Source organism: Lampetra fluviatilis, chromosome 1 (genome assembly GCF_964198595.1).
Source record: "Lampetra fluviatilis chromosome 1, kcLamFluv1.1, whole genome shotgun sequence".
NCBI classification, from domain to species: domain Eukaryota; kingdom Metazoa; phylum Chordata; class Hyperoartia; order Petromyzontiformes; family Petromyzontidae; genus Lampetra; species Lampetra fluviatilis.
In genome coordinates, this window is record NC_136275.1 from 34399156 (window position 1) to 34532258 (window position 133103).

The 133103-nt window shown below is 48.9% G+C and overlaps 3 protein-coding genes and 1 non-coding gene across 4 annotated transcripts; 1 reads left to right on the forward strand and 3 right to left on the reverse strand.

Moving 5' to 3' along the window:
* Positions 1-3228: 3228 nt before the first annotated feature.
* LOC144941615 (actin-related protein 2/3 complex subunit 1A-like) lies at positions 3229-45555 on the reverse strand. Its single transcript, XM_078867977.1, has 11 exons — positions 45538-45555; positions 27670-27773; positions 27378-27465; positions 25387-25494; positions 23704-23968; positions 21591-21698; positions 18102-18323; positions 17650-17725; positions 16781-16974; positions 8843-8933; positions 3229-3383 (listed from the first exon to the last, which is right to left on the reverse strand). Exons 3-11 carry the CDS (start codon positions 27439-27441, stop codon positions 3345-3347), a joined length of 1167 nt encoding a protein of 388 aa, XP_078724103.1. The 5' UTR covers positions 27442-27465; positions 27670-27773; positions 45538-45555; the 3' UTR covers positions 3229-3344.
* On the forward strand, positions 13048-13211 carry LOC144936786 (U1 spliceosomal RNA). Its single transcript, XR_013637478.1, has one exon. It is a non-coding gene; the product is annotated as a U1 spliceosomal RNA (small nuclear RNA).
* Positions 45556-57447: 11892 nt separating the features above from the next.
* GPER1 (G protein-coupled estrogen receptor 1) lies at positions 57448-73781 on the reverse strand. Its single transcript, XM_078861338.1, has 2 exons — positions 73583-73781; positions 57448-59937 (listed from the first exon to the last, which is right to left on the reverse strand). The coding sequence occupies exon 2, from the start codon at positions 59923-59925 to the stop codon at positions 58387-58389; it is 1539 nt and encodes a 512-aa protein (XP_078717464.1). The 5' UTR covers positions 59926-59937; positions 73583-73781; the 3' UTR covers positions 57448-58386.
* Positions 73782-108344: 34563 nt separating this feature from the next.
* LOC144941687 (G-protein coupled receptor 146-like) lies at positions 108345-117754 on the reverse strand. The gene is made up of 2 exons (XM_078868102.1): positions 117677-117754; positions 108345-109592 (listed from the first exon to the last, which is right to left on the reverse strand). Exon 2 carries the CDS (start codon positions 109582-109584, stop codon positions 108412-108414), a length of 1173 nt encoding a protein of 390 aa, XP_078724228.1. The 5' UTR covers positions 109585-109592; positions 117677-117754; the 3' UTR covers positions 108345-108411.
* Between the last annotated feature and the right edge of the window lie 15349 nt (positions 117755-133103).

Genomic DNA, 133103 nt, shown 5'->3' on the forward strand with positions numbered 1-133103 from the left:
CTAATCTGTGTCATCATTGGCTCAGAATTGCTGAAGTGCGTTTGTTGATGCAAACACTGGGGAGACAAAGGGAGATTGGCAGCACGCTGGCTAGAAACAACATGTAGTGTGCTATTCCATCCTTATTTGGTGCTTACTAACAGCGCTTGCCCATGGACAAATGCCCATTGGGGGAGGGGATGTATGTACATGCGTGTGTTTTGGGTCTTAAATATGCGTTAAGCTGTTTATACCAAATTGGATATTTGATAGGCGCGGTGGTTTGAGCAGCCGAATAAATTCGCAGTTACGTCCTACGAAATGAAATCGTGTGGCGAGTGAGACGTTCTCCCATCTCCGGGTGTTATGTTAATGACCTTACCGAGAATTATGACGGCTGCCCTTCATGAAACACTTTGCCTGTATCCGGCAGCATAGCGATTGATGCATCGGTACACCCGCAATAATAAACACTGCAATAATGTGCGATCAGGTTTTGTGTCCAAATCCCCGATAAGATGCATGAATGTTTGAACTTCTTTCGTACCGTCCGTAGCCACCCGTGCTCATCGGAGGTGCGGTGGAAGGACAACAAACTCAAAGCAATAAGCAGTTCTAAAGAAATTAGTTTTCAATCTAGATAAAAAAAAGTGTATAGCTCCAGTGGCTTCCTAATATCGGAAGGAAGAGCGTTCCAGACGGCCGCAGAAGCGCGCATCTGAAAGTGCAACGAATACTAGTTTTTCTTGGTTGTGAGCAAATAGTTTTTTAATCTTAAACACTTTGTGTGCAACGTTTTCCGTATTCTCCAGATTATACGTTTAATCTCGTCCCCCCCCCTTTTCCTCTTTCAACTGGGGCGCAATATGTGTGGGGCGCATGTTACTTTCCGGATGATTTTTTAACCTGGAGAACACGGTCGACGACATGGATTGCACATGTGGCGAATTTAGTGTTGCGAATTACAAGTACGGTGGACGATTTAGATCCCAGCAACGTTGAATGTTGAGATCTTGATTCGTTCGCTGTGAACTCGTCTTGGTGTAAGGCCACCGTGGGTGGTGTTTGAGCAGTTGGAGTGTTTTGCGGAGGTCCAAAAAATGGCGATATTATTCGGTGTTTCTTTGCTTATTAAATGAATAAACCTGATCTTGTCCTCTTACATAAGTATTTAAAATTATTGATGACATATAAATTAAGTAGTTATTCCCGTGTGGTTCCCTTACCAAAGCAATAAACATTACTACAGGATCAATATCTGCGTTTGTTTTGTTCCCCCCCCCCCCCCCCCGCTGTGGAGTGCATCTGTGTAGTATACTATTTGAATTAATACATTATCATTTAACAACTGCCTTTTGTTAATCGACTGCTGTATGAAGGCATCTTACACCACGTAAGCCATTGAGGTAACGTGACCACACTTCACCATTAATTCTGGTAGTAACCTGGTTACACCAGCCCACAGGGGATTATTGTGCGTCCGTCTGTCGTGCATCCAAAAATGGGAGGGGTGGGGCTAGGTGGAGAGCGGAGGGAGGGGAGGGGCTGGGTGGGGAGGGAGGGGCTGGGTGGGGGGTGGGAGGGGTGGGGCTGGGTGGGGAGGGGCTGCTCACCCCGTGGTGCCCTTATAAAACTCAACGTTTAACCTACTCACGCCGGCTTGTGCCCGCCCTCAGTCGGGCATATTTGCGGAATATACACCACGCCGCCGTTGACCCTGGCCATTGACCGAGCAACCCAACGTTCCTACCAGCTCCCTCCGCAGGAATGTGTTTGTCAGTGCGGGTTGTGAGGGCCAATGGATTGTTCTGCTATCGCCCGCCACTGATGTTGGGAGTCGAACTCGGGTCGCAGGTTTCCGAGTGCAGTGTGCGAACAGCTGCTACGACTACTTCCCTGAACTGTCAGGTTGCTATCAATCCACCCGTGACTTAAGGCCTCCACGATACTTTAAGTAATTGCAGGAGGTTATTTGACCATACTTCGCCACACTGGTCGGTGCAGGTGCCTGAAGGAAAACGGCGTGTGTCCAGGGCCGATTCGGATAACACCGGCCACTGATGTTAGCCATGGCCGGGAATCGAACTTAAGCGACCAGGTTCATAGTACTGTACTATTGTAAACCTAGCAAGCAGCCTGCGTTGCTAATTGTATGGCATTCAAGTCGCACCTCCCATTTGCAGCACAACTGCAAGGGGCCTCTTTACACTCGGGTCCGCATGCAAGCTTTATAATGTGCTGAGGTATCGAGTAACGCAAAGGTGTGTGTTCGCGCCTTCGGGTGTGACCCAAATAGAGGCGTGCCCAGCGAGAATTCAGCCATCAGTTCTAGATTTGAAGCTTTCGTGACTGCAAGGATTCATACTCTTCGGTTTTTTTCGGTAAAGTCACGTAGGTAAAAATAAAAAATAAAACTTATATAAATAATAATGGAAATAAAATAATAAATCACGACATTTTGGTGGCAACACCAGTCTCCGTCATCAGGTGGGACCGCCACAGCTAAATTTACTGTATCAAGTGAGTTACTTTAAGTAATTACAGGAGGTAATTACTGTACCTCACTTGATACAGCGAATCTAGCTGTGACGGTCCCACCTGATGACGGAGACTTGTGTTGCCTCCGAAACGTCGTGCTTTATTATTTTATTTCTATTATTTTTATTATTTATTTTTACCTACGTGACTTTACCGAAAAAAACCTAAGAGTATCAGCCATCAGTGTTATGGGGAGCGGTGGCGCAGTGGTTAGCACACTGCGCAATGAAACCAGTCACCCAAGTTCAATTTCCCGCTCACGGCCAACACCAGTGATGATTATGTGAAGCGGTCCTGGGCCTCCCCTAAGTCGACTGAGCCTCAGACGAGGACCTGGCGCGATGTATAACATCGCCACTTGGGAGACAAAGGCGGCTGGAAGTGGTGCTGATTACTCACCCCCTCGTGCGCCTTGCCGGCCTTCATAGGTGCTCGCAAACCGCACTTCCCCCCAACAGTCGTTGAGGATATGCAGGTGATCTTTGTGTGGGCCACCAAAGGTATTTACAGGTCCTCTGACCCTCGGTAAAGGTTATCGTCTCTCCACCCGTGCCTCAAAGAGCCTCACGCAACAGATCAGAATTTGGTTTTCGAGAGAAGAGGATGGACTTTGGCTCACGGTGATCCAGTGTCGCCCGCAACGCGTTCATGAACACGCACACACCGCGCCCTTGCTGAATGCCCATCGCAGTGTCATTTTATTAAGCGGACAATATATCTGATATGAGCAGCTTCATTGCAAAAGAGGAAAGCACCCAGGAAAAGGGAATTCAAACAATTTTTTTAAAGGTGTTGCGTGGAATAAAAAATCGGAGAGCATATCATGTTCAGGCTATGACGAGGCCTTCCATCATGTTCTCCATCGTCTGAAAAACAATAAGAGGTGAACATTATCAGTAGAAAATCTGGCACGAAGATTGCTACATTTATTTTAAAAGAACACATGGGGTCGCACAGCGTGGTTCCCACCAGTAAATTGGGTCATCACGATAAGAAGAATGGTATCCCACATTACACGTAGTCATGAGTGGCCTGCTATTATTTTTGTTTTATTCTTATACAACTGACAAAACAGAAACTTTTCATGTCCTGGGAACTCCTTAAGGTTTCTCAGAATAGCAGTTATCTTCACGAGAAACGTATTACAAGTGGCCACCCTACATTTACTGAATGTAAAGACCACAGCATTTCTATCTCATTTGAACTCCTTTACTATAAACTAAACTAAATTTCGATTTAAAGCTTTCGTGACTGCATTTATTCATCTTCTTGTTTCTTTCGGTAAAGTCACGTAGAATGGAAATAATAAAATAATAAAAATTCAACATAATAAAATAATTCTCACGACGTTTCGGCCACAATGCAAGCAGCCGTCCTCAGGTGAAGAACAGGTCGGTCGGAAAGACGCAAGCAGCCGTCCTCAGGTTAAGAACAGGTCTGTCGGAAAGACGCTGTCTTTCTGGCCAAAACGTCGTGAGAATTATTTAATTATGTTTAATTTTTATTATTTTATTATTTCCCTTCTACGTGACTTTACCGAAAGAACCAATAAGATATAAACTAAACTATTTGGTATTTTACCAGGTAAGGCCCGCTGACCTATATAGCTCTTTCAGAAGGGACCTGACCACTAATAATAGCTCAACAAAGTGGCATTATGATGTGGAAATGCATAGCAGTACTCTAAACGCATGATTCTAAATGTGGAGATAAAAACCAGAGGACCCGGAGAAAAATCCACACGATCACGGGAAGAACACGCAAACTCCAAATATACGGGCGTCAGGGTCGAGACCGAACCCACGACCTCCTGCATACCAGTCGAGGTAGTTAACATGTCGCCACCGCCCTATGCACAGTGGTACAATGCGCAAGGCGACGCGGGCCCAGACCAGGAAATTGGCTTCAAAGCTGAGCCGTAGCCTCGTGGGTTGGGGATAATATTTTAATCACCAACTTGGGGATAATTTGTCATTTTTAAAACATTATTATTCCTTTAACTTGATCCCAAAGCAAGAGGTGGTGTGACCATAATCTAATTTAAACATAAAATGGGAAAATGTAGTTATGGGGAATGTGCTGAATAAAGTAAACTGTAGCTGATATTTTATGCTAGACTTTAAACGCAATCACTTTCAACACTGAAATAAGGACAAACTGGTTCAACCAGAATGAGATGGAGAAGGGGCATTGATTGCTCTCTTCGTGCTGCTTAAAGTTGCGGAGAACTTTGGGAGTTTTTTGTAAAAGAAGGGAAATTAAAGGTGAATAAGCATGCTTCTCCACAGAGAAGGAACGATGTGCGCATGTATTTTTGTTATTATTACACGCTTTTATTTAACTTGCTCTCTCTGTTGTCGTATCCTCAAAAACCTTGTAACTAAATGTTTACCCACTTCCCAATGTGCTATCGACTGCAAACGTGGTGTTCTAATGTCATACTGATGACAAGACTATATTCTATCATAAAAAATCTAAAACATATTTTAAAACATTCTCTTACACGCTTTTGATAAACTCTGTCTGTTGTCGTATCCTCAAATCTTGTAACGCAATTTTAACACACTTCCCAATGTCGTATCGACTGCAAACTTGGTATACTTATGTCATACTGGTGACAATACTATATTCTATCATAAAAAATAAAAAAGTAACATTTTTAAACTATCTTTTTTATATGTTATGTTTCGGCTTGGGTCTAATTGTTCACGCTCAACTGACGTTGGCTGTAAATCACCACGGCCCCCTTACGTTATGGCAAGCTTCGGGGCCATTTCCTGGAGTCGTGGATTTCTGCCATTACTAGTACGGTACATTTCATGAAAGCGTGTTTACATTTTTTTAAATTAAATATTACGTATTATTTGTATTGGCTTGAGTAAGCGTGCCTCGTCAATTGAGAGACAAATGACGCAAGTAACACCTTGATTACATCTGATTAAGGCCACTCCCAAGGTCTAGGTCTGTACGCGTGTGTTGATGTTATTTGGGGAGCGGTGGCGTCGCCGTTCGATTTGCGCTCACGGTCGACACCAGTGACGATTATCTGAACCGGACCTGCGACCTCCCCTAGGTCTACTCAGCTTCAAATGAGTACCTGGTGCGATATGTAAACATCGCCACTGGGGAGACAAAGGCGGTCGGGCGTGGGTGTTGGTCACCCACGCTGTCGCGTGCCGTGCCGGCCTTCATCGGTGCTCGGTAACAGCACTTGCCCCAACACAATGTGAAGGCTATACGTGCAATATCTGTTTTTGTCTTTGGCGATGTTATATAAGCAGCATGAGAGGCAGCTGTAATCAGCAGCAGAGAGAGGAGAGAACAAGTTCAAGTCCAACACCTTCTGTCAATAATGTGAAAGCCAAACACCTGGCACAACAGGCCAAATGCAGACAAGCTGGAAAATAAAGAGAAGCGACAGAGAGAGACAGGGAGTGGTGTTATCACAAGCAGCGAGAAATGCAGCTTTGTGAGTCCAGGTGTTGAGGCACGGAAGTTTCAAGACACACAGGTGAGGCGAAGGGTTTTTGTTTTTGGTCTGTGCACCGTTGCCAATGCGGTCACTTGAAAAATGTTGAGTGACTACTTGGGCCAAGAATCCGAGCTATTCTCGCTCTGCGCAGCTTTGCATCGCCTTGTTTTGAAAGAGTAAAGAGGGCTTGGCTCCAAACCTGTCTGCTCGCATTTCATACGGACACGTATTGGGTTCCGTCTCACACGAGTGTGCTAATAAAGGCCCGATTGTGTGTGCGCGCACGAAATACCCTCTGGTATGAGGTGTGTGTGTAATACACAACAACATATTGTGGCATACTGTTAGTAGTGTACAGCCCCATGCACAGAGTGGTCCAGTTGTTTTGTGAGCCCGATTTAATTCTCTAAAACTTCACATGTGTTCCAGTAAGGTTCATTTAAAAGAGAAGTGAATACGCAAAGGACAACAATGTTAGGGGTCAATTAATTGAAGGGGGGGGGGGTCACAAGATTATCTGGGCCACGCTGTGGAAGCCCTTGTGGGAGTTGACTGAGGTGTCGCCTGCCATCCCAAGGTGGTTTTTCTTTTTTGCTGTTGCCGCCACGAATGGAGTTCAAATTTGCCGAGTACGTGGCGTCGTGCGTTAACCGCGCTTTTATTTCTGGCAAAAGCCGCACATTTTCTTTTTGTTACTTTGTGTTGGGTTGAGGGCCCACTGAGGGGGTATACTTTCCAAGGGAAATCGGGATCATACTTAAACATTTTTAATTTTTTTACCAGATAAGGCCCACTGAGTGCCGAGAAAACGTGTGTGAACCCCAATGATAATGATGGATATTCCATAGTTTTACCATGATAGCCTTCTGGAATCAAAGCCGGCATTTTCTTAAATATCCAATAGGATTTATACTTACCAATTCCATGTATTTTTGAACGAAATGATGCATGGATTAAATAAAGGATTAGGAATTAAGGTGCAGGGTATGTGAACAAGTGAATCTCTGGTTTCATTAGCTCATTATGGAATAATTAGAATCGGGTGTTTAAATAATTAGGTAGATCTTCATGGGTGAGTTTGAGAGGCGCAACCCTATATAAAGATAAGACACTTTGTGAGTTTGGTCTTCACCATAAAGCTGTGTGGAAACAAGCCATGCCCCGATCAAAATATATCTCTGAGGACCTCGGAAAAAGAGTTATTGATGCTCATCAGTATGGAAAGGATGACAAAACCACTTATAAGGATCTGGGGCTCCACCAATCCACTGTCACACAGATCGTCTACAAATGCAGAAAGTTCAAAACCACAGTCACTCTACCCAGGAGCAGTCGTCTTATCAAAATCTCTCCAAGAACAAACTGGAAAATCATCAATGAGGTTACAAAGAACCCCAGAGAAACATCGAAAGATCTGCAGGCCACTGACCTTGGCTAATGTGAGTATCCATGACTCAACTATCAGAGAAGGACTGAACAAGAGTGGTGTTCATGGAAGGATATCAAGGTGAAAACAACTTCTCTCCAAAAAGAACATTGCTGCCTGTCTGAAATTCGTCAAAGAGCACATCGATGATCCACACGAATTCTGGAACAATGATCTCTGGACAGACAAGTCAAAGGTAGAACTTTTTTGGCCACGATGATGAATGTTATGTTTGGCGAAACCAAACACTGCTTTCGAACAGAAGAACCTCATCCCTACAGTCGAGCCTGATGGTGTGAATGTGATAGTTTAGGGCTGTCTCAGGACCTGTGCGTATTTGCCATCATTGACACAACCATGAATTCTGCATTGTATCAGAAGATGCTAGAGGAGAATGTCAGGCCATCCGTCCGTGAGCTGAAGCTGAACCGAAGGTGGGTCTTGCAGCAAGGCAATCATCCTAAACATACAAGCAGATCGACAAAAGAATGGCTGCAGAAGAAGAAATTCCACGTTTTACAATGGCCGAGTGAGCTGTCCCATGCAAGGCAACCCTCAAATGTCACCCAATTGAAGGAATTTTGTCATGAGGAATGGGCCAAGAATGCTCAAATCCGATATGAGAGACTGACCAATGGTTACTAGTTACTGAATCTAAAGGTTCACATATTTCGTCACACGTGGTTATTGAATGTAGAATCATTTGAGGATGAATAAATATTGAAAGAGTATCATGTTTTCGTGTAATTTTTTTTAATCCGGTTATCTTTATCTATTATTATGACTCCGCTTAAGATCTAATAACATTTGAGGTTTGAAATATGGATATCATGTGAAAATCCTAAGGGGGTTCACAAACTTTTTTTCTCGGCACTGCAGTTCTTTTTCAAAAGCGACCTGGCCGAAAATAATAGCTCAACGAAGCGGCTTGTTACGTGAACGTTTATAGCTTCTTTCTTGTCAACTGTACGCGAAAACAACAAATGATGTGGTGATGCTGCCACTTTGGCGGTGAATGCACAAATAGCAAAACAAACTTTAACACACTTGCCAACAACACTGTAGCCTTCAAATAAAAAAATAATGGCTCCTATTCACAGCACAAAGCAAACAAATGAAAATGTGAGGTTTTTCTACCAATGTGTGTAGGCTGCTATTTTCTTTTCAAAATTTTTTGTAATGCTTAAAAAAAAAAAACCCTCTTTCCGCATACCTGACGCTGAAATGTGGCTTCAAAAGAAGTTATGTAACATTCTCTAACTGCAAGAGGTTTGCAATGCAAATTTCTTTCCGTCGTGACACGAGCAGCATATTCATAACGTTTAGGAGGAAAGAGAAAAAAACCCTCCCTGCAATGCGAGCAGCGTGGGAGGAGAGGGCACTTTGGCAGTTGATGCTGCCCGTGATTTTTGGCACAAGGTCATCACCTCCAGGTTCCAGATGACAAAGGAGCCGTCCATGCCTGAGCTGCACAGGACCCTGCATTTTGCCTTGTCTCCCTCCAACACGGACAGCTGCCTGTAGGGAGAAGACACACCGAGACACACACAGATCTCCCATTGTGTAGCTGTTGGGGGCAAGTGCTGTTAGCGAGCACATATGAAGGCCGGCACGGCACATGAAGGCGTGGGTGGAACAGCACCACGCCCGGCCGCCTTTGTCTCCCCAATGGCGACGTTTACGCATCACACCAGGTCCAGTACCCATTTTAAGGCAGGTGAAACTCGGGGAGGCCGAGAAGGGGTTCATATATTTGTCACCGATGTTGGCTGCGAGAGTGAATCGCGGGGTTAGTAGCGCAGTGCCCTAACCACAACGCTGCCACTCCCCACAGAAGACGCAGGGATGACACACACACACACAAGCATGCATTATTCACTGAATTGTTTTTTTATTGGGGGAGCGGTCGCTCGCAGATCTGTAAATGACATTCCCGTCTTCCAGGCTGACTGTCGTGTCATCCGTACGGTGTTTGACCACCACGCTGCAGGTCAAAAACACGACTCTTTGCTGAGTCTTCCCGCACACTGCTCAAGTTTGGAATTCCATCTCATCGTCTCATCCCCCTTTCCCCCCGACGTTCTTTGTAACCTTGCTTAATTCAAGAACTGTAGTAACTCTTAGTAACTCATATCTAGTGCTACTTGTTGCTCTTTGCTTAGCCTTTTGGGCTTGTGCTTGGCAACCCATCGTAAATAAAAGAGACGGGGCTAGTCGGCTGGGATGTGCTACGTGACTAGCAACGCACGGTCATAGCCGGAATAATTCTGGATCCACTCTCGATCAACGACCATATTCCCTTGCACTTGCTCAACCATTGAATTTCCCTCCCCATCATCAATTTTCCCCAACTTACATTGCGCCCTCGTTACTCAATTCCAGAAACCCATTACATCTGCTCCACTGCACCTTCAACCGTTCCGAGTGTCGTTGGACACTTGGCAATTTGGGGGCTTTTGGGGCCTGTGCTGTGCAAACGTGACAAATATTATTACAACACTAAATGAGGCCAGGAGGTGACACCTCGCTGGTAGCCACAGCAATAGTAACAAGCATACTGGATGTGGTGGTGTGCCTGGCATGGGAATCATTTCTGTCTCGCGAGCCTGAAAAGAACCTGCTGGAACTAAGCCCTGGGTACACAGACAAATATCCCCCGTATAGGCTTTACCAGACTGTTGGGGCAAGTGCTGTTAGCGAGTAGCATCTATCAAGGTCCACACGAGGAACGAGGGGGTGGGTGGCTGGCACCACGCCCGGCCGCCTTCGTCTCCCTATAGTAGCGACGTTTACACACCGCACGAGGGAGTGGGTGGCCAGCCACACTCACTCACGGACGTGGGTAACCAACACGACACGCAGATTTACAATTGTGGCACACGCGAAGGGGTGTTCATGTTTTTTTCCGTGGCAACTGCTAGGTCTTGCACATCAAGGCGTATTCATTGTGACGAATGGCATTTCCAGCAGTGACATCAGAGAACATGTCATTCATTTAGAGCGTATTTGGTAAATATATTTGTTCGGCGAACAGCAGCTATACAGCAGCTATATATAGGTATGTGGTGTCAAGTATACAAGTGACTGTGTGTTAGACCTGTAAAGACTTGCCTCCCCCCACAGGACAACCAAAGGCATCATTGTTTAGGAAGGGCGATTCAAGATATCACATACAGTCATAACTTAACACATGTCTTGTGCAAGAAGTGCCTCTACGTGGCAGCAGTGATCTCACGCACTTTATTCGCTCGTACCGATGTAAATCAATTCATCTATGCATCGGTAGACACGCATATACCAGTGTACAAAAAAATACCTAGCTCAGTTCATCATACTGCTGATAATAGATTGCGCGCGAAAAGACCCGAACCAATATTGGAGAGCAAGTCGCGAAAGTGCTGGAAATCGAATTATGATGACGATGAAAATTACGTTACGTTGGGGCTTTTGTTGAGAAACGTGGAGAGGTTGGCTGCGGTTCAGCCATCGCCTGCCACGTGTAGCACACCCTCCACACCCTGGTATTTTTTTCCCGTTGTTTGTCTTTCCCACTTTCCCAGTTTAAGCTCTCTTCAACAAACAGGTGGACTTCTCCACAAATCTGGCGGTCGCCTGATGAAGCTAGTTGTAATTACTGGCGAAACGTCGTACTCAGATTGTAAATGTTGTGGCTTGGCTCTCCAACACACCGGTGTGCTGTACTAAACTGACGAATTGGCTGTGTCGGGTGGTGGTGGGGTTTAACGACACATATTTATGCGATCTAACCCTCTCATGGATGATATTGGTCGCTAAAGCCGACGTGTTAAACTTCTTCAAGAAAGTTTGCATTGAAAGAAGGGCAACCAAAGCCACCCATGACACCAACCCCTCCCCCGACGTGTCACTTCAATTCCAGAGACAGGGTGCATTCTTTACAGCATAGAAACAAAAGAATTCCCAACCAATGTTTTGTTGTAAAAAAAAAACCCTGCCGAGTGTAACACCGGCAATAAAACTCCTTTCAGTGAACAGAGGCATTTTGGGTCGTGGTTTGGCTTATTTCTTTATATCGTTGGGGTTGTTTCTTGTCGTTTTCATCTCAGAAATCTGGTTGAGAGAACCGACCCCAGGCCCCGGTCACTGCCTCTTCCATTCTTTTGTTCGCCCCGGGTCATGCGCTGCTGCTGCTGGGAAGCACGTGACGCGTCACTGACTCGTCACAGGGCCGTGCCCACGGGTGGATTGACAGCGCACCGTGCGTGGATGGATGCGACGCCGATTTTGATATAGGCCCGATGATTTTGACCGCAGGTGATGAGGATGATGAATTAGCGGAGCTAGCAAGGATATAGTCGTTTTGGGTCGATTAATTGATGAAAAAAAATGTTTTTTTATTGTTGACAATTACTTTGCCCCCCCCCGCCCCCCTTAAAAAAAAAACAATTTACGGCCGAACCCACATTGTGCCTCGTTGAAGGTGGGGAAAACCCCCGACCAAGCCAGAATACACAAGACAGCGTGAGGCTTGGGTGCCGCGGTGGCAAGATGTTAACTACCTCGCCTGGTATACAGGAGGTCATGGGTTCGATCCCGACTCGGACGCCTGCTGCTGTATATTTGGAGTTTGCGTGTCTCTCTCCCTGTGGTCGCGTGGCATTTTCTCCGGGTCCTCCGGTTTTTCTCGACACATTTAGAAACGTTCGTTTAGAGTACTTTGGCTGTTATCAATTCCCACATGATAAGCCACTTCGTTGGGCTATCATTTGTGGCCAGGTAGCGTCTAAAAAAGTGCCATATAGCCGAGTGGGCTTTACCTGGTGAAATAGCTTTTAGTTTACCTCCCACAAAATGGCACTTTTTTGCAAGTATCAAAGTATGAAAAAATAAAAATAGGTTTTAATCCTTCTGGCAATAAAACAGGTGTTAAGATGTTTGAACGTGCATTGTTTTTTTAAACTGATTGGTCTACACCATCTTTCGGGGCAAAATGCGTTTTGGCAGCCTCTGGTGTAGCCCAATCAGTTTCAAGCAATGCATCTGTAATTATCAGATAATCTTTGTATGCACGTTCAACACAAGTACGTGTGGTTAATGCAGGCTTGAATCCTTGCAAAATGATTATATTTGCTGTTTCAACATCTTAACACAACAGTTTTATTGCCAGAAAGGGTAAAACCTATTCTTATTTTTTCATAGTTTAACCTCCCGTCCAGCAGTACGCATGGGAAGAGGTGGGATTTACCTCCCCACTATCCTCGTGTTATCGGGTTCGTTAATTAATTTATCTCATAACAATTAGAGTGACTGATTACTGTTGTAGTACTGCATATTAGCTTGATAATTATTGCAATTACTTCCAGAACTGAAGGTAAAACCTCTAATATGGTAACTGATCTTTGGATTCAGCCAACATTACCCATAACGCCATTGGGGATTTCTCTAATAAATAATGATTTCAGCTAACAGCATGCATGTTAACTTTGCTTTGCACCATAGTACATGTTTCATTAACATAGCATTCTTGTTGTAAAGCGATGGTTTTTATTCATGAAACGTCTCCAACTATCGACATGTAAAAGCTTTTGAAGTGCCCATAGTGTAAACGTACAGGCTTCTGGGTCATATAGGGATAGTGGAAGCATCCCAACTCATACTTACCTGACAGGGGAGGCACCATGATCACTTAGGTGGTCCTCCCAGGGCGAGGCTCATCCATTGCACTGCGGGTGGGTTGACCCCTGCGATTTCCCCAAATGCGGGAAACTCGACTGTATAATTTGTGGTACTGGGGGACTGCGTTCGCGCTATCCCCCGAAATGTAACCAAAAAAAGGTGTTATTCTCAAGAGTCGTGGAGCGTTTCTTATGAGTTTTAGTGTGCATAAATAAGCAACTAATTAGACAGGTTCTTTTCGGTTAGACCACGTAAATATCGATTTAAAGCTTTCGTGACTGCAGGGATTCATCATCTTATTCATCTTCTTGGTTCTTTCGGTAAAGTCACGTAAATATCGTTATTGTGAATGATATGGGTCGCGACAGCCTACGACGTGTTAAACGGAGTTGGGAAAAGTGGAACAGAAGTGTGCGAATTGTGGCGCAGGTTAAAATTGATCTGGGACCGAGGCATTTTGTATCTGTCGTTGCAGAGGAGGAGGCGTGGGCATTGAAGGTCTAGGTCTCTAGGAGAAGAGAATTGCAATCGTCGAGCTGAGCGAACACGAGGGAGGTGAACCGGGAGTTTAGCGGCAGAAAGAGAGAGATGAGAGGGACGGATTTTGAGAATGTTGAATCGGTGAAAGCGGCGTGTGGGTAGTGTCAGAGATGTGGTTGAAGGAGGAGTTGAAGATGACCCCGAAGTTGCGAGCAGAGGACACAGCAGAAGCGAGGGAGAAAGCAGGGAACGAGATGGTTGGTAGAACAGGGTGGAGGGGGGCACAGAGATTCATAACAATCTCTATTCTTCAAGTATCTTTCATGTTGAAGTATTGCAAAGCGCTGTACATAAACATAAAACTACGATATTCCCTCCTTATTCGCGAGGGAGACGTTCCGGAGATGCTCGTGAATTGTCTAGATTGAAAACTCATTTCTTTAGAACTGCTTTTTGTGTTCAGTTTGTTATCATTCCCTCGCACCTCCGATTAGCACGGTTGGCTGTGTACGGTGCGAAAGAAGTCCAACATACATATACGAATAGCAAATTTCGCGGAGAGTGATATTGACCTATGAATAGGTCTTATTCAGAAGCGATCTGGCAATAAATGATAGCTCAACAAAGTGGAAATATCACGTGGAAATTTATATCAGCCAAATACTCTTAATGCATGTTCTTAAATTATGATTATTTTAAATAAAAAATTACGATTATTACCCAAGATGATGATGGTTACCGCTGATTAAGATTATGACAAATTATTACTTCAATTTGTCGGTGGCCTGGCCGACCCAATGGTATTGTGCTTGCTGCTTGCTACAAAGTTCGTGGTTTGAGCCCAGTGGCTGCACTGATTCATACTGCGGGTGTTTTAACCGTAACTAAAAGTGCAGTCTGCTTCACGGTGGACATGAATGATCCCGCGATGTTATTCGGAGCAGAGTAGCCCATTGTGTGCTGGCATTATGGTCCAAATTTCAAGAATAAAAAAAGGACCGCATTGCAAGATAAGAATGGCATGAATACCAAAACGTATTAATGCTGTGATTTGATGACACGATCTCGGATGATCATATGAGTCATGGATGATGGTTATGATGGCAATCATGATGTGTTTGCGGCCTTATCATCTCACGCGACAGACTATCCATCACGGTTGTGACACTCAGCGGCATGAGCATGTAAATGTAACCCGCGCTAAACAACGGTGCTCTTCACTGCAACTTCAGAAAAAAAACACGTTCAGTGTCTTTACATACGATCCGATGTAGAGTTCAAGACAGGAGGAACCTCATAATTGATTGATCAAACGAGGCACGTAACCCATCTGCCCGCGGCAAGTCATTGTGAAATATAAATGTCAAGGAGAAGTAATGCAAATTCTCTGAACGATATAATCCCAAAAGCTCAAAGAACCAAACCCTGACCCATGACGCGAGAGGGCAAACCATGGGCGCGTGCACGATGAGTCAAATGTGAAACAAAATTATCGCCAATGATGTGCGTCATGTTGCCGAGGCTATCGAAATGTCACGGAGTAAATTAACTGTGACTTTACGTGAATCGCTTGGGCGGTGGTGGCGCACATTGTAAAATGCAAGCAAGGAGGTCATACGTACCCTCCCCTGACACTTATTATACGTGAAATAAACACGTGTTTTCGCCGTGAGTTTAAAAAGATACAGCAAGCATCGAACAAGGAAAGAGGACTGTTTGGACGCGGTATATATTCTCAACAGAATAGATGATGTTCGGGCCAGGTTTATGCAATGTAACTCAAGTCTACCGAGACGGGGTTTGTAGTTGTCAGCATCGCATGTGTTGTTACTCCCATCACTTCTGGTTACATTCATAACTACATTTATCTACAACATTCCTCCGAATCGGAATCTGCATTCATCCTGGAGTAATCGCACGAGCTGTGGATACATTTTTGTCCACAGATGCCCGGCAGGGGCAGGTCAGAAATTTTGAGCAACAGGATGGTTCCTGCATAGGGACATTCTGCCCAATGCCATTTGAATAATAATAATGCCATTTATTCATCGAGGAAAGCTTTCCCGAGGCTCAAGGTTGTACGTGATTATTTGAAAACAAACGAACGCAAAGTCGGACACATTGACGAAAAACGCGTATCTCCCGTATAGTCATAGACACTCTGTCGGGGCCAAGTGGTGTTAGAGCACACACCTCTTATTAACAGGCACGGCGCACGAATACCCGGCCGCCTTTGTCTCCTCAGTACTGATGCTACACACTGAACCCAGATACAGTATCCATTTAAGGCTGAGTCGCTACTGACGTTGACCAGGACTGGGAATCAAACTGGAGATGCCGGGCTTGTAGCACACTACGCTAACCACTGCGCCACCACTCCCCCCCTACCGCAACTGACACATGCATACAGACACAAACACGCCCTAGGCATTGACACACAACAGGCAACAAATATAATAACTTTATACTGGCGGCACACGAATGGGTGAGTGGCCAATACCACCCCCGGCCGCCTTTGTCTCCCTAGTGCCGAAGTTAACACACCGCAACTCGGTATTCATTTGAGGCTAAGTCAACCTAGGGGAGACCCCGGACCGGTTCAGATAATCGTCACCGGTGTTGGCCGCGAGCGGGAATCGAACTCGGGTCGCCGGGTTCGTAGCGCAGCGTAGTGCTAACCGCTGCACCACCGCCCCCGAGTGTGCACCAGATTAGGTGCACACTAACGTGCGCACACACACACACGCAGCACACACACGCCGCACACACACGCCGCACACACACACGCCGCACACACACACGCCGCACACACACACGCCGCACACACACACGCCGCACACACACACGCCGCACACACACACACACACGTCGCACACACACACACACACACGCCGCACACACACACACACACACGTCGCACACACACACACACACACGCCGCACACGCACACACACACGCCGCACACACACGCCGCACACACACACGCCGCACACACACACACGCCGCACACACACACACACGTCGCACACACACACGCCGCACACACACACACCGCACACACACGCCGCACACACACGCCGCACACACACACACACACGCCGCAAACACACACACACGTCACACACACGCCGCACACACACACGCCGCACACACACACGCCGCACACACACACACGCCGCACACACACACGCCGCACACACACACACGCCGTACACACACACACACGTACGTGATGCTGTTCTGGTGCAGGGAGTCCAAAGCGCTGTCGCCCTCCTCTGCGCTCGCCTTCTTGTCCATGTTACGGAACTTGTCTCTGGCAGATAGATTCTTCATCGCCCCCTGGCGGCCGCGGTCCAGCTTGCCAGCCACGCGCAGAGCGCCGCTCGCCTCGCTCGTGAGCAGCACCGGGTAGCAGTCGTGACCCTTCGGGAGGCAGGGGTCAAGTCGTGCCCAAAAGGGAGAAAAGTCACGCACCACGCGTGGATCGCGTAACGCTTCGAGTGGTGCACCACTGCGAACGGCCTGTGCCTGAGTCTACTCGATCCTTGAGCGTGGCGAAATTATGGTCAGGGGCTCAACGCCGAGGTCTGTCAGCCGCGGCGAGAGGGCTTCAAGAGAGCTCGCGTATTTCAGCTGTTCCTCCTGCGTCGATGGAGCGCAGATGACAACGAATATTCCAGCTAAGATATTGACTTTTACAGTACTACGCGCTGTAGAAAAAAAAAACTTTGCAATAAAATCGAGATGTAATTCAACGCGGTCCGTTTTCTTCGTGGTAAGTCGCAGATAGCACCACGACGTTCTACTGAAGTTTCGTTCATATTGGATCACCTTTACTCGGGTGATCGTGACCCCGTGTTTACAGACCGATGGACGGAGGTGATGCATAGACGCTGTCAATCTTAGTTGGGGGGCAAAGATCAAAAATATTTGACTCGAGCAGTCTGGGAATTGACATCTGTGTTCGGATGGCAGGAATTCATTTGTGCCGACATCTGCTGATATTGTGTTGAACTCTATGGCAGCAATAACTGCACAGTTTTGATATTAGACCGAGTAATGTCTGAGAAATGTGTCTGGCGTTGGCCTGTGACTCACCGCAGCCACCAGACTGTTGTCCGAGATGAAAGTGATGGCGAGGAGTGGAAGGAAGTCCGTCTTCAGCACGCCCACCCTGCCAAGACATGAAAGCTCTTATGTTAGCGAGCACCTATTCCAGTCACCATGGCACGTGACAGAGTGGCATGGACAACGCCATGTCCGGTTTCATCTGTGCGCTTTGTGCTGAAGACGCATTTCACTGGATACAAAGTTAAGGATAAATTGACCTAGGTGAGATCCAGGACAGGTTCATATATCAATTGCAGTTGATCGTGTCGCACCAGGAATGCGTCAGATTCTCGGAAGCAAAGCTGGGTTGAGCCTGGATGGTGCTTGAATATAAAGCAGGTGTTGTAGGCTGCGCGCTAAAGTGGTGGGCAGCAGAGGGCAGTCAAATAGCACCAATGGTTCTATGAGTCAGCCCCCCCCCCCCCCCCCCGTGTCCTCACGGCGCTTCCTTGTCGAGGCGCGGGTCCGCCAGGCACACAGTGCTGTCGTGGGAAACCCAGGCGAGACGGTTGCCGTCCTGGGAGAAGCACAGGCCGTGGACCCAGCCCCCCGCCGAGTGCGAGCCCGTGAGCTCTGCCATGAGCTCCCCGAACGGCATTCGGGACCCCCACGGAGTGGGCGCGGGCTTTTCGTCCACCTCTTTCATGTACGCCGAGAACACCCTGTGAGCGCGCGCGCACGGCACAGCGTCGAGTGGGAGCTCAGTTGAAGGAGGACCACACACGCACAGAGAGAGAGAGAGAGCCACCGTTGTTTTTAGACCAGCGGTGCCCGATACGTGAATTGCAACCCACGGGTGGGTAGCAAAAGATGTTGGTCGTGCATCTCAGGACAAAGCAGAACAAACGCCGGCGACATTAGCACGTAACGACAGTTTGGTTACGGCCTATGGTAAATCTTCTTCTCTCGTATGGCCGATGCAGACGCAGGGCAACGAGTCGAATTTCTCTTTGGTTCTTTCGGTAAAGTCACGTAGAAAGAAAAATAAATTAAATAATAGCATACGACGTTTCATCATCAGGTACAAATGAAAGAGAAAATAATCTAGTAAACTTAGAAATATAATGCAATGCAACAAAGAGAGTCGGCTGACATAACAGTGAACACCCTACCTGGTTAATTACGTTCTTCCAAAGATTGCTAAATTTGAGAGAGAGACAAAACACAGACACGGAGACACGTAGACAGACACACAAGCAGAGAGAGACAACACAGAGACACACAGAGAGAGACACACACATAGGCACACAGAGAAACAACGCTTCTGTGTCGAGGCCTTAAATAGAGAGAGAGGGGGGCCGAGAGAGAGAGGGGGGGGGTAGATAAATTAACAAGTAAATTTCACAATGAGGTGGTCGGAACCACAATCGCACACTGGAGAGTTTTTAACTTTCCATTTGTGTATCCGTGCATGTTGTGGTTTGTGCCGATGCGTTTTAGGGTGGACCATGAGCTTACAATCCTCGTCTAAGAATGTTATTAATGAAAGTAATAACTTCTAGCAATAGATGGCGCTAGCACTTCATGGTCGCAGAATATTAGCGGGTTAAATCCGGATAATCGTGGCGGTGGATCGCGGAGCCCCTTTGAGGCTATCGGAATGCGTCGCGGTGTCCGGCGGATTGGCCAGACGCTGCTTCGGGGTGACAACAACACAACACGGCACAACCGCCAATAGCACTGCCCGCAAAGGAAACGTGTAGTTTAGACTTAAAACTTTCGCGACTGCAGGAATTCATATTCTTTGGGTTCTTTCGGTAAAGTCACGTTGAAAGAAAATAAATTTAAAATAGTATAAATAAAAAATTAAATTAAATAGAATAATTTAAAATTAAAATATTTTTTTTTATAAAAATAAAGTCAAAAAATAAAAAATGTAAACTAAAAACTCACGACGTTTCGATCGCAACACAAGCGGCCGCCTGATGACGACTGCTTGTGTTGCGATCGAAACGTCGTGAGTTAAAAAAAAAACTTTATTATTATTTTCATTTTTTATCTACATGACTTTACCGAAAGAACCAAAGAATATAAAAAAACGTGTAGTTATAGCTGAGCGTCCGCGTCGAGAAAGTGGGGTTCTTCTACATTCAGCATCGTTAAGATCAGGTGGGGGAGGGGGGGCGTCAATAACCTGCAGCTCTGGAGCCGCGTGCGCCGCTCTCTAAGGATCCACTTAGTGACGTCTTTACAAAGCACGACCGTCTCGTGTCCAGCACGTGCATTGCGGGCTCTGGAAATACTCAGTTGATTACGTGATTCGGAAGAAAAAAAATCTGCTCGTTTCATTTAGTTTTAGATGGAGTTCTTTTGCCAATATCATATGGCAATCCGGCAGCATTTGCTCTTCATTTAATTACGCCTGACTTCTGTTGAGAACCGGAGAGTAGAATCTCGTCCAGAATTAGTTTTCTTAGGCAAATGCTGCTGCTAATGCTGGTCTGGAATGCCAATTGGCCCATGGACTACGGTACAAGTGATATAATTTTTATATGTAGAGACACTGACCTTTGGGTTGTATTTGCTTTTACCCATATTGCTTCACGGCAACGCATAATCAACTTCTTTATTGATTGCGTAATGTGTTCCAATATTCCCTTGTCTTCGGAGAGTACGAAATTAGCAGTGTGCATTGTGGGTCGTGGGTGGACTATTTGACCATGCTTCACCGCGCTGGTCACTGCGGGTTGGTCAAACGAGGAGCATAGAATCATTGCCCTCTGCTGCCCACCACGTGGTCCAGCAGTAGCCCACACTAACCTGTTACACACACGGTGGAGGCCCATCCCAGCACGATGCAGGATTAAACCTGCTTAGCTTCCAACATCTCATGAGATCGGGTGATATCCAGGTCATCTGGTGTCTCGGCTTTTGGCTAATGTGGCAGAGCGCATGGTCTCATGTCAGAGTGCAAAGCGCATAGCTCAGTGGCTTCATGTCGTTAGCATGGGCCCCGTACAAGAAGAGGCATATCCAATATCGCTGCTCAGCATAGGCCTGGAACTGGGCCTGTCTGGTCCGTTGACCACGGTGCAGTTAAAACAAAAACAAAGATCCCCCGTATAGCCTTAACAAACTGTAGGGGCAAGTGCTGTTAGCGATCACCTATAACGGACGGCACGGCACACGAGGGGGTGGGTGGCCAACACCACGCTCGGCCACCTTTGTCTCCCTAGTGGCGATGTTTACACATCGCACCAGGTACTCATTTGAGGCCGAATCGACCTAGAGGAGGCCCAGGACCGGTTCAGATAATCGTCACTGGTGATGGCCGTGAGCGGGAATCGAACCCGGGTCGCCAGGTTCGTAGCGCAGCGCGCTAACCAACCACACACACACACCACTTGGTAGCTACTCCAGTGCCTGTGCCCAACAGTGATGACACTTTGAGTAATGTGTCCTGGAAAGGCAATGATCTACCAGACTGACTGTTTTATCTAATCTACATTTGCACACTGTGTTCAACTAACCACACTCAAGGTCACAACAACAACAACAACACACTCACCATCTGTTCTTCCCTCGCACTGCTCAACGTTCGAATTCCCTCCCATCGTTTTAATTTCCCAAGCTGTCATAACCCATATTAACTCTGTCTGTTTACATTTAAATAGTGTTGTAAGTTGACGGGCGCTTAGCATGTTTTTTGGGTCTGCATTCCAGCAACTGTGATTAATAATATTCTAGCAGGCTGGGACGTGGCACGTGACGAATAGCGGGAAGTATCTTCTTGGTTCTTTCGGTAAAGTCACGTAGAAGGGAAGTAATAAAATAATACAAATAAAACATAATAAAATAATTCTCACGACGTTTCGGCCACAACGCAAGCAGCCGTCCTCAGGTGAAGACCAGGTCTGTCAGGTCGAGAGAGAGTCGAGAGAGAGAGAGAGAGAATCGCCGCTGCTGGGCTGCTGTCACACTCGGCCCACCTGCACTTGAAGTCACAGGATCCGGCGGCAAGGAGGACGTTGTTGGGATGCCAGTCCAGGCTCAGCACGGTGGAGCTGATGGGCTTCTTGATGTGCTTGCTTACCCACCTAGGACAACAACAACAACCGCCATTCGCTACTAAGTGGCACTAGTGCCAGGCTAGGTGCACGTTGAGGCCACGTGAAGTGTCGAATGCCCGTTGGCAGGGTCGAATGACTGAGATGACTGGCCGATGCACCACCTGTGCCCTCTACTGTGCCAACTTGTTGTTTCAGCCACCAGGTGCTCCGCTCGTTGTGTGAGTGGGACACACACACACACGCGTGCACAGACATATATCGCCCACATAGCCTCCATAGACTGTTAGGGAAAGTGGTGTTAACGAGCACTTATGAATGCGTGCAAAGTGATGAACTAGAAATGAGACGAACGTGGAAAAACCAGGAGTGAAAATCGAGAGGTAGGGCCGAGAGAGCGGTGGTTCACGTGGTGAACCGGGATGTGAAGGACTCTGAAGTGGACGTGGAGACGGTGGCTGCGGATAAGAGCGAGCGGAGGAACATGAGAACAGGAGGCCTGACTCCACGCGAGTGGGGTAAATGCCAGGAAGACGAATCATAATAATAAGATCACGTTGCATGCGCGTCGCTGTCCGGTGTTGGTCGTGTCTCGAGCGAGATGCGGATCGGTGCCGCTGGAACTCGCGTGGAGCAGAGGCGTCGTGAGCCGAACACGGAGAGGCGGAGACGGAGAGGCGGACACGCGGTGCGTGCCGACCTCGTGCCCGTCTCTCGCACTCGGCAGACGCTTTACCAGCGGACACGAAAACGAATACTTGGCGGTTACGATTGTTTGTGTGAATGCACGTGCCACGTACCAGCGTGTACACGCACGTGTACTATCTACTGCTGGATGGGGGGGGCCTCGCCGCGCGGCGCGTGGGGGCTATTTGACCATACTTCACTACGCTGGTAAATGCGAAGGCACGGGACATTGGACGTGAGAGCATAGTATAGCACAACAATGGAATTTGCTGTATCGCCCTCTGCACCTCAGATTCAACATACTAAATGCGGACAATGTGACCTCACTGTGGTCTGCAACGCCTGTGGATTGTTCATTGTGGTCGTCTTTCCAAACACTATCCAGGCTCTGCCTGCTTAGCTTCCGAGATCTGATGAAATTGGGTACATCCCAGGTGGTTTAGTCCAAGGCTTACTTCGTGATAGCTACATGCTCTTCATGCACAACATTACCAAGTTCAGGGTTCTTCAATTAAACCAGGGAAGCGCCTCACTGCATTGCATGGAATTTCAATCTTGATTCGAAGCTTTCGTGACTGGAGGAATCCATACTCTTTGGTTCTTTCGGTAAAGTCACGTAGGTAAAATAAAATAAATCACGATTTATTTTATTTTATACCTACGTGACTTTACCGAAAGAACAAAAGAGTATGGAATTTCAGTGAGAGAGACAGAGAGGAAAACACGGATTAGAGGACACACGTAGGTTACTGAGATCATCAGTGAGTGTGTTTGCGTAGGACACACCTGTAGATGTAAGGGATGATGGAGCGTAGGCCAAGGAATTGAACGCGTCCGAGAGGGACGTATACCGAGGAGATGGAGCGATGAAATCAGTTCGTGTGTGGGTGCTTGGGTGGATTGTAGCATCGCAGGATCATAACAGGTGGCGGTGACTTAGGGAGGCCTTCATCCAACAGTGGATTGACCATGGCTGCTGTTGATTAATAATGTTGCTTGTTTACCCAGGGAAGCCTCAGTGAGTCTCAACTCTGTTACAATAATGCACTGCCAAGTTTTACCCAAAAGGGGGCGATGCTGCGATGTGTAATCCTAAATGAGTAATTTGCAGATAATTTTTCAGCAATGCGATGTTTGTCCAATGCCAGTCAAATCATCTTTTTTCCGTTATCGATAGGAAGGAACCGATAAAGCCAATGAAGAACAGGGTGAGAACAAACAATGCAGACTCCACACAGGAAGGCATCCGATACTGGGCTTGAATCCAGAAGTTCATGTCCGATGATATTGGCAGGGGTGGGGGGGTAAAGCACAAGAGAAGACGGGGGGAAGGAGATTGAATCCGCACCAATTGTTTTCCTTCTCGAAGTAGCACACGGACACGAGCCGAGCTCCGCTTCCCACGGCAAACTTGTCCTCTCGGGGTGACCAACGCACGCACGTCGCGGCGCGGTTAAAACGCAGCAGCACGAGTGTGGGTCCCCAGCCGCTGGTGACCCCTGCTGCGGACGCAGAGCCCTGCTGCTGCTGCGCCCCGCGCCTCGTCCACACGTACGCGTTGCGGTCGGAGCCGCAGGTCACAATGCGGTCCGTGCCCGGTGCCCAGTCGATCCCTGCGGACGAATCCGTCGTGGGAACTCTTGTTAGTGACGCGGGCTCCACAAAAGGGGAGTTCCTCCACTAAAGAGAGCCCCTCATCATTAAATAAAAATAAAATTGCCAACTAATTCACGCTGGCCAGACGTCTTGGGAAGAATTAGGGGTAACCCCACACTTTATCTCACCGCATGCAACCTGCCCCGTCGACTGTGGTTGTGCCCATTTATACTGCTGCGTGGACAGGTGCAGAGACACTTAAGAAACTTGCGCCTCTTGTTTCAACTGCTGCGACCCGAGATTGAACCGGTGACTTCTGGGATTGCGAGTCACGTGTGCTGACCATTATCATCACAACAGCAGCAGCATCTTGAAAAGTGCGCAATCGGTAATAACCGCAGGACGCGTCACGACCGTGGGGCCATCGGAGAGCGGCACCGCCAGGGGGGGCGCGCCTCGTCCGGCAGGGTCAGGACGCCTCGTTGACCCCCTTTTGGCGCAGGTGGGCGTGTCGTTCTTTTAGCACTGGTGGGTGTGTCGTTCTTTTAGCACTGGTGGGTGTGTCGTTCTTTTAGCACTGGTGGGCGTGTCGTTCTTTTAGCACTGGTGGGCGTGTCGTTCTTTTAGCACTGGTGGGCGTGTCGTTCTTTTAGCACAGGTTGGTGCGTCCAAGCTTTTGCGTGACTCTCTGAGGAATCCTGCTGGTGTTGTATGTGGCAAGACTTTAAATTAATGGCAATCTTTCGTTCACGTTCGATCATCTTTATGGGCAATCGCCATTGCGCCCCCCCCCCCCCGTTTTGAGACCGACGAAGGAACGGACGAGGCAGAGTTGATTGCAATTCGCGTTGTTAAGCAGGGTCCCGAAGCGTTAACAACTGAATTGGCCTCATCTGAACGATGTGGAATGCAGAAGGGTTCACTTGCTCGACGCGGTCGCTCAGCTACTACTGCACGTTTCCTTTGCGGGCAGTGCTATTGGCGTTTTTGCCGTGTTGTGTTGTCATTCCGAAGCAGCGTCAGGCCAATACGACGCATTCTGATAGCCTCAAAGGGGCTAAGCGATCCACCGCAGCGATTAGCCGGAGTTAACCCGCTAATATTCTGTGACCATGAAATGCTAGCGCCATCTATTGCAAGAAGTCATTACTTTATACTCTTTGGTTCTTTCGGTAAAGTCACGTAGCTAGAAATAAAATCAAAACAAATCACGACGTTTCGATCGCAACACAAGCGATCTTCATCAGGTGGGACAACCACAGCAAGAAAATGCCGAAGTCGTCGAGAAAGCTGCCGTGGCAAGAGATTTTTAGAGAGAGGGAGAGTTATTACTTTAACTAATTAATTATTAGACGAAGATTGGTCAGAGCCGACTTTGTTGAGCCTCAGCGAAGCTGCCCCCCCCCTCCCGCGGAGTGCATCATGCGAGCGGTACCCGTGACGCGGCCGCTGTGCTCTGTGAGCTCGTCCACCTTGATCCAGCCCGTGCCGCCGCTGCGCTGGTAGATGTGCACACTCTCGCTGTTGGGACTCAACGCCACCTCTGTGTGAGGGGGGCCGGGTGGGGGGCAGTTGGGGGGACAGGTGGGTGGGTCGGGGGGTTAACCGGGGACGGCAGCAATGATGACAACAGCCGCAGTGCAATGATGATGGATTTGGAGGCCTTTCGCCAGTATCAAGATGTACGATGATGATGATGTGAGAAGACACGATGATGATGATGGAGGTGGTAGTGGTGGTTGTCCTTTCTTAGGTGCTCGCCAACAGCACTTGCCCCAACAGTCTGGTCATACTATAGGGGCCGTCCATAAATGACGTCACGCGATTTTGGACGAATTTTGACCCCCCCCCCCCTAGTCACACGGCGTCACAAAAAGTCAGATCCCCCCTCAAATATGACGTCACAAAGCTCTGCCCCCCCCCCCCCAAAAAAAAACATGCCTAAAATGTCAAATCGCTTTAAACTATTGTAGTGCGTATTTAATGTGGCGCTGCACTCTGATGTTGTAGGAGAAAACATTTATTAAAAAGTCGATTGAATTAAGTAGAACGTGTTGTCTATATTTATCTAAAGTTGCGCATTTCGATGTGACGTCACATTTCTCACCCCCCCCCCCCCCCCCGTCGTAACACATCGTCACAAATGTCTGACACCCCCCCCCCCTAGGTGCGTGACGTCATTTAGGGACGGTCCCATAGGTGAATATTTGTCTTGCGAGAGTAGTTCGTGTCGTCGTTGGCGCGCTGCGTTATGAACGTGGTGACGGGAGTTTGAGTGGCGTTCACGGTCAATATCAGCAACGGACATTTGAACAGGTCGTGGGCCTCCCATAAGGCTGCTCGCAAACAATCGCCACCTGACGTCTCAACACTCTGCATGGCTCGATGTTTGTAGAGCAGTGGCGCAGTGGTTCGTGCACTGCGCTACGCATCCGGCGAACCGAGTTCGACCACTCCGCTCACAGTTAAAGTGGCGAAAATTTGAATCGCTCCTCGGCCTCCCCTAGATCGACTCAACCTGAACACGCGTGTCTGGTGCGATGGGTGAAACACAAGAACGAGAGAGACACAGGTGGTTGTGACCAACCCACCTCCTCGTGTGCCGTGTTGGCCTTCATCGGTGCTCGCTGACAGCACTTGCCCCAACATTGTGATGTTATCTTCCTTGCCTGGTATGCAGGAGGTCGGGAGTTCGATCCCAACCCTGACGCCTGCTGTATATTTGGGATTTGTGTGTCTCTCTGGTCCTCGTCCTCAGGGTTTTCCCTCCACATTTAGAAACGTGCGTTTAGATTATTTTACTGCTTTACATTTGTACGTGATAAGCCACTTCGCTGGGCTACAGTTTGTGGCCAGGTTGCTTCTGAAAAAGAAGCTAATAGCTCAGTGGGCTTTACCTGGTAAGATAAAACAACATTGTTTAGTTTGATTTCTATATATTTTGTAAAGTTATTTGTCTACCTTTCTTATACTTTCCACTCATATCGTGTGTTTGTATTGTTTGTTGTTGTATCGTTCTGACCCGGCGCGACTGGATGTCTGTGAAAAAGAGCTTTATAATCTAGATTCGAAGTTTTCGTGACCGCAGGGATCCATACTCTTTGGTTCTTTCGGTAATGTCACGTAGGTGAAAAATAAAATAAATTAAATCACGACGTTTCGATTGCAACACAAGCAACCACAGCAAGAACATTTTTTTTGCTGAAAAACCATGGCAACATTTTTTCTTGCTCTGGTTTTCCCACCTGATGATGATTGCTTGTGTTGTAATCGAAACGTCGTGATTTAATTTATTGTATTTTATACCTATGTGACTTTACCGAAAGAACCAAAGAGTAAAGAGCTTTATAGCTCATCGGATTCTTCCAGTATGAATAAATATTATGATTCTACACGGGGGACCTTTGTCTGTGTGTGTGTACGTACGTGAGCGGTCTCCGTTCCATGCATAGCACGTGATGGGCTCCAGTTGCAGGCTGTAGAGCGACATTCCTCTTCTGGAAACTGCTCACCCCTGGAGGCAAAATAAAACAACAAGCGACGCGACCCAACGAAATACGTTCACCCCCCCCCGCCGCTCTCCGCAACGTTTCCACTCTCGGCGCGCGAGTTGAACGGAAATCGTGAGGCCCGCTCGCAAGTGCGTCCAACGCAAACACCAGGGGAGGAGGCTAGAAAGAGAAAACAAACAGACTCGGTGGATATCACGCGCGCTCACGCAGATGTTCGGAGCGCAGTCTGTTCCTCCTTGCGACCGCGTTCTTTTTCCCAGACTTTCTTGGCCGTGTGGCGGTGGGAGCGATGACTTTCCTTGTGGCTCTCCTGGGTGTGTGGGGAGGAGGGTGTGTGGGGAGGAGGGTGGGTGGGGAGGAGAGTGTGGGATAGGCGAGAGGAGAGAGTATGTCTGTCTGTGTGTCAACTCCACCCCAACACAAAACGTGCACAGACCTGTCCGATGGAATCTGTGGATTGTGTCCCTGTACAGCCCCTACGTACCCCCAGGGATGGCCACTTGGGTCAGCTCCGATTAAATCTCCACCAATCTGCCCCACCGCGTTGGAGCTTGGCAAGTAAAGAAAGTTGAGCCTGGTTATCACTTTTATTTGATGCTGCTGTTGCGTTGACAGTGGTGTACAAGCAGAACTAACACAAAACTAAACTCGACACATACATGAATAACACCATGAATAACACTGTGGCCTTAAAATAAACAAATATAATAGGCGACATATTCTTAGGTTTTTTTCGGTAAAGTCACGTAGGTAAAACATAAAAATTAATCAAAGTAAAATAAAATAAAAATCACTACGTTTCGGAGGCAACACAAGCTTCCGTCTTCAGGTGGAACCGTCACAGCCACGACAGCTTACTTGATACAGCTGTCGTGGCTGTGACGGTTCCATCTGAAGACGGAAGCTTGTGTTGCCTCCGAAACGTCGTGATTTTTATTTTATTTTACTTTGATTAATTTTAATGTTTTACCTACGTGACTTTACCGAAAAAACCTAAGAATATGAATGCTTGCAGTCACGAAAGCTTCAAATCTAGAAATAATAGGCGACGTTTCTGGCAATGACCCTCCTTCATAGGACATGCACATTATATATATGACATTTGATATTAAAGCAGTGTTCTTGACGAATGTTTTGAGTTTGCTCTCGATATCATTTGGGTGGGTGACCACGAGGGCTTGCAAGGTGTTGCAGCTCACAGTATGGGGGCTGTTCTTTGGAATAATACCGATGCATTATGAAATGCCTATGCATTATTCTAAAGGGCAGCCTGTGTTCTATGGGAGGCGGAGCTTTTCGCAGCCTGGCTCCGCGTTTATGGACATTCTCGTTCTCGGTCCATTGTGGAGTTTGAGTCTGTAACGCTTTTTTAAATCTCGTCTTATAACTCAGCTGCTTTTACAACAGACGTTCTCCGTAACTTAGGATTTTGGTAAAAAAAAAACCTGAGATATTCTTGGGCGAATTTCGTGATTTAAAAACGGATTCATTATTGTTATTATCTAACTCGGCGACCTGCACTGGACGCCTAACCACAGCTTACAGCAGCGGCGAGCCGTGTCACAAACCCGCCCTGATCGCCACGATGCACTCTGGTCAAACAACCGCAATGACTTACAGAGGTGGGGAATGGATCTTCACCCGGCAATAGATCTAAACAAAACACTCATGATCAATAACAGACTAAACCAATTTTATTTCACTAGTTAAGGCCAACTGAGCCACATATCTCTTTTTTCCAGAAGCGACCTGGCCACAAATGATAGCTTAACGAAGTTGCTTATCATGTGGACATTTATCGGAGCTAAATACTCTTAAAACATGTTTATAATTGCGGAGGGAAAACCCAGAGAAAAATCCACGCGACCACGGGTAGACAAACACGCAAACTCCAAATATACCGGTGTCAGGGTCAGAATCGAACCCACGACCTCCTGAATACCAGGCGAGGTAGTTAACATCTCGCCACCGTGCTCCCATCTTGACACTCCTGACGAAATCATCTGGCTCAATCCCCTCAATGTAATACGATAGTTGTTGCTATACAAGCAACATCGGACACACGAAGAAGAATAGAGTATTATAATTTGTTGCATTCATCACTTTCCCCGATGTCGCTTCCCTGCCGAATTAGACGCTACGTGGAATAAGAAACCAATCTGTAATTGACGCGCCAGGCGGCAATTTCAATCGCACATGAGCCTGATGAACTATTGTGCTTAATTTCTCACCGCATGGAATTATCTGCACAGCTGCAGGTTTCAAATGCGCGTGTGCGCGCGTAATTGCCTCGCAGATCCCGTACGGGTTGAGGGGCGCTCCATTGAGCAAATTGATGGATTGTCTTTCATTGCATGTATGCAGCTGCAGCTCACAATTAACATCTAGGCCGGATTAGGTTTAATGGGGGGCCCGAGGCTATTATAGAGTTTTGGGTGAGGGGGGGGGCTCCTTTGTACTCCTTCCCTGGACTGGATTACGAACATCCACGCCCGATGCCAAACACTCCATCGCTATTTGCCTTCGAGATTGCAGTTCTGTTTTTGAACGTGATACACGAACTTGGAAATCCGATTCAAAGGTGAAATAAACAAAACGAGTGTTGTCGGCACCCAACTGATAGTGTTGCACATAGTGGAGGCATGGATTTAATTACCAAATTACATATAGGATGTGTCATAGTGCTACTGTTGTATATTTTAAACTGATATGAAACAGTACATTTTTGGGGGTGGGCGGGGGGGGGGGCGCGGGGGGGGGGGCGCAGCCCCTCAAAATATGAAGCCTCCAAAGCCGAAAGCCCTGGCGTGGCGTCATGCGTGGCGTCATGCGTGGCGTCATGCGTGGCGTCATGCGTGGCGTCATGCGTGGCGTCATGCGTGGCGTCATGCGTGGCGTCATGCGTGGCGTCATGCGTGGCGTCATGCGTGGCGTCATGCGTGGCGTCATGCGTGGCGTCATGCGTGGCGTCATGCGTGGCGTCATGCGTGGCGTCATGCGTGGCGTCATGCGTGGCGTCATGCGTGGCGTCATGCGTGGCGTCATGCGTGGCGTCATGCGTGGCGTCATGCGTGGCGTCATGCGTGGCGTCATGCGTGGCGTCATGCGTGGCGTCATGCGTGGCGTCATGCGTGGCGTCATGCGTGGCGTCATGCGTGGCGTCATGCGTGGCGTCATGCGTGGCGTCATGCGTGGCGTCATGCGTGGCGTCATGCGTGGCGTCATGCGTGGCGTCATGCGTGGCGTCATGCGTGGCGTCATGCGTGGCGTCATGCGTGGCGTCATGCGTGGCGTCATGCGTGGCGTCATGCGTGGCGTCATGCGTGGCGTCATGCGTGGCGTCATGCGTGGCGTCATGCGTGGCGTCATGCGTGGCGTCATGCGTGGCGTCATGCGTGGCGTCATGCGTGGCGTCATGCGTGGCGTCATGCGTGGCGTCATGCGTGGCGTCATGCGTGGCGTCATGCGTGGCGTCATGCGTGGCGTCATGCGTGGCGTCATGCGTGGCGTCATGCGTGGCGTCATGCGTGGCGTCATGCGTGGCGTCATGCGTGGCGTCATGCGTGGCGTCATGCGTGGCGTCATGCGTGGCGTCATGCGTGGCGTCATGCGTGGCGTCATGCGTGGCGTCATGCGTGGCGTCATGCGTGGCGTCATGCGTGGCGTCATGCGTGGCGTCATGCGTGGCGTCATGCGTGGCGTCATGCGTGGCGTCATGCGTGGCGTCATGCGTGGCGTCATGCGTGGCGTGCCATCTTCACTATCCCCGTCTTCGCCTAGTCCAACCACGTGACGTGGCGTGCTTTATGGAAATTCTCCCAAACGTCCATTCGCGATTCGCAAATGGCAGTGAGGCGGTGGTCACCAAGCTTGTTGTTGTGCCCGCACTGCGGGGTCAGGTGCGGGCCTCTCGCCAATACAAATTCGCCTTCGAATGGAGTTGGAGGGGGGAAGTTGTTTTTGTAGCTTTGTGTTTGGAGGCATTGCTCACCCTTGTGCTGCTTTGAATTATCGGGCGATACGCGGTGGAGTGACGCACAACCCAACACAAGTTACTGAACGACTCGAGGAGGTCCGATGAGATTGCATGCCAAGAGCAGCATTCGCTGGGACATGCGTGTCATTTTTTGAACATTTGATACCCGGTCAAATATGAATTCCTGCAGTCCCGGAAGCTTTATGTCAATATATTTTTGTTTGCTCACAAGCCCCACGGGAAGCGATGGGAATTAAGCTTGGACAAGACAAGGATGCACCCAGGCCAACGATCCCGCAACCTTCTCTCAGTTCCCTTATCCCAGACCCCCACTTGCACGCAAAAATACATCTGCGTAATTCTACCCCAACGCAAATACACTTGAAATGAAAACAGCAACACTACGCCATGTTGCTTTAGCAACTGTAAGCACGCGTATTTTTTGGTAAGTTTAACATTACTCTTCTGTGGGAAATGTATCAGGATCTTCCTGTCGAATGGACTCACTGCCTCTTGCCACGTGAATGTGGAATTTCCACCACTGGAACAAAGCCGTCATCGGAGGTGGGACATCGTTTTAACGCTCGTTCGCGCAGGAAGAGAGTTTGACTTTAACATGCAAAATATAAAAGTACAGCCCTCCAATTGCTGCCTCGTGCCACTGCTGGCGAAAAGGGCCTCCTCTACAGGGAGTTCTAGAGCCACTCAAGAGGCGGGGTATTTATTTGGCCTACTCTTCCACACTCGCCACGCGTCTTGAAAGAGGTGGTTGCAACACAACTTGACCTCACCACGCGTGACCTACCGATCGGCTAACTGGCATGTACCCATTTATTCTTGCGATGGGTGGACATAGGCAGAGGAATTTAAACAAAAACAAAACCTGCCCACTGATTCAGCTGTCGCGCAGTGTGATGTCCTTAGTGCTGACCATGGCACCACGGCGACTTTTTGTGTGCATCTTCAACTTAGTTCGCACCGTGAGTAGCCAACGCCACCTGCGATTCGCACGGTTGGCTACGTACGGAGAGAAAAATAGTCCAACATAATCGGAGGTGCGGGGGAAGGACAACAAACTAAACACAAAAACACTGTTCTAAAGACATGCGTTTTCAATAGCCTCTTGTGTTGTTGATAAAAAACACACATTAACTTTGATGCAACTTGTCTTGCCGTTGCTAAAACTGTATTTTGTAATCAATGTCAACGCGAATACATGATTCGGTAAAGTCGTTTCAGGAGGGTCCTGCTTCATGAAGATGTTTGACCTGTAACTGTAAAATGAATGAGAGCTTGGCTTAGTTTGGGACGAAAAACCCAGAACCAGAGGAAAAAACCCCCACAGATCCAGCACAACACGAGCAGGAGGGGTTACCACTCAGCACCACCATCTCCTCGCCACACCTCTCACCAGGCACTCCTGCAACATCTGGCAAGCCTCGGCGTTGGTCACCCACACGAGTACCATTCGCATGCAATCTTGAGTTACAGGTCGTGCAAATGCGAAAGCTTCTCAAGACGCTGCAGACGAAAACAAATTGCGGCGCGACCCTGCCAAGCCGTGTTCTCGATTCGGAGAACAGCTGGCAGATGCCTCCGCATCTAAAACGTACCCATTCAGGGAGCCTGCAGAAATGTAACACTGACAACTAACATCCTCTTTGGTTTTTTCGGTAAAGTCACGTAGGTGAAAATAAAATAAAAATGAAAAACAACTAAATTAAATCACGACGTTTCGGAGGCAACTTCCGTCTTCAGGTGGAACTGTTACGACCAAAATCACTGTAGCAAGTGAAGAGAGCTAATAGAGATACGCGATTATATAGGGTAAGAGGGGGGGGAGGAGCCAAGGTAGGGGGGGTAGGGGCGCCGTGTGGAGTCGGGGTTAAGCTGAGTTAAGCCGGCGTGTGAAACTTCAAATCTAGAAGTAACATCCTGAAGAGAGAGAGAGAACATCCTTCAAAAAGTATACTGCATCACGAATAATTGTACCTTTTTATTAAAGCAATGCATGCTGAATAAATACATCCTTAGAAAAAAACACTGCCCCCAACAATCCGGCAAAATCGCTCCTTGATCGGGCACATTCACGGCCATTTGGTTGCAGTCGCGGCTTCTGATCGACCATCGCCTCCAGTGCGCTGATGTCGCTGCTTGCTGTCATCCTCGGAACTCTTCAATCGGAGTGTGTATTCAGCAGAGGTGGGACAAAGTCATTGTTATGCAAGTCCAAGTCGAGTCGCAAGTCATCAAATTCATGACTCGAGTCTGACTCGAGTCCAAGTCACATGACTCGAGTCCACACCTCTGGTATTCAGAACACGTGAAGAACCCTGAGCGAGGAGGTCTATTTTTGCTTCAAAGGGTGGCCTTGCTTTGCCGTTAAAGCCTATAGTTTCGGTTGCCATGGATGTTTTGCGGTGAAGCGGGTTTTTGTCTCTCTCTTTTCGTTTAATCGCAAATGTAACCATTTAGAAACGCGCGTTTAGATGATTTAGATGCTTCGGCTGCTATAAATTTCCACATGGCAAGCCACGTTTCTTTCTTTTGTCGATTTTTTTTGTTGCCGCTGGAATAATTTTAGTTTAAGATGTGTTTTTGTTTGAATGCAGAGGAAATTCGCGCTGACAGGAGTTAATTTTTCCAAATGAGGGTTGAGGCTTGGACGTATTTCTTCCCTTCCTTGAACTATTGACCTAAAAAATAATATCGGTAGCACCCCGGGTGAATACTATTAAGATTGTTTCTTGGAGCATTTAATTCTCGACTTCAAATATGTATGATAGCGATATCAGGGTGGTATATATTTACTGTATACTATGTTTAACAGAGAATATAACTGTATAATTACGAGACAACCACAGTCCATAAATATGAAGTGTGTCTATAAAGCAGACGTTATGTACGCGAAGGTTTCTGCTAATGGTGCATTCTGGTAAAAAAAATCCCACCCCATGTGGGGCTGATTGATTGGGTTTCCTGCTTTGCTCACATGATCGTGTTTTCATTGATACATTTTTTACGTGTGATATTGATAGGTTTGCGCCGATCCTGGGAGATCATGCTCATGAAACCTGTGGAAATAAATCAACAAAAAACCACAGGGTGTGCGGCCGGGACCTTTCTTTATTCATAATAAGGGTTTTTGGGTTAAATCGCGTTATTTATAAATGTTTCGCAACCCTCCACCACCCAATACGGCCAATCAATACTCGCAGTCAAAATGCAATTTGTTTGCATTTTGACTGCAAGTATTGTGGTTAATGCAGACATGGATCTTCGTAAAAAGGTTTCAGTTTTGTTGCCAGAAAAAAATGGGAAAACTCCTTTTATTAATACCCAATGTGTAGGCGGTGCAGGTACACTCGCAAACGTACACCTGTGCATGTACAGCCCTTTCGTCATCCCACATCCGGGTAAGATTAACACGATTCATCCGCAGGAAATGGCAGTGGTGGCCTTTTTTTGGACGTCGGTGAAAGGTCATAGAGCGGGAAATCGTCGCTCAATCGGGCCATCAGTCTGGCTTGAGGATTGTGTGCCATGAAGGTCCACTGCGTAACATATCTGCAAGCTCGCTGCTTGCAGATATGTGCGACGGGAGTAAATGGTTAATGCGGCAAATGACCCTGCAGCGTATGGAGTTCATGTGGAATAAAATTCACGTTCGCATCCTTGACCATGTACTGTTGTAGTAGTAGTAGTGGCTGTTGAGATGATGAATGCAATTGGGCAATTACCCTTCCACGGGGTAATGGCTCTCTTCACTGCTTTCTCTCTCACATCACGATCCGAACTCTCCACCCCACCTCCTTTCCCTTAGATCCCATCCCTGCTTCTATTTTGCCTCCACTCATCCCTCTTATCATTCCCTACCCCTAGTCTCTCTGCAGTGGTGATGGTCCTCATTAGTATCACCATAATTAATTGTGATCGTCATCACCGCCACCACCATCATCAAAATATCAATATTACGACCCCCACCACTCCATATCATCGTAAATTCCGCCAACACATGCCACCGTCATCTTTGCTACCACTATCTCACCACCACCATCAATCATCATGACTTTGCAAACTGAGATAATTTCTGCCATCATCATCATTATCATTACAGATCACCACAATCATCGTAATTATATCATCACCACCGCATCACCACCATCATAATTATCGTTGTTATGATTATCTCCATCACAATCACCATCGCTATCATTGTTATCATACCACTAAATGCTAACCACTTCTACCATCAGCATCATGATTACCACCGGGACCACCACCACTATCAACAGCAGCTTTCCACAATACAAATATAGTGACATAAATGGGGTCACTATGGCGTTTAGCGCCAGCGACCGTCACAAGAGTGGAGCTGTGCGTCTTGGGCCTCTCTCGGGCACCAGAGTGGGCATGCCATGGAAGCGGGCCCTAGGGGGCTTAGTCCGGTTGACAGTGAGAGAGAGAGTTGAGGACAGGACAGTCTGGGTGACCCCGAGAGGGCACGTGACCAGATGAGGTGGCAAGAGGGGCCAAAAATGGGGAGAGCGGGACACGTGACGTAGGGGCCAGAGTCTTCGGGAAGGATCTGGAAGGGGGCGTGGCCAAGGGCAGAGCCTGGCCACGCTGCGGCCGAATAAGGCCGAGTCCCGATCGGGGATGTTCTCTGGAATCAACCCTCGGCGCTACATCTATCCCATATTCGGTCTCCGCTCGGCATCGTGGGTCAGTCAGGAGGTTACTGACTGACCCGGTTATGTAGTTACCCTGTTGGGGTCTAGTTAGCGTGTGTGGGGTCGTCCATAAATGACGTCACGCGATTTTGGACCCCCCCCCTCGTCACACGGAGTCACAAAAAGTCAGACCCCCCCCTCAAATATGACGTCACATAGCTCTGTCCCCCCCCTCCCCAAACAAATTAAACATGCTTCAAATTTCAAATCGCTTTCAACTATTGTAGTGCGTATTTAATGCGGCGCTGCACTCTGATGTTGTAGGAGAAAACATTTATTAAAAAGTCTATTCAATTAAGTAGAACGTGTTGTCTATATTTATTTAAAGTTGCGCATTTTTTCGTGACGTCACATTTCTCAACCCCCCCCCCCCCTCGTCACACATCGTCACAAATGTCTGACCCCCCCCCCCCCCTAGGTGCGTGACGTCATTTATGGACGGCCCCTGTACGTTTATGTAGTTAGCCCTGTTGGGGCTGTGTAATAAAAGTGTGTTGCCTCCGTGAAGAACACCACCCAAATAATCCATCACGAGTCAATCAATCCATCAAAACTTGATTTATGTATGGGCACCTTTATAAAAACCAAGGCCCCTATGCGTAAATTCTGATTGAGTGCAGACTGAAGGGAAAACGTATCGGTCTCACCGAGTAGCAGACTGGCCGTCGGTGCTGCTATCCTAGCGAGCATGGCTATTCACGTTGCCTGCAGACTTCTCGCTTGCCTTGGCCACGTCGAGACCGTGATGCAGGGGAGAGTCTCGCTATACACGCAGTGCATCGTACGCACGTGCGCTGGACTTCTTTCACACCGCACGTAGCCGACCGTGCTCGTCGTGGCAAAGACAACCCCGAGATGCGATGTCCATTTGTAGCCGTGACGGTGCCAGTCTTTATTTAAGCATCGTGTTTATTTTCTTGGTTCTTTCGGTAAAGTCACGTAGAAGGGAAATAATAAAAATAAAATAATAAAATAATTCTCACGACGTTTCGGCCACAACGCAAGCAGCCGTCCTCAGGTGAAGAACAAGCAGCCGTCCTCAGGTGAAGAACAGGTCTGTCGGAAAGACCTGTTCTTCACCTGAGGACGGCTGCTTGCGTTGTGGCCGAAACGTCGTGAGAATTATTTTATTATGTTTTATTTTTATTATTTTATTACTTTCCTTCTACGTGACTTTACTGAAAGAACCAAGAAGATCGTCGTCATCGTCGTCAGTCGTTATCTGTCTACTGATGAAGGCCTCCCCACGCCATTACCACATGTCGCGGTCATGTAACGCCACTGGCACTCCATCTCGCTTCTGTTGCATGAATTGGTTTTATCGCTCCGTCACCAGGATGTGTTCCCTCGTCCGGCTTCCATTCACTCGTCTTGTCCATTGTCCGTCATCCACTCTCGCGACGAGGTGCTCTTCCCAAGTCCACTTACTTTGTTTTACCAATGGATGTGATCTTAGATTTGAAGCTTTCGTGACTGCAACGATTCATACTCTTTGGTTTTTTCGGTAAAGTCACGTAGGTAAAAAAGAAAAGAAAAAAAATGAAAACAACTAAATTAAAGCACGACGTTTCGGGCGCAATACAAGCGTCCTTCTTCAGGTGGGGACAACGTAGCGAAAGCACAACCGCTTGAGTGTGACACACTTACACACTTAAGCGGTTGTGCTTTCGCTACGTTGTCCCCACCTGAAGAAGGACGCTTGTGTTGCGCCCGAAATGTCGTGATTTAATTTAGTTTTCATTTATTTTATTTGATTGTTTACCTATGTGACTTTACCGACAAAACCAAAGAGAATAAATGTGATGTCTCATATTTCCACTCTGTCGCCGAATCACGTGCTCCTCTTCCTGTCTCTCGGTGCAATTTTTGAGCGGGCATCTCTACCCTCCTTTGATCACTTTTCGGCTTTTGTTAAAAATAAATAAAAAATACCAACACATGGAGAAGGCCACCCAAAAAGGCAAAGACACATCAATGCATTTAGGATACTCTGTATCGCAATAGCCAGTGGTCGATATTAACGATGGAATGGCAACCAGGAGAGGTGGCATGCCCGAGAGGATGTCCACTGTGGAGATGGAGCAATGAAATCTGCTCTGGTGTAGCTAGAGGGATGTTTTGCATCACGAGACGGTAACAGCTTGCGGAGGCCTCCATCCAGCAGTGGATAGATTCTGAAGGTGGTGGTGGTGATGACACGGCATCATGCTTGAACATCTGTAACTTAAAATGCATCCGTTGGATCCAATGGCAAAGAGACAAAGGCGTAGAAGGGCAGACCCACCCATGACAATGAGGCACTTGATTGCATAAGAAAGGCAGTGGATGAAGGTCACGGTTACTCTGAAAATGCACGGTGACAACACACCTGCTCAGAAATCCATTCTGGAGCTCAGCCACCGCACACTCAGCCCAAATGACATCTCAATTCCATTCGACTTCATTCAGCCGGGCGATGACTTCAGTTGCGCCCAGTGTGTGACGATGCAGCTCCAGCGCCATTGTACTGGGCAAATGAGCGCGCAAATGACCATGCAGATGGCTGGCCAGACGACCGGCTAATTGACCGAGCAAATGAGCAGTTACGTGAACGCCGAAGTCAGATCCTGGTGAGAGAGTTATGGGAATCCCTAACGAACCTTTCAAACCTTCCGTAAAAAATAAATAAATCGTAGTAATAATGTAGCAATGCTAAATAAATGAACACCTTCAAAACCCCCGGCATGAAAATAAATTAAAATTAATAAGTCTTGTCATGAAGCTTGGGAGGCACCCAAATTCAAGCCGCTGCTCACATCACCTCCCGTCCGGCGGCACACACGTGGGAACATCGGTGAGAGGTTTATTCCCAACCATTTCCGTTCGTATTATCCATTTAGCCGAGCAATCGAACACGTTTATGATCGATAGAGTGATCAATTACCGAAGTAATCGGACACGACCCCTGCAGTCACGTCAACGCATGTGCACATGTATGAGCGGTCCACCAAACCCGCATCGGAAACACCGAAAACGCGGGCGTGGAACACAATCGCTGCTGTGACGTCAGTTAGCCAAATCCGTCGATGCTTTCGTCTGTATCTTGACAACCTCTGGTCATCTCTATGGATCTTACCCTGAAGCCACTGGAGCGCGGCAAATCAAAGATTCGATATCCACGCAGAGACCACTTTCTTCCCATCGCCCTCCTGGGCCGGGCAGATAAGTGGTTAACAAAGCGACACGGGCTGACATAAATTGTAATGCCGCTCCGTCACCGGGCACCTTGGATTACAAGCGTCTGTGTCTGTGCGTGTGAGAAGCTATGGTATGCAGCGGCTATAATGCCATCTCGCAGACATGCACGCACATTGAACGTGATGCACGAAGACAAAATCCCCCGTAAAGCCTTTAACGGACTGTCGGGGCAAGTGCTCTGAGCGATGTAGCACCTATGAATGCCGGCACGGCACACGCGAGGGTGGGTTGCCAACATCTGTACTGTACGATTGCCAAATGTCTATGCCACCCACTTTCTCCAACTCGCACTGACCAGCGTGGTGAAGTATGGTTAAATAGCCCCCCGCCCCCCGCAGCGAGGTTTCCCATCCAGCAGTAGATAGTATACGTGTGTGTACACGCTGATACGTGGCACGTGCATTCACACAAACAATCGTAACCGCCAAGTATTGTTTTTCGCTTCTGCTGGTAAAGTGTCTGCCGAGTGCGAGAGACTGGCACGAGGTCGGCACGCACCGCGTGTCCGCCTCTCCGTCTCCGCCTCTGCGTGTCCGGCTCACGACGCCTCTGCTCCACGCGAGCTCCAGCGGCACCGATCCGCGTCTCGCTCGAGACACGACCAACACCGGACAGCGACGCGCATGCAACGTGATCTCATTATTATGATTCGTCTTCCTGGCATTTACCCCCCTCGCGTGGGGTCAGGCCTCCTGTTCTCATGTTTCTCCCCTCGTTCCCGTCCGGGGCCATCACCTCCACGTCCACTCCACATTCCTTCACTTGCTGGCTCACCACGTGGAACCAGCGCTCCATAGGCTCTGCCTCTTGGTCTTCACCAATGGCGCTTCCATGTGCATCACCTTCGTCTTCCGATGTGGGGGTCCCTCTCTTCTTCCGATTCGTCCTCCACGCCCACCTGAGCGGAATTTTTGTTCCGCTTGGCTGTGAAGGGCATAGCCCCGAAGCATGGCGTGGGGGGAGGGGCGGCTGTAGCACCTCCCTCACCCACTCCCAAGCCCCTTTCTAAATGATTAGCAAGTCACGGACTGTGCCAAGTCTTTGAAAGCCCTCCCCGTGAGATGAGGTCCCACGGCTGATACCGTTACCGTTTTGTGAGCCCAGAGGCCCGTCTCGCTTATGGCAACGTGATGCGTTCGCCTTAATCATTTTTCCAAAACCGCACGTCCGAAAAAGGGAGCTAACGATTAAAAGCCGACTGTCGTAATGGCTGTAAGTGGCTCGGCTATTGTTAGGACGATCGATGGAGCTATTCTTATTTGCGGGCTGTTAACAACACACACACACCCCTGTGTTGGCCAGCTGTACAAGAAGATCCTCACGCGACGTCCCGATTATATCTGCCCCGTATGCAACTGTTAGGTCACAGGATCGTGATTGATGGCAGCGGCTAGGGGAGGCATTCGTCCAGCAGTGGATTGACCATGGCTGATGATGATGATGTTGTTGTTGTTGTGAGTAATTGGAGTGAAGGAGTGGGTGTGAAGGAAAATAAACACGGTGTTTTAAACAAAACAACTGGCACAGTCACGGGGTAAAAATGGACGTGGAATCTTAGTTGGTTGTCCTTCCCAAGCACCAGCGATTAACACGGTTGGCTCGGTACGGTGTGAAAGAAGCCCAACATACGATGCACTGCGTGACTACGATGATAAAGGCACGCTTGCTTGATCGCGGCAGAAGTCCGTGGAATGAGAAATTGAGTAACTGGGCGACAACACACGCATATATGTATTTATTTATTTTCGTTGAGGTGGGAATCGACAAAGGCTGGATTCGCATTTCGATTAAATGGCTGAAACTCATCCCACGTTGGAGACGCGACCGAGCGGATGCGTGTTGGTCACTTGTGGCAGAGGTTCGCCGTTCGAATCCGGCAGGCCGCTCTGGTTAACACCGCGGATGTGTTAACCACCTCCGACGAGCATGGTTGGCTACGTACGGTGTGGAAGAAGTTCAAAATGCGTACGTACAACCATCAAATACGCAACCCGCTCTGCTTCACAGCGGATGCCAAAGATTTCGTGACGCCATTGAAAAAAGAATAGGCCATTACGTGTCGCCGTCAGTGTCCACATTTGTGTGAAATTAGACGAACGCCTCCGCAAATTACTCAATCGGCAAACCGCACAGCAATCGTCGTTTTGTCCCGTCCCCCCCCGCTGCGAAAGTTTAGCAGGACGATCGTGACAATGTCGAGAGACGTGTGGCGAGGTTTTCCTGGGCAAACAAGCGGCGTAAACCACACACACTACATATTGCCTTGGCTATCCGCAGTGCTGCACCTGATTGTTGACGATGACGGCATCGGCAGGTTTCAAGAAAATTGCGCGAGAACGTGAACATTGACCGAGACGCGCAAATTGGACCCCACGATTTAAATTCTAGTCACGTCGTGCGTTGATTAACACACATCAATGTCATATTTTACAGAGACGGTCATTACGTTCTCAGTGCCGTTTGTATAAAATGTCTCATTAAACGGTGTCTATAGTCAGCCTTGAATGTATTTATTCGGGGAAAACCTCACCGAGTCTCAATGCCCTATGTCAAGCAGAGTGTTCCAGTGGCATGTTTCAGCAATTCGTGTTTAAGCGACTTTTACTCATGCAGATGACAACGCGAGTACCGATAGAAAACTCGCCAGGCATACGTAGGGATGACACTATTAGGGCCATACAGACGGGTTCACCAAGCCTGTCCGGGCCAGGTCAGCGACTTTGGGATTTTCACAAATCTCCACATGAACCTCCAATGCTTGCCACCACACCCAAATCAAATGAAATGTGATGTGGGCGAGAAGCACATTGCATCAACTGGATATCCATCTAGATGTCCATCTACCGGACATCTGTGACAAAGAACTTTATAGCTAATCGGATTTATCTAGTAGAAATACATATTTTGGTTCTGATTAAGAGCATAACGAAATTGGTACATAGGTTTTCGCAGACAATTTTAGGATTACTTTTTTTTGGTAACGCGATCACGTACTAAACTGGCCGAATTATTGTAGTGAAACCTTCCACGACTCTGCATAGCCAAATATTACATTGCCCATGCTTCCGATCCGAAGAAACTTTGTTGCAGTTTCAAGTGCAACGTCGTATCTGTTTACTCAATATGGTCGTGGGAATTATGATTCGATTTACCGGCGAGCTGAAATAACAGCACGTTAAGTGCTTTGTGCGAAGTGACAATCAAGTTTGTTTTGCTCCGTCGGGTGGTGGAAATATTCACAGTGGACATTTGGCCACGTCGATACGGGACTCTTAACCCCCCCCAAAAAAAAAACTATCACGAATAATACATCATGTTAATTCTACTTGGGGTAGTTTCTGAGATGATACGAGATCGGACGCAGCTGCAAGGAATGTAATACTTCGCTTTGATGCAACATTGATCAAATGTTTTTGAAATATTTTAGATTCCTCGCGTGATACTCTTGTTTGGAATTGTTTTCGTTCCGATTACCTTACTTGATTGCTGCACTTCGTTGTATTTATTTAGCTTTTGTCATTTTGATGCAAAACATTATAATGTAGACGCTATGAGGTGCAATCAATTCGTGGATCTCAGAGCGCCATGCGTGTAAAGGGGGGAGCGATAAACGAGAGAAGTTACCGGGGAGAGAGAGGCAGATATGGAACGAGAGAGAGAGAGATCTTTCGCGATGCTTGTGGGCTACGGCCACAAACCACGTCCGCGTAAAACATGGCAGCAACAGATGCGGATACGTGATTATGGTGAATATGATGCACAAATGGAACATTTAAAATTCAACTGTGGTCACCACCCAGAACAAAACCATGGGAGGTCGATTCACAAATACGAAGGAGGAGGTGTCATCGTAGCGATTATGCACCATCCCCTACCGCTCCTAACGCAATCGTCTGGCTGGGCAAACCACCTCGATGTCTAGATTTGAAGCTTTCGTGACTGCAAGGATTCACACTCTTAGTTCTTTCGGTAAAGTCACGTAGGTAAAAAATGAAATTAAAATAAAAAAAATTTAAAACTATAAAATCACGACGTTTCGGAGGCAACACAAGCTTCCGTCTTCAGGTGAAACTGTCACAGCAAAAAAATCTGTATCAAGTGGAGAGAAGTCCCGAAAAAACCTCGATGTCACATTATAGCCGCTGCTCTCCATCAACATCAGCCCGCAGCACGGACGAGAAGACTCTCGCCAATGAGACTCATCCCGGTTTAACAACAAAAAATGAATTTGATGCCGCCAGCGCACGCGACGCGCGTTCTATTGATTTGGTGGCGCGAGGCTTTTTCTGAGCCGCACCAGAGAGACCACGCGACGGGCGCGCAGTCGATGCCGCGTGATGGATACGTGACGGCTCGCGCGCCTCCTCCGTGAACTCCCTGCTCCAAAATCGCTGGAGCGCGCCGCCCATTCATAACCTCGCTCGCGCATAATCGAAACTCTCACAGTATTTACGAGGACATTTATTCGCGGTTGAGTACACACGTACACGAGGGAGGGAGGGAGGGGAGGGGAGAAATTACAAGCAGGTAGGCAGGTAGGCAGGGAGGAAGGGAGGCGAGAAATTACAAGCAGCAGTGCTCAGAAGATTGAAGCGGGCTGCTGTTAAGCTCTCCGATGAGCTTTTTGCGGTTGAACCGCGCGAGCTGTTCGGCACGACGCCACGCGGCCTGGTGGGTCACGCGTTTGCCGCTTGTCGCAGAAGATCACGGTTTGAATCCAAGCGGCCGCCCTGATCAATACTTGCGGGTGTATTAACCGCAAACAGTACTACGCGCTGTCTGCTTCACGGTGGACGCGAAAGAGCACGTGGCGTCGTTTGCAAAGCGTACATCCATTTTTCGATTGAACGCTTTCGTGACTGCAGGGATTCATATTCTTGGTTCTTTCGGTAAAGTCACGTAGAAGGGAAATAATAAAATAATAAAAAGAAAACAATACATTCTCACGAAGTTTTGATTGCAACACAAGCAATCATCATCAGGTGTGAAAACCACGGCAATAAAATTAGAAAAACCGCCATATAATTTTCTTGCTGTGGATTTCACACCTGATGATTGCTTGTGTTGCAATCGAAACGTCGTGAGAATTGTATTGTTTTATATTTGTATTATTTTATTATTTCCCTTCTACGTGACTTTACCGAAAGAACCAAGAATAGTAAATCCATTGTGCGCCGACGTCGCAGTCAGAATATTCCGCACTTTGAAAAATTACCTGCAAGTTACTCCGTTGCAAACATAGATGGGCAATCGTCGCAGCCTCCTGCAATAGCTTCCTGTATAAAAAGAGTCGTGAGACTGAGGGAGGCTTTCCTGGGTAAACAAACAGCGTAGTGGTAGTAATAATGTTCGACGTTTTGCTCCACGTGCAGAATCAGAAGTTGATTTCCCAAGTAAGAGCCCATTGAGCTATAAAGCTCCTTGTCAAGGGCGACTCGGCTGGCAAACAACATCAACGCATTTCACAATTACAGATTTGACAAAAACAAACATCATAATAGCAATTATGCTGTTGATTGCATTCACACTGGGATCATAAGAGGGCGAAACTACACGACCGCAAAATGCCCAGTGTCGTTGTACGTGCAACGTTAAGCAACTCAATTTACCAGTAAATTGTTCTATTCACAGAACATCATGAACTTTAATTAACTTGTGGAATTCCTCTAGAATTATGGGCAAAGATCTCCGCGGTGAGGTCCTAAAGACAAACAGAGACATCATGGAGAGAGGCAGACACCAAAAAGAGAGACAAAGAGAAAGAGAGAGCCGTAGAAGCATACACACACATCCAGGGCCATTGATAAAGACAAAGAAACACATATAGAGAGACACAGAGAGAGACATGCATGGAGAGAGAGACATGCATGGAGAGAGTAATTGAGGAAATGCAGGGCTATCAATAAATATAGACAGACAGACCCAGAGAAAGAGACACGGAAACATGTTCACCGAAGTAGAGAGACATAATGAGAGAGACGGAGAAACACATGTGTAAATACACATAGACCTACACAGAGAGAGAGACACACACACAGAAAGACAAACGGAAAGCCGAAGTGAGAGACGCACACAGTGTGCAAGAGAAAGAGAGACACACACACGGCCCCACAAAATAAACAACTCACCCCGTCTTCCTCGCTGCCATCCCTCGAGTAATAATTCTGGCCGCTCACACGACCCCTGACTTCACACCCTGTGAACACGGTTGCTGACTCAGACCGAGCTGTTGTCTGAGAATTGAAGGCGCGCTTCACATGAGCCACAGTGCGTGGAGTTCTCAATGTCTGGGAGGGTGGGGAGGAGGAGCAGGGGGGTGGGGGGGTGCGCCGTGCTCTATCAACGGAGTCGTTTCGTGGAAGGAATTCGCAATTTGCAGCTCCCGTAGGTTGTGCGGACAATTTAATTGGGTAGTGCCGTTGCAGCCTACTGCCTACCCGTGATAAGACCGGGTCAGATAAGGGCTGCCCTTCCCAGTGCGGTTGTTCCACTAACGTATGCCCCACTGAGCGTGGAGGGTCTCCACATTTTTGCGCAGACTAAACCCGGGACATATTTTTCAGTCAGCCTAAATCTATCCGAATGCTGCAGTATCGTGTAATGAAATTCAACGCATCGCCGGTACCAGACCTCGGTACAAGTCAATTCCTGCCACCCCAAAAACAGATACCAAGTCCCGGACTGTCCTGGTAAAACACGATTAGGTGGCATCCCTATGTGTGTGCATGGGGGAGCGGTGGCCCAGCAGTTAGCGCATTGTGCTACGAACCCGACCACGTGAGTTCGAGTCCCGTCCACGACCAACACCAGTGACGGTTATCTAAACCGGTCCTGGCCTTCCCTTAGGTCGACTCAGCCTCAATTGAGTACCCTGGTGTGGTGTGAAAATATCGCTACGAGGGAGAGAGAGATAAAGGCGGCCCGGCGTGGTGCTGGCCACCCATTCTCTCGTGTGCTGTGCCGGCCTGGATAGGTGCTCGCTTTACAGCACTTATCACAAAAGTCTGTTAAGCTTACCCGGGGAATCTTTGTCTTTGTGTGCGTGCGTGTGTGTGGGGGTTTTTGAGGATGGGGGAGAAAAGTGGTGCAGCGGTTTCCGCATTGCGATGTGAACCCAGTGACACGAGATTGATTCTCAAACGTAGTTTTGGAGACCCGGGACACAAATACTAGACGAGGCTCTTCGAGGCCTCCTCTGATCCGAGACCTCGGAGCCAAAAGGCCTCCCACCCCACCCGCCCTTAACCCCCCCCCCCCCCTTCTCTCTGCCGTCCTGAATATTGTACCTGGTGCAGAGTGAGAATACCACCTATGGTGGAAACAAAGGTGGTCAGGCGTTATGGTGGTCACATGCGCCTCCTATTGTCATTTGCGGTTCTCCGTTGGTGCTCACCTGATAGCGATGTAAGCTTGCTAGGGGGGTCTTGTCTCTGTGTTGGGGCAAAGTTGGCAGGGAGTTGGGTGTGATGGTCCACTGCTGAATGAAGGCCTCGCCACGCTATGCAGGTTGTGTGGGGTCAATTCACCAGACAATCGCACTGTCAGTGCACGCTGGTGAAGGTTGGGAGCGTATAAGTGAGTTCATGGAAGTCCAATACAACTGATTGTTTGAAAAAAAGTCTCGTGTTGTAGCTTAGTTTGCTGCGCCACCATCTAGCAACGTGCCACAGCTGCCCACGGCAACTTGGCGTTCAAGATGGTCATCAATCCAAGCACACGAGCCAGGCTCAAAGCACGCTTAGCTTCTCAGATCTACCCGCACCTCCAATGAGCACGGTTGGCTGCGTACCTTAGTTCACCATACATACGTGCAGATCACCTTTTTTGAAACCGTGTCTTAGAACCTCCGCTGGAGGGTCCGGTGGTGGGGAGGGCGGGATGAGGAGGGCAGAGGTCAGATCTCATTGAGGCCGTGTGTGCACCGATCCACAGGCATTCGTACTTCCAGCGGAACCCTAAGCAATGGTCCCGGTGTATGCGAACCCTCGAGGACATCACGGCGATGGTTTTGCGCTGTTCCGACATGAGATGTGCACCGGGAGCGCACTGGTCGTCAATCATTGCGGCTCATTTCTCGCGCCAAGGACGGTAATACAGCCGGTCTGCACCGACAATGAAGTGGCACACGTTCAGATCGTTCCGCATTTATTTACTTTATTCATTTGATTGTTCGGGGCAAGCATTACTCTAAGGGTTCTTCATCATACCCTTGTCATTTGAAGGTATTTTTTGTTATACGTTTCATACATTTCATGGGGGTGGAGTTGCGGGAAAGTGGTTTAGCGCAATGCCACCGATCTACGCATTGATTGAGATTCAAACCGAGGTCACCAAGGTTCGTGGCGCAGTGCGTTAATCACTGTCCCACCTCTCCGCCGCAAAGAACGAACGAGCAGTTAAACTCCACGGGCAAATACTGACGGCCTGAGACGACAACGATCCATTGCATGACTACACACAATTAGGCCTGGTGCCAAGGGGGTTGGGGCAGTTCCACTCGGAATGGCAAATGCTACCATTATCCAACATGGGCAGAGAACACTTGGCATATGTACCGCATGTTGCATAAACACTCAATATGCATTATAACATTCCGTAGCTGTTTCATTTCACAGGTGTGTTTTTTTCTTTCTGAAATGGTGAAACGTACTACAGTGCTCTTCTTGAGTTACCTTTTTCTCACAGAAAGCAGCCATCACAGAGACGGTTGTTATGTAACTTGTTTTGATCGAAAGAAAAAATGCTCCAAATATATAATTAGCATTTTTCACCCTGGAGTAAGAGAGATAAGTTTCGAAAAGGTCGTTTGAGGGGGATTTCAGATATTTTAAAGGACAATTTGGAATATTTTTCAGGTTTCTGAATCGCTTTACACGACTCACTCATGCAAATAGGATTCCGTGCTAACAACCGTGACGTGAACCGATGCCACGTGACTCCACTTTTGGTGGGAAAAGGCACGGATGCGACATCATAGTGAGCTTTCGCGACAAATATTATGATTCATAATTGACTTTTAGATCAGATCGCATGAGTAAAATGTGTGTCAAAACACCCTCCTCCACCCGACACAGCCAACTAATGAAGTTGTCCCGTGAACAAGCGTGCCTCAGCACACAGGTGTGTCGGAGACTAATCCACGCACATTTAACGGGTACGGACGTTCACTGATAGTTGCAACCAGCATCAATTGGACAGTTGTCAAAGAATATGACAATGTCCTCCAGTCTTTGGCTTTAAATAGGTGGCTGTGTCGGGTGGAGCATGTATACGACACACTTTACTTGCGCAAGCTCACCTCGAAACATTGAGTCGTAATCAGTGACGTCACATCCGGTTTTAGAATCTATTCGAAACGTGGACAACAAAAACATTCGGATCGTCTAAAAAGTCATAACCAGGTCAGATGTTTTAGTTGTTTTTAGGGCATTTCCGAAGCGCATCCCAACTGAGCGCTCACCAATTAAGCCATATCTGGGCCAATGGCTTAGAGGGCTAATAAACACTTCACCAAACCACGATAGCTTCATCAATTCACACATTCGCATCATCCCCACACGCTGTGCGTTTCATAGTGCAACGATTCCCACCGATGGTGAATAGATATGTGCAATTTCACGAACGGTTTAATTATAAACGGGCCTTCCTGTCAGCAGTGGCGTGAACACGTTATTGCAGGGCTGCACCTTTACCGTGTGTAATTTATACTTATTAATTGTGCATGTAATTATACACAAATCGAGCGCGTATTAATCTATGGTTTTTATGGGGATGCCTAAATATCGATGTTTTTTTATTCCAACGCATCGTGAGCCCTGCAGCCACTAGAGGCCGCTACATTAATCATGATGGTAAAACATATATAATCGATTATCGAGTCCAATCGTTATCCCGCGAATCTCGTTAAATTATATTGCTGTGTTTCTTTGTGTGGGAGGAATCTTTACTTCCCTTATATTTATATGTTGACAGCCATGCCTTTCAACATAAAAAAAATTGTCATTTGTTGATAACGTGTGTAATGTAATAGATTATAGGAATTGAGTGTGGTGCATGTGTAACGCTGTACTGCAGCTGAAAGTGCGCCTTGCATATGTAAAGTATTATGATTACAATGTGATATTAATAACGAGATTTAATAAATAGCAAACATTTAAGTAAAGTTAACCCCCCCTCCAAGACAGTAAACCATTTTCTTAAGTATATATATAATATCGTTTGAGTATGATATTTATATCTGTACAATACTGATACGCATATTTTTGACATGCAAATCTGAATAAGGATTCCTTCCCGCATTTCATATTCCAATGCAGCTAGGATATCTGTAGAAAATAGAGCAAACAACAATTTAAATTGTTCAACTCACTGCATGTGAAGTGTACTAATTCAGAAACACTAGTAGGAGGCGTTATCCCTCTTGTTAATTCCGGCTCTCACAGCCATAGGGGATAACTCCATACCGGGTCGGGACAGCCAACATGCTGCCAGACCCACAGCTTGAAGTGGCGAAGACCACGACGACAGCAGCATGACAAGTTCTATTCCCATTGCCAGCAGCCCCGACTGTGAGTCGGACCTCGCCTTTTATTCTCCCCAGTGTGGCCAGGCACCGCCCTCGGCCACGCCCCCTTCTGGATCCCCCAGAATGCTCGGCGCTTGGCCCACGGGTCCAACTGGTAGAACGGGCTGCTACCCCCAATCCCATTGGCTACCAATCTCCCAGCGCCACGCGCTCCAGTGACTCATTCAATGTCACTACACTTGTACTGAAACAGTGGTGGATCCGGCGAGGTGGGTGAAGAGGTGGGAGGGGGGTACGTGGGTACGTGTAATGTTTTATTGTTATTATTATGGATTCACAATTGACTTTTAGGTCAGATCGCTAAGTGAGTGCAACGCCAATGTTGTGCCGTACACCCTCCTCCACCTGACGATGCAACTAAATCAATTAATTCTCGGAGCGGTTTCAGATATTCGTTACCGATGTTGGCGCTAACCACTACACCACCGCTTAACTCCTCACTCCCACTTCAAATCAACGCCCCTCAAATGTAACTGACCCTGCAACCCCATCACTCCCCAGGGGTAGAGCTAAAACAAAACTCCAAGTGAGGGGAAGGTGGCATCTTACGTTAACAAAAAACATATGCATCGTATTCATTTTCTCTGACGAACGTACATTTAAGCATTCATTTTAGGGGTCTCAAGGGGGGCAGTTTCCCACCCCTCTCCCCACACTTGTCACTGCACGCCACTCTCTTTGAGATCCCAGTCTCGTTAAACATCAACCGTCCATCACTCACGTGCAGACCGGGCATCAAGCGCAACACCCGTTTAATTGGACCTACGGGAAATCGGGCACAGGTTTCACACACTATAATATAATATAAATATGTATGTACACACACACACACGCGGGTATTTACTGCCCGCTTTCCAGTGTGCGCGCATAAAAGCGGCGCTGCGAATGGCAGGCAGTTTCATTAAAGTGAGGGCCATGCTTCGTTAATTAAATACGCCGGCGAGTTTAGTGCGAGAGGCGTTCTACGCCCACACTCGATCCCATCTCACGCAAACAGCACACACAGACACGCTGCCCCTAATTAGGCAGGGCACACAGAGGTAAAGGAAACATTCCATCATCATCATCATCGTCACAATCTAAAATCATCATCGTCACGCCATGTGCCCGACGGTCTGTGACCTCGCGCAGTAATGTTTTGAAGACGCTCTTATTAGGAGGGTCGGTCAGGGGAATCGTAGGTTAGGGCATCGCGGGTGCACCGCTGAGATGTTCTGGTTTGTGTCTAGGTTTCAGCTGCCAGCAATTAAACCGCGTTCTCAAGTTGCAGTGAGCTGACGGGCTCAGTTCGGTCTCTGGTGACTGAACAAAAAACAGCAGCATATTATTTGGCGTGCGACTGATATTGGCTAAATTCCTGCTGTGGGAATTACACAAGAGAGCATTGGGTTGACTGCCATGCGACGAACAATTCTCTCCACTTTTAAGGGATCTCAGAAGTATCTCTGTGATGTTCCCTTCCGCGAGCCATTCCCACACACATTGGGCCATGACCTGCGAGGATTCAAAATGGTTATTGACACGACACTAAGAGAGCAGAGTTTGAATACAAATTATGAAATGACAACAACACGTAAAAACAAGTTTACCGCGTGACATCACCCATGCAGCGGCGACCATTGTGCATTTTAGTTTGTAGGCTGTAGGACAAATTGCTATCGCCTGAAAAATAAGAATAGTTTTTATCCTTTATGGAAATAATGCAGGTGTGAAGGTGTTCAAACACCAAAAAGATACCTTTTGCAAGGAATACGTCTCCATTAATCAAACGTATTTGTCGCGAACATGCAAACAAACACTCTGATAAGTCCACTCACTGACATTAACTGTGTATCTTGTGTTCTCCACAGGGAAGGCATTATTTGCTCCGCTGCGGATCCCCTGCCACCGTTTTCCCATTCACATGTTTCATTGCTTCTACATACTATTAACATGCCCTCCCTTTGTTAATGCTACCCCCCCCCTCCCTTTGGTGCTGCTGATCCTGCATAATGCATGGGCATAATATGACTTTGAACCCCTCCCCGCCCACCTCCTACGCATTTCCCATGAATATGCTAAATTCCTCTTGATATGCACATTCTTTTGTTAAGGCTCTCTTCTTCTTCCACCTCCAACTCAGCTTATATATAAGCTCCTAGCTTGGCAGTGTCTCATTCTTCACCTGAAGACGGCTGCTTGCGTTGTAGCCGAAACGTCGTGAGAATTATTAGATTTTATTATGTTTCATTTTTATTATTTTATTACTTCCTTTATACGTGACTTTACCGAAAGAACCAAGAAGACTCTGATAATATATGCATTGTCTTTGAAAGTGTACAAATAAGTGTGGTTAATGCAGACTGAATTCCTTGCAAAATGTATCTATTTGGCGTTAGAACATCTAAACACCTGTTTTATTGCCAGAAAGGGTAAGAGCTATTTTATTTTTCATACTTTGACACTGGCATAAAGGTGCCATGATTTGCTACCAACTGATATGTCAACATTTCAGTGGTTTCTAATTATTGATATTTCCAATAAAAATATACGTTATTTAAATCACCTTTTTGTTTTTCTAAAGAAGACTAGCAATACATTGGAATTTGGATTTACACAGCCAGTGGTCGAGCATGGTTCGCACGTGGGGCCGGGTCCAAGGAATCAATTGGGGGTCCACCCCCCCCCCCCCGGTCAAATTCCCTCCTCTTAACAGCGCGGTGCATGGGTCCATGTGGCCCGTGCCCTGGTGTAGTTGCACCGCTTGCACACGCGTATAAACGCAACGCTATGTGTATATATCATCTGAAGCTAAATGCGAACGCATCTCACGTTGCGTTGTTTTTTGCGTTGAGATTTAAACAAACAAACAAACAAAAATAACGAGCCTTGATGTTGCAGTTGGTACTGGCGAGTGAGACATTCGGCGTGGGGGGGGGGGTGGGAGCCGCCCCATTTGTGTAGAACGTTGCGTGATGTTACTCATCTGTCGAACTTTCCTACCTCCCGCTTCTCCTGTGCCCTATTCGTGCCTTCTCGCACTCGATGACTAATTCACCCGCGTGTCAGTGGAGCTGCGATTTATGAAGTCGAATTGGAGATTTTCTTTTTGGTAAATAAAATAAATAAATCATCTTCCAGCGAATGTCAAGCACGTCCAGCCGTGCTTCAAATGTGTATGGATCACAAGGGCAATAGTTTGTATTTCGCGTTGGGTGCTTTTTTTCTTTAGTCATACATTGTCCACAACTATTTTATTTATTTTGCTTTTGAGTTGCGTTTCGCAAGCGTTGAACTCGCACCTCTGCGCGCGCCTGCGATTTCCGAACTGGAGTCGGCGCGACCCGCCCTGGTGCTGTCACTCCGAGGTCACAACAAAGATGCCTCCTTTCAAACTCACAGCGGTGCTTTTGGAAAGCTGAACTTGATCGTCGACAAAAGTAACAATTCCCATGCGCCTTGACAAAAGTGTCCAATAAAACTATAAGGCATGTCATGCTGCCTTCTGAGACGTGGTTCAGAAGGAGCATGCTCGCTAAACAAACAATACAAATGGAACAAAAAACCTAAAGAATTGCGCAGAGAAGTGTGGCTTTAAAGTCAACTCGGATGAGCAAAGGGGAACACGCAGATCAGAGAACGTACGCAGAAGAGTGACGATTCAGACTCGTGGGCAGGACACGGTCAAGGCGAAAAGGGACGATGGCTGATTGGTCAAGGATAATGACGGAACGGCAGCCAGGGAATGGAACGCGTCCGAGATGACATCCACCGATGAAGGTGGAGTGATGAAATCAGCTCGCGTATCGGGGATTGTTATATCACGGAATCGTGAGAGAATCGTGACAGCACGGGGGAGGCTTTCATCCAGCAGTGGATTCAATGTGGCTGATGATGAAATTCAAATGAGGTCCCTACACATGCTTGGTGTTTGCTGACCACCCGGCGTGACGTCGGGAGCAATGATTTAACCCGAGACCGCTGGCACGCGTAGACAGACAGAGATCCCCCTTATAACCTTGAACATGCTGTTGGGGCAAGTGCTGTTAGCGAGCACCTATTAAGGTCGGAACAGCGCACGAGGGGGTGTTGTAGCCAGAACTATGCGTTGACACCTTTGTATCCCAAATGCTGATGTTTTCACACCGCACCAGTTACTAATTTACGGTTGAGTCGACCTAGGGGAGGCCCAGAACCAGTTCAGATAATCACCAATGGTGTTGGTGGCCGTAAGCGGGAATCGAACTCGAGTAGCGCAGCACGCTACCTGCTACACTACCGTCCATACACACACACAAACGATCTCTATCCTTAATGTTAATCAGCACCCTGTGTATTACTTGGAGTTATTGTTCACCAATCATCGGGTGCATATAGCATGTAAATCATGTTTATTTAGTATTTGGAGACAGACGATTGGTACAGCGTTGAAAGGCGAACGTTGGAGGATCGTGAGAAATTGTGTTTGGAAAACCTTGGGTTAGAGTTTGAGCAATTGCCCTTCTGTCGAGCCGAGAGAGAGAGAGCAGACCGATTGATTGGCACGAGTGAGCCAATGTCTGCACACTCTCTCCGCTCTGAATAACGGTCACTGCCAACAATATCACCCCATCGTTATGCATCTCTCTGTTATAAGGCAGTGCTGATGACAAATGTGCAGTTTTTTTTTAAAATCATCTCCGCCTGTGCATCACTGCCAAGCCAGTCCATTATATTTATTTTACATAATACAACAACAATTACAACATCAAGGGCAGTGCTTCCATTCCTCCGGTCCTGGTGACGACTTACAGTGAATAATAATAACAACAATTATAATATAAATCGTGCAATAATTTTTTTATGCAAATGAGTCTCGTTGAATATCGATGCTCATTTGCTGCCGGAGGGTACTGCATATGGGGATGCCGGCGTAGTTGCGATGGTGAGCGAACTGGACTTGGATTCTCTCTCGCTGCGCGGCAGTTGAAGCGAGTTTCTTGAAACCCCCCCACCCCCCACCGACTCTGTCTGATTCGCAGTACAAATGGGCACAACGCGGTAAGTCGATTGGCAGGTCGCGTGCGGTGGGGTAAAGTGTGGGTACACCTACCTTCTTCCGAGATGTCCCTCCAGTGTGGAAGAGTAGGCCAAGCACCCTCGAAAGGGGCTCCATGGAATTACCTCCCGTCGAGGCGTATACTTCGCCAGCAGTGGCGTGACGAAGCAATTGCAGTGGCTGCACCTTTACCTCTTGCTGCATTGAGAAGTATGGGCAATTCATTATTTACTTGTTTGTTTTACATTTTGGAGCGTTTTATACACGCCTTTGGGGAAATCAGGGCACCTGGAGATTATTCCATAACACATACGAGGGTTTATCGCACAAACTAAGCTATATAAAACTAAATTTTATTTTTTATTTTACCAGGTCAGGCCCACCGAGCTATATATATATTTTTCAGAAGCGACCTGGTCACAAATGAAATCTCAACCAAGTGGCTTGTCACGTGGACATTTATAGCAGCAGCCAAATACTCCAAACGCGTGTTTACAAATGTGGAGGGAAACCCAGATGACCCCGGTGAAAAATCCACACGACCACGGGGAAAACATCCAAAATCAAGATATATAGGCGTCAGGGTCGAACCTACGACCTCCTGCATATCAGGAAAGGTAGTTAACATCCCGTCACCGTGGCTGACTCATGGCTGAGAGTCAAACGGGTTCACGAACGCACTTGCCGTACTGCCAATGCCTGGCCACTGAATAACAGGCGTGCGCCGCCACAAAGATCCCCCGTATAGCCTTAATAGACTGTAGGGGCAAGTGCTGTTCGCGAGGACCTATGAAGGCCGGAACGGTACAAGAGGGGGTGGGTGGCCAGCACCACGCCCGGCAGCCTTTCTCTCCCTAGTGGCGATGTTAACACACCGCACAAGGTACTCATTTGAGGCTGAGTCGACCTAGGGGAGGCCCAGGACCGGTTCAGATAATTGTCACTGGTGTTGGCCGTGAGTGGGAATCGAACCCGGGTCGCCTGGTTCATAGCGCAACGCGCTAACCGCTACACTCCCGCTCCCCACACACACACGCACAGGCACACACACCCACGCACACACACACACACACAGGCACACACACACAGGCACACACACACACGCACACACACAGGCACACACACACAGGCACACACACACACAGGCACACACACACACAGGCGCACACACACAGGCACACACACAGGCACACACACACAGACACACACACACAGACACACACAGACACACACACACAGACACACACACACAGACACACACACACAGGCACACACACACAAACCATCGTCATCACCATATTCGATGCGATGGCGTAACCCCTCCAAACCACCATTATTGACAGCGACGGAAAGTTTTAATTATTTGGGGAGTATAAACTCATATCAGCCTTGCACGTGTTCGTCGCATAGATAAGACGTCGGATTTAAGTGACAAGCAATGGTTATTGATATTGACTGTGATCAATTCAGCCACAATCAACACGAACTCGTCGGCTGTCGACCAGGTTAAGCAGAGGTTAGTGAGCCTGGTAATAGTTCTCGCATGAGTTGAACCACCAGGGCTTGCCAGCTGTTTCTAGATGTGAAGCTTTCGTGACTGCAAGGATTCATATTCTTAGGTTTTTTCGGTAAAGTCACGTAGGTAAAAATTTAAATTAATGAAAGTAAAATAAAATAAAAATCACGACGTTTCGGAGGCAACACAAGCCTCCGTCTTCAGGTGGAACCGTCACAGCAGGCTGACACGCACCTTTACATCAGCCTCACATTAATAACTTTTTTCAATCAGTCTACACAACAAAGGCTCATTCCTAGCAGCGTGCTTCAGCCGCACCGAACCTCAATAATAATATCCAGGGCCTACCTTGGCTCCTCCCACCCTCAACCAGTATATATACAACGACTGTTTTCTTGGAATTTTTCTTACTTGATACAGCTATCGTGCTGTGACGGTTCCACCTGAAGACGGAGGCTTGTGTTGCCTCCGAAACGTCGTGATTTTTATTTTATTTTTATTTTACTTTTATTAATTTCAAATTTTTACCCACGTGACTTTACCGAAAAAAACCTAAGAATATGTCCAGCTGTTGTAGGCGTTAGCCTGGGAGGTGGACAGGCGATAGTTGGTGCTTCGTGTCACCCCGTGGTCTTTATGCGCAGTGGGGTTTCTCCCCGTGCTCCAGTTTCCTCCCACACGATGCCACGCTCTCGTTACTAATGGAATGGGCCAAACAGCCCAATGCATCAGCGACACTCTTGCAAGAAGAAAAAAGGGTGTTTAGCCTGATTGATGCTCTCCTGCGTAGAATATTGCCGTTATTATTGTTTGCGGGAAAGAATAAGGATGTAGTCATGCATTGATGAAACCATATTCTTAAGCTGAATATAAATCCATCAAATTCCACACGTGCAAATTGATTACAGTAGAGTATTTTATATTCGTATATGTTTGTATGCAGTTAGTCCGTAACCACTAGAGGCGTTACTACAATCCACCACAATGTTGTGTTGTTAAACAACACACTTATTGATTCTCAAGTCGAATCACCGCCCGAATCATGACAATTCATTGAATTGTTACATCCCTGGTTACAGCAGTGCCTGATGAACACGACTGACTGCTGATGAAACCCAACATGTCGAAACCGTCCGTTTACTTATACAAATGCTGCCATATAAATAAGCACTGGTCGGAAAATCTACGAGACCAATGGACTAAACGTTGACGTTATTCATATGTGCGGACACAAACAGGAGTTGTGCTCATGCTGTATAAAGATCGTAATATAGGAACGATGCATTGACGAGGTGGTGGTGGTAGGTAATCGGTGATGACTGTGTATAGGGATTTCTGAATCGCCATATAGGCCGAGCACAACATCCCACATAGTAAGATAATGCATGACATTACGCGCGTGCGAATCAATGAATTAATGAATAAATTAACAAATTCAATCCGCGAGATAATTGTTTTTCATACGCTTCACGCGATTGTGTCGGCGTGTCTTTTGAGTACATTATCAAATTGCCACTCTAATGAACTCGTAAATTAGGTAACAGCCGAAACAAAAATAATAGCTGGCGTCTAATACTGTCACTCGGCATTAATGAAGATCTCGGCGTTTTGGCCGACTGGGCTCCTTCAGGAAAGAAATGCCAGCATTAGAAGCCCTCTTTATTTTGAATCGACCAGTTCACTTTCGTCTCTCGAGGACAGCCCAACAGCAGTAGCTTGTAGCAGCAGCAGCAGCAGCATCTGTCAAGCCCGGATAGACGCCGCTCATCGCTGTCATTGCCGCAGATGATAATGACGCTTCGATTGCAAGCGGCGCATCTGAGCGCAGCTGACATTGGCCATCTCCTCTCGAGGGACGCTCATCCTTTATCGACATCCATGGCACCGATTCGCAACGGGATCGCGATGACGGAGGGTGCTTCCAGGGTCTCCGATGGAGCTACGAGACATTGCTGGAGTTTCAGCTGCTGATGCTGCTGCTGCTGGTGACCCAGCTGGTCTTGCCCCGCCTGCACAGTGTACAGTTGCCGCTCCGAGCGGGAGATGTGCCTGACGAGGTGTCCCCCACCACCTCTTCCTTCTCCTCCTGCGCCCATCCTCCTCCTCTTGGACGAGCACGTGTCCACGAGCAGCTTCTTCCTCTCGCGCAGCTTGTGCCGGAAGGTCTCCCCGAGGAAGCCGTACACCACGGGGTTGAGACAGCTGTTGGAGAAGGCCATGAGGTTGACGGCGTGCCGCAGCAGCGGGTAGTAGCGCGCGTACCGCGGGTCGCGACCCGTGGCCGTCACTCCCGTCTCGTCCAGGAGCGACACGAACACCACGGCGTTCTCGGGCAGCCAGCACACGAAGAAGACCACCACGACGGCGACGATCATGCGCAGCGCCTTGCGGTGCCTCCTGCGCGGCAGCGAGGGGCGCCCGCCCTGCAGGATCGGGTCGCGTGCGCCGCGCAGGGCGCGAGCGATGAGCGCGTAGCACGCGGCCATGATCGCGAAGGGCACCGCGAAGCCGAGGGTCACCTCGAGCCAGCGCGACGCGGAACTCTCGGCGAAGCAGAACCTCGGCTCGCTGCTGCTGCTGCTGCCGCTGGCGGCGCTGTCGTTGCCGCCACCGCCGCCGCCGCCGTCGTTGGCGTCGCTGTCCTGACGCCATCGCAGCTGCGACGCGGCGAGCGGCAGGAAGGTGGCGAGCACCGACGCGACCCAGATGAGCGCGCACGCCACGCGCGCCGTCTGCGAGCGGCGCATCGGGGCGCGTCCCGCGCGGCCCCCGCACGCCGAGAGCGCCACGCACCTGTCGACGCTCATCCAGGTGAGGAAGAAGACGCTGCTGTAGAGGCTCACCTGCAGGCACAGCGCGACGCCGGCGCACAGCAGCGGCGCGTCGTAGTAGCCCGTGTGCACGTTGAACACCTCGATGGGCGAGCCGAGCACCAGGATGAGGTCGGCGGCGGCCAGGTTCACAAAGTAGAGGTCGGGCACGCTGAGCTTGCGGCGCAGGCGGCCGCGCTCGCGTGCGCGCACGTTCACGGCCATGATGAGCGAGTTGCCCAGGACGCCCACCGGGAATAGAAACACCGCGTAGAGGCACGAGAGGGCCAGGCTGGCGGCGTGGAGGGGGTCGTGGCGGTGACCGGCGGCGGCGGCCGAGTCGTCGTCGTCGTCACCGACACCCACGACGCCCGCGGCTGGGTTCCCGCACGAGGCCGGGCGGTCACCCCGCCCGGCGACGCAGCGCTCGCCCGAGCCGCCGTGGGCTCCGCCGGCGGACGTCGCGACGCCGAAGCCGACCGCGGCCGAGCCGAGGTCGCGGCCGCTCGAGTTGCACGGCGTGAGGTTGAAGGCGAAGGAGAGGAGCGCTGCGTCCACGGGGCCCCTCTCGACGAGCGCCGAGGCCATCGCGGCTGCTGCCTGCAGGGATTGGGAAGGGGTTAAAGGAGTCCGACGATAACGATGCTGATGATGATGATGATAATAATCATCATCATCATTACCATATTCTTGGTTCTTTCGGTAAAGTCACGTAGAAGGGAAATAATAAAATAATAAAAACATAAAACAATATAAATTCTCACGACGTTTCGACTGCAACACAAGCAATCATCATCAGGTGTGAAATCCACAGCAAGAAAATTTTATTTTATTTATTTTCTTGCTGTGGATTTCACACCTGGTGATGATTGCTTGTGTTGCAGTCGAAACGTCGTGAGAATTGATATTGTTTTATATAAATATTATTTTATTATTTACCTTCTACGTGACTTTACCCAAAGAACCAAGAATATTAATCCCTGCAGTCACGAAAGCCTTAAATCATCATCATTACCATTCATATCACCGTACTATTGCTTCGTGTCAGTTTCACACAGTTATGTACACGTACGCAAACGCGCACGCGTTCTTGTATCGACAAAGATCCGCGGCAAGCGCTGTCAGCGAGCACCTGCGAAGGTCAACACGGAACACGGCAGGGTTCGCGTTAGGCGCCCCGATTCTCTGCACGAACGAAACCATCACACGCACGGCACGCGCACAGTAACCGTGGACGCACCCAATCGGGTGAATTGGGCTAAACCCACAAGGGCGCGAGAGATAAGGTCGTGCAAACAGGCTTTCCCTCTCGGAATATTGACACACGCACGAACACGCACAAAGACGCAGGTCCCGCCTATAGCCCCAACAGACTTACGGGGTAAGTGATGTTGGCGAGTAGGGGCCGTCCATAAATGACGTCACGCGATTTTGGACGATTTTTGACCCCCCCCCCTCGTTACTCGGAGTCACAAAAAGTCAGACCCCCCCTCAAATTAGACGTCAAAATAAAACATGCTTCAAATCGCTTTAAGCAATTGTCATTGTAGTGCGTATTTAATGTGCCGCTGCACTATGATGATGTCGGAGAAAACATTTATTAAAAAGCATATTTAATTAAGTAGAACGTGTTGTCTATATTTATTTAAAGTTGCGCATTTTGACGTGACGTCACATTTCTCAACCCAGCCCCCCTCGTCACACATTGTCACAAATATCTGAACCCCCCCCCCCCCCCCCTAGGTGCGTGACGTCACTTATGGACGTCCCCGTAGCACTGACGTTGAGTGGACGCGGCACACGATCGGGTGGGTTGACCAGCACCGAAGCCGGCATGCCAAACAAGCAACGCACGGACACGCGCGCGCGCACGATACCGAAGTCGTGAGATCAACATTTGTCTCCCGCCTGTGATCTGTATTTACGGAGCGGAAACAATACTGTACAGCGCACCGCTGTGTATTTCTCGGCGCTGATTCCCTCCCCCACCCCCCTCCCCCTTTGTTTGTGTTCTCTCTCTCTCTCTCTCACTAATGCGTCGTGACGCTGTATGCGTGTTCCGTCATGGGATGAAGAATCCGGCCAGATCTTTCGCAAGCGGCGAAGCAACAACAACAACAACAACCAACTGCTTGTTAGAAAACGGCCCACGGGAAGCGGGTATCACAGGGCTGACCTCTGATTCAGTAAACATGCAAAAGTTGATGAACGACTTCTAACGTTGGCCCCACTCTGCGTGTTTACTCGCGAGACCCATTTAGCGGAGCACGGCAAGTGGCGTAGCAGCACGTTTGCATCTGATCTGCCACCAAAAGCAATGTTTATTCTCCTAAGCGGAATTAAGTCAAACTAATATCACCACCTAATTGTCTGCGTTGTTTTGTGCGTGTTGTGTGTGTGTGTGCAGTCATTGTTGATCGGGGCTGATACCATAAACTTACGAGAAAATAAAAAAAAATTACTTGACTCAGTAATGTTGCTGTGACGGTTCCACCTGAAGACGGAAGCTTGTGTTGCCTCCGAAACGTCGTGATTTAATTTATTTAAATTTTTACCTCCGGTTTAGTCACAGGCGGCTGCCTGGATTCGAACCTATGTTTCCACAAGGTACAGTCTATTTTCTGTGACCTCTGTGCCACCGGGCCACCTCCCTACCGATTTATTGAACGGGTGGACCTCCGTCGTTCCGCCTAGAACTCCAGAACCGAACGTGGGAACATGAATGAGTGATGCAACATCAGTCCGCAACAAAGAGACGCTCCCCACTCCAAATGCGTTCGAATGCAGCCCGTTTTGAGAGGTTGTCACTTGACCTGAAACACCGACGAAACTGCGTAATGCCTCTCAGCCATCTGCAAATCCCCGCGTGATGGAATATGAGCGAATACCACAGATTGGGAAACAGGTCGTGTTTGGACAAGGGGAAGAGAGAGAGAGAGAGTGGGGATTGCACATCACATCAGCCACCCATTGTGGGAAACGTTGAAAAAACTGTAACAACGCTCATTGGCTCGTAATATATATTCACATCTTCTGATGTATCAGGGTCAAGGTCAAGAGGTGAGCACAGTCAATGCCACACACACGGTCATCTCTTCCTGACCACTTCTACTCGATGCCGTTGTTGAGAAGGGGACACGTGACCCTCCGCGCTCCGCTCTTAGAATTGCGATGTTCCTCCTCGATTCTAAGTCGCCGTGATGCTCGCGATGCAGAAACGATTCACGTGTCGAGATGCTCACCAGATATTTCCTCGGTCACAGTTTGGCAGTGCATCTACCTGAAACGCAATCGTCATTGATTCTATTTGGCAGCTGTGAGCCTGTAGGTCGAACAGAATGCCTCCCCAATTGTTCTCAACCACTGCCTGTCATGGCTCTCGGTCGGTAAGTGACCTCGGAACTCTTTAGTCTCAACCTTTTCCACGGTCTTCCTTTGATGCAATATTGACCATCAGCTTAACGACCGTGACGGTGGTGGCTCTGCAGGTGGTCTGTAATCCAGCACTGTGGAGGCAGCGATGGTTGGCGGACCGCACACAGATGGGGTGCATCTCCATTCCCGCGTGCGTCGAGGAGGAGCCGGGCTCCCTGGCTCGTCCGGTGACGGCGGTACAGCAAAAATGCGGCCTCCACCTGCTCGGTCCGTATGGGATAGAATGTTTCCCCCTCGCACGCGTGGGTGTTCTCTGCGCGCTCCAATTTTTGGCCGATGACACCCGAATACATAGAGGACCGCAGAGATCGGGAAATTGTGGGTAGCGCCGGCTTATCGCGTGGCTGCTGCTGCCTCCCCGCTGCCACTCGTCTGCGGTTCCTCCCCCCCCCCCCGCGCCTCTGAGTCGTCCTCTCTCTGTCTCTCTCTACGAGAGCCAGAAGCGAACAGTGCGGAGGGGCGTTACGAATCGATGTCGTTTATATTATTATATTATTGGGTCTTTAATACAATTATTTTGTTATAATTTTAATCTAGATTTGAAGCTTTCGTGACTGCAGGAATCCATATTCTTTGGTTCTTTCGGTAAAATCACGTAGGTAGAAAATACAATTTAATTTGTATTATTTTCTTTGAACCTATCTTACTTGACTTTACCGAAAGACCCAATAATATGAATCCCTGCAGTCACGAAAGCTTTAAGTCAAGATATAATTATTATTCACGTCATCATCAAGCGCCAGGCTCCAGTTCGCTGCCTAAGGCACGTAATGGCGTACAGCCCGACATGGAGAGTTTGTTTGAGGCCATACTTCATCACGCCGGTCAGTGCGAGTTAGCGAAGCAGTGTGTATTTTTCCGTCCTAGATTTCTTCTAAAACCCTCTGCGTTTATAGACCAGATGCGAGGACGTCCACGGTCAACATTGGCTGCAGAGTCCTGCTGCTCCGAACCGTTGGGTCAACAAGACCAGGGAACGGAGTCTTCTGCCCGAGTAGGGAATTCCAACACGAGCCCCAGAGCTGCCCGGGTGTTTGTATCTTACATGACGGTTGCTGTGAAGCGCATGCCCAAAGGGCAGATATGGCAAGCGGAGAGCAAAAAACAGGGTGTTTACATTTCGATTTAAAGCTTTCGTGACTGCAGGGATTCATCTTCTTGGTTCTTTCGGTAAAGTCACGTAGAAGGGAAGTAATAAAATAATAAAAATAAAACATAATAAAATCAAATAATTCTCACGACGTTTCGGCTACAACGCAAGCAGCCGTCTTCAGGTGAAGAATGAGACACTGCCAAGCCAGGAGCTTATATAAAAGCTGAGTTGGAGGTGGAAGAAGAAGAGAGCCTTAACAAAAGAATGTGCATATCAAGAGGAATTTAGCATATTCATGGGAAATGCGTAGGAGGTGGGCGGGGGGGGTTTCAAAGTCATGTTATGCCCATGCATTATGCAGGATCAGCAGCACCAAAGGGAGGGGGTAGCATTAACAAAGGGAGGGCATGTTAATAGTATGTAGAAGCAATGAAACATGTGAATGGGAAAACGGTGGCAGGGGATCCGCAGCGGAGCAAAAATTGCCTTCCCTGTGGAGAACACAAGATACACAGTTAATGCTAGTGAGTGGACTGCGGTCTGAAAGTCACCATAAACGTGAACAACAATCAGTTAAGATCCGAAGTGGTTTATTACGTCCTTCCAATGATTGCTGAGCCAGAATCCATCTTCTCGGTTGAAATTGTCTCTGTGTTTGTATATGTGGATCGCCTCATGAACGAATCTCTCATGGTAGCCAGATGGCTTGCAGAGAACCTCTGTCTTGGAGAAGTCAATGTCATGTGAGCCCACTGAATTGTAACAGTGATCTGCCACGGCTGAGGTGTTTGTCCTACCGTGTTTCAGGTCTGCTTTATGCTCACGGATGCGGTCCGAGACATGTCGTTTGGTTTCTCCAATGTAACTGCTACCACAGAGGCAACTTAGATTGTAGACGCCAGGGTACTGTATGTCTGGAACCACGTCTTTTACAGACGGAACCAGATCACGGATTTTATGTACTGTGTTGAATCGTACCTGAATCTTGTGTTTAATCAGGATTTTGGAGATCTTTTTTGTGACCCCAGCAATGTAGGGTAAGGTGATGGTTTTGAAAGGGGTCTCTTTTTATTTTTGTATAGCTGCCAAAACCATCCCCTTACCCTACATTGCTGGGGTCACAAAAAAGATCTCCAAAATCCTGATTAAACACAAGATTCAGGTACGATTCAACACAGTACATAAAATCCGTGATCTGGTTCCGTCTGTAAAAGACGTGGTTCCAGACATAAAGTACCCTGGCGTCTACAATCTAAGTTGCCTCTGTGGTAGCAGTTACATTGGAGAAACCAAACGACATGTCTCGGACCGCATCCGTGAGCATAAAGCAGACCTGAAACACGGTAGGACAAACACCTCAGCCGTGGCAGATCACTGTTACAATTCAGTGGGCTCACATGACATTGACTTCTCCAAGACAGAGGTTCTCTGCAAGCCATCTGGCTACCATGAGAGATTCGTTCATGAGGCGATCCACATATACAAACACAGAGACAATTTCAACCGAGAAGATGGATTCTGGCTCAGCAATCATTGGAAGGACGTAATAAACCACTTCGGATCTTAACTGATTGTTGTTCACGTTTATGGTGACTTTCAGACCGCAGTCCACTCACTGGCATTAACTGTGTATCTTGTGTTCTCCACAGGGAAGGCATTATTTGCTCCGCTGCGGATCCCCTGCCACCGTTTTCCCATTCACATGTTTCATTGCTTCTACATACTATAAACATGCCCTCCCTTTGTTAATGCTACCCCCCTCCCTTTGGTGCTGCTGATCCTGCATAATGCATGGGCATAATATGACTTTGAAACCCCCCCCCGCCCACCTCCTACGCATTTTCCATGAATATGCTAAATTCCTCTTGATATGCACATTCTTTTGTTAAGGCTCTCTTCTTCTTCCACCTCCAACTCAGCTTATATATAAGCTCCTAGCTTGGCAGTGTCTCATTCTTCACCTGAAGACGGCTGCTTGCGTTGTAGCCGAAACGTCGTGAGAATTAATAGATTTTATTATGTTTTATTTTTATTATTTTATTACTTCCCTTCTACGTGACTTTATCGAAAGAACCAAGAAGAGGGTGTTTACATGTTGGCATATATAAGGGTTAATTGGGTTGTTGAATTTCGCAAGGTTCGAGCTTGGGGAGGGGGAGGGGGAGACAACGTGACGGAGTTCCAACGTGGGAGCGATGCGAGAGGAGACGCAGAATGAGACGTGAGATGACTTGCAGTGTGGTGAGTGAGTGTGGTGAGTGAGTGGGTGAATTGTTGTGAGCTGCAGTGTGGTGAGTGAGTGTGGTGAGTGAGTGGGTGAATTGTTGTGAGCTGCAGTGTGGTGAGTGCGTGTGGTGAGTGAGTGGGTGAATTGTTGTGAGCTGCAGTGTGGTGAGTGAGTGTGGTGAGTGAGTGGGTGAATTGTTGTGAGCTGCAGTGTGGTGAGTGCGTGTGGTGAGTGAGTGGGTGAATTGTTGTGAGCTGCAGTGTGGTGAGTGAGTGTGGTGAGTGAGTGGGTGAATTGTTGTGAGCTGCAGTGTGGTGAGTGAGTGTGGTGAGTGAGTGGGTGAATTGTTGTGAGCTGCACTGTGGTGAGTGAGTGTGATGAGTGAGTGGGTGAATTGTTGTGAGCTGCAGTGTGGTGAGTGAGTGTGGTGAGTGAGTGGGTGAATTGTTGTGAGCTGCAGTGTGGTGAGTGAGTGTGGTGAGTTTGTGGGTGAATTGTTGTGAGCTGCAGTGTGGTGAGTGAGTGTGGTGAGTGAGTGGGTGAATTGTTGTGAGCTGCAGTGTGGTGAGTGCGTGTGGTGAGTGAGTGGGTGAATTGTTGTGAGCTGCAGTGTGGTGAGTGAGTGTGGTGAGTGAGTGGGTGAATTGTTGTGAGCTGCAGTGTGGTGAGTGAGTGTGGTGAGTGAGTGGGTGAATTGTTGTGAGCTGCAGTGTGGTGAGTGAGTGTGGTGAGTGAGTGGGTGAATTGTTGTGAGCTGCAGTGTGGTGAGTGAGTGTGGTGAGTGAGTGGGTGAATTGTTGTGAGCTGCACTGTGGTGAGTGAGTGTGGTGAGTGAGTGGGTGAATTGTTGTGAGCTGCAGTGTGGTGAGTGAGTGGGTGAATTGTTGTGAGCTGCATTGTGGTGAGTGAGTGTGGTGAGTTTGTGGGTGAATTGTTGTGAGCTGCAGTGTGGTGAGTGAGTGTGGTGAGTGAGTGGGTGAATTGTTGTGAGCTGCAGTGTGGTGAGTGAGTGTGGTGAGTGAGTGGGTGAATTGTTGTGAGCTGCAGTGTGGTGAGTGAGTGTGGTGAGTGAGTGGGTGAATTGTTGTGAGCTGCAGTGTGGTGAGTGAGTGTGGTGAGTGAGTGGGTAAATTGTTGTGAGCTGCAGTGTGGTGAGTGAGTGTGGTGAGTGAGTGGGTGAATTGTTGTGAGCTGCAGTGTGGTGAGTGAGTGTGGTGAGTGAGTGGGTGAATTGTTGTGAGCTGCAGTGTGGTGAGTGAGTGTGGTGAGTGAGTGGGTGAATTGTTGTGAGCTGCAGTGTGGTGAGTGAGTGTGGTGAGTGAGTGGGTGAATTGTTGTGAGCTGCAGTGTGGTGAGTGAGTGTGGTGAGTGAGTGGGTGAATTGTTGTGAGCTGCAGTGTGGTGAGTGAGTGTGGTGAGTGAGTGGGTGAATTGTTGTGAGCTGCAGTGTGGTGAGTGAGTGTGGTGAGTGAGTGGGTGAATTGTTGTGAGCTGCAGTGTGGTGAGTGAGTGTGGTGAGTGAGTGGGTGAATTGTTGTGAGCTGCAGTGTGGTGAGTGAGTGTGGTGAGTGAGTGGGTGAATTGTTGTGAGCTGCACTGTGGTGAGTGAGTGTGGTGAGTGAGTGGGTGAATTGTTGTGACCTGCAGTGTGGTGAGTGAGTGGGTGAATTGTTGTGAGCTGCAGTGTGGTGAGTGAGTGTGGTGAGTTTGTGGGTGAATTGTTGTGAGCTGCAGTGTGGTGAGTGAGTGTGGTGAGTGAGTGGGTGAATTGTTGTGAGCTGCAGTGTGGTGAGTGAGTGTGGTGAGTGAGTGGGTGAATTGTTGTGAGCTGCAGTGTGGTGAGTGAGTGTGGTGAGTGAGTGGGTGAATTGTTGTGAGCTGCAGTGTGGTGAGTGAGTGTGGTGAGTGAGTGGGTGAATTGTTGTGAGCTGCAGTGTGGTAAGTGAGTGTGGTGAGTGAGTGGGTGAATTGTTGTGAGCTGCAGTGTGGTGAGTGAGTGTGGTGAGTGAGTGGGTGAATTGTTGTGAGCTGCAGTGTGGTGAGTGCGTGTGGTGAGTGAGTGGGTGAATTGTTGTGAGCTGCAGTGTGGTGAGTGAGTGTGGTGAGTGAGTGGGTGAATTGTTGTGAGCTGCAGTGTGGTGAGTGAGTGTGGTGAGTGAGTGGGTGAATTGTTGTGAGCTGCAGTGTGGTGAGTGAGTGTGGTGAGTGAGTGAGTGAATTGTTGTGAGCTGCAGTGTGGTGAGTGCGTGTGGTGAGTGAGTGGGTGAATTGTTGTGAGCTGCAGTGTGGTGAGTGAGTGTGGTGAGTGAGTGGGTGAATTGTTGTGAGCTGCAGTGTGGTGAGTGAGTGTGGTGAGTGAGTGGGTGAATTGTTGTGAGCTGCAGTGTGGTGAGTGAGTGTGGTGAGTGAGTGGGTGAATTGTTGTGAGCTGCAGTGTGGTGAGTGAATGTGGTGAGTGAGTGGGTGAATTGTTGTGAGCTGCAGTGTGGTGAGTGAGTGTGGTGAGTGAGTGGGTGAATTGTTGTGAGCTGCAGTGTGGTGAGTGAGTGTGGTGAGTGAGTGGGTGAATTGTTGTGAGCTGCAGTGTGGTGAGTGAGTGTGGTGAGTGAGTGGGTGAATTGTTGTGAGCTGCAGTGTGGTGAGTGAGTTTGGTGAGTGAGTGGGTGAATTGTTGTGAGCTGCAGTGTGGTGAGTGAGTGGGTGGACTGAGGTGATCTGCGTTATGGTGAATGAGTGTGGTGAGTGAGTGGGTGAATTGTTGTGAGCTGCACTGTGGTGAGTGAGTATGGTGAGTGAGTGGGTGGACTGAGGTGATCTGCGTTATGGTGAATGAGTGTGGTGAGTGAGTGGATGAATTGTCGTGACCTACAGTGGGGTGAGTGATTGTGGGCAGTGAATGCGTGAGTGGGTGGGTGAATGTTGTGACCTGCAGTGTGGTGAGTGAGTGGGTGAGTGCGTGAGTGGGTGGGTGAATTGTCGTGACCTGCAGTGTGGTGAGTGAGTGGGTGAGTGCGTGAGTGGGTGGGTGAATGTCGTGACCTACAGTGGGATGAGTGAATGGGGTGAGTGCGTGAGTGGGTGGGTGAATGTTGTGAGCTGCAGTGGGATGAGTGAGTGGGTGAGTGAGTGGGTGAATTGTTGTGAGCTGCAGTGTGGTGATTTAGTGTGGTGAGTGCGTGGGTGAACTTAGGTGATCAGCGATATTGTGAGTGAGTGTGGTGAGTGAGTGGGTGAGTGGGTGGGTGAATTGTCGTGACCTGCAGTGGGGTGAGTGAGTGGGGTGAGTGCGTGGGTGGGTGGGTGAATGTTGTGAGCTGCAGTGGGATGAGTGAGTGGGTGAGTGAGTGGGTGAATTGTTGTGAGCTGCAGTGTGGTGATTTAGTGTGGTGAGTGCGTGGGTGAACTTAGGTGATCAGCGATATGGTGAGTGAGTGTGGTGAGTGAGTGGGTGAGTGGGTGGGTGAATTGTCGTGACCTGCAGTGGAGTGAGTGAGTGGGGTGAGTGCGTGGGTGGGTGGGTGATTTGTTGTGAGCCACAGTCTGGCAGACCGAATCCTCACCACGGGTGGAGGCATCCGCGAGTGAAAGTTCGCGAGAACAGTAACCATGCCCTATGTGCGTGCATCTTCGGTTAGCACGGTTGGCTACGTACGGCACCAAAGAAGTTCAACACACATGCACACATACTGTACAACCCTGTGGTTGATCCACTGCTGGATGGGAGACCTCCCCATTTTGTAAGAAATCGCAATGCTGGGCTGCCTGCGATTCATCTTTATTGTATTTATTTCGCCTGTACTCTCGTTTGTGTAAATCTACCAGGTCTGTGTGTCGCACCACGAAGTCCTGACGGGTCACACGTGAAGACGTCCCCGTGTGCGAGCGAGTGAGGGAGGGGAGCCACGTGCTCCGTCTCATTACTGGACTCCCTCGACCCCACGCGTTCAATGTAAAATGTCCCAACGAAGGTGGTGGGGAAGAGCGGTGCGTGAGGTGTGTTGTGGGGAGAGGAAGAGAGAGAGAGACGGTGTGGAGTGAGCAGGTTGGAAGAAGAGCTGAGGAGAGAGGAGAGAGAGAGCAGCGAACGGGGAGATAGATGGGCGAGGTGTCGGGGAGGAGCAGCTGAACTGTGAGCGTTGTTGTGAAAAATAATCTGGGATCGGTGAGTTGTGACGGAGGGAGATTGACGTGGAAGGGGAGCTGGGGAAGCAGAGTTCGTGGGGAGCGAGATGTGGACGAGTGCTTGCGAGGGGAGATGAGGGGGCGGAGAGTACACGGGAAGGGAGATGCGAGCGCGAATGTGCAACTGGGAGATGACAATGCAGTGCGGAGCTGAAGATGAGCGGAGTTCGAAACACGATCGAGCGTAAGGAGTGGTGACGCAATTATCCACGGACTTTCGCTCGGAATCAAACGAGTCGAGTTTTCATTCGCGGCCACGACTATCAGTAGCGGCGAGTGATATCCATGACCCGGTTGTTGGACTTCGCTGAGAATGCTCAGCCTTTACAATAGCTGATGCGGTGTGTGAGCATCGGCACTTGGGGAGACAAAGGTGGCCGGGCGTAATGCGGTGCTGACGAAATCTCCCTTTCAAGCGCTGTTTCGATCATCAGACATAGACGCTCGCAAACATCACTTGCTCCAAACAGCCGACAAGATTACGCGGACGAATCTTCGCATTTTGTGTGCATACGTGTGCGTGGGTGTTGACTCAGCCACAGCCTTCAAGGAGTATCCGGTTCAGCGTGTAATACGCAGCATTGGGGAAACAAAGGTGGCCGGGTGTGGTGCTATGTACCCCACCTCCCTCGTGTACAGTGCGGGCCTTCATAGGTGGTGCTCGCTAACATCACTTGCCCCAACAGTCTGTAAAGGCTATACGGCTGGATCTTTGTCTTTCGAGATTTAGCTGGAGAGTCGTATTAAAGGGTGAGCAGTGTGTGTACGGCTGTGAAGGAGGGTGGTGGTGAAGGCGAGTGTGTGCGTAATTGGCCATGGAAACGCTCACCACTCATCACGCACACACATCATACGTGTATCTATACGTAGGTCCATGGGTCTTTGTGTAAATACATGGGTCTCTGTGTAATTCCATGGGTCTCTGTGGAAGTCCTTGGGTCTCTGTCCAAATCCATGGGTTCCTGTCTAATTCCATGGGTCTCTGTGTAAGTCCATGGGTCTCTTTTCAAATCCATGGGTTCCTGTGTAAGTCCTTGGGTCTCTGTGCAACTCTATGGGTCTCTGTGTAATTCCATGGGTCTTTGTTTGAGTGCAATAGCGTGGTGTGCTTGACACGGGCCCTGATACAAGTATTTACATATGGGGTCACCTGTCCAATTACATCCCCCACTCGCCCCCTTCTCTTTGTGGACCGACGCCTATGGGCATTGGCGCAGTTGCACCACCTGCACACTCGATAGCCACTTCTACGCAAATGGTTTCATTTAAAAGACGGGTGTGGGTTGGTGTGGGCGGGGGGGGGTTGTACATAAAGTAAATGATATGTTTTTGGCCGAGGGCGACTGCGAGCGTGGGTACACTGGCATTGCATTCAAAATCCGCATAGCATTGTTAAGGAACTGCCCTCTGCCTTGAAATAATTGATCAATCATTGCCGCCCTCTGGCAGGCGAGAGAGACCCATTGAGATTCATTATCGCTTTCCGAAAATGAGATTTGCAATATGCCGCGTAGGTTATACGCAAGGCGAGGTGGGAGGGAAACTCTTTGTTCAATCCAACGATTTATTAATCCGGTAAGTAGTTCAACAACGCGAGTGAATTATGCAGCGGGGGATGATGGGTGGTTGTCGCGGTGTAGTGGTCACCTCACTGGACTCACAACCCGGCGCGACAGCTTAAACAATGCACGCGTTGATCCTTGTGCGTTAGCAATGGTGCTCAGCACACAAATAACAAAACAGAATAAACTCCAAATACTCGTGCTGGGCAGGGCCATAGCTCCAAAACGTCACCTATTATATGTATTCTTCTTTTGAAGGCATTGCCATTGGGGATTGTGCGTTTGAACAACGGGTAACGCTGCATTTCCCAGTTGTTCTTCTGTATTTTTCGTTCACGGCCCTGTGATGACGCTCAACCACGTGGCACGGCAGCAGGTCGGGCGCACGCGTTAATGAGCACAAATTGTTCTTCGGGATCATTGGCTCGTCACCCGCCACACGGCATCGCGATTATGAAATGGTAACCAGGGCGAAGAGTATTGGAATGCCCCTTCATTGTATTGCCTCGGCTGAACCGTCGCCTGCTCTGAGTGACGAATCAATTGCATTTGCTCGCTCGCCTGCGCAGCGGCGGTGACCTTCGCGCGTGAAGTTGCATTCGACCTCTATAGATGAACTGTTAATTGAAAGCCAGTCTGTATCAGCGTTACGGACCAGACCCATTCATCGCTGGTTAAGTCACACGGGGCCGTCCTTCACGTCACGGCGGATTCAATAACACGGCAGACACACAAAGACGAAGGCGCAACCCGCCCCCCCCCCCCCCGGCTTTGTCTACCCAGCGCTAATGTAGACACACACACTCACTTTCTCTCTAACATACACAAGACAAATAACCCGCCCCCCCACACACACACACACACTCCCGCATAGCCTACACAGGGCTGTTGGGGCAGATACTATTAGCAAAGCACCAATGAAAGTCGGCACGGGGCACGAGAGATTGGCGGTGGAGATAGCACCACGCCCGGCTACCTTTGTTTTCCCAACAATTGCTTTTCACACGCAGCACCGGGTCCTCTTTTCAAGGCTGAGATGAGTCAACGCTCACGCACACGCCAATGTTCCCGCCGTGTGATCAAACGTACTATTTGGTGATGTGAGCAAGCATCTTTTAATGACTCTGATGCTGATGTTCGCACATCGCATCGGAATCATGATTTAGGGCTAAGTGGCGCTAGAGGAGGGCCAGAACCGGTCCATCGTATCGCTCGCCTACGGATATTATCGCTGTAGCCGAGATGGAGCTGAGACGGCTGGATTTGGAGCGCAGCGCGCAAACCAATGCACCACCACTCCCTATACTCATCTGCTCTAAACACTGCTTGTATAATTAATGTGAATCATCATCACGTACACAACATCACTATTGATAGCACAATGTACAACATCAAACTACACGCCGCGATCTATACGACATAGATTTACACTCGAAACCAAAACGCTCGATGGTGTACTGAGTGGTTGGGCGAGAAATGCCTATACCCCTTTAACATTGCGAGCGGCGAACACTTCTAACATAGACCGGTATAGGGACTTCTCGCCCATCCTGTTTTGCTCGTATACGTAGCACGCATATCAGACCCATTCGATACCATTTAACAAAACAAATCATCACACGTGCTGGACAGGACTGGGCTGACACTTTTACGAATGCACATACATTGCGTGAAACGCAATTATAGAAATGTAACACGGGCAATACACGCGCGCGCGTGTGTGTGTGTACGCAGATAAAATCTTACCTCGAACCAAACACCCGCTGTCCTAACGGGGACTCGAAGCTGTTTAAAGGATCATGTTGATTCACAGTTGAATCGCGCAACTCCCCGTGTGTGTGTTTGTGTGCCGGTGTCTGTACAGGGGGCTATGCGCACGCAATATGGTCAGCGATTACTGCTGCTGCTGCTGCCACTGCCACTGCTGCTGCTGCCACTGCTGCTACTGCGCATGAAGAGACAGGGAATCCGTGAGAGAAGGGCTACACGGGAGCGCGGGGTTGGGTGGAGGAGTGCGAGGTGGGGGTTCGATGGGGAGGGGGGGGGTTAAAGGTTTTTTTTTATCTCCGATGCTTCCGTGGTGTAATGGGTAATGGTGAGCGCAATGAATTCAGAGGTCGCAGGGGCAATTCTGTCACCCGACGCGGCAGTGTTTGATATTCACGATATCGATGCTTACTTGGGCACATTCTCTGGCGATGAGGCTGCTGCTGCTGATCCGTTTCCAGTGGTTCGCAAGCCCAATTAACACAACGAAAGCAACACATTCGTCAATAACACTGAGGCCTTAAAAGAAAGACGCATATGAGAAGCGACGTTTTGAGAAGTGGCCCGTTGGCTATGAAGAAGGTACATCGCCCGAAACGTCGCCTACTATAAACGTTTCCTTTTAAGGCAGCGGTTATTGACGAATGCGATGAATTGTTTTTCCTTTCTTTTTCTTGTACGAGTTACAGATTTCAAATGTCTGTATGCGCGTGTCATTACGTGTTTGCTACGCACGGACATCTGTGAACAAGAGATATCTTAAGAGCTCATCGGATTCCTCCAGCATGAATACATATTCTGATTCTGAGACCATTGACACCAAAGAACCTATTGCAAACGAGATGCTGCATCTCAAGGGGATTTTGTTTTCCGGGTGAAATATTTTCACAAGCAAAGGGCAAGTTTCTTAACCCCCGCCCCTCCCTCTCCCCCTGTCACCTCCCCCGTATCTCTCTCTCTATGCAGTGGTATAAATAATGGGTACATACATTTGTGCTTAATTTGAGTCTGAACAGTCCAGCACGCTGTGTTCGGGTATGATTGCGGAACGTCACACCCAGCTCGCCCTGTACAGTATGTATCCATCCCTCCTGAGTACGGCGATTCCCAGATTCACGTCTCCCCCATTTCACGTCGTTTCGCAATTACGTTGTCACTATTATTAACACCGCTAGCCGATTTGCGTCGCCTCTACGCCCGTACTTACGTCGCTGACAGAATCAACCGTCCTTCTCTGTATCCAGCCGTGGCCTCCACCTACTGCCCAGTACATTGCTTTGATTAACGTCGTTTCGATATTCGTCGTCGCACATTTCAGGAACGTACCACCACTCCCCATCCCGACGTAAATCGGGGTACGGCTGCACACACGTACATGGATTCATACGGTTAAAGGAATGTCGTGCTGTATACGACATTATAGGGGCTGGCAATCTGAAGGCTGCAAGTTCAGAACCATCTTGGTGGGGTAGACTCAGCCCATCATCCATCCAGGGTCGATAAATTAGGTACCGAGTTGAAGTGGTTGTCTTCCGCACGATATGAACGTGGAATTTCCACCACAAGCTCCGGGCTGTAAACGGCACAACGCTCATTTGAGAAGGAAATCACTCTGATTAAAAAAAAAATTATTCTGGATAGGTGTGCCGTGTATTGTACAATATTAGTGGAAGTGCCTTCCGCTATAAATTCGATACTCCAAATGAGTCTAGCGGCATTCTTGAACTATATCGAGTAAGACATTGAGCCGTGGGTACCCCACGAGTAGTCGATCGGGAAGTCACTTGCCGGGTAGTAGGGTAGAGTGTGACACGCCTGTCCAGCGTGGAAGAGTAGGCCAAGTACCCGCGAGAGTGACGCGACTAAGACATTGCAGGGCTGCGCCTTGTCCTGCGTTGGCTGCGGCAGGCTTCCAGTGCCATCGTTGTACTCTTCTTCTGTGCGCCCAATATCTCTGCTCTTATGACTTCGCCAACCCGCACTCACCTGCGCGTCTCAATAATGGTCAAATCAACCTCGCACTCACCGCACGGCGCGCGGAGAAGAAGCCAACGACCGTCCAGCAGTGGATTGGCAATCTGCATTCGAGACGGCGCTTCCCAGCGTCGATCAATCACTGCGGGGTGGTGACGTGGGTAGGGCCGGGATTGTCCGTGACCGCTTCGGACGGACATCCTTGGCCACTTACGTTGGACGTGGCCCCGAATCAAAGCGCAGTGCGCAACGCACCGCGTCCTCATTCCTCGCAGTGCATGCACGTAGCAAAGACAAAGATCCCCCTGTGTAGCCTTTGACAGACTGTTGGGGCAAAGTGCTGTTAGCGAGCATGAAGGCCGGGACGGCACACGCAGGGGTGGGTGGCCAACACCACGCCCGGCCGCCTTTGTCTCCCCAGAGCCGATGTTTTACACATTTACACCGGGTACTCATTTAAGGCTGAGTCGACCTAGAAGAAGCTCAGGACCGGTGCAGATAATCGTCACTTGTGTTGGTCGAGAGCGAGAATCAAACTCTAGTCGCCGGGATTCGCAGTACAGTGCAGTGCGCTGACCACTGCACTACCGCTCCCCCTGTCAGTGCATACACGTCCACATCTGCGTCCGTCTGTCTCTCCCTCTCTCTTTGATGCGGTCCCCTTTGTTCCGCATAGCCGAGGCAGAACATTGACTACTACTGCGGGCAAATTTGTCCGAAGCGCCCAGCGAACGAACACAGCGGCACGGTGAATAAGGAATACAGATCATGCACACTGGTGGATTACGTAACGCTTTCTCCTTGAAACCGCTTTAGCCTCGGCATCAATTTGGTCGCAGTCTAAAACGAATGCTTCTGGGTAACCAGATGTTATTGGCAAGAACGCTCCGTATAAAACTATGGGGGCATTGTGCTTTGAACATTGGCCCTGAAATTGATGCGGAGTGGCCCTTCCAAACCCGTTTGGTAATCCCGGAACATTTGTTTAGACAATCTTGCTCTGCTGATGAGACCCATAAGATCGAAACCTCTTAGAATAAATGCTGTTGGGTTAAATTGGTCTGGAAAGCCGATAGACTAAACACGCATTTTAAAAATAAAAAAAATATTTCGTCGAGAAAACATCACTGATTGATTTTTTCTCTTTGCGTTATCACACGGTGAGGTTGTTTGACCACAATTGAGTGATGTGTTTTGTTCAGTGTGTACGTTCGCTTCACCGCTGCCGAACGCGATGCCCTAATAATGTTCGGATTCACCGCACCGTGTCTAAGTGGGCTAATGCCTTTCACGAGAGGCGGGTTGTCGTGACTTGATTGAATATAAATTGCGATCGTTATCCACGCATCAGCTATGACCCCAATGCGGGTGTTAACTGTGGTAAGGAATGAATTTAACTCGGGTAACCGGGTTTGTAATACAATCCGCTAATCGCTGCGTAACCCCTCCTTCCTGAGTTCCATTCGATAAACATGTACATGCAATGACAACGGTGGAATCAGTCTGGCCACCAATGACATCAATCAGAACCCTCCACGCATCACGTTACATTTGGTTTGTGCGCTTAATTTGGATACAATTTCAGCTCTCGGGATTAAAATGTCAGTTTGATTTTAATTAATTGATGATGGCTCTCACAAATAGGGCGATGAAGAGCATACGAGAGTGATATTACTCAGATAATACTCAAATCGGAAAGTTCTAACTCACGACAATGTGAACCAGAGGTCACATGAAGGGAACTTAAAGGTAGCTCTTTGATATCCACTTCCGTGGGACATTCTCATTAGTATTGTGCTTGTTTACCCAGGAAGACCTCGCCGAGTTTCACGTTCCTATTTTTGGAGGTTTCTGCCCATGTTTCCTAAGCAGGGCGTCGATTCTTACTTATAATGCCATTTGACCTATTTGCGGATACTTTTTTTCCATGGCAAATTCGGACAATGACGCCGTGCACACAATGGGCTACCCTTGCGAATGACAGCACGGGATTTTACTTTTACGGCCCCTTCTGAAGCAGATGGGGCGTAGCATTGTTTTTTTACAGTTGAATACACCCACCGTATTAACCAGGGCGGACCGCTGGGTTCAAACCGTGAGCCTCGGCAACAAGAGGCGAACGCACTACCCCTGCATGGGCCACGTCACCGCGACGGGGTGTGGGGGGTAGGGGGAGGCGGAGTGAGGGCGGGATGTTGCCATCATTACTCTACGAGAGATGGCACGGCGCTGATAGCACGATCGGGATTAAAAACGGGGAACACATTACGCGCACAAAAATAATCAGAGCGGTAGAAAAGTAAATGGGAAAGAGCAAAGCCCGCCGATGCAAACGAATGCTGTACAGTCTTGGTTAAGCTCAGGAAATAAAGATGACAAGATCGGGATAAATGTTGCTCCTTAAAGTCGGCATCAAGAGCGGACGCGCGCGCGTGTGTGTACATGTGTGTGTGCGTGTGTTTGTGTGCTTGCGTGTGTTTGCGTGCGTGTGTGTGCGTGCGTTTCCGTGCGTGTGTTTGTGTGCGTGTGTGTGAGTGTGTTTGCGTGCGCGTGTTTGCGTGCGAATATGTCGAGAGGAAATCCTCGTGGCACGATGTTATCTCTCCCGTCCTTGTCAATTCAGCCAAATTGAATGGATTCACCGCCCTCCGCGTGTGCGTTCGTGTGTGCGCGGGGTTTGGCACCACGGGGCCTTCTGTGTTCGTGGGAAGCGGTGGCGCAGTGGTTAGCGCCTTGCGCTACGAACCAGGCCACCCGAGTTCGATTGCCCTCTCGCGACCTACACCAGTGACGAATTCCTGAACCGGTGCTGAGCCTCCCATATCGACTCAGCCTTTCAATGAGCACATGGTGCTGTGCGTAAATATCGCCACGAGGAAGACAAACGTGGCGCCGACGCACTAACTCCCCTTCGAGTGCCGTGTCGGCCTTCGCAATTGCTCGCTAACGCCCCTTGCCCCAAAAACCCGTTACAGGCTATGCGGGGGCTCTTTGTCTTTTGTGTGCTCGCCAGAGCCGAACCCCGGCGTGCCTTCAGGCACGGCCGTGCTTTCGCTCGCCTTCTAATTTGTTCACACAAAATCACACAGCGATTGCCTTTTCACTTTCCCCATGCAGTGAGTGATCGGTATTTTACGCCCGGCATACAATGGTCACATATACTGTAGTCTTCGACACTTGAACCGCATTGCTTATTTCTGACTCTTTCCGAGGCTGGAGGATGTTTAATTATTTTCCGTGTGTGTTTGTTCATTTGCCTCCGGTGTGTCTGCGTGCAATGCATGCTCGGCGCGTCGTTTGCGATGGGCTTGTGCGTTGGCATAATTCGCGAGGACACAAAAAGCTCCGATTACAAAGCCCGTGTCCGATTTGATCATCGGCCCCAGCTGGAGGGAAGTCTCCTTTATTGCTTCACGTGGACGTACTTTGCATTCGCACATCCGTTTAGCACTGTTGGCTATGCATGGTGCAATAGAAGTTCGCCCGAATGCTTTGGGCAATTGCATTGCAGCGTTTGCACAACGCTGGATGTACAATCTTAAATACCTTTATAAAAAAAAAAATCAAAAATACATACATACAGTATGAGAATGTTGCACCGATGTACTGGTTACCCTACTGGTATTGCAATGCAGAGGTCGCCGGCAATGTCGAACTCCCGGTGCGGCAGTCGAACGCGTCTCTTGAACCTTGAACCCCCTCCCACGAGCCTCTCCCCCCCCCACCTCAAGTAAAGCAATAATCGAGCTGATCGGCGTATGGCGGGTCACAGTGTGGGTGCTCCCGTGTTTTCCGAGACGTGTCTGGCCACCGCGAGATCAAATGCCCTTTCGAGCAGTTCTCTGGGTCAGTGGTTCTTAAACCTTTACTGCAGCCTTGCACCCCTTGGGTATCTCAATCGTATAAACAAGCAACGTATAAAGTTTTATGAAACAAAGTAGTTGTACTTACGTGTCCGTGCTTAATTTGTGTTTCGATGATTTAGCTTCTAAAAAAAATATGGGCAAGTCTCGCACACCCACTAAGGGCATCTCGCTCCCCCAGGGGATGGGTGCGCCCCAGGTTAAGAACCACTGCTCTAGGGGTGGAGGTCAATTCGCCGGCAAGTGGCATGAGAAAGAAAATCTGCAAATCAGTTGCATTCATTACTAACATGCCATTGATTACATTTGGAATCGGTAATGGAATCGTTTACCGCTTTGCCGATTCTCGTCAAACGTCTCGATTTATGTTCTCCGCAACGAGGCTCATGATTATTTTGAGTGATGTATCGATGGTGTGCAACCAGCATTGATTTAAGCACGCCTGACTGCTGATGAGACGTTGTTTGTCGAAACCGGTCCATGGTTTGCTTGTCTTGAATCAATGCGGATGAAATTATGATTTTGTCCTAGATGGCCGCGCAGCTGAAGCGTTGCGTCGGAAATACTTAAATTTGTGTGACGTCGAGACACGGACACAAAAGCTCTCGTCTGTTCATCTGTTTTGTGATTTATATTCTCCACAACTACGCTACTTATTATTTAGAGTTTTTATTATTTGTATCCAGTACGCTCGTGTTTATTTATGCATTGGTCCGAATGCCCTAGGCAATTACATGCATCATTTACTGCACGCCGACTCGAATGTTTCAATTCATTTTTAGTTATGATGGAAATGAGTGGGGATGATGATGATGACGATGATGATAGTGTGGAGACATAAATGAGAGTGTTGTCGATGATGGTGGCCGTGGACGTTATCATGAAAATAGATGATACTCGTGGAATGACAGCGGCGGAAGTGACAATAGTGGTGGTGATGGTAATGGTGATGTTGATTGTGGTGGCGGTAATGATGGAGACGGTGGTTGCTGACCGTCATGATGATGATGGTTATTGTGGCAGTGGTGATGATGCTGATGTTGGTCGTGGCATTGGTCACGATGACGATTATATTGGCAGTTCCGACGATGATGATTATTGTGGTAATTGTGACGATGTGGGTCGTGTGCGGGAGCGGTGGCATAGTGGTTAGTTCGACTCATCCTTCTTGAATAAACATTTGCTGGGTCTGAGCTTGAGCGAGCAACCGCACACGAGGGAGTTTTTGGCGGACGCCCCGCGCTCCTCAACTCGGATTGGCTGTGCCCTCGTGTCACATCAGCGACTTCACGTGCACGCCTCTGGATAAAGGTGCAGCCCCCGCAATTACCTACAAAAGCCACTTGCTTGAGAAGTCGTTAGGGTCTTACGTAAAGCGCGAGGTGGCAGCGTGCATCGCCTGTTCCCAATTGGCACGGTTGGCTTAGTATGAAGGAAGTTCGATATGCACACATGCCTGATGCGGTGTGTATTCATCAGCATTTGGGGATTCGAAGGCGGCCGGGCGTGTGCCTAGCCACCCAACTTCTCGTCGCGTGCCGTGTTGGTCTTCATAGGTTCGCGATAACAGCACTTGCGCCAACCGGCTGTAGGGTTATATGGAGGATTTTTTTTATTGTGACGCTGATTGTGTTGGTGGCGGTGGTAACGATGAAGATAATCAGCAAGATACCTTGCTGATCTCGTCAAGGAACAAAAACCATCACGCGAACTCCGGCCATCCTTGCAAGGGCTTTTGGCAAGACATCGCAAAAAGACAGTCAGTGCATCGCGCACTTTTGGATGCGCCATTTGGAACGCTCTTGCCTCCGATATTAGGAAGCCACTGGAGAAATTCACTTTTAAATGAAGATTTAAAACTAATTTCTTTACAACTGCTTCATGTTTCATCTTCTTGGTTCTTTCGGTAAAGTCACGTAGAAGGGAAATAATAAAATAATACAAATAAAACATAATAAAATACAATTCTCACGACGTTTCGGCCACAACGCAAGCAGCCGTCCTCAGGTGAAGAACAGGTCTGTCGGAAAGACAGTTTTATGTTTATCATGGTTGGCTACGAACGGTGCGAAAGAAGTTCAACATACGTGCATAATTATTACGATGCTGATCGAGTCATTGACACCACCAAAGCACACACTCAACAAGCACTCAACACACACACACACACCACCTTTTTTTTTTAAAAAGCGCCACTCCATCGCAGCTGATTAAGGCAAAGTGACACCTGCGATTGTCTGCCTAAGTCATTCGTCTGGTGTTCATTACGCCGAGATGGACGAAAGATGGACGTGTTCATCTTGTTTGCGTAACCGACTCCTCTCCGATGCCCACCTCTCCGTGTCTCCTCTCCCTTTGGTACACACGCAAAGCAAACTGTCTCCGTTGCAACAGAGAGACATTGTTCCTCGTGTCAACACAGACAGCGTGCCAAAAAAATCGACTGCGTGTAAACAGAACATGACCTATTGTGCCTATTCCTATGCAAGGGCCCACGTGGGATCTGGTGTTCCAGTGCAAAGTGGCCTCTCGCAAGGCACTTTTCTGAAACGGTCCTTTGGAGATGCATCAAAGGACCATCATTGGAGCGTCCGATCCCTGTCTGTGCTGTCCGCGGTATTATTATTATTATCCGTGGAAGCTGCCGTGGTGTATAATGGCGGGCACAATGGAATTTCAATCGAAAGGTCACCTGTTCAATATCGTGGCTCGATAGTCGTAATAGTGGACGAGCGTCTTAATCCCTCCTGCCCCCCCCCCACTCCCTGTGCCTCTGTCAATCCAGGAGTATAAATTGACATTCCACAATCTTAATTTTAGAACTTTCGTGACTGCAGGAATTATTATTTGGTTCTTTCGGTTAAGTCACGTCTGTTACCTGTGTTACTCTCGCTATGTATCTTGGTAATATCTGTCTGCTAATATGTCTGTCTATAGTTTTCTGGTTAGATTTTATGTCGCTATTTCATTATACCTGATGATGATTGCTTGTGTTGCAATCGAAACGTCGTATTCTATTATTTAATTTAATTTATTATTTTATCTTTAGACGTGACTTAACCGAAAGAACCAAATAATGACATTCCACAGTTGACACCATCGGCAGGTCGTCGCCGGTGGTGGGGTAAAGTGTGGGCACTCCCCGCCGCTTTCCAAGACGTCTGAGCAGCGTGGAAGAGTAGGCCAAAAATAACTTGCAGGGGATTTCTCTCTCGGCGATCCCTGCAGCGGATGCCATTCCTGTAGCGGTGGCGTGAGTAAGGAATTGAAGAGCTGCACCTTTATCTCGTTCACGTTGGTGACGGACGAACCCCACCTGTAGCCTCGTGAGGGGGTCGAGGAGCGGTGGCGCAGCGGTTAGCGCACCGCACTATGAACCTGGTCATACGAGTCCAATTCCCAGCCAGGGCTAGGACAAATGACGAGGAATTATCTGAACCGGTCCTGAGCAGCTCCTACATTTATTAAACGGCATTGACCAGGTATGGTGATGTTTTGCTCGGACCTCCACGATCGACACGGTGTGGGGAGGCCTTCATCCAGTAGTGGATTGGCATAGAAGTGTACGTGGTTATGATAATCGGGAGGGAGCTCAGAAATATCACAAGCAGTCATGCATAGGTCCCATACGTTATTTAAAATGGGATTTCCAATGCCATGTCGAATGCTATTGAAATTGCATTCCATGCCATATCCAGGGGAAATCTTGCCTGTGACTCCGATTAATTATCTGAGAATTTGTCGCGATAAGAAGAGTTGGTGCGACAAAGTCATCCTATTGTCCGAGGGATTATCTGCACACGTTTACCCCGCAGACAATGTGAGTATAATCGCGGGTAACCCCGCGGACAATAGGATCAGAGATATCCTTCCCCCACGTATAATTTCATATTTATATTTATCACCGCGTGTCAGGGAAGTTCTCGAATTCAGCCAGATGAGAGCCCATTTCTACGTGTTTAAATAGTGCAGCCACTTTGGCAATCGTCTGCAGGGCTGAAGGCTTCCCCGCTCCGCGCGTCATCGCCCTAGTTGGCGCAGGGGGTGGGCGTGCATTGACGTGGACAACTACAGTACAACAGTGAATTGTGTTGCACCGCCCTCTGCAAAACCACAACGTAGTCCCGCAGTAGATAAGAACAACCCGTGTCATTGCACGGTGGTCACCCATCCAAGATCTATCCAGGGCTCAACCCTTTTTGCTAAGGATCCGAGATTCTGACGCGTTCCGATTGCTTTGGAGCTATATAATCACTTTGAAGTGGATGCCCAGGAAACCACAGTTGCCTAGTAACAGTTGTTGCAGCAGCTTTAGCAAGAACATTCGTATGAGGGTAATTTTCAAGTTGATGGCGTTGGCTTTGTGCCCGGAGGCTTGATGATTAAGAATTGTGCAGTGGCGAGACGCTATTATATATTCCATGAAATGAATTATTTCATGAACATTGGTCCCACATAATTGCTCTTCTCGACACAGTGGTTTCCACTTGCACATATTCACATTAGTAACTTACTCCGATCTATTCCACCTTCAAAGAGTGCTGTTGGTTGCTGGCCGCTCAGAATTTTTTTCTAAGCGAGCTTCAAAAAAACTCGCCACGTTCATCACGTTAAATATACATGACACTAAGGCAAACATCATCCGCATAGCTTTTAACAGACTGTGGGGGCAAGTGCTGCTGGCGAGCACCTATACAGATCGGCACAGAACGCGAGTGGGTGGGTGGCCAGCACCACGCGCGGTTGCCTTTGTCTCCCCACTGGCGATGTTTAGAGACCACACCAGATACTAATTTGAGGCTGAGTCGACCTAGGAGAGCCCCAGGACCCGTTCAGATAATCGCCACTGGTGTTGGCTGTCAGCCGGAATTGAACTCGTGTCGCCGGGTTTGCAGCGCAGCGCGCTAACTGCTCCACTGCCGCTCCCCACGTGACACTTACCACGCACGTACGGCAGTGTTCCTCACTCATTTTCAGGAGGGGGGGCCCACTTTCGCCGATGATACATCAGTCAGCGTGAGGGCCGCCACGCCACTTGAAACCATTTGGGTTTGACAGCAGCACGATTATGGGATGTGTTTTTACTCTCCGTGTATAGTCGGGGGGGGGGGGGGGTGCGCACTAAAGCCCACCAGGGACCTTCAGTGGCCCGCGGGCCTTGCGATGAAGAACACTGACACAGAGCACAACATTATGACGTCACGTACGCGCACGTGCAGAGTTGTGCACGCACCTCGAATTAGCAACGGTTGGTACCCTGCGAAAGAAGTTGGACACACACACACACGTGCATACGTGGGGCCATTTCGTCAAATCGACTGCTGGATGAGGGCTTGCGTCGTACCGGTCGTGGGGTGTTATTTGACCATACTTGACCGCGCTGGTTGCAGGGTGACGATGGGGAGAGCACGTGTGACATTGAAGTACGGTAAAGCAATGGATATTGGTGCACCAGAGGTCGCAACCGGGTACCCGATACCCGTACCCTACCCGATACCCGGCTACCCGTACCCGGCCAGGTACGGGTACGGGTACCCTTTTGCGACCCTGGTGCGGCCGGGTACGGGTACGGGTAGGCGTGAGTCACTGGTGAGTCACCGTTTGTTACTCATTTCGGGTAGGGTACGGGTAGGGACCCTGGTGCGGCCGGGTACGGGTAGGCCGTGAGTCACTGGTGAGTCACCGTTTGTCACTCATTTCGGGTAGGGTACGGGTAGGGAACGGCTACCCTTACCCGGCCGGGTACGGGTACCCGTTTGCGACCCTGGTGCGGCCGGTTACGGGTAAGGAATCAAAACCCGTTTGCGACCTCTGTGGTGCACTGCCCTCTGCTGACCCCCCCCGCCCCCCCCCCTTCTACGTGTGCAGAAGAGGCCAAATGCTGACCGTAGCTATCGTCGGTGGCGAGTGATGTGACAGCCGGTCCAAGTGAGCACCGCGGCGCGATGCGTGACCACCACCAGTGGGTAGACGAAGCCGGTCGCGCGTGGTGCTGGCCACACCTCTCCCCTCGTCGCCTTAATAAGGCGCAGCACCACAAACACTTTAGCACTTGTCCCAGCAACCTGTAGGACTTTACGGGGGGATCTATGTCTGTTGCAGTATGTGCGTGTGATTTAACACTATGTTTGAATATACGGAGGGGGGGGGGGGGTCTTTGTTACTTTGTACTGTGTCAACCTGATATGCATGGTTATACGGGGTGTCTTTGCCGTGTGTGTGTGTCTGCGTTTCCAATTGCCCTTCGTAATTTACCAGACGCACTTAATTTGATATTGGAGGACATCAGGCGCTTGAGACCAAACGACGTCACGAGGCATCTGCGCAATCTCTTTTTGTTTTCTTCCCGGCCAGGTAATGACACAAAAACATGCGGCGGAGCTGGGACACCGAATTATGCTGTGTTCGAAAAAAAAGTTTGGCTGGCTGGCTGGCTTCCTGGCTGGGCTGCCTGGCTGGCGCGCGACCGGGCAAGTGCGTGGTGGTGACGTCTCCGCGCACATGTGCGTGATGACGTCACTTGCATCCGGCAACGTTGAGTCGGGCCTGTGCGTGATGACGTATTCGCCCCCCCCCCACCGCACTCACAACAAACCCTCCCACACGGCCGAGTATTTCGCGGAAATCCGCGGGCGGTGTTAGTCACGGAAAATAAAGTGATGGACAATAGTTGCTCAAAGTAGCGTTGCAGCCCTTCGTCAGTCCTCTGCTAGACGAAGGCATCTTCCATGGCGTGTCAGTCAAGGGGTAGTTTGACCATACTTCACCACGCTGGTCAGTGGAGGTTAATGAACGTGGGCTACCCATGACTGGTTCACATGTCAATCACTAATCCACGTTAGCCGTCGGATTATAACGCAATGCGCCAACCACAGCGCCGCCGCTCCCCCCCCCCCCTAATTAGTGGGCAATTCACCGTCAATGCTAAGCAGTGCGAGCCTGGATAGCTGTCAAACCAGACGGTGTGTCTCGTATTCTTGTGCGGGGTAATTGAGTAGTCGGGCAAACATGTTTGTGTCTATTTGTTTGTGTTTCTCCCTTTTGTGATGGGACTTTGTAAGGTGAAAGTTGAGATTTATAAGTGCACGGGGTGACCAAAAAGGTCTGAATTGGTTCTGAGATAAGCTCGCCAACTGATAAGTGGTTGACAGGTACGAGTCACGTGGCTTGCAGGTTTACGTGGTAGGCAGCAGAGGGCAGTGGCAGCACAATGCACATAGTTGTACAGTACTCCAATAATTTTAGATTTGAAGCTTTCGTGACTGCAAGGATTCATACTCTTTGCTTTTTCGGAAAATTCACGTAGGTAAACATTTAAATAAACGAAAACAACTAAATTAAATCACGACGTTTCGGAGGCAACACAAGCTTTCGTCTTCAGGTGGAACCGTTAGTTTACCACAGTGGTTTTGGCTGTAACGGAAGCTTGTGTTGCCTTCGAAACGTCGTGATTTAATTTAGTTGTTTTCATTTATTTTATTTTTTTACCTACGCGACTTTACCGAATAAACCAAAGAGTAGTACTCCAATACTCCCTCAGTCATGCTCGCCGCCTCCACCATCCCGCATTGACCAGCGTGGTGAAGTATGGTAAAATAACACCCCCCGCCCCCACAACCGGCACAGAGTTGGGAGGCCCTCATCCTGACAAAGGGAGCCGTATGCGTGACACATCACTGCATTCACGCCGACACGCAATGGCCTACTTTTTTTGCGCGTGCCGAACAGACAGCCCGCTTTGGCGTTTCGCAGAGATAATCACTTGGAATGTTCTGACCCAACGCGAGACTCCCCCCATGGGTATCAATGTGGGCCAGTAGCGGCTCCCTATCCATTTGCTCTTTCGCCCAATTATGTTGCCCCAATTACATGTTGTGTACAATTACATTGGTTGTCATGGGAACCTTCTTGTGATCCTATGTTACAAGTGTGCCTGTACCTGTGAGCAAGGGAGGGCCCTGTTCAGTCTCTGACTCCCGTGCGCGCTTCGGGACTTGCTTTGTCGCTGTGTTCGGGCGCGATATCGAGTCGTGAATGATGTTGACGATGATGATCCAATTGTACTCTCGGCGTCATGTTATCATGAAAGAGACGAAGCCAGTTCCATATGGAACCCTCGCATCAGAAGATGGATAACATCACACCAGATGACCTGGAAAATACAAGTCCAACTTCCGTTCTGTGTCTCCGCATCAAAATGTATTTTGCTGCAGTTTTTTGCTGTGCTGTTTATTTGTATCCATCTGCCTATTGGCTTCCCAGACGAGTAACTGCATTGTTAAGCAGCACATGCTTTAGCAAGCAAACTCTTGACCCGTTATGACATCCTGGGTCCCATCAGCAGGGTCTGGCTTGCTAGACAAATTCCGTCGGATTGCCAGAGTTTGCGCAATACGTTTCTTTCTGGGGGCTTTTGTCGGGAACTGAGTCGTCCGACGTTTCGTTTCCAGCTGAAATTCATTCCTTGGAGAAGCTCGCAAGAAACCGTGCCGGACAATGCGCACATTACAGCCCGAAATCACACACGGGAAAGCCGAGCAGCGAAACCGCTTAAAACATACGCAGCGGTCGAACAGAGGATGCCAGTTCAACATAGGATGTCAAACATTGTATGGCAGTTCAATATAGGATGTCGAACATAGCAAGGCCGTAGCCATGCAGTCAACATTGGGGGGGACCAAATCTTCCAGGGTGTCTGGGGGTCCCAACCCAGAAAAATATCTAAATTTGAAAACTGATTTCCTGCCTAAAATATTAAAAAATTCACTAGCACATGGAATGGACTTTTTATTTCTTTTTTGCAATAATGTCCTATAGTGTATTGTATTACATTGCTCTGTTATTACTTTTTTTTGCCATTTCTTGTTTCATTGTATGTAATGGCAGAGATTAGGTATTAATAAAGTACAACCATAACCACAATCATGTGAACATAAATCTATGCATTTATTTGTATGATATTGTGGCGAAGGTTAAGAAAATTGTTATTTTTATTTACATAGCATAGCAATTATTTTTTATAGCAATATATTGGGGGGAACATTTTGAGCATATCCCCCCCAATATATATTATAATTACGGCCTTGGAACATAGGATGCCAGTTCAACATAGGATGTAGAACATGGGATGTCAGCGGCGCCGACTTATAGTGTCTCTTGACTAATGATCTCACCCCTCCACCCCAGGGCGATGCGCTTCGAGTTTTGGCAGCTCTTGCCTTGCGGCCGCAAAACCCGAGCGGGATTGACTCGTCATACAGCCCCGGGTAATCCCTGCGTCCACCCAGGGCTCGCGTCAAATCAACGTCCTCGCTGACAGAGCCTGGCGTCGGATCTGACAGATGTTGAGCGTGACGCAGGCATGACCCACGCGACGAACAGGGGGACTCATTCCCTGTGCACGAGGATTAACGTGCAGACATCTCAGGCCAGCTCCGACCCAGTGCGATTTGTGCGAAAACGCACCGATAGCCACAATTTGCTGTCCGGGGGGGCGGGGGGGGGGGGGGGCAGGGGGGGTAGGGAGGGGGGGAAATTGCAGAGACGAGACGATGTGATCCCGCTGTTTCGTGAAAATGTGAATCTGTTATCTGGTTTGTATGGCTGTCTGTGTGAGTGTATGGGTGGAGCGGTTAGCACGATCCTCTACGATTATGACGCCCCTTTCTCAATTTGTATTTTAAAGCGAAAGTTAGGGGTGCATCTTATAACCGTTAGGTGTGTGTGGGGAGCGGTAGTGTAGTGGTTAGTGCGCTACGCTACCGAACTCGGCGGTCCGAGTTTGATTCCCGCTCACGGCCAACACCGGTGACCATTATCTGAACCGGTCCTGGGCCTCGCCTGAGTCGACTCTGCTTCGAATGAGGACCTGATGCGGTGTGTAAAATCATCGTCACTCGGGAGACAAAGGCGGCCGGGCGTGGTGCTGGCCATCCACCCCCTCGTGTGTCGTGCCGTTATTCATAGTTGCTCGCTAACAGCACTTGCCACAAAGGTCTGCGAAGGCTATACGGGGGATCTTTGTATTTGCAGTCGTGTGTATAGACCTGCGTGTGTGTGTCAACTCAAAACCACGAAAGCAAATTTAGAGAAATTAGTGGCACACAGAGATCCTGTCTGCCCAGGCGGAGTGCGTCACTGTGGTCGTTGTGGATATACAGCTTTCACATTCTCAGAGATCCCCCGAAATAGCTTCAACAGACTGTTTGCCTACGTGCTGTAAGCGAGCACCTGTGTAGGCCGACAACAAGGGCACGAGAGAGTGGGGGTGGTGTGACCAGAACCACGTCCGTCTTTGTCTTCCCAGTGCTGAGATTGACACACACGGCGCAAGGAACTTAGTTAAGGCTGAGTCGTCCTTGGGGATGGCGCAGCACCGCCGGCTTAGTAGCTACCGCTGCCCACAGAATCAGATTGTGGATTTTTAGTGGAGGAATCCGATGCGCTATGAAGCTCTTTTTTCCACAGATGTCCAGTACTTGAATACAAACGCACACGCACACAGACACTCATACACACGAGTGAACACAATACACTGGTACGAATCGGTGCTCGCGAACAGCGCTTTTCCCCGACAGTGCGTCTAGGCTACACGGGCTTATTCCTTGTCCCGTCTCGGCGTGGAATTGCTGGAATGTAGCTGCCGATAGCCGCTCCACCCTCTCATCCGCAATGCAGCGGATAAGCGGGTGTAACGGCACCTCATACGTCGGTGAGTTTCCTTAATGAATGAGGATACGTCGCTAAGACGATTCAGGTCAAACTTTATTTTGTTGTTTTCGTTTGGTTAGCTTACCGTTCTTACCCCCCCCCCCCCCAAAAGGGCATCTTTTCACTGTAGCGGCCACGAGTGGCGCCGTGTACGAGGGTTTGACGCGCTGTTGTTAGTTTTTTTTTACAGTCGTAGCCGGACGCAGCGATTCTCAACCCCCACAGCCTTTTACGAAGGACGAAGGCGCAGGCTGCAGCGTGGAGACCGTGCAGGAGTAGTTTAAAACGTGTTGCGGGGAACGTCAGGTGCCGCGTTACGGCGACAAAGCCCACCGATACACAACATGGGACACAGGCCTTGCTCACACAACGTGATCCGGGGAGGCATCCAAACCAGATCAGTTGAGAACCACTGGCAAAGGCAGATCGCGCGCGGATCGCTCACGAGAAGTTGTATCTTCAGTTATGCATGAAGCAGCACCGACCAGTCTACACAATGCAGACTAGTGTTAATTGAGGTTACATTTTTTGTTCAACATACAGTATTGCTGATCAAACACGAGCTGTTATGAAGACAACGTTCCGTCGAAATCCGTATACTTACGCACAACCACAGTATTGCGTATTCCAATCTAACTGAACAACCTGACAGTATACGAAGGTTCAAGTGAGTTACGGGAGTTTTTGGTGGGAATACAACGCGATTATGATGATGATGTTGATGATGATTGTGTCGATAGTGGTGGTGGTTGTGGATGAGTGTTGTTCTCTTGATTAATGGCGATTTTTATGATGTTTCGTTGTGATGATGATTGCGGTTGTCTTGATTGATATATAGCCAGGATGGATAATGATGATGATTTCCATTTCGGTGTTGATAGCGGTGATTGATCGGATGATTGATGATGATTTATGATTATTTGACCACACAAGGATGGCGGCGGGTGTGGTTGTGATCAACGGTGACACTGCTGCTGCTGCGGTGAAGATGACTACGACAACGAATACGACGCTTTAGATTCTTCATAACGATGACCACGATGATGACGATGGGGATTTTGATTGTAGGTGCCGATCATGACCGCAGCTTTCACCGTAACAACATCACTCGTGGGGCCACAGAGCCTCGACGTGATCCCTCGCGACACCAGAGTCACACGGTGAGCGTTCGATGCCCGAACGCGGGCGTCCGCGGCTGCGAATGATCATCCCCTCCGACCCGAACCTCGACGGACGGATAGGCGTCCCATCGGATCGCAGCGCGGGCAACGTCCATCCTCGGGGTGGCGCTCGACTCGATGGCCCCGATGGTCGAGTGCAGTGAGCAGCTGTCGCTCCTCGCCTCGGCCACCTCCACGATGGGCTGCATCACCTTGTTGTGCGCCTGGCTCGTGGAGATGCCTCGGCAGGGGCCCGTCGCCCACCTCGCGAACACCAGCACGCTCTCCCGGTAGCACTCGCGCAACGCGGCGCTCATCAGCGGCGAAGCGCAGCCGCAGCAGAGGATGGCGAGGAGGGCGAAGTCGGAGAAGGCCGCGCCGGTCTGGTCGAGACGCGGCACGGCGGCGCGCAGCAGGAGCGACGCGCCGTACAAGAGTCTGGTCGCTGCCCACGCGACGGCGATGCCGAACGGGGCTCGGTACGGCCGCCTCCTCTCGGCTCTGCGTCTCGCGGCCTCCCCTCCCTGCCGTGGCGGCGGAGACCCCTCCAGGAGGACCTCGCGCAGGGCGCGCGCCGCGAACGGCGACATGGCGCACGCGGGCGCGACCAAGCCGAGGAAGAACTTGAAGAGGTCTCCTCCGGGGGGGCCGTGGCATGGGTCGGGCCGGCACGAGAGGCATTCCTCGGCGCGGCCGTCGTCACCGCCACCAACGCCGCCGCGGCCGTGGCCGCGACCGCCGGTGTTCGCGATCAACGTCGTGAAGATTGACAGCGCCACGCTCAACAAGGTCGCGAACAACGCGGCCGCCAGGGGATTCGCCCGCAGGCGCCGGGCGAAGGAGCCGTGCGGAGGTCCCAGGACCTCGAAGGAACACTGGCACACGACGAGCAGCAGCAAGTAGGCGCTCGCGTAGTGAGCCGCGTTGAACAGCGTCGCCGTGACCAGGCAGCCCGGCCCGCTGCGAGGCGCCGCGTCCGCGTGGAGTGCGGAGGAGACCCACGCCGGCGAGACGGCGACCGACACGAGGTCGGCGGCGGCCAGGGCCATCAGCAGGGCGTCCAACGACTCCTGGAGCTGGCGCTTGACTCGCGTGCGCCAGTAGGTGTAGAGGACCAATGAGTTGCCTAGGAGGCCCACGGGGAAGAGGAGTCCCAGGTAGAGGTACCAGGCGGTCGCGCTGAAGCCCAGGCACTCGCGCGCGACGTGAGCCGGCCAAGTCGCGTTGCTGACGGAGGCGTTGGTCGTGGGGTCGACGTCGGGGAGGGATGTCGAGGATGATGTCAGGGTCGATGTGTCGTAGAAGCTGGTAGACATCTTGGAGGCGATGGTTCGCTTGGGAACATCTGGAACACACGGGCACTTTAGAAATATATAAAACAGAGCTCCGTGCTGTCGTCACAAATGTATATACAACTTTGTTTAGTTAATTTAGTGCCATAGCCAGCTCGTCAGGAGAAGGCAGTACTGCGAATGGACTAATCGTTATCTGTTTACATCTGTACGGGGATAGAGTGTTGCCCCCTCGCACACGTGACTTTCCTCGTGGTGCTCTGGTTTCCTCCCACGTGTATAAACAATGCGTCATTCATTGGCTGAAAAAAAACCCATCTGCAAATGAAAGCCTACTGTAGCGGCAGGACCCTTTATGCAAAACGAGTCCTACGACTCAGCACGGCTTCCTTGGATAAGCACGCGATAGTATACACATCGTTGTTCCCTGGACTCTCTTGGATGTCGAAAGCTTTTGCCGCCCATTTTTTAAATGTTGGTCAATTAGGAAGCCACTCGAACGATGCAGTTTGAATCATCTGGATTGAAAACTAATTTCCCTAAGAACTGCTTTTTCTGTTGCGTTTGCCGTCCTTCCACCGCACCTCCGATTAGCACGGCTTGCGATGTACTGTGCGAAGGAAGTTCTACATACATACACGTGGCCAATGCTCTGGTCGGGTTTTGTTCATCTGATGTTCTTGTACTTGTTTTTTTACAATGAACATTTTTTGGGGGAATTTTGACAATATTTGTGGAGCGCGTCAAAATGTTTTAGCAACTTTTATTTTGATGTAATTTGCAGAAACGATGCTGTATGAAACAAAGTATTATTACCGCTATTCATACATGGAGGAAACATTCAAGCGTTCCGCAAGGATAGATTCAATCCACCGGATTGCGCAGCGTTGTGTGATGCAGTCGTGTAAGCGATGCTACTATACACATTGAACAAATATATGATTTCAATTTAAAGCTTTCGTGACTGCAGGGATTCATCTTCTTGGTTCTTTCGGTAAAGTCACGTAGAATGGAAATACTATTATTATATTATTATAAATTGTTATATTATTATATTATTTTATGATGTTGTATTTTTATTATTTTATTATTTCCATTCTACTTGACTTTACCGAAAGAACCAAGAAAATATTTGATTATTCTGGTTACTCACATCAGTTGGAGCACGTTTGAAGTCGCCCGTGCAGTGGTGATCGTCACTTCACATGAACATTCCTCTCTTTGTCTCTGCGTCTGTGTCAGGTGACAGGGGTTTACAACATGAATCACACGCTTGCCTCGACGCACGCAAAAGTCACCAGTGAATTTGTCACACGTAACAATAGCCAAACCTTTAGATAATCTAAATCAGTAAATGTATATTAGAAAAAACTATCGATCCACATCTCTCCGATTAATACAACGATTGACTGAGTTTATTCACTACGACTTCCAGCCAAATCATCCTGAAATCGCACGATCTTGACCGACTTTCGATAGCTGAGCAGGGTTGAGCGTGGGTGACCTCCCGGAGCGTAACACGTTCTATAGGAGCTTAACACGTGCTATAGACGTGGGGCGACAAGATCTGCTTCGTGTCAAGAGATTGCAGCACAGCAAAACGATTTGGGCCATTAGCTGGAACGAGTGGCAAAAATTCAATTTCAAAGGTTGTATTGTGTTTAACCAAGGTGAGAACTAAAGAGACCAGGATGGGTCTCATTTGCAAGAGTAAGCCGGCGTATCAGTCTGGCAGTTGTGGGGGAGGTTGATGATTGCCGCGATGTGTGTAATCCCAACTGAGTTATTTGCGGCATCATTTTCAACTATGGCAAATTTGGACCCTGACGCCGACAAACAATGGTCTGCTCCTGCGAATGACGCCACGCGATCTTTACCGTCCACTGTGACGCAGACTGCGCGTGGTATCATTGTAGTTATTTCACCCGCAGTAGTGGCCAGGGTTGCTGCTGGATTCGAACCATGATGCTCTGAAACGAACGGTGAACTTGCTACCGCTGGTCCGTGTCACTGCCCACCATTCATGCGTGGGGGGTTTTCTCCGGTTTTTGTCTGGGTTTTTCTCCGGGTTTTTCTCTGTGTTTCTCTCCGGGATTTTCTCGGGTTTTTCTCTGGGTTTTTCTCCGGGTTTTTCTCTGGGATTTTCTCCGGGATTTTCTCTGGGATTTTCTCTGAAATTTTCTCTTCGATTTTCTCTGGGTTTTTCTCTGTCGTTTTCTATGGGGTTTCTCCAGGGTTTTCTCCGGGGTTTTTCTCTGGGGTTTTCTCCGAGGTTTCGCCAGATAATCTACCCACACGAGGCCAAACACAACAAATATTGAATTGGCCAAACATCGCAATCGCAGGATTCATCTGAAAGAGGATGTTGAGTCTCAGCGAGGATATCCTCGCTAAGCTATTCGGTTCAGGTGGTTGTGCTTCCGCTAGTGACTGTTCTACGTAGAGTGGTTGCGATTAAAAATATATCTAAGTGTTGAATTTATAGTTAAGTAACAATTCACACATACTCCCGCGCAATGCTATTTGATTCATTGTCACAATTTGATTCCATCGATTTTTTTTGTCTAGTTTGTTCTGTCTGCCTTGTTTCTACTGCATTGTTCGCTATCTCACTTGAGTCATTAGCCCAACGGTTACATTTACACCCTGTCATCATTAGAATTGGCAAATACATTCACATTTTTAAAATAAGATTTCATAAATACACTCAAGCGTTGTAAAGAAAGAAAAATCTAATTTGCCAGGTATATTGATATATTATTACGCTTACAAAAATATACATGCTCATTTATGTTCTTAGATTTTATATGCAATACAGTTCACTGCATACGTAAAGACGGCTCAGCCCTGCAATTGCTCGCTCACGGCACTGCTGGCGGAAGGGCCTCCACTAGCGGGAGATCCAGAGAGGCCCTGTCGGGAGGTATTGTGGCCTACGTCTTGGAACAGGTGCGGAGGGAGGGTAACCACAGTTTACCCCACCACACAGAGAGGGTAACCACAGTTTACCCACCACACAGGGAGGGTAACCACAGTTTACCCCACCACACAGGGTACCACAGTTTACCCCACCACACAGGGAGGGTAACCACAGTTTACCACACCACACAGGGAGTGTAACCACAGTTTACCCCACCACACAGGGAGGGTAACCACAGTTGACCCCACCACACAAGGAGGGTACCCACAAGTTACCCCACCACATGGGGAGGGTAACCACAGTTTACTCCACCACACAGGGAGGGTAACCACAGATTACCCCACCAGACGGGGAGGGTAACCACAGTTTACTCCACCACACAGGGAGGGTAACCACAGTTTACTCCACCACACAGGGAGGGTAACCACAGTTTACCCCACCACAGAGGGAGGGGAACCACAGTTTACCCACCACACAGGGAGGGTAACCACAGTTTACCCCACCACAAAGGGAGGGTAACCACAGTTGACCCCACCACACAGGGAGGGTAAACACAGTTTACCCCACCACACAGGGAGGGTAACCACAGTTTACCCACCACACAGGGAGGGTAACCACAGTTGGCCCCACCACACAGGGAGGGTAACCACAGTTTACCCCACCACACAGGGAGGGTAACCACAGTTTACCCCACCACACAGGGAGGGTAACCACAGTTTACCCCACCACACAAGGAGGGTAACCACAGTTTACCCACCACACAGGGAGGGTAACCACAGTTTACCCCACCACAAAGGGAGGGTAACCACAGTTGACCCCACTACACAGGGAGGGTAAACACAGTTTACCCCACCACACAGGGAGGGTAACCACAGTTTACCCACCACACAGGGAGGGTAACCACAGTTGACCCCACCACACAGGGAGGGTAACCACAGTTTACCCCACCACACAGGGAGGGTAACCACAGTTTACCCCACCACACAAGGAGGGTAACCACAGTTTACCCCACCACACGGGGAGGGTAACCACAGTTTACCCCACCACACAGGGACGGTAACCACAGTTTACCTCACCAAACAGGGAGGGTAACCACAGTTTACCTCACCACACAGGGAGGGTAACCACAGTTTACCCCACCATACGGGGAGGGTAACCACAGTTTACCCCACCACACAGGGACGGTAACCACAGTTTACCCACCACACAGGGAGGGTAACCACAGTTTACCCACCACACAGGGAGGGTAACCACAGTTTACCCCACCACACAGGGAGGGTAACCACAGTTTACCCCACCACCCAGGGAGGGTAACCACAGTTTACCCACCACACAGGGATGGTAACCACAGTTTACCCCACCCCACAGGGAGGGTAACCACAGTTTACCCACCACACAGGGAGGGTAACTACAGTTTACCCCACCCCACAGGGAGGGTAACCACAGTTTACCCACCATACAGGGAGGGTAACCACAGTTTACCCACCACACAGGGAGGGTAACCACAGTTTACCCCACCCCACAGGGAGGGTAACCACAGTTTACCCACCACACAGGGAGGGTAACCACAGTTTACCCACCACACAGGGAGGGTAACCACAGTTTACCCACCACACAGGGAGGGTAACCACAGTTTACCCACCACACAGGGAGGGTAACTACAGTTTACCCCACCCCACACGGAGGGTAACCACAGTTTACCCACCACACAGGGAGGGTAACCACAGTTTACCCACCACACAGGGAGGGTAACCACAGTTTACCCACCACACAGGGAGGGTAACCACAGTTTACCCCACCACCCAGGGAGGGTAACCACAGTTTACCCCACCCCACAGGGAGGGTAACCACAGTTTACCCACCACACAGGGAGGGTAACCACAGTTTACCCACCACACAGGGAGGGTAACCACAGTTTACCCCACCACACACGACATGCCGATCGACTAACCTGTGCTTCCCTGTGTACTGCTGGGTGGGACAGATATTTATCGAATCGAACCGGCGACTTCCAGTACGATACCCGTTACAGTCGGGCATCACAATTCCATTCACTAACAAGCAGGGTTAAAATAAAGGGACACTCACTCCCATCGGCCTATGTGTATATGGGTGCTTCTGGATCATTGTTGTACACGTGATGTTCCCAGGCACGTCAGCATTGACTGCACCAACCCCGGTCACCCCCAAGTACACACCGGTTTCAACCTCACGTGCCTCATCAGCAGCGCGTGGCACCGCTGATGAGAGCGTGGCATTCTCAGCAGCCAGGGCGTATCGATGATTCGATCCCATCAACAAGTGACCTTGCCTGGCTTACGCGAGGCGTCAATTATGACAGCGATACGTAGAACACACCGGGTATATTATTATCACGGCACAAGGTACGAGTTAACTAATGACTACCGTAATTAAATTACGCATACAAAGATCCTCCGTATAGCTTTCAACAGACGAGGAGACAAGCAAGTGCTGCTGGTGTGGCCAGAATCACGCCCGTCCGCCTTTGTCGCCCCAGTGCTGATATTTAAACATAGCACCAGGTACTCATTTAAGGCCGAGTCGACCTAGGGTAGGCCCAAAACCGCCACTGTTATTGGCCGTGAGCGGGAATCGTACGAGGGTCGCCGGGTTCGTAGCGCGGCGCGTGAACCGCTACACTACCGCTCCCCCACATACCGCTTAAATACACACACACACGCACATATACACACGGACACAAATAGTGAATTAGACATCGCACCTATGTAGCTGTCAAGAGGGAGTCTTCGGGTGACAACTATCACGTAGAGAGGTCCCGAGACTCACGCGTTATGGGTGTCCACACTCGCATCGGCGTTATGAGTCTTTACAGTGTGTGCGTCTCCCCGTGAGTGAATGTGTGTACGCGTCTACGTGTGTGTGTTCCTGTGTGCGTCTGTGCGTATTCATGCATGTATGTGTAGGCTGTGTGGCTGTGTGTGTGTTCGCGTGTGTGTGCAGGCTATAACGCAGCATGTGAGTGGGGAACGGTGGTGTCGTGGTTAGCCACTCTGCGTTATGAACGCGGCCACCCAAGTTCAATTTTCGCTCACGGCCAACACCGTCAACATCAGAATTGGGGAGACAAAGGTGGCCGGGCGTGGTGTTATCCACGCCATCAAATCGTGTGCCGTTACGCCTTTCTTTTGCTGCTCGCTAACAGCACTTGCTCCGACAGCCGATGTGTGGCCTATTCGGGGGAACTTTGTCTTTGTTACGTGTGTGTGTGTGTGCGTAGGCTGCACGGCTGACTTTATCTCGCGCCCCACGCGAGCCCGTGGTCTCCCTCGTGGTTTCCTCGCCGCGGGGAGACGGAAGCACGCGCGATCGACTCCTCGCGAGACTCGACCATGTCAACGCGACAGCTTTGCGCGCACGCGTGCCCATACGGACCCCGCATGTAATGTTTGTTTCGCTGAACTTATTTCGCACGGAAATGTAGGCAACCGTGCTAATCGGAGGCGCGGGGGGGCGACAATAAACTAGACGGAAACAAAAAAACTGTTCTAATGAAATGAGTTTTAAATCGTCAACTCACTCACCGCCGGTGTAACCATTTGCAGTGTGTCCTCGAAATAACGAGATGAACCAGGATGCTCCGGGATATGTATGCGCAATTTTTGTTACATTATTTCAATTGTAAAAAAAAAATGGCCATTTACAGATCGTATTGTTGCGTGGTAATTGTTTTGTTATGTTATGAAATATATATATTTATTTAAATGCGATATAAAAATATGGAAAAACACCGTTCAAATCACAGAAACGTACAAGGAAATTCCAGAACGAGCAATGCGGTTCACGGTGGTGAGATGTTAACTACCTCGCCTGATATACAGGAGGCCGTGGGTTCGATGCCGACCCTGCCGCCTGTTGTATATTTGGAGTTTGAATGTTCTCCCCGTGCGTGGTCACATGCGCTGAGAGTATTTGGGTGCTATACATTCCCACGTGATGAGCCAATTCGTTGGGCTATCACTTGTGGCCAGATCGCTTCTGAAAAAGAGCTGTGTAGCTTAGTGGGCCTTACCTGGTAAAATAAAAAAATATGTTATAGTTTAGTTTAGCTTAAATAGTTAAATGCGCAGTTACTGTAGAGTACAGGACTACACCGGCAATACCTGGGCCTCTCACATCTCTGTGCAGCGTGGAGACACAGCTCAATTAATTAGCGTTTTATGTGATACATTTAAATTGCGTTTTCAATGTTTTTCAGCGATGTCTCTATCCCCCAAAGCCCCGTTATATCCGGGACAAGATATATTACGCCGTCCAAAATCCGACGGTTGAATTGTACCAGTGGCTGGTAGCGGACGTCATCCGTTTTTCTTTGCGATAGCGTCACCCTCCACGGGAGGCGATTTACTCGCTTGAGCGATGACAGAGACCGTCGTGTGTTTTGTTTTGTGTTCAGCGAGAGAATTAGAAGCAAACGCAGAGCTATATGCTGACCCTGGCTGCCCTACGACTGAACCCAATCAGCCTCCCGGTGGTAATTACTGTGGATTCGGAATCGATTATTTTGTTCATCGGATTGTTCAGGTTGTAAGGAAAATATGCATTCGACTGTGGGCCACATTTCAGCTTCCCAGCCCGACTGGAACAACAACACTACCTTAAAATACAACAACAACATATACAATAGGCGACGTTTTGGGCAATTGCACATACAATTCTAGCACTTCATATGTGCACCCAAATTGGTTATGTTGTGCTCTGAAGAAGGACCATTTCCCAAAACATCACCTATTATATATTTTTTCTTTTTAAGGCAATAATTATTGACTAATGCGTTCAGTTTTTTAATAATTGTGCTTGTGCACCACTGTCAACGCACAATCAGCAAATGTCAAACATTCGAATTGGCACGAGCCACTCAGTATCGATGGTATTGACATCAGTGCTGTATAAATATTAGCTTAGCTCTATCCACTGTTCGATGCAGGCCACTCCAAGCCGTTGCCCCCCCCCCGCCCCAGGGTGTCGCGATGCAGCAATCCATCTCGCTGGTGAACGCGAGCTCATTGTTTCAACGCTCCATCTCAGCAGGGAACATCCTCGCTCACGCGTCGTTCGCGCCCTGATGCTCTTTCACGCACCTCCGATGGGCACGGTTGGCTACGTACGGTGCGAACGAAGTTCAACATCCACACACAGCCATGCGGTGTTCTGCCAGAACCCGCTTGCTTTCCTCGACAGTCAAACTGATATGGGCCTGTTCTCTAATTCGCATGTTCCTCTTCCCGTCTCTCAGTGTAATTCCCAGCTGCACCTCCCTCTGTTTCCTGGATTGTGCGGATCAGATGTCGGAGTGCATGACGCTCACGCCTGCACGTAATTCTGCATCTGCATGCAATTCCACGTTATTATGACGGGAGCCAGTGGAGACCTATTCACAGGGCACCTACTGATGAATCGTGGGTGCTAGACGGAGCAGGCTCCTCTATCTGGGCGTGGACGCAAGGGTTGGTGGATCACGAAAAGATTTGTTAAATTATCAATCTTCTGGGTAGCACAGAGGCCAGAACGTAGCAGTACAGGACAGCAACGAATTACTGAATCCATGTGTGCAGAACCTTTAGTGTTTTCCCTTAACATGCGTGGCAGGATTTATCCGGCTACTGTACCTTCCTGCGACACATAATTAAAATAAAACCTCTCATTAAAGGAAATGGTCTAACATCCCAATGTGGCAAGATCCTCTTGAATAAAAACATTATCTTGAGCCTCAAGGAGGCTTTCTTGAGTAAGCGACGTCGTTATTTGCCAGACGGCGCTCATGTTACCGATGTTGGAGGAATGGTGATGATGGTTGATGGCGATGATGATGATGTCACTGAGTCGATCGTGGCAAGGACGTGAACTCAGGCCTCACGACTGAGGGCCTTGCTGCTCTACCGAACGGGGCCACGTCATCCTGCCCACCGTGGAGATGGAGCGATGAAATCAGCTCGTGTGTCGTCAGTGCTGGGTGGATTATTCCATCCTGGGACCGTGAGACATGGCAGCGTCTTGGGGGGGGGCTCTCATCTAGCAGTGGATAGCTGTTCCTTTTAACACGTAGGCTTTCGCGACCAATATTATTCATAATCAACGTTTTGGGGTTTAGATCGCGTTTTTTTTTTACTGATTTGCCGTGTCGGGTGGTGGAGGGTTACGACACATTTATAAATAACGCGATCTAAACCCAAAAACGTTGATTATGAATAGCTGTTCCTGGCAGCTCACAATGATGAAGACGATTGCGTGTGTTTACAGCCATTTTCAATCCACTGCTAGGCTGATAAAACATTTGCAACGGTGAATGCACGAATCGGCTTTGTGTAAGTACAGCATGTGCGACGATGAATGTGGGCGCGAGTTGACGGGCCCACGCGGAACACGTGTTGAGCGGAGATATGGCGCTGACAGTGCGATTGTGTTGACGATATGATGGTGGCGATGGTGGTGACGACGATGATGATGATGGTGACGCTATTGAATTACATTTATGTTGTTGTTGTTACGCATCGAATTGGCGAGGCACAGGCCAAAAATTCCGCGACGAAAATTCGTCCGACAAACTATGTGTGCACGGGCGATAGGGAGCAGCGGATAAGGGCCAGCTGCGTCATTGCGTTGAGCGAGGTTATAGCGACGTTGGTGAAAAATAAAGTCGAGCAGTGCACAGAAAGTGAGAGCAATGAAATTATTTAAAATTCGGATTCACGTGGCGTCCGAATACGACTGCATCTCGCAAAGCTGTAGGGAAAGGAGAGCGCGTATTTAGGCACGAGTCAGAAAGAGGCAGTCTCAGGCACATGCAGGGCGAACGCGAGGAGGGTGTTTTGCAGGATGAACTTGAACAAGGGTATTGCATCGATAGCACAGATTGCAGAGGGACGGAAGTTTCTGGTTATGGGGGATATCAGGGGAGAATGAGTGACTTCCCTCTGAGCAACGGTTGACGGAGACCCCGATAGAAAGCGGCCGGTGCTGGCGTGCTGCATTGGAGAGTGTGTGGGAGGGAGTAGAGCGAGATGAGAGGTAGGAGAGTGCGTGGAGGGGAGTAGGGTGAGATGAGAGGTAGGAGAGGTAGAGTGCGTGGAGGGGAGTAGAGCGAGATGAGAGGTAGGAGAGTGCGTGGAGGGGAGTAGAGTGAGATGAGAGGTATGAGAGTGCGTGGAGGGGAGTAGAGTGAGATGAGAGGTAGGAGAGTGCGTGGAGGGGGGTAGAGTGAGATGAGAGAGGAGAGGTAGGAGACTGCGTGGAGGAGGGTAGAGCGAGATAAGAGGGGAAAGGTAGGAGAGTGCGTGGAGGAGGGTAGAGTGAGATGAGAGGGGAGAGGTAGGGGAGTGCGTGGAGGGGAGTAATTATATAATAACAGAGTCCAACCCTTTCTGGCAATAAAACAGGTGTTAAGATGTTAAAACACCAAACTGAAACCTTTAACAAGGAATCATGTCTGCATTAACAACAGATACTTGTGGTGAACATGCAAACAAAACATGCTCCGATATTATATGCATTGTCTTTGAAACTGATTGGTCCACACCAGAGACAGTTTTCTCAAGAGCCTCGTCTCAAGCAGTGTTAGACCAGAGGACGCCAAAAGGCGAACAGCACAAAGCTAATGCATTATCAGGACATCGAGAGCTCGGGGTGCCAGAAAGGGTAAAACCTAATTGTATATTTTGACATACTGGCAATAGAGGTGCAAGGAAGTAATGATGATGGTCGATGGATGAAACCGGCGACCGAATGGCAGGGGAGATAATGCATCCTCGAGGACGACTGCTGATGAGATGGAGCAATACAAACAGCTTTTACGCTGGAGAGAGAGAGAAAAAAAAAAGTGCACTGCGGCATCGCACTGCGGCATCGCAGGGCAGGGGGGTGAAGGTGGCGTCGGGTCGACCTTCATCCAGCAGTGGATGAAGGTCGACTTGGTTGATGACAATGATGATTGTGATGAAGTTGTTTATTCGCTTGAGAATCGATGTCTTTTGATGAATCGATGCGTTGTTGCTCCCACAATGCTCTAAGGGTCGCCACGATATGGCGACACCTCGACACAGCTGTCGTGTGATATCGTATCGTCTGTCGCTTAGTCCGCGGATTCCAAAAATGTGCTTATACCGCGATTACAGTTGGTAATGTGTTTTTCTTTATTTCAGATTTTATTTAATTTTCTGACAAAATGCAATAACAAAGTCGATATCTTTAAAGTTGTGGATGGAATATTTCGCTGTTGTCTACGAAATTGACTGCTTCGTAAAACGCATTTCGGAGTCCAGCATTTGACGGCATGGGCTTTATGACGTCACAACGATCATCGGACATGCATTCATTTTATTGCATTATAAAGATTATTCAGACTCCGTTGAGCGAACCGCAGTATACAATTCCTCCTGCATGCATCTGTCCCTCCCTGCCTATTACATCGTGCAGTTGGCCAACGTTGGTTCAAAGCGAGCCTGAATCTACTGATGAGACAATGATTGTCGAAACCGGTGCAAGAATGTTGCTTGTACTCAATCAATGCAGCTGAAAGTATTCACTCGCGGAAGGCCATGTGGTTGATGGGAAGTGAATACAATTATTTTATTTTGGAATGTGGAGGAACAGATATATATATGAAGATCTTCTTGGTTCTTTCGGTAAAGTCACGCAGAAGGGAAATAATAAAAAATAAAAATAAAACATAATAAAATACAATTCTCACGACGTTTCGGCCACAACGTCGTGAGAATTGTATTTTCATTTTGTTTTATTTATATTATTTTATTATTTCCCTTCTACGTGACTTCACCGAAAGAACCAATAAGATGAATCCCTGCAGTCACGAAAGCTTTAAATCGAAATACATGAAGATATTCCGCTTATCTGCTTCACTAACTTATATTCTCCCCGCGTGATGATAATGGTAATTTCGTACTAGGAAAATAGATAAACTGATCTCGCGATAATCATCATATCGTGAAATTTGACATCGTACTTTTAACGATGATGTCGCAGCACGCGCAAACAGTCCATGAGCCGAGACCCAGGGACTGGCAAGCCTGCGGAGCCGCATGCGGCTCTATGAGGGCTACTTCTTGACGTTATTCACGTGCATTGCGGCTCATGAAATATTGAGGGTTTTTTTTTAATACAGAATTTGTGAGAAAAAAAATTGGCTCGCTATGTTATTTTGGTTACCGATCCCTGCCGTAGACGGTACCACGTTCGAATATCTCGTTGTGGCCAATACCAGAGTATAATGTGATCATCATTTAAAACGAGTGGGTGGCAATCAAGTCCAGTAACTCGCTCTCATATACATCGAGACATCGGTGCTCCTAAAGCGGTATCAAGTATATACCCGCGCCTCCGATTAGCACGGTTGGCTACGTACGGTGAGAAAGAAATTACACATCCATACATAAGGGTCCGTCCATAAATGACGTCACGCGATTTTTGACGATTGTTGACCCCCTCTCCCCTCGTCACACGGCGTCACAAAAAGTCAGACCCCCCCTCAAATATGACATCACAAAGCTCTGCCCCCCCCCAAAAAAAAAAATTCTTCAAATCGTTTTAAAATATTGTCATTGTAGTGCGTATTTAATGTGCCGCTGCACTCTGATGTTGTAGGAGAAAACATTTACTAAAAAGTCTATTTAATTAAGTAGAACGTGTTGTCTATATTTATTTAAAGTTGCGAGTTTTGATGTGACGTCACATTTCTCAACCCCCCCCCCCTCGTCACACATCGTCACACATGTCTGACACCTCCCCCCTCTTGGTGCGTGACGTCATTTATGGACGGCCCCTAAATACATAAATACTCTGGGCCCATGGACTTTTATTACGCTTAGCATTGCGACCGAGGCTAAACATCGCTCCCTGTTGGCCGAATCTCTGCACCGATCACGCTGGTCAACTCAGCAAAGCCTCACTGAGGCTCCTGCTAAGATTTCGCAAGAGGGGGCGATGGTTGGTTGCTATATCTCCCATTGGGTACTACCGACTGAAGTGTTAAATGTTGTACCCCAGTTGTAACATGTGTGTGGATTGCTCTCCAACGCCCGACGCGGTAATACATTGGCGCGTTTGTTGACAATGTTATCAACTGGCTGTGCCGGGTGGAGGAGGGTTTGCGACACACATTTTTATTTACGTGATCTGACAAAATAATAATTATGAATTGTATTGGTCGCGAAATCTGACACGTGCTAAATGAGTGATGTGAATAGTTGGTGTAGCCCATTGGTAACCACATGAGCGAATGCAATCGGTGTGAAGCCGGGTTAACGCCTGAGCCATCAGTTGCGCAACCGAGTCGTGAATCGCTCGCAATGCGCGGACCGCCTCTGAAAACCGGTTGCCAGCAATTGCGCAACCGGCTGCGCTTGCAGTCGAGATACAGACTCGACTTTCACGCGATGCTGCCCTCTTGTCAATCCACTGCTGCGCCGTGCGCATCGTGGGAAAATTCTGACCATAATTCAACCACAGCAAAATTCACAGCACTGTGGATTTTGCTGTGGATGAAGTGTGGATTTTGCTGCAACTGTGAATGTTGCCGCTCTGCCTCCTGCTGCCCACATCGTAGCCTGCAACGTCCCACTGCTGGCAAAGTTGATCCCTGTGTCGTAGCGGCTTCGTCTCGCCGTGCGATCCGGGCGACACGATGGTGGCGCAGTGTTGTCACTTGCAGCCTCACATCAAGGATAACCCCTCGTTCGATTACCGATTGAGGCATTGCTTGCTTGTGGAGTTCGTGTGTTCTCCTGTTGTTCTCAATGGGGTTTCCTCCGGCTTCTCCAGGAGGACCCGGTGTGTTGTTGTTGTGTGTGATGCGTTGTTAGCCTTGTAACGTGTGCCACGTTGATGCACGACCTTATTTAACCGGGCACATAGTTTTTTTTGTTTTGTTTTGCACAGAATGTATACGTTTTTTTCGCACCGTACGTAGCCAACCGTGCTTATCGGAGTAATCAGGTCCCAATCGAAAATGGGGATTTATTGCCCAACTGGTTTCACCTGTGCCAAAATAAAACCAAATAAACCTAATACAATCAGTTTAACACGTAGGCTTTCGCCAGCAATATTATTCATAATAGTGGTGTTTGGGTTACATCGCGTGAATATAAATGTGTCGTTAAACCCGACGACACCCCACACAGCCAATTAGTAAGGTTTTTTACGTAAACTAGTACAGCACACAAACACACCGGTGTGCTGTACTAGTAACGAATTGGCACGTTCTGTTTACGTGACAAACCTTACTAATTGGCTGTGTCGGGTGGTGGCGGGTTTAACGACACATTTATATTTAACCCAAAAACCTCTGTTATGGCTAACACGACCAACAAGGTTGGCTTTTCTTCCCCAGGGTAAGAAAGTAAAAGTAATAATAATAGCTTATTTTAGTTCTCTCGAGATCAACTCTGGACTAGGTTTTGTTGTCCATCGTAGGCCAGCGGTTCTTACGTGGTGTCCACTTATCTGGTCTAAAGCGAAAAATTAAATAAATAGTATGAATCATTAATGCAGAAGCAAAAGCTGCTGTAATTAAATTAGTAGTCGTCATTATTGTTACTTCACTTGATCAACAAACCGTTCCGAGACCGAATGGGAATTCTTCTCATTGCCAACACTAGCAGCAATTCCGCTCGAAATCAAAAGACGCGGAGGAATCAGACGGATGCCTCCCTGTGGGGTTTTCAGCAATTGTTTAATAAAGATCACAGAAGCAGAACTAATTCAATAACTTAACGACGTACATTGTCAAACCTCTGAAATTTGCATTGCGTTACAGCGCAGCGACGGGAATGTTCGTGGTTGTATCCAGACGTAACAATCGCACCGTGGCCGGGAAGAAAAATAAAGTCACAAGCATCATTTTGTTTCCCACTGCGCCACAGTCGGACCCTGCGCACGCGTACAGAGATGCGCACACCTCTACAACAACTATTGACAGCCGCTAAACGACGGTGACATCACCACAGCGCTTGTGTCCAAGCTAAGTGCACTTTGCAGCTACGTCAAGTGTCCAAGGCTCACTGGTGGGAGGTCACGAGGCAATCTCAGGATGTATCATCAGCCGTGGTCAATCCATTGATGAAGACCTCCATGACTCACCGCTGCCTCCCACGATCATGCGAAGCAGCGATCCACCTGTAGCGGCCGCACAAAAAGACAAAGAACCCCCACGGCGGCCTTCGCAGATTATTGTGCCAAGTGCTATTGTAGACACCTTATGCAGGCGATCACGGCGCACCAGGGGATGGTGTTACCACAGCCACGCCCGATTGTTAATCGTTCATGGCTGGGTCAACCTAGGGATGGTCCCCACCCTTTTTTGTGATAACACACGCCACTATCAGACGTGGCCTGGAATCGAACTCGCGTAACAGGGATCTAAGCACAGTGCGGTCGCCACAACGCTACACACACCGGTACAAGCGTAGACACACACATAACAATAACAGCCGCTAGTTGCCACCATGTGGCGGTGACATCACCAGCCTAGGTGCACTTTGAGGCCACGTGCAGTGGGCAAGGCTTCCTGCTAAGCAGGTGGTCACGAGACAGACCCAGGTGCCATGGGTCGACTGACTGAGATGACCAGCCTTGTGCCAACTCGCTGCATTTTAGCTGCCCAGCGCTTCGCTCGCTCACAGAACACACACACGCGTACTTACAAACACACACAGCAACAACAATCGCCATTCGCCACTAAGTGGCGGGTGACGTCACCACGGCGCTTGTGCCAGGCTATGTGCACGTTGAGGCCGCGAAAAGTGTCGAATGCCCGTTGGCAGGTCACGGGGCAGACCCAGGTGCCGAATACACACACGTACATACAAACACACAAACACACGCACGCACGCGCCCGCACCTACACGGCTTCTGTCAGGGGCAGCGACGAGTGCCGGCTGTAGCGTCGCCTCCCGCACCGCGACCCGAGCGCGGCCCCCACGAGCCTCGCACGCTCCGCCACTCCACGGCACATGCGCGCGTACACGCACGGCGCCACGCACGGGGGCGCGTATGCGAGCATCTGTGCCAGCGCCTTGACCAGGCGGAACGAGGGCCTCCTCCTCACGGCGGCGAACACGCCGGCCCCGACGGTCGCGTAGAACGGGGCCCACAGCGAGAAGTGGACGGGCACCGCCACGAGCGCCATGCGCAGCGCACCTCTCTGCGCTTCCCGCTCGGCGGCGTCGTCGTCGTCAACGCCACCGCCACCGCCGCCGCGTGACAGCAGACGCGCAGCGCACCACGCGCTCACGCACGAGCCCGCGACCGGCACGACGAAGCCCGTGACGACGAGCGAGACGTCGGCGAGCTCGCGCACGCCGAGCGCCACGCAGTCGAGGTGCCCGCGCCGCGAGCAGCCGATCTGCAGCGCGGCGGGGAACGCGGCCAGGCACGAGCCGCCCCACAGGAAGGCGCACACGTGCGGGGCGCTGCGCGCGTCCACGAGCGGCGGGCGCGAGCCCGCGGGTAGCGCCGCCTCCAGGTACGCGTCGAAGGCGAGCAGGGTCACCGAGTAGGCGCTCGCCAGCGCCGACACGTGGAAGAGGACGTAGGCCGCGGCGCAGCCGTACGCGCCGCGCGGGTCGCGCTCGGCGGCCCCGTCCGTCGCGTCCGTCGCGTCGTGCGTCAGCCCCGTGAGGTGCGCTAGAGCCACGCTCAGCTGCAGGGCGTTGGCCAGCGCGGCGCTCGTCACGTACACGTCCACCGCGGACGGTTGGCGAGCCGCGGCGCTCCGAGAATGAGGAGGTGGAGGAGGAGAGGCGCCTCCGCCGATGGCGGCGAGAGCGCGGCGTCCACCGCACAGGTTCACGGCGGCCACGCCGAGATTGAGGAGCAGCGCGGGAGGCACCAGCGTGGCCAGGAAGATGGAGCAGATGGTGGCGAGGACGACCTCGCCCTGACGATGGTCCCAGCCGCACGACGTCTCGCGGAGAAGTCGCCCGCTGCGCATCAGAGTGAAGTCGCGTGTGGCCAGAGTGCACGCGTTGCCCAGGGCCTCCTCGTGCCACGGGTCAGGGACGCAGTCCCACATCTTTCCCCCTGCACATAAATGGGGGTGGGGGGGTAGACGGCGCTAGTTCGCAGAGAGAGGGGCCGCTGTGTATGTATGTGTACTGCTTGCATGTTAACAGCATGGTTACTTCTTCTTGGTTTTTTCGGTAAAGTCACGTAGAAGGGAAATAATAAAATAAGAAAATTTAAACATAGTAAAATAAAATTATAATGTTTTATTTGTATTATTTTATTATTTCCCTTCTACGCGACTTTACCGAAAAAACCAAGAAGATGAATCCCTGCAGTCACGAAAGCTTTCAATCGAAAGCATGGTTACTGTTGTCATGAACTCCACCCGTGTTGAGGACTCGGTTTACCAGTCTGACTGTTTCGTCTCAGCCACACCGTTTCCAATCACGACCACACTGCAGGTCACAATAACACGCTCACTCACTCATCCACTCACCACACCGCAGGCCACAATTCAAGGAACGTATTAACTCTCATCTATCACATGTTCAGTTGTGCTGGTTGTTGCTGGCCGCTTTGCGTTTTGGCTTGTGGCCAGCAACCGTGATTTTAATAAAGGTGTGGGTTGTCAACTTACAAGTCTACAAGCAGGTGTCGGCCGTGCTGATGATTGGAATAATCTCTCTGTCACTTAAACAACAATACTCCTTGATGAAACTACGTTGTATGAGTCACCTAACGGGGTTTTAGGCTTCGTCCTCCGGCACCCTGTCATTGTGGACTCACCAAGTTTATGCAATGAATGAACGCTCCATTGATTGCGAGTGACCCGAGTAAGAGATTACCTATAACCGCCACATAGTGACTATTGATATCTATTGGCTGTACGCTAGCATCGTCTATTTTCGATACGGCTAAGTGTTTTTTTTTTCTATTTACAACGGGACAAATATAGATCATACTACCCGCTAAAAAATACTTAATACACTCGTTAATAACACTGCCTTAAGAGGAACAAAAATATACATGTAAGTATTGACGTTTCGGGCAATTGCCCTTGTTCATTGTTTTGCTATGAATAAGAGACATTGCCTGCTGCGACGTTAGTTCGAATCCGGGTTTCAGCCACTCGTGATTAAATCAGCTTCTCCAATCTAGTTAGCTGATGAGTCTCAGCCCAGTCGCCATCAATGACTGCACACCAATCCATCTCATGAAATTATTTGTTTTCACTTAATTCAGCATAGGACGGATTGAATGCCACGTGACGAACACCTGTATAGCATAGCGTGCGGGAATGTGCACCGCCCCCTCGTGTGTATGATATGTAATTGCAGGCACCACAGTAATAGTTCTGTGATGTCATCTTCCGCGGGCCTTTCTCGGACACGAGGTGATGTTACTCAGCTTGTGTGGAGAGGTCCACAGGCCTAGGGGAAGTCCTTCCGCTCATATCCGCGAGATTCTGGCGATTCGATCTCCCGGCTCGACAGTTCAATGATCAGTTTCTTAAATCTCCCTTCCCCCTCTTCCATCCACCCACCAGTTGAATAAACGGGTAGATCACAGTGAATTGATGGGCATGTCGCGTGTGGTGAGGTCAAGCGTGGTTACTCCCAACTCTTCCAAAACATCTGGCCAGCGTGGAAGAGTAGGCCAAATACAATATATGTCTCTGGAGTGTGCTCAAGTGGAGGCCCTAAGCAAGAAATTGCAGGGCTGAAGGTTTACCGACTGGTGCATAAAACAATGACGCTTTGACGACGTCCACTTCTCGGATTCGAACTCAGCTGTAGGGGGTGTGAAGCAGTGTTTCCTGACCAACACCCCACCGCTAAGCACACACACGTGTACACGTATAGCTTAAACAGCATAACGTTATCATTGCTGCATCACGCTTCAGCGCTTTGTTAACCCACTGCTGGATAAAGGTCCTCCCAGCTCACGTTGCGTGGATTATTGGACCATACTTCACCACGCTGGTCAGTGCGGATTGGTGATGGTGGGGGGGGCAAGATCGATTCAAGATATCGATAGCCACTGATGTTAGCCATGACCGCGAATCAAACTCAGGCCATTGGGTTCGTGTTGCGGTGCGCCAACGACTGTGCCACTGCTCCACTCCTCGTATTATGTGACAATTATTAAATAATAATTAGTTTTATTAGAATATACAGCCCATGGTCAATCCACTGCTGAATGAAGGTCTCCACAATACCATGTTGGTCCTAGGGCTTGTTTGGCCAGACCTCACCACGCTGGTCAGTATATATATACTGTTCGTGTGTGTATATAGCCAGACAAAAAACGTGTTATTCTTACCTTGCTGCTGAGCGAATTCCGCAAGCATAAGAAATGAAACGATCGGATCGATTGCCTTCCCGTAGTAGTCGTGCTGGTGGGGTGTGGGTTAGTTACAGCGTGCGGAATCCGTGCGCACAGCTTCTCAGCTGTGAAAGTCCCTCACTACAGCTGGTGTGTGTGCGCGTACGTATGACCGTGTTGTATGAGTACGTGAGTAGATCATCTTTGTCTTTGGGGAGCGGCTATGCAGCGGTTATCGCGCTGCGCCAGGAACCCGGCGACCCGAGTTCGATTCTCGCTCACGGCCAACGCCAGTGACGATTATCCGAACCGGTGCCGGGCCTCCCCTAGGTCAACTCAGCCTCAAATAAGTAACCTGGTGCAGTAGACAAAGGCGGTCTGGCGCGGTGCTGGCCACCCACCCCCTTGTTTACCTGTGCTGGCTAACAACACTTGTCCCAAGCGTCTGTTGAGGCTATAAGGGGGCTCGTTGTCTTTGTTGTTTGTGTGACTATGTGAGAGCGCGTGGCCATTCTCGATAATTCGTCTGAAGTTCATTATCTTTCGCTTTATCACCGAAGTCCGTCCGCACCCGTCGCCTGCAAAAGTGTCCCGCCCTGCACGCCTGTGTGTGTGAGGGGGCTAAACGGGCGCGGCACGGGCTGGAGAAGAGATGGAGTGATGTGGTACAAGAGGATGTGGAGCTGAGTGGACTTGCCGATAACTGGTACCAGCGGTGTCGAGATCGGCCTCTGTGGAGGAGGCTCGTGATGGACGCTACTGTGCACTTGGAGGCAGTCGCCCTCCAACAATAACCGAGGGCAGATGAGCGACGTTCACAACATCGAGCGGAGCGCCAGATGGCTAAAGTACAGCAAGTTGGCACAGTAGGGGGCACAGGTGGTGCATCAGCCAGTCATCTCGGTCATCTCGGTCAGTCGACCCGTGGCACCTGGGTCTGCCCCGTGACCTCCTGCCAGCGGGCGTTCGACACTTCACGTGGCCTCAACGTGCACATGGCCTGGCACAAGCGCCGTGGTGACGTCACCGCTACTTAGTGTTGTTGTCGTGTGTGTACGTTTAGGTGTGTGTGTGTCTGTTCACGCGTGTGTACGTGTGTGTCTTTGTTCGTGAGCGGTAGGGTAGGGGCTAACGCACCACGCTGCAAACCCGAAACAACCCTCGTTCAATTCCCGCTCACAACTACATAACAGTGGCAAATATTTGAACAGGCTGTGGGACTCCCCCTAGGTCAACTCAACCTTAATTGAGTATCCTGTGTGACGTTTAAACATCAGAACTGGGAAGACAAAGGCGGCCGGGCGTGGTTCTGGTCACCCACCCCCGCGTGTGACGTGCTGGCCGAAATAGGTGCTCGCTAACAGCAATTGCCCGATAACAGTACATTAATGTATATACGACGGGAGTCTGTATTCTGTGTGCACTTGTCTGTGTACGTATGTGTGTATGTATGTATGTACGTTTGTGAAAGCGGAATGATCGGGGGCGATGATTTGTGGTTGTGGCGGCACGCCACGAGTGAATAACAATTATACACAAACATTGTTCGTGGTTCACGTTCCTGCTGCTACCGCTGCTGCGATGGCAGTGTTGCACAAACAAATAATGAATCAGGACACAAAACCCCTCCACAACGCAATCGTCTACAGCACCACTGCTCTAAATTGCAACAAAAACAGAAAATAGGCGACGTTTCGGGCAATGACCCTTCTTCATAGCGGAGAGAGAAAGAGTGCCCAGAGTAATTCGAGTGAATACTCGTAGGAGACTTGCACTTTCGACCTTTGAGGGGGGGGTGGCAGTTTCCTTGCCAGTGGCCACGTGGCCGTAGCGCTCTCGTGTGGTGATGGTGGTCACGCGTCGTCTAGACGCCGCCGCCGACGACGCTGGCCTCTCAGTCCGCCTGTGTTGTCGACGTGGATAAGACCCCAAGCGTCTTTAAAGGTCGCAGAATTGGCACGTACGGGGCGAGCTATCAAAGGCAAACACTTGGCCAAAACTTGACCAACCAGTCACCAGTACCAGCCCTTCCAATGACCCACACACTAACTAGTTCACCACTAACTAGTACCAGCCCTCTCACTGACCTCCTAACTAGTCCACCAATAACTAGTACTAGCCCTTCCAATGACCCACATACTAACTAGTCCACCAATAACTAGTACCAGCCCTTCCAATGACCCACAGACTAACTAGTCCACCACTAACTAGTACCAGCCCTTCCAAAGACCCACAGACTAACTAGTCCACCACTAACTAGTACCAGCCCTTCCAATGACCCACATCCTAACTAGTCCACCCCTAACTAGTACTAGCCCTACCAATGACCCACACACTAACTAGTTCACCACTAACTAGTACCAGCCCTCTCACTGACCTCCTAACTAGTCCACCACTAACTAGTACCAGCCCTACCAATGACCCATATCCTAACTAGTCCACCACTAACTAGTACCAGCCCTACCAATGACCCACATCCTAACTAGTCCACCACTAACTAGTACTAGCCCTACCAATGACCCACATCCTAACTATGGGAACCTCATTTGCCAGTAAAAATATGATAATTGGTTCTTTACCCTTCTATCTGGCAACAAAACTGACACCTTTTTACAAGGAGTCATGTTTGAATAGACCGCAATACCTGCAGTCATAATACAAACAAAAGAACATAACTCTGATAATGTGCACTGTCCTTGAAGTGGACCAATCAACTTCAAGGACAGTGCACATTATCAGAGTTATGTTCTTTTGTTTGTATTATGACTGCAGGTATTGCGGTCTATTCAAACATGACTCCTTGTAAAAAGGTGTCAGTTTTGTTGCCAGATAGAAGGGTAAAGAACCAATTATCACATCCTAACTAGTCCACCACTAACTAGTACTAACCCTTCCAATGACCCACAGACTAACTAGTCCACCACTAACTAGTACCAGCCCTCTCACTGACCTACTAACTAGTCCACCACTAACTAGTACCAGCCCTACCAATGACCCACATCCTAACTAGTCCACCACTAACTAGTACTAACCCTTCCAATGACCCACAGACTAACTAGTCCACCACTAACTAGTACCAGCCCTACCAATGACCCACATCCTAGCTAGTCCATCACTAACTAGTACTAGCCCTTCCAATGACCCACATCCTAACTAGTCCACCACTAACTAGTACCAGCCCTACCAATGACCCACATCCTAACTAGTCCATCACTAACTAGTACCAGCCCTTCCAATGACCCACATCCTAACTAGTCCACCACTAACTAGTACTAGCCCTACCAATGATCCACAGACTAACTAGTTCACCACTAACTAGTACTAGCCCTACCAATGACCCACATCCTAACTAGTCCACCACTAACTAGTACCAGCCCTACCAATGACCCACATCCTAACTAGTCCACCACTAACTAGTACCAGCCCTACCAATGACCCACATCCTAACTAGTCCACCACTAACTAGTACTAACCCTTCCAATGACCCACAGACTAACTAGTCCACCACTAACTAGTACCAGCCCTTCCAATGACCCACATCCTAACTAGTCCATCACTAACTAGTACTAGCCCTTCCAATGACACACATCCTAACTAGTCCACCACTAACTAGTACTAACCCTTCCAATGACCCACAGACTAACTAGTCCACCACTAACTAGTACCAGCCCTCTCACTGACCTACTAACTAGTCCACCACTAACTAGTACCAGCCCTACCAATGACCCACATCCTAACTAGTCCACCACTAACTAGTACTAACCCTTCCAATGACCCACAGACTAACTAGTCCACCACTAACTAGTACCAGCCCTACCAATGACCCACATCCTAGCTAGTCCATCACTAACTAGTACTAGCCCTTCCAATGACCCACATCCTAACTAGTCCACCACTAACTAGTACCAGCCCTACCAATGACCCACATCCTAACTAGTCCATCACTAACTAGTACCAGCCCTTCCAATGACCCACATCCTAACTAGTCCACCACTAACTAGTACTAGCCCTACCAATGATCCACAGACTAACTAGTTCACCACTAACTAGTACTAGCCCTACCAATGACCCACATCCTAACTAGTCCACCACTAACTAGTACCAGCCCTACCAATGACCCACATCCTAACTAGTCCACCACTAACTAGTACCAGCCCTACCAATGACCCACATCCTAACTAGTCCACCACTAACTAGTACTAACCCTTCCAATGACCCACAGACTAACTAGTCCACCACTAACTAGTACCAGCCCTTCCAATGACCCACATCCTAACTAGTCCATCACTAACTAGTACTAGCCCTTCCAATGACACACATCCTAACTAGTCCACCACTAACTAGTACCAGCCCTTCCAATGACCGTGGCCCTCTCGCTGACCATAACCTTAACTCGTCATCCAGCCACTGATGTTAGCCCTTCACTGACCCTATCCCATGCACGTACGATCACTCATGATGACCGTAACCATGAGCGACTATCCGACCGGTCACTCGCGCTGTGACTCTACTCAACAAGACGTGTGCTTAGAATCGTTCTCCACGCACCACTTTACCCTCTTGACCTTGAGCTTCCTCGAAGTCCTTCCTACAGCAGTGTCGTGAGCGAATAATTGCAGGGCTGCGCTTTTGGCCACTGCGCAAATTAAATTCCAAGTACAGTACGCTCTATATCAGGGGTGTGGAACCTTTTTTCTGCCAAGGGCCATTTGGATATTTATAACATCATTATGCGGGCCATACAAAATATATCAACTGAAAAATGTGCCTGTTATATTTGGTGAAACGTTTAATTAACTCACCCCTTAATGTGATGGCTGGAACTACTTCTCTTTGGCGAGGCGTGTGATGTTAGCTGACTATTGATGATGTTGCTACTCGCAGCTGCTTTTCCAGGTTTGCTCCTAGATTTTTTTAATTTCGAGTCCCGCCTGCGGTTGCCTTGGCAGGGCCACACCAAATGATTCCGCGGGCCTCATACGGCCCACGGACCGAACGTCCCCCACTACTGCAGTCTATATGCTCAGGCAATGGTTCTCAACATGTTCAGGCAGTTGTTCTAAACATTGTTTGGCTACTGTACACCACCCCTTGTTGAAGTTAGTCTCAAACGAGCACTCCCTTGCTCGACCCAACATGGTTTCTGAGACATGAACGCACGAATCGTGACATCTATGGTTTAACCAATTGTACACTTTGTGAGGTATCCTAATTAGCGAGTGGCTGCAAGCGAATTACCAAAAATAATAATCAATAACGGACTCTGCATGCGTGCCGTGATTGGTTGGCGCACGCTGGTTGCTCTTGGAAAACCCAACATCGTTGACGATCAATGAGTTTATAGAAAGTAATTTTACATCTTTCCAGGTTACCACAAGGATTACAAAATGTATCATAGTTATTTCATATTGGCAGATTCATACGCGATTAATCACCAATGGCACCCATTGTATATTATATAATTTGACGCATTTATACATCGCCTCACGTACCACCTGGGACATTGCCCCCGGTTGAGAACCACTGTTCCATCAGACCCGTCCCATGCCTTGGCTGGCACACCGCCCAATCCAGTAAGCAATCGATGCAAAACAACAACAACAACAGGACAACAACAGGGTTAGCGAGCGCCTATGAAGGCCGGCAGGGCACACAATGGGATGGGTGTTGCCAGCACCACGCCAGGCCGCCTTTGTCTCCCCAACGCTGATGTCTACTAAACCGTAACCAGGATCGCACACTTACTCATTTAAGGCCGAGTCGACCTAGGGGAGGCCCAGTACCGGTTCGAAATATTGATTGGTCGTGATTGTGCGCGCACGCAAGACACTCACGCTTACTCGACGACCCGCTCGTTAGCCCTTCGGAGATGGATGGTGGTGGGTGGTGGTGGTGGTTGTTCTTTGTGTGAGTGGGAGGTGGTCAGTGAGTGGCTTCTGTATCAGGAAGGGGCCAAGATACGCTTCACGGAAACGATTTGGCAATTTGGCCTGTCGTGTTGGGACATCGCCCTTGGGCCGGCATGCGACTTAGTCTAAGTTGACTCAGCCTCAAATACGTACATCTGCAAGTACCCCAGGGGATTGGGGGATGTGGCCGCGAACGTCGACATGTCGATTAATAGAAATATCGATTAATAGAAATGTCGATGATTTGAGCTCACGAACGCAAGCAGCGTGCGTAAAGAATACGGACAACTTGAAACTTGGAGGACGGTAAAACCCATTGAAATCGTGATACATTATAAACTGTTAATACAAGCGGTGTTCAGGTTCGGCGCAGATAACTCACCGGTTCAATTCCGATCTCCCAGCGATAACAATTAAACAACGACGCAACTTTCTTACACTGCCACGCAGCATTGCACTCTAAATGGGTCCACAGTGTTTGCGTGTAGTGGGGTAAAGTGTGGGGACTCCCATGCACGTGTTTATCAGAAGATTGGACCAAACACTGCAGCTGCCTCGAGTGCCAGTCTCTTCCACCAGCGCTTGGGAAAGAGCAACATCTGTTCTTTTTAAAACAAAACTAAGTTAGTGTTTTTTTTTATATATATTACCAGGTAAGGCCCACTGAACCGTATAGTTATTTTTGAGAAGCGACCCGGCCAAAACTGAAAGCTCAACGAAGTGGCTCATCGTGTGGAAATTTATAGCAGTCAAATGCTCTCTAAACACGTGTTGTTGATTCTAAATGTGGAGGGATAAAACTGGAGGACCCCGTAAACAATCTACGCCACCACTGGGAGAGAGACACGCAAACTCCAAATATCCAGGTGTCAGGGCCGAGATCAAACCCACGACAGCCTGGACACCAGGCGAGGTAGTTAACATCCCCCTATCAAGTGGGCTTAGGCAGGAGACATCGCTGGAAGGGTTGGCTGGCCGATGGGTCAGACCGGTGACGACGGCCTGTCAGCCAAAGGAGGGAACGCATAGCGAGACACAACTCCCACGATGAGTTAAATTCACGTGCAGAAGTGAGATTAGATAGCTTAAGTGTGGCATCGCGGGGCCGAGAGGGACATGCCTTCATCGAGCATTGGATAGAGCGTGACTCACGATGGTGAAATCGTTGCAAGTTGCTGACGTGTTAAGTTTTGCAAGCGCGAGTCGAGCGGCTGTGTAGCCTCGTCGAAACGCGATGCTGAGAAAAAATTGGGAATTCACCAAACATTTGTTTCCATGAATAAATAACGGGCCACGATTCGCCGTACTGGACTGGCTAATGGCCAGATTAATGTTCTTCTCATATCGAGATAAAATTACGGGACAGGAGTTGTATTGTAAGGCCCTTCGTGCCAGTGCAGTGTACACTGCAATATATATTTTTGGGTTTTTTCGGTAAAGTCACGTGACTTTACCGAAAAAAACCAAGAATATGAATCCTTGAAGTCACGAAAGCTTCAAATCTAGAACTGCGATATAAATTTCACCATGTTCCGTTTCGTCGTCAGCCACGATCATTCCACTGCTGGATGAAGGGTTCCTCAAGTTGCCACCACAATCATCCATCCGGCACCTGCACGTGAGCTGATTTAATAATCGCTCCGTCTCCTCGGTGGGTGCCCCCTGACAGGGCGAATCCAAGAGGCTGTGTCGACATGCGTATGGTGGGGAAGAAGTTCAACACACGGTGGTACATATATATTTAGATAGGCGAGACGTAATGTTTTCCCTTCATTAACCCGCACTGACCGGGCCTGGTGAAGAAGTATGGTCAACGCCCCCACGTGACCTGCACACCTACAGTATAAGACGCATAATGGATGCTCTGTGCATCGTGCCTATTTGTGAGAGCCGAAGTTAAACGCTACATTTGTACGTAGCCCACACCATGGCAGGATAATGTTGGGGGGGGGGGGGTGAGGGAGGTTGTGAATTAATTGAGACATTGATTCAGTGTTCTTCACTCATTTTCAGAGGGGGGGGGGGTGGGTGGGCACTTTCGCCGATAAGACATCGTCGGTGTTTGAGGGCCGCCACGCCATTTGAAACCATTGCGCGTTTGACTGCAACGATGATGATGATGGGGGTGTTGTCACTATTTTAACCTTATAGCGGTACCCCGGGGTACCATAGTACCCCGGCTCTCGCATAAATTATGTCCGTGATGCAGTCACTTTTAGTCTGTTGATGGTCGGCGATGCGGCAATTGACTCATCTGGACGAGCTGTAGACGATGCACCACTACGGTGCGTACCGCGAGCGTTCAGGGTTTCAGCTCAATCGTCCTCGCTGCGTTTCGACATCGCGGAATAGCACTGATTTCTAATTTATTGGTACCCCAGTCACGGAGTGAAGTACACCCCTGCAAAAAAAGTGTCCCAGAAACAAAATATGTAATTGCCTCGGCCATTTTGTATTATTTGGTACCCCGGGGTACCGCCATGCGGATCATTTGTGCATTATCAGGGGGGGGGGGGGGGCGCACGTCAGGGGCCGCACTAAAGGCCACCAGGGGACAGCCAGTGGCCCCGCGGGGCCTTGCAATGAAGAACACCGCGTTCATTGGACTCTCGCGCACGACTCACATCAGTGGCGCGCGATTCCCGAAGCATTCCCCGGGTCCACCTTCCACCTTGACCAACGTCCACTCTGGGCCGGTGTTGGTGAAGTTTGGCCAAACTGCCCAGCGGGACTTGACACTGCGGCGTGGGGGAGGCGCTCATCCAGCAGTGGATTCCTCCAGTATGAATAAATATTCCTCCAGTATAAATGCTTATTCTGAATCATAAAGTGATGTGCGCGTACATTATACGAGTGTTGATATTAAGCGTTATTCAAAACTGTGGCCTTAAAAGTAAAATTGTCTAACGTTTCGGGCAGTGGCCTTTCTTAGTAACGCACAGAGAGTCCAAGAGTCCAGAGGGATAGAGTTCACAAGGATTGGACACTGCCCTTGTGTTGAGTTAGAGGTTTTTTTTTATTGAGATTCAGGCACATTCACAGTCTTTACGCTAAATAGTGCATTGAGTCCTGTGTTATGAAACGCTGCCATCTGTTTGATGTTTTGAGTTTTATCTGCTTGTGAGAAGCCAGAGGCTGTGTGGGTGAGGCGACGGGTGCGGCTCAGAGATAAGCATTTCCAAATACTGCAGCTTCCAAAAACAAGTCCTGTACGGCACTGTACAATCCTCCAACCCATGGAACAGTCCCCTGTGCAATTAAGGGTAATTGCTTGAAACGTCGCCTATCATATCTATATTTTTACCTCTAATGCCACGGTGTTATTGACGACCGTGTCGAGTTTTTTTTGTTATTGTTGTACATCGCTTGTGCAACACCACTGCCAACGCAGCTTCACCAAATAATTCGTTTAGTCCTGGAGCAAGCCACTAGGTGGTGGTGTGCATTCACCAATTCTTGCAACTGCCTCATCAAGACAGGCTCTCACGACATCGGTGGAACGGCGAATATCGGTGTTGTCCAATGCGTGTGGGTTGCTGTTAAACGCAACGGCAAAGTTCCCCGCTGTTGCGATCGATTACGTAATCATGCGCCTGCTGATGTACGTGGACATTTCTGGTTTTTAGAGAGACCCCCACACGAGTGGGGAGCCGCCTGAAAGGCTACGTTTTTGGCACGGTCGTTTTAAACAAAATTCCCGGTTCATGTGCGCGGTAAAAAAGCAGTAATCATTCGCAGGTAATCGCGGTTTTTGCTCTGTGCTAGGCTCCTACTGAAATAGAATACAAACGTAAAGAAATATTCGCGTAAAAGTCCGCGAATAATTCGGTGGAGGCAATGCCCCCATCTACCGATATGGGTTTCCAACAGGTTACTTGCGACGCTCTTGAAAGGAAATAGAGGATGCGCCCAAGTGACTGCATTTCCACAGCTCTTTCCAAAATGTGCACCGACTTCGTTGAACTTACTCTTAGGTTTTTTCGGTAAAGTCACGTAGGTAAAAATAATAATAAAATTTTAATAATAAGAAATGAAAATAAATCAATTAAATCACGACGTTTCGGAGGCAATACAAATCTCCTTCATCAGGTGTAAAACATGCATACCTGATGAAGGAGGCTTGTGCTACCTCCGAAACGTCGTGATTTAATTTATTTATTTTCATTTATTATTATTTTTACCTACGTGACTTTACCGAAAGAACCAAGAAGATGAATCCCTGCAGTCACGAAAGCTTTAAATCGAAAAATAACCACTAAGTAAGAGGGATGGAGCCGTGTCGCAGTAGTTAGGGCACTGGCCTATACACCTACCGATCCGAGTTCGATTCCGCACCACGGCGAACCAGAAGCGGTGCGTTGCATCTGAACCGATACTGGGCTCCCTCCCTTCATCAACCCACACCGACCAGCGTGGTGAAGTACGGTCGCACCAGTCTCACGCACGACTGACCCAGTGGCGACGTGGGGAATGAGAAAGTGATTGGCCGAAAGGAGCCCGACCACAATTAACATCAGCGGCGATTCGTATCAGACCGAGTTCTGCGTAGATTCTTCAACCCACATTGATCAGTGAAGTATGGTGAAGTAACCTCCCACGGGGGAAGTCTTCCTGCGCCGCGGGATTGACGATGCGTTGTATATGACGGTAGTAATAATTTAACACATTTCAGAATCACAGTCACGCTAAGTTGGGAATCCCACAGCTTATCAAGAACTTTCGTTTCGAAACTTCAATGCAACCCCGGTGCGATGTTGTAATCCGATTGTACAATGTGAGCGATAATTCCCCCAAAGTTAGAATTCACTTTTGGAACATGGTTCAAACATTTCCGAGTCATTGTGAACAGTGAATGAAAAAAACAACCACTGCTCTCATAAGCTCATGCCAAGCCTCGACACGTTCAGTTTTGCCAGACTCCCCTGTGTACACGTGTCATTTGCGTGCAAACACAGGGGGAGGCCGCGTGATACTTCTGTGATTGAGGGGTGTGCGGGAGTAACCCCCCCAAAAACCCCAACATCTACTTAAAAACACATAACGGTTCGTTCATACGCATCTATCAAAGGTGCTGGCGGGTGCCCTAACATAATCGCAAGTGATTTAATGTAACTCGGCCATCGTCTTCTTGCTGACTTATTCCTCCTGCGGGGTGCGATAGGTGTGAGGCCGTGAGAGATGGGAAATTCGTGAGTCGGAACACGTCGGTCCCGGGTGTGCCTTTGACCTTGGCTGGGTGCTGCGAAGATTGCAAAATCGCTTGCACTTCTTAACTCCGGGGACCGAAGTCCCTCAAACTGCTAGTCCGTTGTGTGTCCACGTGACCAGGCGGCTCAGAGGGCTAACACTGCGTCAGGAAAAGAACAAAAAACACTCCCGTCGTCCTCGCAGCAGCGGCTTTTGGCTGGCCACGGAACAAAGACGGTCACCGCAACGCGCTTTCAGATGAGTCTGCGGCCGTCTGGAACGCTCTTCCGACATTAGGAAGCCACTGGAGCTATACACGTTTAAATCTAGATTTTAAAACACATTTCTTTAGAATTGCTTTTTGTGTTTAGTTTGGTGTCCTTCCTCCGCATCTCCGATTAGCACGGTCGGCTACGAAGTTTAACGTACACACGACGGGGTCGCATTAACCCCAAAGCTTCAGGGGCTGCAGCCACAGGCAGATCTAGAAACCTCCCAGGGGGGGGGCGGAGATATTTATATCTTTTTAAAAAGGGACCTCACGTGAATAACTACGTCAAAATATGAATCACATTGCATCGTGTGTTTTCCCATTGTAAATATTAATGAAATACCAATTTTCGACATCTCAAGGCAGGATGTCTGGCAATCACCTCCATTGCCACCCCCCCCCCACCCTGAGACCCCAAAATATATCTGTACCCAGGACCTCTGATTGTAAGTGGCCCTCCAGTAAATATACACGTATGCATAATTGCATGTCAATAATGGTCCAAATGATGATGCATAGACAATGCGGTGTGTGAATTACTACTAGTTACGCAACAACATTTAAATAGTTTTGTTCGCTTTAATTTTGATTGAGCTTTGTAATTCGTATATCACATTTAATACCTTAGCATTGAAATAGAGGATAAATATAGCCGTGGAATGTTTGCTATCAGGCCTTGGTGTTGTTATGAAACAGTCAAAGGAAGGAACTGAATGTACAAAGAGCAGCCCCCCAAAACTGTACAGGCCTGGGCCCCCCTCAAACTTAATCTGGCCCCGCATGTCAAAAGCACTGAGCTGGTACTGCTGAGATCCTGTGTTAGAATCAATCACGGGCTTGATCCGCAACACTGACGATTCCAGGGAAATATTTCCGATGTGAAAATGTTAAACTCACGATAAATCCATTCCATCGCCTGAGCCTTCCATGTGTCCTGCCCTCCTCCGCTACCCAACCTCCTCTGCAAACCCCCCTGCCAACCCCCCTATCAACCCCACCTACCCAGCCCACCTACCCACCCCTCTGCAGCCAGATTCACAATAATAATATGTATACTCTTTGGTTCTTTCGGTAAAGTCACGTAGGTAGAAAATTGATTACGACGTTTCGATCGCAATGTCGTGATCTTTTTTTTTCCTTTTTTTTCTACCTACGTGACTTTACCGAAAGAACCAAAGAGTATGGATTCCTGCAGTCACGAAAGCTTCAAATAATAATATGGTTGTGTATCACAATGCTATACCGGTCAAGTGGCTCGGCAGTAGAGCGAGCAAAGCATGCAATTGGAAGCCTGCAAGTTCAAATCTTGGTTGGAGTTGACTCAGACCATAATCCCTCCACGTGTTATGATACAGGTACCACTTTATAGGCGAGTTAATGGCAGTTGTCATTTGGAAATAACTCGCCCGCCCAACATAGGGATGTGGAATTCTTACCACTGGGTCAGGGCTGCAAACAGGAAATATGCACCAATGGTTTAATGCTCATCTGAGCAACAAATCACTTAACTTTTGACCAAGTTTCACACGAGCTATGTTTTAGTGACGGGCATAGTTGTTCAGTCGTGTTTGCCCCCATTAAGTAACTTGGTCAATTTCTGCAAATTTGACACTGGCAATGCCACAGCATCTTTAAACATTAACAGCGAAGCGAACGACGTACCTCATTTTTTTGGGGGGGGGGGTTCATACCCCGCAGTATTAACCGGGGCATCCTCGGGGTTCCAACCACAAAAACCACTGCGACAAGCGACAAGGCTGCTACCGCCCGAGAAACCTGCCACCAGGTCACCGCCCAAATTAGCCGTTGCGGTGACATCTTCCACCCAGGCTGTGTTGCACCACTTCCAGCACGAGTTTCCCACTTGGCCTTCTCGGCAATTTAACCGCCCGGGTGGCATACCGGCAGGGCATCGCCACTCCCGCAGCAGCCTGGCAAAATGACTCGCTCACGCTGCTGCTGGCGGATGGGCCTCCACTCAAAGGGTAGTTTGGCCCCACGCTGGTCAAACTTGTTTGGAAGAGATCGCAGTACCCACGCTTTATCCCCACCGCGATGTAGTAAATGCCTCCGCCATCCGCCTGCCCAGAATTATAAATGGTTAGACCACATTAAATTTCGATTTAAAGCTTTCGTGACTGCAGGGATTCATCTTCTTGGTTCTTTCAGACTCTGTCTACTTGACGGACCTGTTCTCCACCTGAGGACGGCTGCTTGCGCTGTGGCCGAAACGTCGTGAGAATTATTTTATTATGTTTTATTTTTATTATTTTATTACTTCCCTTCTACGTGACTTTACCGAAAGAACCAAGAAGAGGTTAGACCACAGTCAATCGTCAGGTCCCGTGTAGTGGGGTAAAGTGTGGGTAACCCCACCTCTTCGAAGACGTTTGACCAGTGTGGAACCGGAGACCAAATAGGTTCTCTCTCTAGTCTTCCCTCGAGTGGAAGTCCTTCATCCAGCAGTGGCTATCACAAACACGCTCTATTTCATCAAATTAAAATGCATCGTTAAAGACCATGAACGGCATTCATCATTACAGCGCATCCCTGCCGTATACACTACAAATTTAACACGTCCTAACAGCACACATCCATAACGGCTCATGGATTCTCGTGGGCTCAAAAGTAAAGACGCATAAACATCGTGAACCATTAAACGTGCCATCAATCGGGTTAAAATTACAACCAATTAAGACGCTCGTATAACTTGTTGACTGTTGCCATGGTATCGAAAGGGTAAACGAAACAATTCCAGTGGTACACCACTTACAGTTATTGTAACTTGGCCAATTTAAAAAGAAAACAATTTTATTACGTTTTCTCACCACTGAGTGTCCGGAACATTCGGATTTAAGGCATTCTCACGAAGCCCAAAGGCGATATGACGGTGACTAATTGTGACAGCTTTCGCAATCTTCATGCGGGAATAATAATAGCAATCCTGACAGAACGCATTAAGTGGTAGCCACTGAGTTTGTATATTTTTTTACGAACGGGGTATCATTGGCTCTGACAAACGGCATATGTTCGAAGGACCGTGCGTTGCAAACTTTGTCACCGTGAGCCATGGTCAATCCACTGCTGGATGAAGACCTCCTCGAGTCGACGCCACCTTTAGTGTGTTGTCCTTCCCCCGCACCTGCGATTAGCGCGTCTGGCTACGTACGGTGCGAAAGAAGTTCAACATACTAACATGACCTGAAGACGAGCTGATTTCATCGCTCCATCGCTCTTAGGTGGACGGTCTCTATCTGCGCCTTCTGTTCCTTCACTATCCTTGATCATCGACCGTCAGCCATTCTAGCCAGGAGTTGTCCTGCCCAAGCCCACTTATCCTGCTTAACAGGGGAAGTTGTGCATTTGATCTGCATATATTCTCTCATCGGCAATTATAATACGGAGCACTCTTAACATCCAATCAGGACAAACAGATTGACTCGTAGCCACCGTCAAATGACGACAACTGCAATCCTTTGGGCACATCAATAGGACCAGCAGACTATCCACCACCATCCTACGACACATCCAGGGGACTAAAACAGTGGGCGACTAAAGATGACTCGGATTCAGAACATTGCAAATTGCTCCTTAAAACTTGCAATGACGTGTCGTGCCCCTGGCACCACGCCGCGGGAAGTGGAGCCGAGTCAGTTGAGCAAAAGGGCAGCAGACAGAGGGGCAAGCAGAGCGGTGAAGTGGATGGATGCCGGGACAGGAGTTCCCCAAGACCAGGGGTCGGCAACCAAAATAACAAGAAGAGCCATTTCTTTCCAATTCGGTACAAAATTCAGTATTTCAAGAGCCGCAATGCATCTATGTACATATACTGTACATACGTACACATCGTCAAGAAGCAGCCCGTAAAGAGCCGCATGCGGCTCCGGAGCCGTAGGTTGCCGACCCCTGCCCAAGACGGGCAATAGGGGAGGGCACGGCTCAAGATGAGCAGCGGAAAGAGAGAGAATGATGAGCACCAGGCAGGAAGGGGAGCAGGGGCGGGAGGGAAGGAATGACCGGGCCAGGATGTCGGGATGAGAGGGTGATTAGGGAGGGAGAAGGAAGCAAGGAGCATGAAGGGGAATTCAGATGTCGGGTCGCCACACGTAAGTCACGTGAGTTACGGAAAGCTTGAGCTGATTTAGATGTATTGATTGGGTATTTGACCTGCGCGTGTTCTTTAATCCACGTGTTCTCTGCTTGGATCGATTACATTGAGAGGCATGAGTTGTGTGTAAAGCGTGCCTCAGCTCTTCCCCATTGCCCATTCTGTTCCTCTTACCTCCTCTCGCCCCTCCACCCATTCCCCCCTCCCCCTACCCCTGTGTGATCTCTAAGCACCCTCTATCTAGAGCGGTCACTCATTCCACAGCACTTGCACGCCCCCGCCATCTAGAATCATTCTACTCTGTCAACGTCTGTAAAACTATTTTAAGAACCTTGAGTTAAGGCGCTCTACAGATATAACATGAGATAAGATACGTCTTAAATGTTTTGTAATGTCTGATTGTGAACCGCGTGAGTTAGTTTCAATATTGGATCTCGAGATGCCCGGTCACATGCTGTGTGGTGTTGAACTGCCGTGTGCTTCGGCCCTGATAAGCATCATCTCTTGAGATTGTCTCAGGGTTATTGTTATTGATCAAGAGACCTCCCTCACCTTCCCAATCCATTGAATTCGCTGTGCGAAACAGACTCAGAGTCGAGCTGCGAAACATGTGCACCGAACCAAGACACGGGGAGCCAACGGGTTTCTGGAATGTAAATAGCGTAATGAATTAACTTGATCTTAATGTTAATTGATTTCGCAGAGCGATGCTCGGTACCATGCTAATCCTACTTGTACCAAAGCCATTTTGTCAATCTACTGCTGGGTTAAAGGCCTTCTGGATTGACAGATGGCTGGACATTGTAATGAAGAATTAAAATGTTATGCGGAATTAAATGAAGAATTATACCGCATTCTCCATATTATGATGCTCCTTTTTCCATTTGTATTTGAAAGCGGAAGTTAGGGATGCAGCTTAAGACCCTTAGGTGTGCGTGCCTCTGTGTGTGTGTGGGGAGCGGTAGTGTAGCAGTTGGCGTGCTGCACTACGAACCCGGCGGCCCGAGCTCGATTCCCGCTCACGGCAAATACCAGTGATGGTTATCTGAACCGGTCCTGGGCCTCCCCTAGGTCGACTCAGCCTCAAATGAGTACCTGGTGCAGTGTGTAAACATCGCCATTAGGGAGACAAAGGCGGTCGGGTATGATGCTGGCTACCCAAAATCCCCGTGTACTGTACCGGATTTCATAGGTGCTCGCTAACAGCACTTGCCCCCAAAGTCTGTTAAACCTTTACGGAGTGTCTTTGTCGTTGTGAGTGGCAGTGTAGATGGTTCGGGCATCACCAGTGACGATTATAATCTGAGCCTCGCTAACAGCACTTGCCCCAACAGCTATATAGGGTTCCAGCACAAGCACGAGCTTAAATTGGGTGTTTCCATCGTGGTATTTGGTTAAATTAGTGCCAGGTGGAGGGGTTAGCAGCCCCATCGCACACAGTGGGGAGCACAGGTGGTGAACTTGTCAGTAATCTCAATCAGTCAACCCGTCAACGCCTGGATCTGTCTCGAGCCTTAGACACGTCACGTGGCCTCAAAATGCACCTCGCCTGGCACAAGCGCTGTGGGGACAACGGCAGTTGTTGTTGTTGTTGTGTGACCAGATTTGTATAACTTTATTGACACCGGGCAAGATGCTTGGGGTGCGTCTTATTTTCGGAGTGATGTATGCGGCGTTTGTTTGTTGTGTAATGAATTCTTGGAATAACTTTTAAAATGTATATTTATAGTAATAACGATAATAGCTTACAGCCATTTGTCAAATAACTGCTCGATAAAGGCCTGCCCATGCTGTGTCAGTCGCAGGGGTTGTTTGACCATACTTCACTATACGCTGGTTGACGAAGGACTGACCCGGAATCGGAGAATACTGTGTCAGAGTGACGACACGTTCTTTTACGAGCTGATAATATAATATCTTCTATATAACTTTAGTAGTGGTGGAGATTTGTAAAATCCCCATTCGTCATTCCCATAATTCTACAGGCATTTGGCTTTATATTTGTGGTGGATTTCTGCGCGAAATGCCCCGTGATGTGTGTATGTATGTTGAACTTCTTTCGCACCGTATGTAGCCAACCGTGTTAATCTGAGGTGGGGGGGGGGGATGAAGACGACAAACTGAACATACAAAGCAGTTCTCAAGACATTCGTTTTCAATTTGGGTTAATACATTTTTTATTCACACTTTGTTTACATCTGTGGTAAAATCTTTCTTTGTGGTTGTTTGTTTAACTCAAAAAAATTTAGTTGCCAGATCTTCTTCAAGAACAACTGGAAAATATTACTGTCCCCCTTGGTCAATCCACTGCTGTTGTCTACATTTTATATATAAAAACCCGGCTTGGGATGTACTTTTTATATATTTTTCCGAAATTCAATAAAGCTGTCTGTGCGGTCGTCACTCGATGGACCACGCCATGCGCGGGTCATTGCGGCGCTTTAAAAATAAATTCCTCTTTGTAAAACTACATGAAGGTAAAGGGGCAGCCCTGCAATTTCTTGAAGCATAGCGCACACAAACAATCTATACAGATGCGAAATACAATAACAAAGTTACAGAAAAAGTGATATCGCGATAATCTTCTTGGTTCTATCGGGAAAGTCACGTAGAATGGAAATAATAAAATAATAAAAATAAAACATAATAAAATAATTCTCACGACGTTTCGGCCACAACGCAAGCAGCCGTCCTCAGGTGAAGGACAGGTCTTTCGAGAAGACAGAGTCTGAAATTCTACGTGACTTTACCGAAAGAACCAAGAAGATGAATCCCTGCTGTCACGAAAGCTTTAAATCGAAAATCGCGATAATCGTCAAATCGTGACTTTTTATATCATATTGTATCGTGACATTTGCATCGCGGCCAGCCCACTGCTGGTTATTACGGAGAAGTCCGGCTACTGCGCTCGCTTCCCCGGCGCACATGCCCTGCTCATAAAACGTGGTCGGTTTGAGCATTCCTCAATAATGAGCCGGGGTTTGATGTCTGATTTAAAACAGATACAGAAGTTTGGCTTCACGGGTTCTATGTAAGTCTGCGAATTTATTGTGCTGATACGGATCGTATGTTAGTCCTGTGTATTGGGTCTCTGCGTTCGTATTTAGGTTCTGTGTAAGTCTACACATCCTATGTAAGTGTATGGGTCTCTTTGTGTGTGTATGTAGGTCTCCATGTAAGTCTCTGGGTTCTGTTTCATTGCTTTTATGGCTTTATTTTGGTGATTTTCGAAAAGTTTTTTGGTTTGGCCATGTTTGTTTGTTGTAGAGTTAGACTGATGGCCTTAATCTAAGTTGTCTTGTGGTTGTTGTTGTTTGACTTGCATCCCACTGGGATATTTGCACAGGGTTGGTGTACGGTGATTTTTTCTGCAATATTTTGCTGTCTTTTCTTGGATTTTCTGTTTGCACTTAGTCACTTTAAGATGTTTTCTTGTTCATGTTTCTGTTTTTTGTTTGTTGCGGTTGCACCCGATTCAAGAGCCGAATGGCTCACAGGGCTATACCTAATAAATGAACTTTGAACTTTGAACTGTGTAAGTGTAAGCTCAATGTAAGTCGCCGGATTCGATGTAAGATTGTGCCTTTATATAAGGCTATGTAAAAGTCTACGTGTCTCCATCACAGTCTGTAACTTCAATATACGTTTATGGATGCCCCCCTCCCCCTGCCGATCTCCGCTGATAATTCGGTACATTGTCATGGGTGTAGCAGCCTAGAGTGCAGTCGTTCTTAACCTGGGGTGCACGCACCCCCTGGGGGTGCGAGATGTCCTTTCTGAGAACCAAAGGGGTGCAGGCTGCAGGAAAAGGTTAAGAACCACTGCTCTAGTGGCTGCAGGTATTACAGTCATTTACATGCAGCACGTGACTTGATAAAACTGTCTTCTTACACGTGTCGATCCGATGGTACAGATTGTGAGCGTTAAAAATCAATGCTCATCGATAAATGTACACATCTCGGCACCACTCAGACTACAGGTTAATTCTTTCGTGGCTATAGGCACAGGCTATCATGCCCGAGGTTATAATGGAAGATGGCTATATACACTCGGGTAAAAATTTGGCAAAACATCAGTTCTCAGTGCCAGCTAAACAAAAGGAATTTAACTTCACAAAGCAGAAATACTGATAATATTTTACAGACCCTAGTAAATACATTTCTGCACGAAGCCCTCCTCATGCTATGATGGTCACGTGGGTAGTTTGACCATACATCACAACGCTGATCAATGGATATTGGTGAAACGGGTGTATTATACGCTGGGCCGGTTCGGATATCACTTGCCGCTAACACTTTCCACGGGCAGGAATCTAACTCGTATGCACCACTCTTGTTCATCGGCCATCACCCCTTCTAGCCATGATGTGTCCTACCAAAGGCCGCTTACTTTACGAAACGATTTGCATGGTGTTCCTCTGCCTGTCTCTCAGTGTCCTTCCAACCGTGCAAGGGGCCAGACAACAGAGCGGCGCTGTGCAGTGCCTAGCACTTTTCACGATTCACATGGCGACCCGATTTAAATTTCTGGCCACGGCTAGCACCAGAGTTAAATGATATCAGTCCTGATCTCTCGCCCTCCCCCACCTCTTCAGCAACCCACACTGACCAGCTGGATGAAATATGGTGAATAAAAACCCTCGATGGCTGATATGGCAATTGGGGGTGGCTGGGGGGGGTCTCCATCCAGCAGTGGATTGAGAGTGGCTGAAATGTCTTGAGTTATAGATCGTGGCTGACAATGATGTGCTGACAGTTGACATCATTCCTTGGGGGGGGGGGTCTATAACACTGGTACCTCTCTGTGGGGAAGTAAACTTTGGTTGCCTTAAGGATGGCCTCGCCCCCGTCATGGGAATGTGGACATTGCATCACTCGCCCAGGGCTGTACACAGGAGATGAGCAGAGCCTCGATGCTCATCTAAGCAAGGACGCTGTGGTGACGTCGTTGACTTGATGATGATGATGATGGTGGATGACAACGTTGTTGAGATGTGTATTTCACTGCTGTGACTGGTGGCACGTGATCTGCACGATCTCCGCCGTGCCCCCCCCTCCCCCGTAGCTCTGCGTGTTTTGTTTAGAAATCCATTGCGATGTCGTCACGCGGTGACCCGGGTGAGCATCGCGAGAGAGACCCATGGGCCACATCGGTTCTCACTCCGCGTGAGTCTGCCGATTATGTTACTGACGTGAAAGTCGAGCAAACTTGATGTAACAAAAAAAGAACATCTAGACCAGCGTTTTTCGCTAATTTTCAGAGAAGGGTGAGGCACTTTCGCCGACAAGACATCATCCGTCTGAGGGGCTGCCACGCATTTGAAACCATTGGGTTTGACAGCATCATGGGTGGGCTGTTTTGTCGGGGGCCGCACGTTAAGGGCCGCATTAGAGGCCACCAGGGACCGCCAGTGTTCCGCGGGCCTTGCAATGAAGAACACTGACCCAGACCCTACATAATTCTCTCCCCACCCACCCCCTCACCAATCCGTCAATAACCCGTGGTGGTGAAGTATGGTCAAAACTATCTCCCTGGCCAACACGGCGTGGGGAGTTCTTAATACAGCGGTGGATTGAAAATGGACTGTAATTTATAATCGTATCATCATCATGCAGCTGAAGCTGAAAACCAAAGCAATTGTAGAGGGGCCTCACTCAACCGCAGTACGTACGATCAACTAAGACAGAGATATAGCCTCTACAGACTGTTGGGCCAAGTGCTGTTAACGAGTAGCACCTATGAAGGCCTCGGTACACGAGGGGGTGGGTGGCCAGCACAACGCCCTA

Excerpts from the sequence above, each read along its gene's own strand:
- LOC144941615 (XM_078867977.1), bottom strand. The coding sequence starts at position 27,441 with ATGTCGCTCTACAGCCTGCAACTGGAGCCCATCACGTGCTATGCATGG. Across the intron at positions 23,969-25,386 it reads GCACAGCGGCCGCGTCACGG|GGATCGACTGGGCACCGGGC; the intron begins GTACCGCTCGCA and ends ATTCGTCCGCAG. Across the intron at positions 17,726-18,101 it reads CGCCTCGACAAGGAAGCGCC|GGTGGGCGTGCTGAAGACGG; the intron begins GTGAGGACACGG and ends ATGTCTTGGCAG.
- GPER1 (XM_078861338.1), bottom strand. The coding sequence starts at position 59,925 with ATGGCCTCGGCGCTCGTCGAGAGGGGCCCCGTGGACGCAGCGCTCCTC.
- LOC144941687 (XM_078868102.1), bottom strand. The coding sequence starts at position 109,584 with ATGTGGGACTGCGTCCCTGACCCGTGGCACGAGGAGGCCCTGGGCAAC.